The sequence below is a fragment of the Ornithorhynchus anatinus genome, chromosome X2 (assembly GCF_004115215.2).
Source record: "Ornithorhynchus anatinus isolate Pmale09 chromosome X2, mOrnAna1.pri.v4, whole genome shotgun sequence".
Lineage (NCBI taxonomy): Eukaryota > Metazoa > Chordata > Mammalia > Monotremata > Ornithorhynchidae > Ornithorhynchus > Ornithorhynchus anatinus.
The window spans coordinates 4,155,425-4,257,690 of NC_041750.1; the positions used below are offsets into that span (position 1 = coordinate 4,155,425).

General features: G+C 55.2%; 4 protein-coding genes across 4 annotated transcripts; 2 read left to right on the plus strand and 2 right to left on the minus strand.

Moving 5' to 3' along the window:
- Window positions 1-25,404: 25,404 nt before the first annotated feature.
- NSD1 (nuclear receptor binding SET domain protein 1) lies at window positions 25,405-78,080 on the plus strand (the record flags this gene model as incomplete). The annotated part of the gene is made up of 23 exons (XM_039910572.1): window positions 25,405-25,434; window positions 31,904-32,039; window positions 35,591-35,763; window positions 36,327-38,427; window positions 41,915-42,039; window positions 42,561-42,840; window positions 44,146-44,255; window positions 45,247-45,322; window positions 47,991-48,109; window positions 49,593-49,736; window positions 50,086-50,209; window positions 51,586-51,786; window positions 52,860-53,039; window positions 68,179-68,335; window positions 68,419-68,624; window positions 70,231-70,343; window positions 71,694-71,963; window positions 73,323-73,439; window positions 73,939-74,080; window positions 74,976-75,082; window positions 76,180-76,384; window positions 77,017-77,393; window positions 77,640-78,080. Coding segments are annotated over 23 exons (5,934 nt in total), but the record flags the coding sequence as incomplete, so codon positions are not given.
- A 5,056-nt stretch (window positions 78,081-83,136) lies between these two features.
- On the minus strand, window positions 83,137-86,804 carry RAB24 (RAB24, member RAS oncogene family). The gene is made up of 8 exons (XM_029052459.2): window positions 86,301-86,804; window positions 86,008-86,076; window positions 85,462-85,540; window positions 85,176-85,243; window positions 83,958-84,057; window positions 83,767-83,817; window positions 83,512-83,574; window positions 83,137-83,388 (listed from the first exon to the last, which is right to left on the minus strand). Exons 1-8 carry the CDS (start codon window positions 86,415-86,417, stop codon window positions 83,324-83,326), a joined length of 612 nt encoding a protein of 203 aa, XP_028908292.1. The 5' UTR covers window positions 86,418-86,804; the 3' UTR covers window positions 83,137-83,323.
- A 185-nt stretch (window positions 86,805-86,989) lies between these two features.
- On the plus strand, window positions 86,990-91,051 carry PRELID1 (PRELI domain containing 1). Its single transcript, XM_029053363.2, has 5 exons — window positions 86,990-87,224; window positions 89,674-89,899; window positions 90,017-90,130; window positions 90,296-90,374; window positions 90,674-91,051. Exons 1-5 carry the CDS (start codon window positions 87,133-87,135, stop codon window positions 90,826-90,828), a joined length of 666 nt encoding a protein of 221 aa, XP_028909196.1. The 5' UTR covers window positions 86,990-87,132; the 3' UTR covers window positions 90,829-91,051.
- Window positions 91,052-91,170: 119 nt separating this feature from the next.
- MXD3 (MAX dimerization protein 3) lies at window positions 91,171-96,592 on the minus strand. Its single transcript, XM_029053364.2, has 6 exons — window positions 96,425-96,592; window positions 95,928-96,027; window positions 94,607-94,636; window positions 94,216-94,330; window positions 91,962-92,130; window positions 91,171-91,855 (listed from the first exon to the last, which is right to left on the minus strand). Exons 1-6 carry the CDS (start codon window positions 96,498-96,500, stop codon window positions 91,737-91,739), a joined length of 609 nt encoding a protein of 202 aa, XP_028909197.1. The 5' UTR covers window positions 96,501-96,592; the 3' UTR covers window positions 91,171-91,736.
- Window positions 96,593-102,266: the final 5,674 nt, after the last annotated feature.

Below are 102,266 nucleotides of genomic sequence, written 5' to 3' on the forward strand. Positions count from 1 at the left end.
GGGGAGGAGGAGGAGGAGGAGGCTGTGGTCGTCCCCCTCCCCCTCTGGGGCTCCTCGTCCCTCTCCATCACCAGCAGCAGGAGCAGCAGCAGGAGCAGCAGTAGCAGTAGCGGGCGCCGGGCTGGGGCCTAGCCGGCCTTGGCCGCCGCCGCCCCCGCCGCGGGGCTCCGGGGCTCCCCGCGGGGCCGGGCCCGGGCCGGTCTGGAGGGGCCCGGGTGCCCCGGGGTCCCCGGCCCCGGGACCCGCAGGTACCGGCCCGCCGGGACCCTCCCGGGGCCGCGGGGGGAGGACGAGGACGAGAGGGGAGGAGGAGGGCGGCGGAGGCGGCGGCCGGTCCCGCGGCCGGTCCCGGCCGGCGTGCGGGTCGCCCAGGGGGTCGGGGGTCGGGGGTCGGGGGGGGGGGGGGAGGGAAGGCGCCGCCGGTGGCGGGAGGGGAGCGGGGGCGGGAGGCGGCGGCGGCGGCTGCAGCAGCAGGAGCGGCAGCAGGAGCAGCCATGTTTGTCAGGCGGCTGCGGCGGGGGCCGCTGCAGCTGCAACTGCAGCTGCTGCAGCCGTCGCCGACCTGAGCCGGACGTTTGCCTTGTGCCCCCGGGCCCTCCGACACCCCCGGGCGAGGGGGAAGAGGAGGAGGAGGGGGCGGCGGCCGGCGCGTCTGGCCCGCGGCCTTGTGCCGGGCCCGGCGGCGGAGCGCTATTGTGAGGGGCTCTCCCAGGCCCGGGGGTCGGGGAAAAGCGGGGGGCGCCTTTTTGTGCAGCGGTTGCAACCTCGCAGCCCCCCCGACTCGGGCTCCAGGGGACCTCGTCCACCCCCGGGGGGGAAGGGGGGGAGGCCCGGGCCCCGGTCGGTGGCCACTTGGGCCCCCTCCTCCCCCATCTTCCTCGCCCCGGACAGCTGGGAGTAGCCCCTTCCCCAGCTCCCCCCCGACCGGGCCGGCCAACCCTCCCCACCCTGGGGGCCGCTGCCTCCTGCCAGGCCCCGAGGCGACCCGGGCCCGGGGAAGGGGGGGGTGGCTGCCATTTTGGAGAGGCGAGAGGGCCGTGGGCCCCGGTGGCTGGCTAAGCGAGCGTCGTGTCCTCCCCCGCCCCGCAGGTTCATGCCGGCCCAGGATGGATCAGGCCTGCGAGCTGCCCAGGAGGAGCTGCCTGCCCCCGTTCCCCGGCCCGGCGGACCTGGACGGCCCCGAAGAGAAGGACCCCCCGTTCGCTAACGGCCCGCCCGGCCTCCCCGAGCTGCCCAATGGCTACGCCGTGCAGCTGCCCGCCGGCCTCCACGGCGGCCCGCCCAAGAGCGCCTTCGGACAAGACCCCTCGTCCTGTTACATCCCGCTGCGCCGGCTGCAGGACCTGGCCTCCATGATCAACGCGGAGTACCTCAACGGCTCCGCCGACGGACCCCCGGCCCCGCCGGACCCCGACGGCGGCGGCGAGCCGGACCTCCCGGCCGCCCCGGGCGCCGGGGGGCCCGCCGGGCTCCCCACGGACCGCCCCCCCGAGCCCGAGGGAAGACGGGCCGACGGCGGCGGGAGGAACGGGACCCTGCCCCCGGAGGGCCCGGGGGACCCCGCCGCGGACCGGCCGGCGGGGGGCTCCGACGAGGCCGCGCCCCGCGGGCCGGGGCCCGACGCCGGGCGCGGGGCCGGAGAAGCGGGGACCCCGGCCGCCCCGGCCCCGCCGACCAACCGGCCCCCCGGCGGCGGTCCCGCGGCCGCGGCGGACGCCGGGCCGGACGGGGCCGACCGGCGCCCGGCGCCCCGCTCCCTGCGGGAGACGGATTCTCCAGCCGAAGAGCCGTTCAACACCCTCGGTTTATCATTTCAGGACGATCCCGAATCCAGCTCCAGCACGTTAGGAAACATGTTAGAACTGCCAGGCACCTCCTCCTCCTCCTCCACACCGGAATTACAATTTGTAAGCAGTTTTCTTGGTCAAACTTGAATGTGTTGATATACTGAGAAAAAATCGAGAGCAGGCCCAGGACCCTTCCCCCCCCCCACCCCGCCCCCTTCCCCCCGACCCACCCCGTTCGATCGTTTTTGCCTCTTTTCATTTCTCCGGGTCATCTCCCCTGCCCGGCCGGAAATCCTACGGTGGCGGTTCGTGGGGGGGGGGGGGCGGAATCTTGCCGGGTTTTAAACTCTGGCGCGTTGGGCGATTTCTTTGAAACGGTCAAAGAGCGTTGTGCGCCAGGCCAGGCGATGGGCCGCGTTTAAGCTTTCGGAGGTGTGAGGGGTTTTTTGTTGTCGTCGTCGCGGTTGGTGGTGGTTCTTTTTAGCGTCTGAAGTCATCTCAGAGCTAGAGTAGGCCTCTGGGTGATGTTCTGCGAGTCCCGGAAGCAGGTGGTGATTGGATAACCTGGCTTCGAGCTCCTTGGCATCCTTGGGGGTGGATCAGCCCGCCCCTCGCGTGGCACGTCCCCGTTCCCTCAGTCAGTCGGTGTTTTTTTTTTTTTGAGCGCTCACTGTGTGGAGAGCACTGCACCGAGCTCTTGGGAGAGGACAATGGAACAATAAACAGGCACGTTCCCCGTCCAAAACGAGCTTACGGTCTAGAGGAGGGGACCTCTAAGGCCGAGGCATTAAACTGAAAGAACGATTCGATTGGCTTTCGGGCCCCAACGTCGTCGAGAGCTGCCAAGGCCGAGTCCATCTTTGGCGTGTTGGTTTCCGGAGCCCCCGACGGGGATCCGGTCCCTCTATGCCTCGGTGATTGGACAGAGGCGGAAGGTTGCCGTTCTTGCGTTAGAAATAGTTGGCTCGTCTCTCCCTTGGTGATACGTACCGGTGGAGATTTCCCCCCGAAAAAAAGACCAGGACGGTTCACGCAAGTGTCATGTTCTAAAATCCTTTTGACGCGTGAAGCTTGTTGGGAGAGAAGCGCTAGCCCGCTGTTTCCTGCCTTTGGAATTTCTTCTGGGTCCTTCTTCCTCCCTGTTCCCGGGGGTGTCACTCTTGATTTCGAGGGCGGATCCGACGGAAAGGACATCCGACAGTAATAACGATGGTATTTGTTAAACGCTAACTATGCGCCACGCACTGTTCTAAGCGCTGTTGCCGACCGTGGTTAAAATCGATGGTGTCAGGGTGTGGGGTGTGTGGTTTTTTGTTTTTGTTTTGTAGGGTATTTGGTAATCGCGTTTATTGAGCTCTCACTCTGTGTGGAGCCCAGTACTAGGGGCTTGGGAGAATACAGTTCAATCGATCATATTTATTGAGCGCTTTACTAAGCGCTTGAGCGTACAGTACAATCAATGAGTGCTACGTGCAGAGCCCTGTACTAAGCTCTGAGAGTACAATGCATTTGGTCGTATTTATTGAGCGCTTACTATGTGTGGAGCCCTGTACTAGGTGCTTGGGAGCGTACAGTTTAATCGATCGTATTTATTGAGCGCTTACCTTGTACAGAGCCCTATACTGAACGCTTAGGAGAGCAAATACAGTCATATGTATTGAGCGCTTACTATGCGCGGAGCCCTGTACTAAGCACTTGGGAGAATACAGTGTCATATTTATTGAGTGCTTACAAAGTGCGGAACCCTGTACTAAGCGCTTGGGAGAGTATGGTGCAATCAATCGTATTTATTGAGCGCTTACTATGTGCGGAACCCTGTACTAAGCACCTGGGAGAAATCGGTCGTATTTATTGAGCGCCTACACTGTGCGGAGCTCTGTACTAAACGCTTGGGAGAAGAGTCATATTTATTGGGCGCTTACTCTGTGTGGTGCCCCGTACTAAACGCTTGGGAGAATACAGTACAATCAGTCCTATTGATTGAGCGCTTACCATGTGTGGAGCTCTGTACTAAGCACTTGGGAGACTACAGTCATATTTATTGAGCGCTTACTATGTGCAGATCCCTGTACTAAGCGCTTGGGAGAGTACAATGCAATCGATCACATTGAGCGCTTGCTATGTGCGGAGTATCGTACTAAGCGCTTGGAGGAGTACAATGCATTCGGTCATTCCATGGTATTTACTGAGCGCTTACTCTGTGCAGGGCACTGTACTGAGCACTTGGGAGAGGACAATCCAACAGAATTAGCAGACACGTTACGAGCGGCAGAATTAGCCGTCCCGTTCCCTGCCCTTAAAGGGGAGACGGTCGTTACTACGAGGAAACGAGTCATCCAGAATATAGGGTTTAAAGATCCGCCAAGGGCTTACCCTGCGGCAGGCAGTGTATTGAGCGCCGGGGTTCTCAGGGGCAGGCGGTTGGCCCAGTGGTTCAGCTGTCCTTTCAAATTACAGAAGTCGGCGGTGGGTGTGTCTTTGCGTTGACTCATCTCTTAAATATGTCCCGGCCCTGCCAACACCCACTCTGGGAGTCACAGCCGACTGTGGGAGGATTTTCCTCCTCCCCGGCGCTCCAACACTCGAACCGTCCCAGAGCGGGAATCCCAACCGGACGCGGCGGGCGTTTTGAGCGTCCAGACCGTCCGAGCCCGGCCCCGGCAGTCGGAAGGACCCGGGTTCTAATCCCGGCTCCGTCACCCGTCTGCTGCCGGAGCTTGAGCGAATCGCTTCTCCGGGCCTCGGTTCCCTCCTTTGGAAAATGGGGATTAAGACCGTGAGTCCCGACGTTGGACGGGGACCGGGTCCAACCCCGATGTGCTCGTCCACCGCGGCGCTTAGTACGGGGCCTGGCACGTAGTAAGCGTTTTAAACAGATACGCAATGGTTATCCACAGATACCACTTTGTTTCTCTGGGCCTCGGTTCCCTCATGATAACGACGGGGTCTGTGAAGCGCTTACTGTGTGCCGGGGGCCGTACTAAGCGCTGATAAATTACAGCTAGGGGGACTGGGAAAGCATAAGGAAATGGCCATGAGGCCTGGGACTACCTCCGGCTGATGAAGGGGGGAGAAGGTGGGGCCTGTCTGGGATTCGAACCCGGGACCTCTCGCGCCCTAAGCGAGAATCATATCCCTAGACCAACGAGCCGACCGGTTCATCTGGAAAATGGGGATGAAGACCGTGAGCCCCGTGTGGGACCCGGGCCTGTATATCTTATATCTACCCCAGCGCTTAGAACGGTGCCCGGTGCATAGTAAGCGCTTAAAAAATATCACAATTATTACAGTTGTTGTATTGTGTCTGTCAAGGGCTGGAGAGCCCCCCGCTCGCTCACGGGCCGACGTGGATGGTGGTCTTCCCTTAGGGCAGCACCCAGGAGGGGCCAGAGCCCGCCGAAGCGTGCGGAGGTTGCGAGAGATGGAGATCTGTTTCGAACTTCCTTGCGAGAGCGAGATGGTTTTTGGGTAGGCCTTTTGGAGATCTTTTTTTTCCATTAAAACCACAGCGTTAGGGATCCAGCCGTCCCCATTTACGTGCACCGTAGCCTAAACTGGGGAGAAACACGGTTCTTCAAAGTGCCGACTTGATGATGGTATTTGTTAAGCGCTTACTATATGTGAGGCGCTGTTCTAAGCTCTGGGTTAGGTACAAGGTAGTCGGGTTGGACGCAGTCCCTGACCCAGATGGGGCCCGCTGTCTTAATCCGCATTTGACGGATGAGGGAACTGAGACCCTGAGAAACGAAGTGACTGGCCCAAGGTCACGCAGCAGGCAAGTGACGGAGCGGGGATTAGCACCCAGGGCCTCGTGATTTGAAAAGTTAAAAGGGTCTGGAGAGCGTGCAGGGGTGTGTGGGTTTGATCTTTCTGGATCGTGGCTCGAACGCCGGTAGTATCTATTGAGCGGACTAAGCGCTCGGAAGCTTTTGAGGAGGAATCCAGTTGCTCTTATTCTGCTTTCTGGTTATCCTTGGGCAGTATTTTAGGGTTTTTGTTTTTAAACAAATCAAAGCAGTGAGAACCCTTGATAAAACAGCGTGGCAAAAGAAGTTAAGGAAGTCAATCAATCTGTGGTATTTATTGAGCGCTTATTACGTGCAGAGCACTGTACTAAGCGTGTGGGAGAGTACAATACAACAGGAGAGGCCTGTCTTAATGGAATATAAATCTCGATTTGTGCCTAGCCTGCTTGACTACTCGCCGCTGTTAAGAGTCCGGGCGATGGACAATTTAAGGAGCTAAATAACCGAAAGCAAGTCCGTTCTCCTGAAAAATTAGGCCCAAACTTGCTGTAATTGGGTGGAAGTGGTGTTCGGGGTTTTGTTTGGTAATTATGAAGATGGTGCTTGTAGCGTCTGCTCACGGGGGGTATTTACTGAGCACCAAATGCGTGCAGAGCGCTGCCCTAAGCGCTCGGGAAGTAGAGAACATTTGAGTTGGGAGATAGGACCCCTGCCCGCAAGGAGCTTTCGGTCTAGAGCTGGAGACAGACTCCGACCCTCTTAAATTATAGAGAGAGCGTTGGAGGGCGTAACATGATGGGTAAAAGAGTTGCAGATCAACCAGTCGATCGGTGGTATTTATTGGCTGCTTATTATGTGTAGACCACTGTACTAAGCGCTTGGGAGAGTACACCACAATTGAATCAGCAGACGTGTTTGTTGCCCATAACCAGTTTACAGTCTAGAGGGTCCTTTGATAAGGCGACCCTAAGGATGCTGTCACTGTGGAATCCAGGTGGTTCCCAGGGCAACAGGGATTACAATAATAATAGTAATAATAATAGTGGTGTTAAGTACTTACTATGTGCCAGGCACTCTACTGAGCCCTGGTGTGGATACATGCAAATCGGGTTGGACACAGTCCCCGTCGTGCATGGGGCTCACAGTTTGAATCCTCATTTTACAGATGAGGTCCCCAAGGCACGGAAAATTGATGTGACGTGCCCAAGGTCACACAGCCGACGAGTGTCGGCTGACTCCCGGGCCTTGGCTCTATCCACTGAGCTCCCCTGCAGCCCGAAACTCAGCCTACGGATGGGGAGCATCTGGTGCTATCGGAATAGGGACTTGTTAAGGATAATCTGGGTGTTCGTGAAGTGCTAACCCCGAGCCAGACACTGTACCGAGCGCTGGGGTAGATACCAAGATTGCCAGGTCGGACACGGTCCCCGTCCCTCACGGGACTCACGGTCTAAGGGGGAGGGAGAACGGGTATCGAATCCCCGCTTGGCAGATGAGGAAACGGAGGGCCGGAGAAGTGAAGTGACTCACCCAAGGTCTCATAGGCAAGCGGCAGAGTCGGGGTGAGAACCCAGGTCCTTTGATTCCCAGGTCCGTGTTCTAAGCAATGGGCAACGCTGCTTTTCACGGGCTTGAGTGGGTCCACTGCCCAAGCGCGTAGTGAAATTACTGCCCAGGCCGGTAGTAATAATAATCACTGTGATATTTAAATGTTTACTGTGTGCCAAGCGCTGTACTAAGCACTCTGGGGAATACAAGCAAATGGGGATGGACCCAGTCCCTGTCCCACACATGAGGCTCATGGTCGTAATTCCCGTTTTACAGATGAGGTAGCAGAGAAGCGAAGCGACTTGTTCTGTTCTGCCAAAGGAGAAGACTCGGTATGTGGGTACCTCAGAGTCTCGGGAGAAAGTCGCCCCCATTTCCGGGACGTCGGGCGAAAATTTGAGGGAAACAGGGGAAGGCTGCCCTCTCCCAGATCTCACTGACTCTATCCGTGCTCCCCCGGCTTTCCCTTAAACCCTCCCCGTCTCTTCCCCCGGAAATCCGGGCCGTTGACCGGTGTCGTGGCTCAACAGTTGACCAAGACTGTCAAGGGACTCTCTCTAAGTTCTGGGTGTTCTGGTGCCACAAGGAAGGCAGGCCTAACTTGAGGCCGCAGGGAATTCTGGATATGCTGGAATGGCTCCAGCTTATTGTACGGCCACCCACACTGCCTTGAAAAAAAATAATAAAAAAAAAAAAATAAGAAAGGGCCCGGGATTGCTAAACCGGTCAGCTTACCTCGCTGTGACCTTCAGCTCCGCTTCCTTTGTCCTGGTATCGGCTCAGTTTAAGGACTCGGGAGAATATGGAGAATAACAGTGATTATCACGGTATTGGTTGTGTACTACGCGCTGGGGAAGGTCTAGGATCATCCGCGTGGTCACAGTCCCTGTCAGTCAGTCGTAGTTCAGTGCTTACTCTGTGCAGAGGACTGTACTAAGCGCTTGGGAGGGGACATTACAACGATATAACACACATTCCCTGCCCTTTGGAACTCGCAGGGTGGGATTTGAGCTTCTGGATGTGTTTTTCGTCTTCTTATTGCCAATAATAATAACTGTGGTATTTGCTAAGCTCTTACTACGTGCCAAGCACTGTACTAAGCACTGGGGAGGAGGATGATAATTATGGTTTTTCTTAAGCATTTACTATGTGCCAGCCGCTGTACTTAGCACTGGGGTAGTTACAAGCAAATCGGGTTGGACACAGTCCCTCTCCCACAAGGGGCTCTCAGTCTCCCCATTTAACAGGTGAGAAAGCTGGGGCCCAAAAAGATAAAGTGACTTGCCCAAGGTCACACAGGAGACAAGTGGCGGAGCCGGGATTAGAACCTGTGACCTTCTGACTCCCAGGCCCAGGCTGTATCCACCACGTCATGGGGCAAGAGGCCAACTTGGAATCTGAAGGGTAGGAGGATGGGCAGATCCAAGATCCACATGGCATACAAGTCAGGGGACAATTTCTGCTTTTTTGGGTTTCATCATTTTTTTTCTGGTATTTAGTTAATCATTCAATTGTATTGAGTGCTTATCGCTTGCAATAAATGTAATTGATGGATTAACCAAAAATGAGGGGAAAAAAAAGATGAAACCAAAAAAGGGCAGAAATTGTCCCGCGTCTGTTCTCTCAAGGCCCAGTGCCGTGAGGACCTACCCACCATTCTTTCCTCCAGGCAGCCAAGTTGGCATCTTGTCCCAAGGAAGAGGGAGAACAGGCATCGAATGTCCGTTATCCAGATGGGGAAACCGAGGCCCAGAGAAACAAAGTGGCTTTGCCCAGGGTCCCCACTTAGGCAGGCGACAGACCACCAACGACCGCCCAAAGACAGGCCCAGGGACGGGGACAAAACAAACAAACAAAATGGTTAAAGCAGCTGGGCTTCATAGGTAGACGGGAGCAGGGAGTTGAAGCATCTTGTGGACCCGAAAGCCACAGAAAGAGCCTCGGCGGCTGCAACCTACACGTAGTCGGTTTTGTGGCGATGTAACGACACCGAGTTGGCCCCCCAGGGCTCGGATCCCCGCCTGTGTCTTCACCGAGATCTAGGTTTTTATTTTGTTTTTTTCCTCCAGGAAAACGATTCTGCACCCATAGGGCTAGTTGGTTGGATTTATTGAGCGCTTATTGTGTGCAGAGGACTGTACTAAGCATTTGGGAGAATGCAGTGCAGCAGTATTGCAGACACATTCCCTGCACTCAACGAGTTTACAGTCTAGAGGGGGAGACAGTAATACAGATAAATAAAATGACAGGTATGGACATAAGTGGTATGGGGCTAGGAGGGGGTGATGAATAAAGGGAGCAGGTCAGGGCGACGCAGGAGTGGGAGAAGAGGAAAGGAGGGCGTAGTCAGGGAAGGCCTCTTGGAGGAGATGGCCTTCGATAAGGCTTTGATTCGGGGGAGAGTCGTTATCTATCAGATTTGAAGAGAGAGCGCGCACCAGGCCAAAGGCAGGATGTGGGCGAGAGACTGGCGGCGAGATAGATGAGATCGAGGTCCAGTGGAGGAGGTTGGCATTAGAGGAGCAAAGTGTGTGGGCTGGGTTGGCGTAGGAGAGCATCGAGGTGAAGTAGGAGGGGGCGAGGGGATCGAGGCCTCTAAAGGCGACGGTGAGGAGGTGTTCGTCCTTTCTAATAATGCTTTCCGGTTTTTCATGAAGAGGAGGACCTTCTATAGATCACAAAGCTCTGGCACGATTCCCCCCCCCCATTCTGGAATCTGTCCAAGGGTTCGGCTCCTCCGAAACTTCCTCCTGGAAGTTTTCAGTGACTTGTGACCGTTTGCCTGGGCCGGGCCTCCGTACTTCTCGGCTTCGAAACCGTGGATTGCCCTTTTTCGAAAAGACCGCGAGATGGGTCAGATCCACTCTGGGAGGATGAAACAGTTACCATCGCCCGTTGAGTTAAATTAAAAATAATTACCAGTTATACGATATCCCCTCCTTTGCGGGGAAGAATCGGAAGGTCGTTTTTACGTATTTTATGAGCGTAGGCTCCCTGGGTCGGCTCTTGTTCTCTCTGGGGGTCTGTAATCGGAGGTTCATTCATTCAATGTTATTTATTGAGCGCTTACTACGTGCAGAGCACTGTACAAAGCTCTTGGGAGAGGACAATACAACAATAAACAGACACATTCCCTGCCCATCGGGAACTTGAGTCTCCCCTGCGGTTGGTAGGGTTAGGCTCGGTTTGGGCAATGGCAGTGCCCGAGGGATGTCCCGGGGAGTATCACTCTGCCACCGTGCTCACTGGGTTCTTCCGTCAAAAATCAGTTGTATTTATTGACTGTGTGCAGAGAGCTCGGGAGAGTCCAGCGGAACAGAGCCGGTATACACGTCCCCTGCCCACAGTGAGCGTACGGTCTAGAGGTTTATCCAACTTGGGAAAATCCCTTTCCGACCCTGCTTCAGCGTGGCCCGGAGGAGAGGGCCCGGGAGTTGGAGGACCGGGGTTCTAATCCCACTTACACTGCTTGCCCGCTAGATGACCTTGGGCAAATCCCTTTTTTTCCCCCACTTACTAAAGACCAGGCTTCTGTACTAAGCGCTGGAGTTGCAATGAGCAAAACAGTCTGTGTCCCACGTAATAATTTGTTAAGCGCTTACTATGTGCCAAGCACTGGTCTAAATGCTGGTCTCCCAGCCTTAATCCCCCTTTTACAGAGGAGGGAACTGAGGCCCAGTGAAGTAAAGTGACTTGCCGAGGTTCACACAGCAGACAGGTGGCTGAGCTGGGATCAGAACCCGTGACTTTCTGACTCGCAGGCCTGAGCGCTAACCGTGATGCCACGCTGCTTCTCCAGAGTGCTCAGTCCAGTGCTTTGCACAGAGTGTGTTCAATAAGTACGACTGGACGAAAGAATGAGCGAATGAGCGACACAGTCCCTCCCCCTCTCGGGCCTCCTGGTCACTTTTCTCCAGAAGGTTCCAGTGGTGGGATCGGATCGCCATTTTACCAGGGGAGAGAGAGAGGCCACGTGGCCACTTTCCCAAGGTTTAGCATCAGCGGCCGAGCCGGGGACTAGAACGGAAGCCTTCCGGCTCCTTCGGGAAGGAGCAGCCGGAAGGCTCGGCGGAAAGATTTTCGGAAAAGCTAAATAAACGTTGCGAAACACCCGGCCCCTTTCGCCGTCTGGGAGGTTGAGGGTTGGCGGAGAGTTCTGTCCAAAGAGCACCGGGACAGGTGGGAAGGTCTGGCCCAGGTGGATTTATTGGGGCAACACAGGCTCATTCATTCATTTTCATTCATTTTGTCATATTTATTGAGCGCTTCCTGTGTACAGAGCACTGTACGAAGCACTTGGGAGAGTTCAGTGCAATAAAACAGACATATTCCCTGCCCATAGTGAGCTTAGAGTCTAGAGGGGGAGACAGACACCCTTAGTCGTTTTGGTTGTTTTTTTTTAAATGGTATTTAAGTGCTTAGGCACTGTAATCATTATGGTGTTTAAGGCTTACTATGAGCTAAGCACTAGAGCACTGTACTAAGCGCTGAAGTGGAGACAGGGTTTTTAAAAATTATTATCAGCAATCATAATAATTATGGTACTTGATAAGCGCTTACTGTGTACCGTGTACTAAGCGCCGGGGTAGATCAAGATAATTAATGTGCACACAGTCACGGTCCCACACAAGGCTCATAGTCTAAGTAAGAGGGAGTTGGATTTAATTTCTGTTTTATAGAGGAGGAAATAAGCACGGAGAATGATAATTATAATTATGGTTCTTGTTAAACTCTTATTATGTTGTTTCCCCTTGTAGACTATAAGTTCACTGTGGGTAGGGATTGTGTTTTATATTGTTATAGCATTCTCTCCCAAGTGCTCTGCACACCATAAGCACTCAATAAATGTGATTAAGTACCGAGTGCTGGGGTAGATTCAAGCTAAACAGGTTGGATACAGTCCTTGTCCCACATGGGGCTCACGGTCTTAATCCCCATTTTACAGAAGAGGAATCCAGGGCCCAGAGAAGTGAATCGACTTGCCCCAGGTCCCCCACCAGGCAAGTGACGGAGCGGGGATTAGAACCCAGATCCTCTGACTCCCGGGTTCTTTCCACTAGGCTACACTGCTTCAGCTCTGCCTTATTTGTATTCTCCCAAGCACTTCTGGGGCTCTGCGCAGGCGATCAGTAAATAACTGGCTAATTGATTGAGAGCAGGTGTGCTGATAACACCTCCGGCCAGAGTGGCAGGAGGAGGGTGAGGTGTTTTTTCGGAGGGCTTTGAAGGTGGGGAGGGCTGGGGTCTGGCGGATTTGAGGAGCAATGGGGCGGACACCCCCCAGGAAGCCGTGGAGTCGGTTGACCCCCGTGTGCTTTCACTAGCCGACTCGCTCCCCTTCTTCGGGCTAACACTTCACCAAACAGATGTTTTTGCAGGGCGTGGACATTAAGGGCAGACAGTCAGTAGTGATCACGGACCCCGGAATGTATTACTCTTTCTGTCCTTTGCTGTTTGCCTCTAACTGTTTTCAACTGCCATACGCATGCCTAATAAGAATTGTGGTGTCTTAAAGCACTTATCATGTGCCAGGCACTGTACTAAGCTCTGGAATGGATACAAGCAGATCGGGTGGGACACCGTCCCTGCCCCACCCCGGGCTCACGGTTTTCATCCACATTTTACAGATGAGGGAACCTGAGGCCCAGAGAAGTGAAGAGACTGACTCAAGGTCACCCAGAAGCTAAGTGGCGGAGCCGGAATTAGAACCCAGGTCCTTTTGACTCCCAGGCCCTGGGCTCTATCCACAGGGCCACGCTAGAGCTTATCGCTCCCCCCTTAGAGGTGATCCAGACCCCAGCCACTGAGGGTTTTAGAGGGCAATTTCGCTTCTGAAACATATCGCACACAGCACGGGGCCTGCTGCTCCAAGCAGAGGGCTTCGGATTTCATTCAGTCACATTTATTGAGCGCTTACTGTGTGCAGAGCACTGTACTAGGTGCCTGGAAGAGTACCAAACAGCACTAAACAATCACATTCCCTGCCCACGGTGGGCTTAGAGGCTAGAGTGATTTTGTGTAACAGGATCGTAATTCAAGAAAAGCGGCGTAGCCTGGTGGGAAGAGCCCAGTCTTGGGAGTCGGAGGCCCTGGGTTCTCATCCCATCTCTGCCATTTGCCTGCTCTGTGAACTTGGGTAAGTCACTTTACTTCTGTGGACCTCAGTTTCCTCAGCAGGAAAATGAGGGTTCAATCCCTGTTCTCCCTCCTGCTTAGACTGTGAGCCTCATGTGGGACAGGGATTGTCTGACTCGATTATCTTGTATCTCCGCCAGCGCTTAGTGCAGTGGTTAAGAAATACTATTTTTATTAGTATTTGTTATTTTATTCATTTAATACTACTGTTATTAGCATTAATAATAGTCCACGGGCCCTGCTTAGACTGCAGTCCCCCAGATTTCAGCCTAATGCAGATCTGAGTATGGGTTCCGAGTCCTGCACAACAGTGATCCCGATGATTGTGGTGTAAGGATCTGGGTTCTGATTCTGGCTCTGCCCCTTGCCTGCTTTCTCTGACCCTGGGCAAGTCACTTGACTTCTCTGTGCCTCAGTTGCCTCATCAGGAGAATGGGGATTGAGACTGTGAACCCCATGTGAGACGACTGTATCCACCCCAGCGCTTAGTCCAGTGCCGGTCTGTCTGAAGGAAGTTGGTTGTGGCCCAGTGCATCCCGCTTCATTGCTCACGGGCCGTTGCATCCCCATCCGCAGTGCGGGCGTAAAATTGAGATTCTTTTAAGAAGCAGCATAGCTTTGTAGCTAGAGCACGGGCCTGGAAGTCAGGGAACCTGGATTCTAGTCCCAGCTCCACCACTTATCTGCTGTGCGACCATGGGGAAGTCACTTCTGGGCCTCAGTTCCCTCCTCTGCAAAATTGGGGATACAATCCCTGTTCTCCCTTCTACTCAGACGACGAGCCTCATGCGGATATCCTTGTATCTATCCCGGTGCTTACTACAGTGCTTGGCACATAAAGCACTTAAATACCACAATTATGATGGTGATTCTTTTTAAGCCCTTTAAGGTGAGGCAGCATGGCTGTCGGTGTAGAGGCTAGCAGAGCTTATGTCATTCTCAGTGGGCAACCGAGTGGTATCGGGTGAGAGGACGGTCCAAATAGTGTGGATCTGCATCATTCGATCCATCGGTGGTATTTACTAAGTGCCTTCTATGTGCAGAGCACTTCATTCTTGGATGTAAGGGCCCCTGGGGACTGTAGACCATCAAACGGAGGGGAAAAGGGTCACTTGCTTCCAAGAGTCTCTCTGGAGCAGTTAGAGAGTGATCCAGCTTCTCTGGGTCTTGGTGTCCTCATCTGTAAAATGGGGATTCAGTACCTGTTCCCCCTCCTACTTATCAAACAGTCGTATTTATTGAGCGCTGCCTGTGTGCCGAGTACTAAACGCTTGGGAGAGGACAATAGAGTTAATAGACTCCGTCCCTGCCCACAAGGAGCTTTCAGTCTAGACGGGGAGACAGACTTGAATAGAAATAAATAAATGACAGCTCTGCACATAAAAGCTGGGGAGCAGAGGGTGGGATGAATAAAGGGGGCAAATCCACGTAGAAGGGTGATTCAGAAGGGAGTGGGAGAAGAAGAAATGGGAGCTCCAGGTTGGACTGTGTCCTGCCCGATCACTTCTTGTTTAGACTGGAAGCTTGTTATTGGCAGAGAACGTATATGCTAATTCTCTAGTAGTCAGTCAGCTGTATTTGAGCGCTTACTGTGCATAAAGCACTGTACTGAGCACTTGGGAAGCTACAGTAGAACAATAGAGCGACACATTCCCTGTCCACGACGAGCTTACCGTCTAGAAGGGGAGACAGATGTTAATATAAATAAAATGACAGATGTGGACATAAGCGCTGTGGGGCTGGGAGGGGGGTGTTGAATAAAGGGAGCAAGTCAGGGAGATGCAGAAGGGAGTGGAAAAGAGGAAATGTGAGCTCCACGGTTGACTGTGTCCAGCCTGATTACCTCGTCTCTAGACTAGAAGCTCATTATGGGCAGGGAAAATATCTGCTAGCTCCGTCGTTCTCTCCCAAGCACTTAGTGCTCTGCACATAGTAAGCGCTAAATAAATTTGATTGATTGCCCTCCCCCAGCCCTCAGTACAGTGCTTGTCCCAAAGTAAGCGCTTAACAAGTACCACAGTCAATCAGTCATCATTATATGGCCTTTTCTCCGCCTCAGGTATCAGCACATTGCTCATAGAAAACAGGTTTCGTTGTGATCCTCAAGAAGTGCCTTCGGAAGTACCCAGTGGATGTGGGATGTTATCAATCGACAAATCAGTAGTACTTATCGAGCGCTGGCTGTGTGTGGAGCGCTGTACTAAGCGCTTGAGGGGCCAGCGTAGCAGAGTTGGTAGAAACGTTCCCTGTCCTGTATTTCCAAAGAGGTCGCTTGGCACCCGGAGTGTCTTGAGCGGCAGATATTTGTTGTATGGGCAACTTACATAAGATCAGGAAGCCGAGAGGCACTTTTAGATGGTGAGAACCTAGTGGAAATTGGCCAGTTGGGTTTGTTTTTGTCTTCCAAGGCTTGGACCGTGGCTTATCCAAAATCATTTTTCTTTTCCTCAACATCCCAGCAGGAATTCTCCTATATGAAAAACTTCTTCAGGGTGGGGATCATGTCTGCCTGCTCTATCGTAAGCTCTCTGTGGGCAGGGAATGTGTCGGTTTATTGTTCTGTTGTCCTCTCCCAAGTGCTGAGTACGGTGCTCTGCATACAGTAAACGCCCAGTAAATACAATCGATTGACTGGTTCCCAAGCGCTTAGTACAGTGCCCTGTATACAGTAGAGTGGAAGCTCCCTCCAAGTCCATACTTCACTCTGCTGCCTGGGTCATTTTTCTACAAATTTCAATTTCCTGTTCTCCTGTTCTCCCTCCTATTTAGACTGTGAGCCCCATATGGGACAAGGACCGTGTCCACACTAATTAACTTGTATCTAACCCAGTGCTTAGAACAATGTTTTGACACATAGTATGTGCTTGACAGATGCCGTAAAAAAACAACGTATTTTTGACTTTTGTCGACTTGGCCTAGGAGTGACTTAATAATAATAATGTTGGTATTTGTTAAGCGCTTACTATGTGCCGAGCACTGTTCTAAGCGCTGGGGTAGACATAGGGGAATCAGGTTGTCCCACGTGGGGCTCACAGTCTTAATCCCCATTTTACAGATGAGGGAACTGAGGCACGGAGAAGTTAAGTGACTTGCCCACAGTCACACAGCCGACAAGTGGCAGAGCTGGGATTCGAACTCATGAGCCCTGACTCCAAAGCCCGTGCTCTTTCCACTGAGCCACGCTGCTTCTCTCACTGGTGTTACTTACTCTTACTGGTGTTGGTGCTTAAATTTCAACAAATTCTCTGTTTGTACCTTTTCTTATGCAACCCTCTTCCCTCCCGCATTTACGTTTTACTCGTCCAGTTACTCACAAGAGTATAAGCTTCTTTTGGGCCTGTCTACCAACTCTTTGTAGTATCATCCTCTCCCAAGCGCTTAATAATCATAATAATAATAATTGTGGTATTTAAGCGCTTACTGTGTGCCAGTCACTGTCCTCTAAGTGCTGAGGTGGATACCAGCAAATTGAGTTGAACACAGTCCCTGTCTCACATGGGGCGCACAGTCTGTCCCCATTTTACAGTTGAGGTGACAGGTACAGAGAAGGGAAGTGACTTGCCCAAGATCACACCGCAGACAAGTGGCAGAGCCGGGATTAGAACCCATGACCTTCTGACTCCCAGACCCAGGCTCTTATCCACGATGCCAGGCTGCTGGTCCAGTGCTTCGCGTACAGTGAGCTCTCAGTAAATACCACTGACTGCCTTTCTCCAAACTGAAACTCGAATTTCTCTGACTCTCTATAGATGCCCAAAATACCTAACATTTTGGAAAATGAAAATCTTGAATAACTGAGAGCAGAAGGAGGTAACTTTTAGCCCAGTCTCAGGGTGGCAAGAGTGGATATATATATTTATTTGCATGCAAATTGCTTCCATTTTGCAAGTGGTTCATTTGAAACAGCCCCCTGTCAGTGCCTTGTGGTTTCCAGAAGGGAGTGTTTCAAAACAAACTCTCCCCCACTTTCCCCTTCCCCCCACACACTTTCTTTAGGTTGGAACGGCTGGTGGGTTCACCCCAAATTTCCCGTTGATTCATTTCTAGGGCTTCTTTGATGACTTCAGTTTTGTTTATTTTGTGCCCTTTGTCCTGCAAAGAAAAAAAAATTGGTGAACTTCCAAGGACCCTACTGTTTTAATCAGGTTTTGTATACATCGTCATTTTCAAATCTTCACCCAGTGCCTAAATATTCAACATTTTTCTCCTTGTGACTGCCGTTCTCCAGAGAAAGCTACCTTAAGTCGACATGTCTCAAGGCCTTTGGGTTTCCTTCCCCGTTTTGTCACCCCTCCTCTTCAATCAGTTTATTGAACTGTTTATTGAGCGCTTACTGTGTGTAGTGCACTGAACTAGGTGCTTAGTCATCAAACACGAGGATGACTCTAAACATATCCCATCTTAGCAATTTCATTTTTTACCCCCTTTTTTAATAGACCAAAATTTGCTTTTTCATGGCTCAGGCCTTGTTTTCTTGTCATTAAGAAAAAAAGAAATTGAAGAATACCATCATATTTTGCCCTCAGTAAATCTGTTCTTGTATAGCAAGACTACTGACTGCGTTAATGAACATTTCAATCACAGGAACAAAAGGTAGCTAAATTAATTCATTCATTGTCATATTTATTGAGCTTACTGTGTGCAGAGCACTGTACTAAGCTCTAGGGAGAGAACAATACAACAGTAACAAGACTCATTCCATGCCCACTGCGAGCTTACAGTCTAGAGCCTAAATTTTGACGGTACTTAAGAGAGCTATATCCTTTAACTTGGCAGGGACTTAGTTGAATGTGCAGTAATAATTATGATGGTATTTATTGAGCGCTTACTCTGTGTCGAGCACTGTTGTAGATATGAGTTAATCAAGTGGGACACGGTCCCTGTCCCACTTGGAGATCACCAAGCGCCTTGCAAGTTAATTACTATGCTTATGAAAGTAAAGGAGAATTTCAGAGGCCTAAACTTGTCTTCAGGTTTAGAAATACTAAACTGTCTAAATACTAAATATCTAGATACTTGGTCCTTCTTTTCTCTACCAGAGTGCGTTCTTTACTGCCAAAATATGCCATGTATTATGGTTGGGTACATATAGTCTAACAGTAGGGTGACATGAATTTTTTCTTCTTTTTTTTTTTTGGTCTTCCAAAATGTGGTGAAATTCAAACTCGGGTCTCAGCCCCCATTTGATTTGGGAATTTGGGTGTTCACCCCCTCCTCATCGGTTTAGTAACAAAGGATAAACATCTTTATAGGCTTTATTTGAAATCAGCCCCCTTCTACGTTTTGCATGGACTTCATTATCTTTGAGCTCTTCTCCCCACTGGTAGGGATATTGTTGAAGGCGACGTGTAGGCAAAATATGGGGGCTTACCTTGCTCCCTGGTTCTTAGGAGGTAAAGTTTTTAGTGAGCAGTGCTCAGTCAGTGGTATTTATGGAGCGCTCACTTTGTGCAGAGCACTGGTCTAAGCGCTTGGGGAAGGACAGTCCAACAGAGTTGGTCGAGACAATCTCTGCCCACAAGGAGTTCTCGGTTTACAGTGGGAGACGGCATTAAAGTCGATTAGGGATAAGGGAAATAGTAGAATGTAATTAGTCGTTTGGCCTAACAGAAAAAGCACGGGCCTGGGACTCAGAGGATCTGGGTTCTAATCCCGACTCCGCTGCTTGCCTGCTGGTATTTGAGATTTGCCCCTACCCCATGGCATTTATGTACATAACTTTAAGATATATATTATAATTTACTTGTTCATATTCATGTCTCTCTCCTCTACACTGTAAGCTCATTATGAGCAGGGAACGGATCTGCTAATTCTGTTCCTCCCAAGCGCTTAGGACATTGTTCAGTCCTAAGCGCTGAGTAAATACAATTGATTGGTTGATGGATTGCAGTGTGACCTTGGGCAAGTCACGGCTCCGTGCCTCGGTTTCCTCTACCATAAAATGGGGATTCAGTGCCTGTGCTCCCTCCTGCTTTGACTGTGAGCCCCATGTGAGACAGGGACCGTATCCCACCTGATTAGCTTCTGTCCACCCCAGTGCTTAGAACAGTTAAGCACATTTAACGGATACCATTAACAAAAATATTGTGAGGCGGAGGTGTCTGAAGACAATTTAAAAAACAGCCTGGACAGGAAGAGAAAGTAAATATATATATATTTGAAAGACTGGGGATTTAGAGAAGTAGATTAGCCCACATTGACGATAGTAGACGGGGGTAAAACACTCTGATTTGCTTGGGGAATTCACAGTCTATGCATTCATTCTCTCCTGAGAGATACGGGACAAACGTGTGTAGAATTAATTAATTTATTTAGTGGCATTGAATTGAAAGTTGGAGTTGTGGAGGAAAGGAAGCGTTCTTTTGGCTAACATTTCAAACTTTTTCCTCACAAATGTGTACTCTAAACAAATCGGAGTTCAAGGCGCCCTTCCAACCAACACGTTTGGAAAAAAGGGGAAACCCACCCACGTGGCTCGCGTTGATTTCCCTAGCGTTCGCTCAGAAACGTCTAGTCATAATCAGAACCCCCAAGCCCCGGCGTTCAGGTCGACTTCTCTTTTCCGGGGAAATGACTGCTGATTCGAAGGAGACATACGCAGCCTCTTTTTGATAAGCAGTCAGTTCATTAAGGACGGAAAGTGGAAACGTTTTGAGGAAACTCGGCGGAACTTGGAAGAAACGGGTTTAGGGTTTTCTTCCACGGAAACGAGCCGGCCTGCTTTGGCGACTTCTGCCGCCACCGTGCCTGAATTTGAAATGGGGGAAAATGTGGCTCGTGGTTTTCCCTCCCTTGAAAGGTTAAAGATTGTGACGTGGTTTCAGAATGGGAAGGTGACGCTCCTTGGACTGTTAACCGTGGGAGCTGACGGAGCCCAATCTGAGCTAAACGCCCAGGATATCAACCAACCAATCAGTCGATGGTATTTATTGAGCGCTTACTGTGTGCGGAGCACTTTACTGAGTGCTTGGGCGAGGACAGTAGAACAGTGAGTTCCTGGGCCCGCTCAGTTCCGCCATAAGATTTAATCAGTCAAATCTTTCCCTGGGGGTTTGGGACGTTTTGACACAGCCAGGTCAAGGCTGCTTGATGGAAGGAGTTATCTAGATCAATCCATCAGTGGGGAGGATCGAAGGTTTATCTTGTGCACGGCACTGTACTGAGGCACTGTACTGAGCGCTTGGGAAAGTTCAGTCTGGTGGAGACGATCCGTGCCTACAAGAAGCCTGCAGTCTACAGGGAGATTAAGCCCTCTTTTTCCCCAGCTCCCTCTCCCTTCTGCATCAATAAATCAATCCATTGTATTTATTGAGCACTTACTGTATGCAGAGCACTGTGTTAAGCATTTGCTACTGTCCACCACAGCGAGTAATTCAGTGCCTGCCATATAGTCAGTGCTTAACAAATAATATTATTTGTTGTTGGGAAGCAGCGTGGCTCTTTGGAAAGAGCACGGGCCTGGAAGTCAGAGGTAATGGGTTCTAATTCCAGCTCCGCCATTTGTCAGCTGTGTGACTTTGGGCAAGTCACTTAACTTTTCTGTGCCTCAGTTACCTCATGTGTAAAGTGGGGATTGTGACTGTGAGCCCCACGTGGGACCAGCTGATTACCTCGTATCTACCCCAGCCCTTAGAACAGTGCTTGGCACGTAGTAAGCACTTAATAAATACCATTATTATTATTATTGTTATTTGGAGAGTCCAATATATCAGAGTTGGACACAGTCCCAGCCCATGGGGAGCTCACAATCTAGAGGGGAAGACTGACAGTAATATGAATAAATAATTTACGGATATGGATGTAAGGCTGAGGAGCTGAAAGGGCGATGAGGAGTGATTGCTTCATCTCTGCAATTGGATCTGTGGCCTTTGGGCGTTTGATGTTTGCCCCACCCTCAGCCCCACAGCACTTCCATACATATCTATCAATTCTATAACTATAAAATGGTTTATATTCTTGTCTGTCCCCCCCTAGACTGTAAACTCGTTGTGGCCAGGGAACCTGTCTACCAGCTCTGTTGTATTATACCCTCCCAAGCACTTAGTACCGTGCTCTGCACACAGAAAGTGCTCACAAAATAATAATAGTTGTGGTATTTGTTAAATGCTTTCTATGGGCCAGGCAAATCAGATAAGTGTAGTCCCTGTCCCATATTGGGCTCACAGTCTAAATCCCCATTTTACAGATGAGGTAAAGAGGCCCAGAGGAACGACGTGCCGTAGATCACCCAGAAGACAAGGAGTGGAGCCGGGATTAGAACTCGGACCCTTGTGACTCCCAGGCCTGTGCTTTATCCACTAGGCCTCACTGTTCTCTCGCCGATGATGGGACACAGACAATAAAATAGGCGGGTTAGGGAAAATACAATCTGAGGAAGTGGTTGTTGCAATGTCTGGTGCATTAAGCATAACCACAAATCTCCCTGAACGCAGGCTTTGGCCAGTCAGCCAATCGTATTTATTGAGCACTTATTGTGTGCAGAGTACTGTACTAAGCACTTGGGAGAGTACAAGAGAACAATAAACCCATTCCCTGCTCTTAACGAGCTTCCAGTCTAGAGGGGGAGACATGCAGTAATAGAAATACATAAAATTACAGATCTGGACATTGGCGTGGGGCTGGGAGGGGGATATGAATAAGGAGAACAAGTCAGGGCGACGCAGAAGGGGGTGGGAGAAGAGGAGAGGAGGGCTTAGGCAGGGAAGGTCTTTTGGAAGAGTTAGGCCTTTAATATGACTGAAGTCGGGGGAGAGTTATGGTCTGTCATATGAGGGCATTCCAGGCCATTCATTCATTCAATAGTATTTATTGAGTGCTTACTATGTGCAGAGCACTGTACTAAGCACTTGGAATGTACAAATCGGTAACAGATACAGTCCCTACCCATTGACGGGCTTACAGTCTAATCGGGGGAGACAGACAGACAAAAACAATAGCAATAAGTAGAATCAAGGGGATGTACATCTCATTAAAACAATAGCAATAAATAGAATCAAGGTGATGTACATCTCATTGGGCCAGTAGCAGGATGTGGGCGAGAGAGTTCGGAGGGGAGATAGGTAGGATGAGAAGGTTGGCATTAGAGGAGCAAGCGTGCCAGGCCTTCCTTTCTGACTGTTTATTGAGGATTTACTCTATGCTGAAGCAAGGTGGGAAAGACTGGGGTAATTAAGAGGTAAACAGATTAGGCTGCATTCCCCTTCCCATCACAGTCTAAATGGGGGTAAACACCCAAAAATCAACAAGTTGAGATAATTATGTAAAACCAACCAGGGGAACCCAGTTCTTGGTTTAGTTTTCTCCTCCCTTCCCCCAGGGCCTCAGACTCTTGGCTTTGTTTTTTTTTTTTAAATGGCATTTGTTAAACCACCACTCTGTGCCAGACACTGTTTTCAGCGCTGGGTGAGGTACAAGTTCATCAGGTTGGACACAGTCCATGCCCCTCATGGGACTCACAGTCGTAGTCCCCATTTTCCAGATGAGGGAACTGAGGCCAAGTGAAATGACGTGGCAAAAGTCACCCAGCAGACAAGGGGTGGAGCTAGAATTAGAACACAGGTCCTCCTTACTCCCGGGTCTGTGCTCTGTCTACTAGGCACATTAACTTCCCAGTGCCCCGTCCCCTCAAGTTCTCCAGTGTTCACTATCAGATTTTTTTTTAATGCTATTTAAGCTTTGTGTCAACACCATTCTAAACTCTAGGGTAGGTACAGGCCAATTGAATCAGAGAGTTTGCCCCGCATGGGGCTCACAGTCTAAGTAGGAGGGAGAACAGGGATTGAATTCGCATTTTGCAGTTGAGGAAACTGAGGCCCAAAGAAGCAAAGCAACTGGCCCAAGGTCACACAGCAAGCAGTTGACAGAGCTGGGATTAGAACCCAGGCCCTCTGACTCCAAGGGCCAGACTCTTCCCACTAGGCCCTGCTGCTTCTCCTATTGTCAACCCCATTTGAATATAGTTCCCTGCGGACAGCTGTCGCTCACTGTATTATTGATCCCTTAATGTGGGGAGGAAGGAAGAGGCTCCTTCTGTGCCTGTTTCAGACCATAAAGTTTGGTATGGACAGAGCAGTTTCCTCCTCTGGAAAATGGGGATGAAGACTGTGAGCCCCATTTGGGAGAGGGACTGTGTCCAGCCTGATTAGCTTGTCTATCCCAGTGCTTAGTACAGTGCCTGTCATGTAGTAAGAGCTTAGGAAATACCGCACCAAAATAACCAAACCAAAAAAGGAAGGAAATCAGCAGGGGGAAGCAGCGTGCCTTCAGAGCTGAATTCCAAGCCTTAAAGACACCCCTTTGGTGTACTCCTGAAATTCATTCGTATTTATTGAGCACTTACTGTGTGCAAAGCATTGTACTAAGCGCTTGGGAGCATACAGTTTATCAAAAAACACACATTCCCTGCCCACACGAGCTTACTCCCTTAAGCAGGCCCAGTGTATCGATCACGCTTTTCAAGCATTGAACCCTAACTGGTCGAATCAGTCAGTGGCATTCATTGAGCGTATACTGTGTGCAGAGCAGTGGACTAAGGTTTGGGGAAAGTACAGTGTATTAGAGTTCGTTAGCCAACGCGATCCCGGCCCACAAGGATTGGACAGTCTACAGGGGGAGACAGAGGTGGAAATAGAATATAATGACATACTCAACTATTTTCTCTTTAAAGATAGAAAAGCATTGTGACCTAGTGGCTGGAGCCTGGGCCTGGGAGTCAGGAGACCCGAGTTCTAATGCCGCTCTGCCACTTGTCTACTGCCTGACCTTGGACAAGTCAATAATAATAATTGTGGTGTTTAAGTGCTCGCTATGTGCCAGACACTGTACTAAGCCGAGGGGTTGATACAAGCTGATTAAGTTGGACAAAGTCCCTGTCTCACGGGGCTCACAGTCTCAATCCACATTTTACAGATGAGGTAACTGAGGTCCAGAGAAGTGAAGTGACTAGTCCAAGGTCCCACAGCAGACAGGTGGCAGAGCCAGGATTAGAACCCAGGTCCTTCTGACTCCAAGGCCCGGGCTCCATTCACTAAGCCATGTTGCTTCCCGTATGCCTTTATTTCTCTGTGCCTCACTTCCCTTCTCTGTAAAATGGGGATGAGGACTGTGAGCCTCAAGTGGGACGGACTGTGTCTAAATTAGTTAGGGCAGCGCTTAATGTAGCAAGTGCTTAATAAATTCCATTGTTATTATTACTATTATTATCTGCCCCAATGTTTAGTATAGTGCCTAGCACATAGTATGTACTTAACAAATCCCATTAAAAAAAAAAGATATGGACATAAGTGCTGTGGTGAGAACCAAAATGCTTAACAGGGTCGAGTAACATCCTCTGTCTCTCCGTTGTCTCATCTTATGAGAGTCTGGCTTTGCGAGAGTTCTCAGGGTGAACTTGGCTGGAGACTCGGTCCCTGGGGTCCAGAGGAAGACCCCGGGATGTTGGTGGTGGAAGTCGAACCCCGGCCAAACCCACAGACCTCTCTGGCTAGTTCCACACCACCGGGCTTTCTCGAAAACCTACTCAAAAAGAGCCACTGTTGGCGGTTTCCAGACACTTTTGAACACAGCCAAATTCCTCAGACACGTCCAGGGTGTTCATCCAAACTTCAGTCGGGTGGCGATTGAAAGTTGAAAAGGAAATCTAACTGTGTGGGGGGGTGTGTCTGTGTGGGTTTGTTCGTCTGTGTGTTTTGCTTAGAATGCCAGAGGGGCTGGATAATATGAAAGGGAGTTAAAAATGTGGAGAGAAATCAATTAGGTCAGGAGTCCAGAACTCTCATGCCTTGGCCACACTTCCTGTGACCCACGAAGCCGGGACAGTGGAAATTTGGTATTTTTAAGGGCATTCTTTTACTGACCCTTTTCCCCTCAGGCGCAAAGGGCTCCTCTCAAAGACCAGCTCACAGAATTCAAAGTGACCAGAAGCAGCGCAGATGGAAGCGTGACACTTGATTAGCTCCCAGGCACATGGAACGCCCCCATCGCCAGGCTAAACCCTCATTTCCTCTTCTCCCACTCCCTTCTGCAGCGCACTGATTTGCTCCCTTTTATTCCCCCTCCCTCAGCCCCACAGCATGTATTAAGTCCGTATCTGTAATTTACTGATTCATATTCCTGTTTTTCTCGTCCTCTAGACTGTAAATCGTTGTGGGCAGGGAATGGCTCCACCAACTGTGTTGTACTGTCCTCTCTCCAGCGCTCCGTCCAAGGCTCTGCACACAGTAAGCACTCAATAAATACAATTGACTGTTAGATTTGGGGTTCATCCGCTTCCAGGACTCGAGCTGCCACCTCTCTGCAGAAAGCTGATTCCGAAGAAGAAGAAGAATTGTGATATTTGTGAAGCGCTTACTATGTTCCGGGCACTGTATTAGGTGCTTCTGTTTAAACCCCAAATTCAGTCTGGTGCCAAATCCTGACGGTTCTTTTTCATTTTATTTTTTTAATGGTCCTTGTGAAGCATTTATTTTGTGCCAAGCTTTGTTCTCAGCACCGGGCTAGATTAAAAGATAGTGAAGTTGGACACGGTCCCTGTCCCAGTGTAAGTAGGAAGGAGGGTGGGTATTTCATCCCCATTTTACAGGCGATGAAACCAAGGCCCGGAGAAGTGAAGTGACCTGTCCAGGGTCAAACAACAGGCAGGTGACCGAGCCGGCACTAGAATCCAGGTCCTCTGAGTCCCAGGCCCAGGCCCTTTCCCCACAATCCGTCTAGAATCCACCCCTTTCCTCTCCGTCTCAGTGGCAGCTTGACTGCCGCCCTGGCCTCTTTGCTGGCCTCCCTGCCTCCACCCTCTCCCCACTCCAGACTTTGCTGCCCAGATCATCTGTTTTAAACAAGATTGTACTCACATCACTCCACACCTTGCAAACCTCCAATGGCTCTCAGCTTCGTTCCTCTCAGCTGCAGCTTCTGCCCACTGGCTTTAATCAATCAGTGGTATTTATTGAATGCTGTCTGTTCCCAGAGCTCTGTACTAAGTACTTGGGAGTGTATTTTAATGATTGTGGTATTTGTTAAGCACTTACTATGTTCCAGGATCTGTACTAAGCACTGTGTTGGATGCAAGCTATGTGCCTGGCGCATAGTAAATGCTTAACAAGTACCCTCATTATTATTATTGTTATTATTATATGTAGTTAACAAAGTTATAGAGTTAAAAGTTCAGAGGAGACTTTTTCTCTTCACTAGGATCCCGCTTCTGGTTTCTGTTAGCAGCTTCCCTTTTTTCTCATGAACAGGAGGATCTCTTTTGCTACTTACAGTGGTTTAGAGGGCTTCAGATGTCAGTTGAAAATGGAGGGCCAGTTGGTGTTTAGGGGGAAATAACTATTCGGTGAGAACCCAGACGTAAATTTAGGTACTGAGCGCATTTTAGTCTTCATCTCTGGGTCCTACATGAGTAACTGGTGTTCTGAACAACAACAACAATAATAATACTAGGAATATCTAGAGTGGCAGTTTGTATCCAGTCAATAGTGTTTAAGCGCTTATCTGGGGCTGTTGTTATATTATACTCCCCCAAGCGCTTAGTATAGTGCTCTGCACACAGTAAGTGCTCAAAAAATATGATTGACTGACTGGTTTGAGTAAGTTTAATAGAGTAAGTAGACTCCCTGTACTCAAGAATTAGTATTCAAGGCTTAGAATTTAGTAGGGGAGACAATCAGGAGTACTTATTGAGTGCCTACTATAAGCAGAGCACTCAACTGAGTGCTTCAGGGAGTCTAATAGAAGTAGTAGAAACGATCCCTGCCCTCAGAGAGCTTCCAGCCTCCTGTGTGCAGAGCACTGTACTAAGCACTTGGGAAAGTAAAAAAGTGACACGTCCCTTCCCTTAAAGAGCTTCCGATCTGCTTGTTGCTGAATTGTACTATTTGTTGCTGAATTGTACTTCCCAAGCACTTAGAACAGTGCTCTGCACACAGCGCTCAATAAAAACTACTGAATGAATGAACTGTACTAAATGCTTGGGAGAGTCCAGTAGAGGGTACAGACACGAACCCTGTCTTCCAGTCTAGGTTCTGGATCTTCAGAGGAACAAGAAAGACTTTTGTGCCAACTCCTAGGAAAACCCCAAGAGAGAGCCAGTAATCTGGAATGGCTTCTCACAAATCTCTCCCATCAGGAGAGGGTCCGTGCCACTGCAGAGGCTAATATTAGCCTTCTCTCCTCTCCCCTCCCCTGTTGGCCTGAAGAATGGCCCAGTCACACTTTGAAACGTAGCCGTGATGGTAAAACCCACCTTGCAGCATGGGCCCGGTGGAAAGAACCCGGGCCTGGGAATCAGAGGACCTGGGTTCTAATCCCAGCTCCGCCACTTGTCTGTTGGGGGAACTTGGGAAAGGTGCTTTGCTTCTCTGGGCCTCAGTTACCTCGGCTGTAAAATGGGGATTAAATGCTACTCCCTTCTACTTAGACTGTGAGCCCCATGTGAGACTGGGACTGTGTCCAACTTGATTGTTTTGTCTCTTCCCTAGCCTGTGAGAACAGTGCTTGACACATAGTTAGCACTTAACACATACAGCTATTATTATTACAGGCTCAACTCCTTAGGCCTCCTCTCAAGTTGCAAAGATAAAGAGAGTTTTTCTAAAGAGGTGCCAGGCGGTTGATACCTGGACTGGGACTATATCCAGCCTGATTATCCTGCCTCTTCCCTAGTTCTTAGAACAGTGCTTGGCACATAGGAAGCACTTAACAAATACCACAACTATTATTAATCTCTAGTTCCGAGTTCCCTAAGCCTCCTCCCAAGTTGCAAAGATAGGGTTTTTCTAAAGGGGTGCTGGGCGATTGATACGTGGGACAGGGACCATGTCCATCCTGATTATCTTGTCTCTTCCCTAGTGCTTCAAACTACGGCTTGACACCAAGGGCTTAACAAATCCCACAGTTGTTATTACATGCTCAACTCCCAAGGTCTCTTCTCAGGTTGCAAAGATAAGGAGAATTTTTCTAAAGGGGTGTCGAGCGATTCATTTATGCATCATTAAGGCCCCTGTCACCAGAGTGGACCGTTGCCCATCCCAAAATCCGGTTCTGGAGAGCCATCCCCCTAGTCTTTGATCGATAGGCCGCCCTGCTCTCCAGGAAAAGTGGGGTGCACTGAGGACCTTAGAAAATCGAGTTCTGTCCTTTTCGAGGCGAGAGAACAGCTAAGGCCTTTTAAGTAAATAAGAACTCTGGAACGGCAAGCTGCTTTTTTTTTTTTTTTTTTTATCCCGCCCCCATCCCCTCTAGCTTTCTCTCTGCCCAGGAAAGGCAAGCCTTAGTTGTAAAAACTTTTCAAGATACAGAATAATTGACAGAACCAGGTGAGTTGCAGGTTTTAAAGTCCAAAGACCCAGTTTGGGGTGAGTCCTGGGTGAAATGGGGCAGCGGTGAAGGCCTGGTAGCCCCCTCTTCAGGGAGCCCCTACTTGGGCTCCTTGGGGCCTCGAGCCAGGGCAGCGAGAGGGACGCCGGAGGTAACGGCTGTCGCTCGGAAGAGGGCACGAGATGGCAGGCGGACCCGATTTTTCCCATTTAAGAGACTCGGGTACGGAGAAGCAGCATGGCCTAGTGGAAAGAAAGAAGGAGGGAGCAGAAAGAGCCGGGGCCCGAGAGTCAGGGGAACGGGGTTCGAATCCCGCTCTGCCACTTTTCCACACTGTGGCCGTGGGCAGGTCATTTCACCTCTCAGCCTCAGTGCTCTCATCTGTAGAATGGAGATTCAAATCCTGTTCTCCCACCTATTAGATTGTGAACCCCGTGTTGGGTAGAGGCCGTGCTTGACCCGCTTATCTTATCTACCCCAGTGTCTAGTATGGTATTTTGCATGTAGTAAGTGCCTACCACAGTTACTATATTGTACTCTTCCAAGCAGTTAGTACAGTGCTTTGCACACAGCAAGTGTTCAATAAATACAGATGAGGGAATTAATGGATATGGTTTGAGCAGCACTATAGGTGAAGGATGAAAATAGCTCCAAGACAATAGGTTTATTAATAATAATAATGGTATTTGTTGAGCATTTACTATGTGCCAAGTAGTATTCTAAGCGCTGGGGTTGATACAAGGTCATCAGGTTGTCCCACGTGGGGCCCACAGTCTTAATCTTGGAGAAGCAGCGTGGCTCAGTGGAAAGAGCATGGGCTTTGGAGTCAGGGCTCATGAGTTCGAATCCCAGCTCTGCCACTTGTCGGCTGTGTGACTGTGGGCAAGTCACTTAACTTCTCTGTGCCTCAGTTCCCTCATCTGTAAAATGGGGATTAAGACTGTGAGCCCCACGTGGGACAACCTGATTCCCCTATGTCTACCCCAGCGCTTAGAACAGTGCTCGGCACATAGTAAGCGCTTAACAAATACCAACATTATTATTAATCCCCATTTTACCGATGAGGTAACTGAGGCCCAAAGAAGTTAAGTGACTTGCCCGAAGTCACACAGTTGACAAGTGGCAGAGCCAGGAATAGAACCCATGACCTCTGACTCCCAAGCCTGGCCTCTTTCCACTAAGCCACGCTGCTTCTCACACGGCTTATTAAGGGATTGGTTACCCTGTGAAGAGCACCGTTCTAAGCTCTGCGGGGAAAGATGCTCAGGAGAGAGTTGGACTAGTATGTAGGAGAGAATTGGACTCAGTATGTATGTATTGGGAGTCAGTGTTATCACATTCATTGCCAGGGCAGTGGATTTACAGTTCCTCACCACCAAAATACCCATTGAAAATTCATTCTCTCCATACGGCTCTGCCACCTGCCCACTGGGTGACCTTGAGCAAGTTACTTGACTTCTCTGGGCCTCAGTTTCCCCATCTGTTCCCCATTGCCCTATAGCCTGTGGCCCCTGTGTGGGACAGAGACTGTCCACCTCAGTACTTAGAACAGTGCTTGGCACTCAGCACTTAATAAACACTATTAAAAAAAGTGTTGGATGTTATAACCAAGTTTGACAATTTTTCAGAGTTGTTACTAGGCCAAATGTGACTTCATTTCTCTTTTGGGGAATTTTCAGCCAGGGAATAATGAGAACAATTATTATGGCATTTACCAAGTGCTCACTATGTGCTGAGCTCCGGGTTAGAGGCAAGAAAAGCAGAGCAGGTACAGTCTCTGGGCCACGCAGGGCTCACGGCCTACGAGGTTTGTAGGATGGTTTCTTACCCACGTTTTCCAGATGAGGAAACTGAGTTCCAGAAGTTGTGCAACTCGAATCCGGGTCTCCCGGCTCCCAAGATCCCATACTTTTCCGCTAGGCCACCCTGCCTCCAGCCGGCAAGCATATGACCTGGGAGAGGCGATGCCGAAGCAGAAGTGACAGCGGGTCTCAGCCGTGTGTCCCCCAAACGGCGTGGGTCGAAGCATCCCATCGCCCATTTCCGATTTCTTCCTGCGATTGGGCAGATCACGTCATTTCTCTGGGCCTCAGTTGTCTCATCTGTAAAATGGGGATTAAGTATCTACCCCAGCAGCGTAAGCTCATTGTGGGCAGGGGATGTGTCTGTTTACTGTTGTATTATCCTCTTCCAAGTGCTCAGTACAGTGCTTTGGACACAGTAAGCGCTCAATAAATATAACCAAATGAATGAACAGTGCCTGGCACAGAGTAAGCGCTTTAACAAATACCACAGAAAAAAAAAGAAAGAAGCTGACTCAGACTCGCTTTGCACCTGCCAAGAAATCTCTCTTCAAGCCCGACGACAGGCTTCATCGTTCCCGCAACTACTGTGCTGATAAAATGGCCAAGACGCCCCACCCCTTCCTGCTGCTGGGATTGAGCCCTGGTCGTTCAGTCACATTTATTGATTGATTGATTCTTCATTCATTTAGTCGTATTTATTGAGCGCTTACTGTGTGCAGAGCACTGTACTAAGCGCTTGGGAGAGTATGAGAACAATAAACAGACACATTCCCTGCCCACAGCGAGCTGACAGTCTAGAGGGGGAGACAGACACCAGTATAAATAAATGACAGATATGGATGTAAGTGGTATGGGAGTGGGAGGGGTGTGTGACTAAAGGGAGCAAGTCAGGGCGACGTAGAAAGAAGTGGGAGAAGTGGAAAGGGGGGCTCAGTCAGGGAAGGCCTCTTGGAGGAGATGGGCCTTCAATAAGGCTTTGAAGCGGGGGAGGGTCACTGTCGGATTTGAGGAAGGAGGGCGTTCCAGGCCAGAGGCGGGAAGTGGGCAAGGGGTCGGCAGCGAGATAGACGAGATGGAGGTACAGCGAGAAGGTTGGCGTTAGAGGAGTGAAGCACGCGGGCTGGGTTGTAGTAGGAGAGTAGCGAGGTGAGATAGGAAGGGGCAAGGTGATTGAGCGCTTACTGTGTGCAAAATTCAGTACTGAGCTCTTGGGAGAGTCCAGTACAACAGTAACCTGAACGTTCCCTGCCCACAAAGAGCTTACAGTCTAGAGAGGGTCGTTGAAGATGGTGAGGGGGAAGAGCCCATCGTTTAGCTAACATTGTTCATGGAACCGCCACCGTGATGAGGGAGCTGTGGGGATATCCTTTGCGGTGTTTTGGAGTCTCCGGCGGAGCAGATTAGCAGCTGGGCCTCTTTGGTTTTTGTTTTTGCACATGAGTTTGATTTGCCGAGCGTGGTTTTATAAGAAACTGGATGTGTTTCTTCAGAGGGCTCTGTGCTTTACTGATGGTTTTTTGTTTGTTTGTTTTTCTCCCCCCCACCCGGTTTTTTCGTCTGGCCAAAGTGTCGGTCGAAGAAAAAGCCCATTCCACCGAAATATGAAGTCGGAGATATCGTCTGGGCAAAATTCAACCGACGGACGTGGTGGCCCAGCAGAATCTGTTGCGACCCAATCCTCAGCACTCACTCCAAAATGAAAGGTAACACCCCAAGGTGGATCGCGTTGAGATGGGAGCCTGAGACGGGCAACACTCACCCTTCCACGGGCTGGCCGACATTTTCAGGTGTTCAGGATGAAACTGTCCCCCAGGTCTCTTCCCCTGCAGCATTTCCTCAAGCAAGTTCTGGTTTTCCGTATTTCTATCCGTTTCCCCCTTCTCTTTCTCTGCAGCTTGTCTTGGCTCTTTTAAGTGACCAAATGGGCATCTGGAATCTCGATTCCTTTGGCGCCAGCACCCCAGCGAAACCACCCGCCTCAGGGGGTTGATTTGGGTGTCGTTGAGTCACATTTATTGAGCACTTACTGTGTGCAGGGCGCTGTACTGAGCGCTTGGGGGAGGACAATACAACAATAAACAGACACATTCCTTGCCCACAATAGGTGTCCATCCCCCGCTGCCCTTCAGCATGTCGATCGTAACGGACCCTTTCGAGTCTCAGGGTCTTTTGGATCAGGTTGACAACTCGGCGTGCGTGGCACGCCAATTCTGTTGGATCGTACTCTCCCCAGCGCTTAGCTCAGCGCTGTTAGCGGCCAATAAATGCCATTGATCGAATGATTATGGGTCCTTGGGTCGCTGTGGTTTTTTGGCCAACGACTGCTTTTTGGTGGTGTTTCTGATGCTAAAGTTTCACGGCTTAGTGTGTAGAGCCTGGGCATCAGGTGGACCCAGGTTCTAATCCTGGCTCTGCCACTCGTTTGCTGTGTGGTCTTGGACAAATCACTTCACTTCTCTGGACCTCAGTTCCCTCAGCTGGAAAATGGGGATTAAGACTGGGAACCTGAAGTGGAACTTGGACAGCATCCAGCCTGAAGAGGTGGTATCTACCCCCAGTGCTTAGTTCAGGGCCTGGCACATAGTAAACATTTAACATCTGCCACAATTATCGTTATTACAAGAGTAATAATAGATTCAGCCCCTGTCTTCTGGGAGCTTAGAGTCAATCTAACAGGCAGTAAAGGAAATGACAGGTAGGGGAAAATTACAGGTAGGAAAATAGCAGTGGAGCACCAGGCCATGATTATGGCTCAGATGATCGGACAGTGGAAAAATCACCTTGCTCTGAATCTCTGTCTTTGAATTTCACTTACACATCAGAGGAAGTCAGAATACCAAATAACTTTTCATAATTTAATCATCTCCCACTTCATGTCTGGGAAATTTTTGATTATGAAGAAGTTAAAAGGGTTCTTTTTTCCTCTCCAACACAGAACTGGTAATATTAGCTCTGTACATTGCCAGAACTCCTGGGATAATTTTGAATACGCCATGATAATTGTAGCACACGAACTCCCAGATTATTATTTTTTTTCTGAATTTTTCCCCTTCGCAAAAGGAAAAAAAAAGTCTTTTGCTGTAAAGCATCTGGATGGTCCTCAGAATTTCCTGTAAGCTGTTTGGATCGTGAACTTGTAATCCATCAATCAATCAGTGGTGTTTATAGAGTGCTTAATGAGGTTGGTGGAAAATGGCCAGAAAGGAGACAGAAAGATCAGTGCACATGTTTTCAGGATGCCTGGGTTTATGACAGTAAATTTAAACTCTTCTTGTCATCCATCCCAGTTCCGCCACATACCTGCCGTGTGACCTTGGTCATGTCGCTTCAATGCTGAATAATAATGATGGTATTTGTTAAGTGCTTACTGTGTGCCAAGCACTGTTCTAAACGCTAGGGTAGATACAAGGGCATCAGGTTGTCCCACGTGAGGGTCACAGTCTTAATCTCCATTTTCCAAATGAGGTAACTGAGGTACAGAGAAGTTAAGGGACTTGCCCAAAGTCACACAGCTGACAAGTGGCAGAGCCGGGATTAGAACCCACGGCCTCTGATTCCCAAGCTCGGACTCTTTCCACTAAGCTGCGCTGCTTCTCTGTATCTACCCCAGCTCTTAGAACCTTGCTTGGCACGTAGCAAGCACATTTTAACAGTGTCGTATTGTAATAATCTTTACGGGGTGTGATAAGCCCTTACTGCGCTTCGAGTGCCACTTTAATCACTAGGGTAGACACAAGCTAATTTCCCAGACGCTTATTACAGTGCCCTGCACACAGGAAGCGTTTAGTACATGCCATTGATTAACAGATACCCTTAAAAAAGCAAAACAGAGTGGTCGAATTGGTGGTGGTATTTTCTGGGCTCATTCTAAGGCTCCATTCCTCAGATTTTCCGACGTCCAAGAATAGGCCCGTTTGATCTTGAATTAAAAGGAAGAAAGGGCCCCATGAGTTTCCTGTATAGTGATCAGCATTTCAGCTAGTTTGACCAGTTTCCCCTTGCCCTTTTGGTCCCAGCCCACCAGATCCCGGCCAGAGGGGGCTAATGTAAGCCGTAGGTTTCCTTCGGCCCATGTGTACTCCTGCCTATCCCTCTGTGGGTAACATTATTAAAGTCACATTGGAGAAGCAACCTGGCTTAGTGGATAGAGCACGGGCCCCAGGAGTCGGAAGGACTTGGGTTCTAAACCCGGCTCCTCTGCGTATCCGCTCTGTGACTTGGGGCAAGGCGTTTAACTTCCCTGGGTCTCAGTTGCTTCGTCTGTAAAATGGGGATTAAGAGTGTGAGCCCCATATGGGACAGGGACTGTGTCCAACCTGATTAACGCTTAGAAGAGTGCTTGGAATATAGTAAGTGCTTAACAAGTACCATAATTATTATTCTTATCTCCTCCAAGAGGCCCTCCCCGATTAAGCCCCTTTTCCCCAGCTCACTCCCCGTTCTGTGTCGACTTCGCATTTGGATCTGTGACCTTTGGACATTTGTTATTCGCCCTAACCCCAGAGTGCTTATGTACATATCTTTAAAGTATCTGTTATAAATTACGTATTTATTCATCTTAATGTCTATCTCCCCCTGTCGACTGTAAGCTTCCCTGTGGGCAGGGAACTTATCTACCAACTCTGTTGGAATGTGGTGGTGGTGTTGTTTATGGTGTTTGTTAAGCACTTACTGTGTGCCAGGCACTGTTCTAAGCACTGGGGTATTTAGAAGGCAATCAGGTTGGACACAGTCCATTTCCCACCTGGGGCTGCCAGTCTTAATCCCCATTTTACGGATGAGGGAACTGAGGCCTAGAGAAGTGAAGCAAATTGTGCAAGCTCAGCCGTCAGACAAGTGGAGCCGGGATTAGAACCCAGGTCCTTCTGACTCCCAAGCCTGTGCTCTATCCACTACGCCTTGCTGCTTGTGGTGGTGTTTATGGTACTCGTTAAGCGCTTACTATGTGCCAGGCACTGTTCTAAGCGCCGGGACAGGTCTGTGTTAATCAGGTTGGGCACAGTCCCTATCCCACATGGGGCTCACAGTCTGATCAAGTTCTCCCAAGCGTTTAGTACAGAGCTTCGCCCACAGTAAGTGCCCAGTCAATTCCGTCGATCCATTGATCGGGTAGTTCCAGCCCTCCCGAGGCCTCCTGGTTTTTCAGCCTTTCTCAGTGGTCCCCCACCCCGGAGCGAAGCGAAGGAGATAACGGCTCCGTGGGGGTCCTAAGTGCCGTGATCCCGTGACCCGTTTCCGTGTCCCTCCTTCCTAGCTTCCACCCGGAGACCTTATCGGCAGTACTACGTGGAGGCCTTGGGCGAAACGTCCGAGCGGGCGTGGGTGGCCGGAAAAGCCATCGTGCTCTTCGAAGGCCGGCATCAGTTCGAAGAGCTGCCCGTCCTCCGGAGAAGAGGCAAGCAGAAGGAGAAAGGCTACAGGCACAAGGTAAACCTCCTCGGCTTCCTCCAACTGGAGCCGGTCCCTTCTCCCTTGGGGAATCGGAAATGGGCTGGGGAATGGATCTGTTTATCGTTTAGCTCTCCCCCAAGCCGTTAGTTCAGTGCTCTCCTCCTCGCAGGCTCCGCAGGAACTGAGAAAGCCGGGAGGGGAAGGAAGACACCCCAAACTCCCCTTCGCGTCCAAGAAGCAGCATGGTCGAGTGGCTAGAGCACAGGCTTCCCTGGGACTCGGTTTCCTCATCTGTTCAATGGGGATTAAGACTGTGAGCCCCAGGTGGGACAGAGACCGTAACCAAACCGATTAGCTTGTGTCTACTCCAGTGCTTGGTACAGTGCCTGGCATGTAGTAAGCGCTTAACAAAAACCATAGTAAAAAAAAGAGAGAAAAAGAAGGGTCTGGGGCACTCTTGCGCTCAAATGTGCCTTTGAAGGAGTTGGGGTCCGGTGTCCCCCAGTATGCCATCTCCTTCCATTCTGCCCAGCATTTAATGGACCCCTCTCTCTGTCTCTGTCTCCCTCCTCCTCCTCCTACCCGCTCCATCCTCAAAGGTCCCCCAGAAGACCTTGATGAAATGGGAAGCCAGCGTCCAGCTGGCCGAACAAGGCCTGCCCAAGGCCACGCACGACGGACAGGGCGGGCCCGACCTCGGGGCCAAGGCGGACGGTGAGGACCTGCCCCCCGAGGCCCGGCCCGAAGGGTCCCGGCCCGAGTTGGAGCCGGAGTGCGTGCTGAACGGCTGCCTGCAGACCCTGACCCTCGGCCCCCCGTCCGCCGTGGGTGACCGGGTCAAGCCCCCCGGGAGGCCCCGCCCCGGGAAGGGCCCCGAGGGCCGCAAGAGGGCCGGCCCGAAGAAGAGCCGTCAGCAGGGCGGGGCCCGCCGAGAGGAGCGCCGGGAGGAGCGGCGTGATGGAGGCGGCCTGAGCTTCGGGGCCGGGCCTGGGGCCGAGGCGGAGAAGCAGGCCTCGCGGGAGCTGTGCCGCATCGCCAGCAGCCTGACCGTGGCCGGTGGCCCCGCCGTCCAGACCTACCTGTTCTCTTCCTTCGGGAAAACCGCCCCGAAGGGGGAGCCCAGGGGTCCGAGCGGCGGGACCCTGGCGGGGACGGGCACGGGCGGACCCCCACCGGAGAGCGCCTCGGGGGCGCCGCGGGGCCGCCGCGCCGGGGACGACTCGGCCAGCTCCCGGACGGCCTCCGAGGACGAGAGCAGCGGCCCGGACCCCAGCGGGTCGGACGAGGACGGCGACGGCGGCCCGCCCCCGCGAAGGCCCGCAAAGAGAGGGGACGCCCCGAGGTGGCCCGGGCCCCCTTCCAAGAACGCCCGCGTCCGGGCACGCAAGAAGCCCCCCGACGCCTCGGACGAGGACTCCCCGGCCCGCCCGCGGGCCAAGCCCTCCAAGCAGCTCAAGGCCCGGACCCCGAAATGCAAACCGGGGATGCGGCCCCCGGACGAGGACCGTGGCGGGAGGGGCTCGCTGAACATCCCCTCGGGCCCGGGCGACGGCCCCGAGCTGCCCAGCCCGGGGCGCGAGAAGGCGCGCGACTCTTCGGAGATCGAGACGGCCGTGGTGAAGCACGTTCTCTCGGAACTGAAGGAGCTGTCCTACCGGTCCGGGGGCCAGGACCCTGCCACCCCGGGGACCCCCCCAAAAAACCCCAAGCCCCTGCTCTTCGCCTCGGCCCCCGGCCAGGTCCGCCCGCCCCTGGAGCCGGATTACAAGTTCAGCACCTTGCTGATGATGCTCAAGGACATGCACGACAGCAAGACCAAGGAGCAGCAGTTGCTCGCCGCTCAGAACGCCCGCCCCTTCCGCGGGCCCGGCCTCGCCGAGTCAGCCGCCTTCAAGCCGGACCGCAACGGAGAGGGTCGCGGGGGCCCCGGGCGACCGGCCCCAGCGGGCGAGGCCCCGGCTGGCAGGAGGGAGCCCGGCGGGGCGGGCCGAGCCGGGGCCAACTGCGTGGCCAGGCGCCCCTGTGCCCGGTCGAAGCTGCACGGGAAGGCGTCGGTGGGTGCCCCCCCGGGGGCGGGCAAGGAGGGGAAGCCGGACAGGCGAGCCAAGGCGGGGCGGGGGCCCGGCTTCGACCACGGGGCGGGACCGGACGGCCGAGGCGCGGGCAGGGGGCCGGCGGGCCCCGATAGGAGGGCGCCCCCAGGGGCCCCGGCCGACCGCGGGGCCCTCCCCGGTCACAGGCCCGAGGCCGGGGGGAAGCGGCTGGGGACCGAGCGGGAGGCAGAGTATCGCCGCACCTCCCTGGAGAACGGGGAGGGCCCGGAGCCGGACTCGGAGATGACCAGCGAGAGCTCCCTGAGCGACGGCTCGGCCGACGCCAACCCCGTGGCCCCCAAGAAGCGCTGGCAGCGATTCAACCAGGGCGGGGCCGAGGCGGGCAAGCGGCTCGACCTGCCCGGGCCCGGAGAATCCCTCGGCGGCCTCTTCGGGGGTCTGCTCCCCTGTGACTTCCTCCGGGGGCCGCTCACCCCTTCGGGGGCGCCGGAGGAGGAGGAGGAGGAGGAGGCCCGGGCGGCGGTTGGCGAGCCCGGGCCCCGGGCGGACGGAGCCAAGAAGCCAAACGGCGGCAGCGGCAGCGAAGGAAAGCGCGGAAGCTCGCCGCTCTCCGCCCCGATCCCCCCGGCCGAGCCGTCGGGGCAAGGTGAGGTAGTCTGGCGACCTGCGGTTCGGGCGGCGGAGCCGAGGCCGGGACACCCTCATCCCGGCCTCCGTCTCCGCCGGCTCCTCCCCGGGGGGACCTCGGGCAAGTCACTTCACCTCTCTGGTCCTCATTTTCCTCACCTGTCTAATAGGGATAAGACCGGGAGCCCCATGCGGAACGGGCCTCTGCCTGACCCGGTATTCTTGTATCTACCCCAGCGCCTAGCCCAGGGCTTGGCACATAATTAACTCTTAAACGAGCTTACAGCGTAAAGGGGGAGACAGGCATTAATAGAAAGAAATAAATGACAGGTATGCACCTAAGTGGTGTGGGGCTGGGAACGGGCACCAATAAAGGGAGCGAGTCAGGGTGACGCAGAAGGGAGCGGGAGTAGAGGAAAAGAGAGCTTAGGGAAGGCCTCTTGGAGGAGATGGGTCTTCGAAAAGGCTTTGAAGGCTCATTGTCAGATTTGAAGAGGGAGGGCGTTCCAGGCCAGAGGCGGGACGTGGGCGAGGGCTCGGCGGCAAGATAGAGGAGATTGAGGTACAGTGAGGTGGTTAGCGGTAGAGGAGCGAAGTGTGCGTGCAGGGTTGTAGTCGGTAATCTGTAATAGTCTCCATGGGCAACCGCCGTATGGATTAAGGAGACGGCCAGTGTAGCCCAAGAGCCTTCTGACCCGGCTCCTTCCATGAGAAGATTGGCACAGGTCAGGGGAGAGAGGCACCGGGTTAGCGCCAGGGTACAGCGGCTATTCTAGACCCGGAAGGACGAGAGATGGACACGTTCCATTAAGTCTCCAGGCCCTACCGGCTGCCAGTTTCTTAAATTATTCCAGTAGGCATCTGATATTTTTTTTCCGCATCTATTAGAACCTGCTTCCTGGAGATGAAACTGCCATTGACTCGGGGAAGGCTTAGACCTCTCAGTCCAGACCATTTTCCCCTCCTGTCTTGGCTCGAGGTCACCTTTTCTTAGTTTCCTCTCTAGACTGTGAGCTACTCCTCTGGACCGGAAGCTTGTTGTGGCAGGGAAGGTGTCCAACAACTCTGTTATACAGTTAAAGTGGACTCTCCCAAGTGCTTAGTACTGTGCCCTGCACGCAGTAAGCACTCAATAAATTCGACTGACCGATCGGTCGATCCAGTTGTTATTCCCTTGTCCCGTGCGTGAGGCAGAAATCAAAACAGGGTCCACCCATGGGCAGGAAACACATCTCCCAACTCTGTTCTCTTGTCCTCTCCCAAGTACGTATTCCAGTGCTCTGCACACGGTAAATGCTCAGTAAATACCACTGATTAGTGGTACGGGTTCTGTACTGGATAAGAGAAAAAGCGTGGCCTAGCGGGTGGACCCCGGGTCCGGGAGTCAGAGGGACTCGGGTTCGCATTCTGGCTCTGCTGCTTGTCTGCTGTGTGACCGCGGGCAAGTCGCTTCACTTCTCTGTGCCTCAGTTCCCTCATCTGGAAAATGGGGATTAAGACCGGGAGCCCCACCTGGGCGTGGATTGGGTCCAAACCCGATTAGCTTGTTTCTACCCCAGTACTTAGAAGAGTGTCTGGCACATAGTAAGCGCTTAACTAATACCATAAAGGGTTCTCTCGAGAAGCAGCATGGCTCAGTGGAAAGAGCACGGGCTTAGGAGTCAGAGGTCATGGGTTCTAATCCCAGCTCCGCCACCTGTCAGCTGTGTGACTTTGAGCAAGTCACTTGACTTTCAGGTGCCTCAGTTCCCTCATCTGTAAAATGGGGATTAAGACTGTGAGCCTCACGTGGGGCAACCTGATTACCCTGTATCTACCCCAGCGCTTAGAACAGTGCTCGGCACATAGCGCTTAACAAATACCAACATCATTATTATTATTATTATTGGATTTAAAGTTCCGTGGTTGGAAGAGCTCCCTCTAGTGGTGCTTGTGCCCATCCAACCCATCACCCACATTCCTATCCCGGGAGTCAGTTCTTCCCAACGGACAGTTGGAAAAGAGGAACAGATGTGGGAGAGCTTATCTCTGTGCCGTATTTTCTTAGTCCAGACCCTGCGGTTCTGCTACTGGATTGTTTGCTATGTTTATTTTTGTTTTATGGTATTTATTAAGCACTTACTACGGGCACTGTACGGAACTCTGGGGCAGATCGATCAGTCGGTGGGATTTATTGAGTGCTTACTGTGCGCAGAGCACTGTACTGAGCATTTAGGAGAGGATATTGCAAAAGAATAAGCTTCCCAGATCCAAGCTAATCAGGTTAGAGATGGTCCATGGGATCGATTGATAGCTATTTGCTGAGTGCTAATAACCCCTACGGAATTTGGTATGCTTTGGTCAGTGGACTTTTTTTGAGCACTTACTGGGTAAGGAGCAGTGGACTAAATGTGTGGGAAAGTACAATTGAGTATGTAGATGTTATGCTGATGGGTTTTTCCTCGGGTAATGAGTTTTTTAGTACTTTTTTTTTTTTTAATGGTATTGGTTAAGTGCTTACTATGTGCTAGGCTCTGATCTAAGCACTGAGGTAGATGCAAGCTAACCAGGCTGGACATCATAGGTGTCCCTCATGGGGCTCACATTCTTAATCCCCACTGTACAGGTGAGGGAACTGAAACGCAGAGAAGTGAAGTGACTTGGCCAAGGTCACACAGCAGACAAGTGGCAGATCAGGATTAGAACCGGGCTCCTTCTGACTCCCAAGCCCGTGTTGTATCCTCTAGGCCACACATAAAGACTGTATCAGCAGTTCAACATTTCTGGTAGATTGTGAGTTAGAAAGCCTCTCAAATTTTTTTCTTCTTGTAAATGGAAGAATAACATTTTTTTCCAAGGTCCTGCTAGCCAAATTCAGGCTTTCTGCAGAGGTGATGGGAACTGTTCTAAAAATTTGGCTCTTTTGCATTTTTACCTCAAGGGTCTCTTTGAGGTGAGCGGAGGAGATCTCAGAATTCTATTTTGATTTAGTTTTTAGTGTTTTATACTCATCTGGTCTACCAGAATTTTTACAGTGTGGGTGATAAGAAAGGGGGAGAATGCTCTTACCCGGGTGACTCCGAGAAGCAGTGTGGCCTAGTGGATAGAGCCCGGGTCTGGAAGTCGGAAGGAAGCCGGGTTCTAATCCCGACTCCACCACTTGGCCGCTGGCTGTCTTTGGGCAAGTCACTTCACTTCCCTGGGCCTCCATTCCCTCATCTGGAAAATGGGGGTTATGAGTGTGAGCCCCATGTGGGACATGGACTGTGTCTAGCCTGATGAGCTTGGATCTACCCTAGGGCATAGCACATAGTAAGCACGTAAATATCAACACCCTCACCACACACACATACATACTCACTCTCTCCCCCCCTCTTTGGGGAGCGAGAGTTCCAGAGTCAAGAAGCTTAACACCGATCCCTTGCCTTCAGGAAAAATCAGCATTTGTTAAGCACTTACTATGTTCCAGGCACTGTACTAAGTGCTGAAGTTCGTCACCTAAATTCCCAAGTTCCTCTTCTTTTTAGTTGCACTCTCGGAGAAGAAACGTCTCAGGAAACCCAGCAAGTGGCTCTTGGAATATACAGAAGAATACGATCAGATATTTGCCCCCAAGAAGAAACAGAAGAAGAGTCAGGACCACTTGCACAAAGTAAGTCGACAGACCACGGGCCTGTTTTGAGCGTGCTTGGCTGGCGTTACCCACCTCCCCCACCAGTCAGCGGGTCAGTTGTATTCATTGAGCGCTTACTGTGTGCAGAGAACTGTACTAAGCGCTTGGGAGAAAGTCAGAACAATAAACGGACACATTCACGGCCCACAACGAGGTTACAGTCTAGAGGGAGAGACAGACATTAATAAAAAGAAAGAAAAATGATAGATGTGAACCTAAGTGCTATGGGGCTGGGAAGGGAGCTGAATAAAGGGGAGCAAGAAAGGGTGACGCGGAAGGGAGTGGAAGAAGAGGAAAGGAGGGCTTAGCCAGGGACGGCCTCTTGGAGGAGATGGGCCTTCGATAAGGCTTTGAAGCGGGGGCCGGGGGTGGGGAGTCAGTTGTCTGTTGGATCTGAGGAGGAGGCCATTCCAGGCTAGAGGCAGGATGTGGGCGAGAGGTGACCAGCCGGGCTGCCCCTCTGGGATCTGTCTCCTTCATTGTATGTCCTTGCTCCTCAGCTGAAATCCCTCGAAAAGCCGGAAGTTAAGGCGGAGGAGGGCACTTCGGCAACCCATTGCCGACCCAGCTCGGATGTCCGGCGGCAGCAGCAGCAGGCAGCGGAGCACCCCCCGATCCTGGAACGCGAGGCGCCGTTTCTGGAAGGCCCCTTGGCCCAGACTGAGGTCGGGGGCGGGCACGCTGAGCTGCCCGAGCTGACCCTGTCGGTGCCCATGGCCCCCGTGGCCGTCGTCCCCCCCTGGCCCCCGCTGGAACCCGAGGACCCCTTATTGAAAACAGGTGGGCATGGCGCGGAGAAGAACTGGCATGGCGGGGCTCGGGACGAGGGCCTGCGGTCCACCCCACTGGCCTCCTGCCCGGGCACGGCCGGCAGACGGGCCCGGGACTCGTCCGGACGGTGGTCCTCAGGGTTGGAAGCGGTCTTCTCTGAGGCCATGCTTGGGTGGCTCGAAAGAGTCCATGTGGGATACCCCTCTTCCCCCCACCACCAGTCCTGGCCATTGCGGGTTGTCCCTTGGGTTGGCAGTGTTGACTTGTGTCTCACTGGGTGGCTTTTTCGGCGTGCGTACTTTTTTTAGTGGTTGTTAGGGTGTTTGTAAAGCACTTATTATGTAATAATAACCAACATCATTGTGGTATTTGTTAAGCATTTACTATGTGCCAGGCACTGTTCTGAGAGCTGCGAAGATCCAAGCTAATCAGGTTGGACACAGTCCCTCTCCCACACGGGGCTCACAGTCTTAGTAGTATTTTACAGATGAGGGAGCTGAGGCACAGAGAAATGAAGTGACTTGCCCAAGGTCTCACAGCAGACAAGTGGCAGAGCTGGGATTAGAACCCAGGTCCTTCTGATTCTCAGGCCTGTGCTCTATCCACTGAGCCACGCTGCTTCTCAGACAGGCACTGTACTAAGAGCTGGGGTAGATACAAGGTAATTAAGGATTGGGATATAGTCCATGGGATAGATCAGGGGCTTGAAAGTCAGAGGACCTGGGTTCTAATTCATTCAGTAATATTCATTGAACGCTCACTTAATAATAAGAATAACTTGTCGTTTGCATTAAATGCTTACCATGTGTCAAGCACTGTTCTAAGCTCTCGAGTAGAGACAAGCTAATCAGGTTAGACACTGTTCCTGGCCCACGTGGAGTTCTCAGTCTTAATCCCCATTTTTCAGGTGAGATCACGGGGGCTCAGAGAAGTCAAGTGGATTGCCCAAGGTCCCACAGCAGACAAGTGGTGGAGATGGGATTAGAACCCAGATCCTTCTGGGTTCTGGAGGCTCTTACCACCCGGCTGCTCTGCTTCTCCTAGCGGGCCTCTTGTCTGCTGTGTGATCCGGGGCAAGTCACCATGCCTGCTGCGCCCGGTCCTGTTTTCTCTTTCGCTTCCTCGTGTCTCTGGCCACTCAGAGCTTCGGCTCAAGCAGCGGCCCTCCTGAAAACAGAGGTTTTTTTTCGCCCGGGCTCTTTCTGCTACGGTTATCTGTTCGGTGAAGGGTAGAGAGAGCGGTTGAGAATTAGCGTCTAGATAGGGACTGGGGGTGAAATCCCATGCTGTGTAATGATCAAGGTGTTATTGCAGGGAACTATGGGAGCAAACGTCAGAGGAAGCCAACGAAAAAGCTCCTTGAATCCAACGATTTGGACCCTGGATTTATGCCAAAGAAAGGAAACCTGATTCCTTCCAGAAAGGTATGTTGTTCCCCATCCGAAAACCTCCAGCGCCCTAAAGCATCCGGTAGTGAATGGAGAAAATCCGAGGCCTTGGACACCATTTCTCTAGAAAATGTACACCGCTGCCGACGGAAGTCTCTGGAATCCGCTGACCATTGCTTGACTGGACCTGCATCTTGTGGTTTAGGAAATACCCACCCGAAAAGTAATTTCACACAGATTAACCCGGTTTTCCCATGTGTCCATCATTTCCCACTCTCCTTCCCTCCCAGCTTTGGAATGTCAGAAGGGACCTGGGTTCTAGTCCCAGCTCTGCCACTTGTCTGCTCTGTGACCTTGGGCCAGTCATTTCACTTCTCTGTGCCTCAGGTTCCTCATCTGGAAAACAGGGATAAAGACTGTGAGTCCCATGTGCGACAGGAATCTTGTCTGACCTTATTCTATCTATCCCAGTGCTTAGTATAGTGCCTGCGTGTAGTATTTAGCAAATACCACAATTATCATCATTATTATTATTCCGGAGGCCAACCGCTTTGCTGCCATCTTCCCGTAATTATCAGGATTATGATCATTGCCGAGCCCCGATTGTGCGTGTGCGTGCGCATGCCCAGAACGTTCCCAGAGAATTCAAACCCATCAATTGGGGTAGCAGATATAAAACGTGTTAACCTTTGTTCAAGGTTAACACCCCCATAAAATCTGAACACAAACAGATGTGGTAAGCAGCAGGGGAGAAGGGGCCAGAGAGCCCTGCCTTGAAGGGCGAGATTACAGTAGGTGAAGGAGGGGTCAGACATCCACTTAAAACACTGCAACACCGACCACCCCTTCCCCGGATATATTGGGACACTCCCTTATCAGTGCCACAATCAGTAGTATTTTCTGAGCGCTTTCTGGGTGCCGAGCAGCCAGTCAGTCAATCATATCTATTAAAGTTGTTCATGGCCACCAGGCCCCTAGAAGCCACCGCGGGCATTCGATAAACCCTGTTATTGTTGCTTATATACAGTGCTATGACGCTGGCCCCTTGGAAAAGGAGCGTTCTGAATCTTGTCCCACATCCCACTCTTTGGAGCTTGGCGAAGGTAAGTTTCATTGTGAAATTCGTCAAATGGAATTTTTGTCTGTGTGTTTCTTTTTTGTTTTAAGAGAAAAATAAAAAAGCAGACGTGAGAGGCTGACAAGTGTCCGATGGTTCAACACTGCTTGGTCAAGAGCCAAGTTATCAAGACCCTTGACTGGTTTCATCCGAGTTTTAAAGGGGAAGGAATAAAATGGGAAATTTGGAGATGGTCTAAGCTTGTGAGCTTCTTCCCTCTCCGTGCCTGCCGCGTCTCCCCTCCCCCCGGTACACGCCCATTCTTTTTATTCCACAAGACACCATTTGCCCTCCTGACCCCGTCCATTGCGCAAGAACAGTCGTTTCACCTGCCCCATGAGCATTTCCGTACAGGTGTTAAGGGTTGGCTGCAGAGAAGAGAGGGCAAATGTTCGTTCCCCTTCTCACCCAGCCATCGCAACGGGCCTTCTCTCCAGTATCAGTATTTTGTTTCTTTAAATGCATCCCTTCGTGGTTGGCGCTGTTGGGAGCTGAATGGAAACTCTTCCCTCAACAACATACACCCACCCACCCCACCGCCCTCCCCCCACCTCAGCTCCTGACAGTGCTTTCAGCAACAGCCCTGCAGGCCTCCCTGCCCTTCCCCAAATCCTCTCCTCCAGTCACCCTCTAGCTTCCCCCAAGCGGCGACTCTAGCCACCTCCTTTCCCTGCCCAGCCCAAAAAACTTGAGGCCGAGAGGCCCAAGGAGGAGACCTTTATAGAATCGGGGCGCTCTGGGCCAAAAATGACCTCCTGGACGGTGAGGCGCAGGGTGGGGAGGGGTCCAGCCCCGGCTCGAGGTGCTCCCTGGAAGCAGTCGTGGGTAGGACAGAAGAGAGGCCAGAGGAGAAGGGATCCGGGCCATAGCAGTTGGCGAGATAGACAGACCTCTCGGCCTCAGCCCCATTCGGCCTTTCCGAATGGTTCGGGCCCGTAGCTGAGGCCTCTCGCTTCCTGGCACCCCCCACCGCAGAGCCGGAGGGACAAGGTACGTGCACAAAACCCTTTGAGGTACGCGTACGAGAGAGTGGGTGATGGCGGGGGGCAGCCTCGATCAGTCTGGCTACTGGTGGTTCCTTTTCCAAGGAGTCCAAAGTCCTGGACCTGGCAGAAAGAGCCACCCGTGGTATTGTCTGCAGCAAATGAGACTGTAGTTGTGTGTTCAAAATCGCTGCCCCACCCCCCAACACACACACACACACACACAAACACTCTTTCTCTCTCTGTCTCACTTTCTCGCTCTTTCTCCTGGCCCTGTGGTTTATCTGGAGCGTCTTGATTCATTTGAGACCTCAAAACCACGGTTCTTCCTTGAGTGGTGAAATACTGTACAAGTGTCTTAAGTTATCCTCTTCTCTCCCTTTTTTTTTTTTTTTACATTTTTTAATGAATTCGAGGGAAGCTGTAATTTTAACCCTCATTTGCACTCGAATGTTTTCTCGAAGAGATATACGAGAGAGGCCAGAAGCGATATGGAAGAGCCGTTTATCCCCGGGGGAGATAAATGGTGTTTCCAAAAGGGGTTCTCTCTCCTCTCCCTGTGCCCCGTCCGTGCTACTGATGTGGAATTAGAAACACACCTAAACCAGTCTGAGAGGCTCCCAGGGCAAATGCTCCAAGTTTTTGGGTTCAGCGAAGGGTTCTGTGGCCTGTGAAGGTCCCTGGCTTTTTCTCTTCTATCCCCCGGCTAGTTGGATGTCCTAATTTGCCCCGATAATGATTAATTGTGGTACTTGTTGAGCGCTTACTGTGTGTCAAGCAAACACTGCCGTAAACGCTGGTGAGAATATCAGGCAAGAGGGGAAAATGGCTATTCCTGGCATTGCCAAAGGACTTCAGCTGGTTCAGCAACTGGCCAATAAGCCACCCATGGTGGCGATTCCTGGGAGGACTAGAGAGGAAGGTGGCGGAAACTGGGAAAACTGATTTCCGTAAAGTTCAGCCCGGGAACCTGCTGAGACCGTCACTTCTCCAGTTTACCATCCCCAAAAATAAATTTGTCGGGCTGAGGAACGAGATCGGGGGCAGGTCGGGGGGGATTCTGCAGGTAACAGTTCGAGCCCGAGTCCTACTGGATACTTGGAGAGTTCGAGTGTGAGCCCTGTTGGCTCTCATCGGGCATGGAAGGGAAATAAGAATTGTACACCATTCATTCATTCATTCATTCATTCATTCAATAGTATTTATTGAGCGCTTACTATGTGCAGAGCACTGTACTAAGCGCTTGGGATGAACAAGTCGGCAACAGATAGAGACGGTCCCTGCCGTTTGACGGGCTTACAGTCTAATCGGGGGAGACGGACAGACAAGAACAATGGCACTAAACAGCGTCAAGGGGAAGAACATCTCGTAAAAACAATGGCGACTAAATAGAATCAAGGCGATGTACAATTCATTAACAAAATAAATAGGGTAACGAAAATATATACAGTTAAGCGGACGAGTACGGTGCTGTGGGGATGGGAAGGGAGAGGTGGAGGAGCAGAGGGAAAAGGGGAAAATGAGGCTTTAGCTGCGGAGAGGAACCATTTTTATGTGATGGTGTTGGGAAAGTGAGGATTGCCTTTGTCAACTTGAAGTACTCCCAGGCTGATGGGTCGTTGCATCCGTTTTCTCCTGCTGACGTGAAACGTTTCTCCGCTCCCGTTCCAGGGCCGGTCAAGCTCTTTGAGAAACAGAGGAAGCGGAAGCGGCAGGGGCACCCTCTAGCCACAGTGCAATGTAAGAAAGAGAAAAACGAGGATACGTCAAGGGAGACTCAAAACTCCGAGGTACTGCGGGCCGTTTGGGCCTCGAAAAGGCAAAGCTCGGGCTACTGCTTCCCGCCCCCTTCCTCGGTTTTGGGTTTGGACTGGGCCTAAATGAAGCCAAACCAATCAAGGCCCAGAGTGGAAAGATTAAGAAGAAGAACAACAAAAAAAAGTCAACTGCTATTGTAGAATGGCTGAGGGGAGATCGGGGGTTGGGAATAGCTGGCAAATTAGCCTTAAGATTGAGGGGGAATTGCTTTGTTCAGTGAGTTTGGCTCCACGCGATCAAGATCGTTGGAAGAAACTTTCGGCTGCTGACGAAACTCACACCTTGACCATTGTGGTTCTCGTTTATCAACCAGTCAATGGTATTTATCGAGCGCTTACTATGTGCGGAGCACTGTACTAAGAGCATGGGAGAGTACAACACAGGCTCAGTCCCCTGCCCCTAGCAAGCTTACATAGAGACGAATGTACATTCTGGGGAGACACTTTAGACTCAAAACTCCGACCTCCCCCTGCCTTTGTTCCTCACTTCTCTGCTCCCAGCCCCAAAACAAAAGCACCCCCAGGCTTTTTGTTTCCCTCAGTTTCATTGAAGCTGTGTGCAGGTTTTTTTTCCTGCAAACGTTCAAAAAATCGTGGGCCCTCTGCATGTGAGGGTGGGTTTTTTCTTTTATGGTATTTAAGTGCTTACTCTGGGCCAGGCACTGTCCTAATCACTGGGGTAGTTACAAGCTATTCAGGTTGAACACAGTCTCTATCCTTCGTGGGGATCACAGTATCAGTCTCCATCTTACAGATGAGGGATGTGAGGCCCCAAAAAGCGGAGCGAATCACTCAAGGTCACCCAGCAGACGAGTGGCGGAGGCGGAATTAGAACCCAGTTCCTCCTGACTCCCGAGCCTGGGCTCTGTCCACCAGGTCATGCTGCTTCTCAGGCATTGCGGTCTGATTTGGGAGAAATGCCAAGAATGATGAGTTTTGGCTTTGCCTGGAATCAGAGTCCACAGGATTCCAGGAAGGGTGCCTTCCTCCCAGGCCCCCACAGCCATTTTAACCTCTAGAAAACCTTTAGAAAATCATTTCTTTCCCCGACAATCCACCTGGCTTCCCCGAGAGAGGGGTCCTCTGAAGACCCAGAGTGTATTAGTCAGTGCTGAATTTGGAAGGGAAAACTAAGTGATCGCTGGAACTTAAGAATGTTTTCTCTCCCTTAGTGAACCCTTATAACGGAACAGGCTCAGAGGGGTTAGTGCCAAGGACACGTGGCGGCCCCCTGATCCCACCCCCGTCACAGCAGGGTTAGACCTAATGTTGCTTGCGGTGCCCCCCACCGCCTCCCCCACCCCCCATCCTGCATGATTGGCTGATCATCTGAAAGTGCTCACCCGCTGCACAAATAGCGGCCCATCAGGGCAGGGGCAGAAAAGGGAGGTGCCAGGGAACCAATGGTGGGATTTTTGCCGTTTTTTTCTTCTTCTTCTTCTTTCCTCCTTTCCAGGGTGAGCTACCTGCACACGGGATGGCGACCAGCCCCAAGGAGCCCCTAGAGGAGGGGGTGGAGCCCGACCACGGGCTGCCAGCCTCCAAAAAGATGCAGGCGGAGCGAGGAGGAGGAGCGGCTCTCAAGGAGAACGTCTGTCAGGTAGGAATTCCCCTCACCCCAGATACACACACCTCCACTCGGGATCGCTCCCTCAAGCGGATCGCCGAGATGAAATGGCCCGCAGTTTCCAGTCAGCGGCCTTCCCGGGATCGGGGACACCCAAAAGGGATACCCATGAGGTTGACCGGGCCTGGCGATGCGGCTGTTTTTTCGATTCGTTTTGGCAGGCTGGAATGGCGTGGGCTCAACGGGCCTGTCTTGTAGTGGCTGCCCGGGCCCCAAAGAAAGCAGCGGGCCCCAAGCCTGCCTGGGGATGCCGGGGTCAATTTGGGAGCCCCGAGAGCATTTTCCCAGGCCCTGAGACGCGTTTTCTTCCTCCTCCAACCAGATCTGCGAGAAACTGGGCGAGCTGCTTCTGTGTGAAGCCCAGTGCTGTGGGGCTTTCCACCTGCAGTGTATCGGACTGACGGAGATGCCCCAAGGCAAATTCATCTGCAACGAATGTAGCACAGGTACCAGGCGCACGGGGCGGGCCCGTTCTGTCCCCACCCCTGGGTTCCGAAGCGTCGAAGGCAGCGGGATGAGAGTCAGCAGACGCTGGGAGAGTCCCGTCGCAGTGTGCCGAGTCCTGAACTTCAAGCGGCCCTCGCCCGCCCCCGACCAGATGGGTTCTCGAGGGGTCCCCACCCACCCCGACTCCCCTTGCCTTCAAGCATCATCCCCCAAGCCATTCGAGGCAGCGGGGCGTCCATCCGTTCCTGGAGGCCTTCGAGAATATTCCACTTACCTCTTTCCCCAGCCTTCCGGGTGGGAGGGATTCATTTTCAAGCTATTCATTCAGTTGTGTTGATTGAGCGCTTCCTGCGTGCGAAGCACTGTACTCAGCTATAGCGATAAAGCCCGGCCCAGCGGAAAGAACACGGACCTGGGAGTCAGAGGACGTGGGTTCTAATGTTGTCCCTGCCTATTGCTTGCCAAATGACTATGGGCAAGTCACTTCGCTTCTCTGGGGATTCAATATCTGTTCTTCCTCCTTGGAGTCCCATGTGGAACCTGATGGTCCTGTGTCTACCCCAGGGCTTGGCACATAGTAAGCACTTAACAAATACCACCACCATTATTAAATATTCTTATTCCAGTCACTCTCCCTCTCCGGTTTGTTTCTATAATACCAACCCCATGTTCCCGAATCACATGTTGCTGGTGATGCATCCATCCCTGTCCCTTGCGTACTGATCTCTTCCTGCCTTTACCATGTGACTCAGATTCATTTGTTTTTTTCTCTAATAATAATTATGGTAGTTATGGTATTTGTTAAATACTTGCTCTGTGTCAAGCACTGTTGTAAGCACTGAGGTAGATACAAATCAGTTCATTACAGTCCCTGTCCCACATAGGGCTCACGGTCTAAGTAGGAGGGAGTAGGATTTAATTTCCCTTTTACAGAGGAAGGAATTGGGGCCCAGAGAGTGACATGACTTACCCAAGGTCACACAGCAGGTAAGTGGCAGACCCAGAATTAGAACCCAGGTCCTCTGATTCGCAGGCTTGGGCTCTTTCCACTAGGCCACGCTGCTTCTTCAGACCGGAAGCTCCTCGTGGGCAGGGACCCTGCCTCCCAGCTCTGTTGAACTGTCACTCCCAAGCACTTAGAACAGTGCTCTGCCGTAAGTAGATGAGCTCTTTGAGGGCAGAGATCGTGTCTACTAACCCCATTGTCCAAAGTGCTTGTATCTTTTCCAGGGCTCAGTGAAGTGCTCAGGGCACTTCTCTGCACCCAGTTGACTGAAAGCTCCTTGTGGGCACCTACTAAGTGTACTGAGCTGAGTACAAGTGCTTAATACACATTAAGCACCCAGTAGATACCATTGATTGATTTTTTTTCCAGGAGTCCACACGTGTTTTGTTTGCAAAGGGAGCGGGGAGAACGTGAAACGGTGCCTATTGCCGTTGTGTGGCAAATACTACCACGAAGCGTGCGCCCAGAAGTACCCGCCCACGGTCCAGCAGAACAAGGGCTTCCGCTGCTCCCTTCACATCTGCATGACCTGCCATGCCGCTAACCCAACCAACCTCTCGGCTTCCAAAGGTACGGCCCCCGCTCCCACCCCGGTCCTCCAGATTCCCGGGCTCCAGCCCAGGCCCAGGCTGCTCTGCGATCTGACGGAAATCTCACTGCCTTTCTGCGATGTTGGTTTTGGTCGTCGAGGCGGGCTCCGTAAGCCCCGGCCCCGGGAGGGCGGGTTGAAGAGAAATACCGCCGAGTCACGGCCGTCTCTTATGGGTTCTGGTTCCACCGCAGGAAGGAAAATACTGGCGTGCATCTCGGCGTGTCCGGGGCTCAGTTCTCTGTCTCCCGCTACCCGGACAGCCCAGTTCGAATGTGGAAAAACTCAAACCGGCAGACTTGGAGGACGGGTTGGTGGGAGGAATCGACCTTTCAGAGGCTTAAACCCCCCAGGCGGGAACTTGCCAAGCCCCTGGAAAAGGGCTGAGGGGAAGGGAGTGGGGTGTCAGGCTCAAGGTTGATGATTCGAACACCGCAGATCAAGGGAAGAGAGATGAAATGGAAGAGGTGACCATCAAAGCCGCACACGGGTTTTTCCCCAAAGGGTCCCCGGACAACGAAGGCGGGAAACGTCTCCCATCTACCCCCGCCATGGCATGCTTCCCCACTGCGGTCTGGGAAGACTGACTTCCCAGACCACATGCTGGCGGGAGGGAGGTAGGTGGGCCGCCCGGCCTGCTCTCGAATCCTAAAATCCTCTCCAATTCCGGTGATGCCTCAGTGCATTCCGAAGGCCCGGTTTTAAAGGCTGCTAGAGAAGGCCACTCCACTGAGGGTTCTGGAAAGGGTCAGAAGCGGTCAGCCCCTGACTTGGAACCCGAGACCCACTGGTGCCCAACCCCTTCCCAGACCACAGAACCACCACCGGAGATTCGAAGCTGCAGCCTCAGCCCCCGGAAATCATTTCCAACAGCGCGGCAGTTCAAGACCCTGGAAATCAGAGGGCCCGACCGTGGGGGCTACGAGAAGTGGGCATCGGGGACGGGCCGTTCTGCTGCCAAAGGAGAACCCCTCCCTCTGGTGCTCAATGGTGGGGCTGCAGTGGGGCGGGGTGTTTCTGTCTCCACGTGCGACCTGGTCTCCTTTCCCGCCAGGGCGCCTCATGCGCTGTGTCCGCTGCCCAGTGGCCTATCACGCCAACGACTTCTGTCTGGCCGCGGGGACCGTGGTCCTGGCCTCCAACAGCATCATCTGCCCCAACCACTTCACCCCGCGCCGAGGCTGCCGGAACCACGAGCACGTCAATGTCAGCTGGTGCTTCGTCTGCTCGGAAGGTAAGGTCCCCCCAGATCCCGTTCCCCCTTCGGGCGTCTTGGACCAGTTTTCGGGTGTTTTTTTCTGTCGAGTGGCCCTGCCTCTCTAGTTCCCCCACCATTCGCCGCTCCCAGCTGTGGGCCTGGTGCCATTTCCGGTTTTCTCTGTCGCCCCAGCCCTCCTCAGTGTCTTCTCCAGTTGTATGATGAGAGTCGCTGTCCTGCCCTTGGCGGGACCCTCCCAGACCTTGAAGCTCTAGGGAGCAGGAAATGCTGTTTCAGTAGCAAGGTGGCTCCTCCCGGAGGAAGAGAAAGCGGCCTTGGCCTCACTTCTTGGGGACGAGCTCTCCCAAACGCTCAGTACAGTACTGTGCACATAGGCGTTCAGTATATACCGTTGATGATGATGAAGAGTGACCCCATCATCCCAACTTCCTTGGTGAGGAGGAGCTGGGCTCTCCTTGCCTGTAGAAGTCACCAAGGAGCGATCCAGATCCAGGCCGTGTTGTCAGTCAGTCAGTGATATTTATTGAGCGCTTACTGTGTGGAGAGCACAGTACTAAGCTCTTGGGAGAGTACAATATAGCAATATACAATATAGCAATATAAAACGCACTTTCCCTGTCCACAATAATAAGCTTACAGCCTAGAAAGGGAACCAACTCAAAAAAAACCAAACCCATCTGCAAACGGGTCTGCGGTTAATCCTCGCCTGGTTATAGATGTCGTCGGATCGCGCCGGTAGTTCCGGGCCAGGGCAGCAAAGGGGTAGTGGGGTGCAATGAGTCCGCCCCTCATGGCTCTGAGTCCGGGGTCCTCCCGGCAGCTACAGCGTCCGTTCCAGCAGCTTCTCCGCCGGGGGATCACAGTTAGGCCTCTGGCTGAGCGGCTTTCCTCTTTCCCGCCGAGGTGGGTGGGGGATGAAAGGATGGGATGTGGGGTCCTCTCGATGGTGAGGAGTGGGGCTGGGGCCGGGGGACCCTGAGAGCACGGGGCTGCCGCTCTCGTCACCGGGAAAGGGATGGGGGGAAGTGGTAGACACCCCAGACGTTCTCTGCTCTGTCTCTCCCGAGCTGCCTCTCCCCCACTACCCCAACCCCAAAAAAGTGTCTCTCGTCTTGACCGCTACCTCAACATCTCAGGCCGCTTGGACCCCGGGTGGGTTCGCTCTCATAAAGATTCCAGCAGCCACCTCACCTTGCAATCCCCTCACCCCCTCCTACCTCGCCTCGCTGCTCTCCTATTCCAACCCAGCCCACACACTTGGCTCCTCTTATGCCAGCCTACTTGCTGTCTATCTCGCCACCGACCTCTCGCCCACATCCTGTCTCTGGCCTGGCCTGCCCTCCTTCCTCATATCAGACAGTGACTCACCCCCACCTCCAAAGCTTTATTCATTCAGTCAGTCAGTCAGTCGTATTTATTGAGCACTTACTGTGTGCAGAGTACTGTAGTAAGTGCTTGGAAAGTACAATTCAGCAACAAATAGAAACAATCCCTGCCCACAACGGGCTCAGTCTAGAAGGCCCATCTCCTCCAAGAGGCCTTCCGTGACTAACCCTCCTTTCCTCTTCTCCCACTCCCTTTTGTGTCACCCTGACTTAGTGCCTGTATTCATCCCCTCTCCCAGCCCCACAGCACTCATATACATATCTGTAGCTTATTTATATTAATGCCTGTCTCCCCCTCTAGACTGTAAGCTCATTGTGATCAGGGAATGTGACTTATATTGTACTCTCGTAAGTGCTTCCTTCAGTGCTCTGCATACAGTAAGCACTCAATATAATAACGATGGACTGAATGACTGACCTAAATCCCTCCTGCTGCAATTCGAACAGGTCTCACCCTCCTCTCCCCAGAGAGGAGAGGTGCAAGGGGTCCCCAGCCTTTGTATCAGGTGGTTAACTGAAGTGTTGTTGTTTTTTCAGTGTTATGTGCAAGAGAGTTTATATACGTTGTGAGGAGGAGGAGAGCTGCTTTTAAATGGTCGTAGATATTTACACAGACCTCAGCCAATTCTGAGGTAAAGTCATGGTAATGAAGGGGGCCTCCAAAGAGAGAAATTTGCAACTTCACAGGCTCCCAAGGACACTGTGTGCTGACAAGAGGCCTGCTCCCCTGCAGAGGCTGTGTGTGTGCTCCTTGGTTGGTATTGGTTAAGCGCTTACTGGCCGGGCAGCGTACTAAGCGCCGGGTAGATACAAGATCACCAGGTCTCACATGGGGCTCACAGTCTAAGTAGGAAGGGCCATGAATCCCCATTTTGCAGGCGAGGTAACTGAGGCATGGAGAAGTGAGTTGCCCATACGGCAGGTAAATAGTGGAGCCAGCTTGAAAACCCAGGTCCTCTGACTCCCAGGTCCTGGCTCTTTCCACAAGACCACGCTGCTTCTCCTTGTGGGCAAGGAACTCATCAACCGACTCTGCGGTATTGGGGTCTCTCCCAAGCGACTAGTACAGTGCTTGGCAGACAGCACTCAATAAATACTGTGGATTGAACGATTGGAAAGGGCTCTTTGCCGGAGCAATAGGGATCTGGGCCCTGAGATGAGATCCATCAGCTCGTCCTCTAGACTGTAAGCTCCTTGTCGGCAGGGAATGTGTCTGTTTGTCGTTATATTGTACTCTCCCAAACGCTTAGTTGAGTGCTCTGCGTACAGTAGGCGCTCAATAAATATGATTGAATCGATGGTATTTATTGAGCACCTACCGTGCGCAGAACACTGTACTAGCCAACCAATCAACGGTATTTATCAGGCGCTTTCCATGTGCAGAGCACCATACTAAGCGCTTGGGAGAGAACAGCTCAACACAGTTGGTAGACGTGTTCCATGCCTACAGGGAGCTTATAGCCTAGAGGGGCGGACAGACATTAATATATATCAATAAGTAAATTCCAATGGGTGCATAAGTGCTGTGGAGCTGAAGGTCTGGAGAATCAAGGGAGCAAATAAATGCAAGGGAAGGACACTGAAGGGAGAGGGAATAGGGACCAGTTACTTGGGAAGAGACAATAGTGAGGAGACAGGTTCCCTGCCCTCCAGAAGTTTCCCTTCTAGCTGAGAGGGTGGGGGGCATGACAGAGGAGTTCTTAAATATCAGGGTCAGTAGGTGTGAATAGACATATTCACCTGGAGAATGTGAGTATATTCCAGGGCTTATGACAAAGAAACACTGATTGGCAGGTGTGCGTGTGTGATCTGGGGAGATGAAAAGTCAATCCGGGAAGACCCCCTGAAGGAGGTGTGATTTCAGGTGGGCTCTGAGGACAGATAGTGTGTGCTTGGTGGATTGGAAGGAGGATGGAGTCCCGGGGCGGGGTGAAGAAGTTGGCAGAGGCGAGGAGGAGGCAGAACGAGCAGTTTAGCTGTCGAGGAGAGCTCAAGCTGGGGTGCAGTGGGAGAAGAGTGGATGAGTAGGAGAGAAGGAGCCAAGTGCCTTAAAGTCAACAATAAGGAGGCTCTGCTGAGAAGAATGGAGGTTTGTGAGGAGTGGGGAGAAGCAGCGTGGCTCAGTGGAAAGAGCACAGGCCTCAGGGGACCTGGGTTCTAATCCTGGCTCCGTCTCCGTGGATTGATTAGGACAGCGGTTTGTGTGACGACTTTATTGACTTTTTTTATGGTGCGTGTTAAGCGCTTACTGTGTGTCAAGCTGGGGCAGATACAAGGTTATCAGGTCGGACACAGTCCCTGCTCAAGGTCTAGATAGGAGGGAGGAGGATTTCCCGGTGGGAAAACTGAGACAGAGAGCAGTGAAGTGACTTGTTCGAGGTCACACGGCAGAGGAGGGGTGGAGCCCGAGTGAGAACCCAGGTGTTCCCAGGCCCTGGACTCCTTCTCACTTTAAATGTCACCCAAAAGGAGGAATCATAAGCAAAGGTGACTCTCGCCCCTGCTTCTGGCCTAGTACTTGGGGGTGGACCCTCCAATGCCCCTAAGTTTTGTTTTGTTTTTTACTAAGCGCCCCTAAATCTTTCCCCTCCCTTCCCCTGTCATCTGCCCGGTTTGGGCCTCCCGCTAAAACTCCAGGCCCAGGGGATTTCCTGAGGGGAGAGATTCTAGATATTTCTGCCCTCTAGGGTGACCAAGTGTTTCTTTTTGTCTTGAGCCTTCCAGCTTCCCCCCCCACTGTTGTTGGTAGACAATGCTACAATTGTTAGATTGGTAGAAGCTGGAGGGCAGGGAATCTTTCCTCCTATTGTACCCCTCCTTCTATTGTAGGAGGCCCCCTGTCAAACTATCAAATGTTCTGTCCAGACTGGATTTTTTTTTTTTTGTTATCTGTTAAGCCCTTACTATGGCGAGGCACTGAACCACTAAATGCTGGGTTAGATCAACCAATCAATTGTATTTATTGAGCGCTTAAACTCACCCCGGGCAGCAGTGGCCCGGGAGAGAGTCGAGGGCGGAGACTCGAGTTTACTGCACGGAAGGCGGCAATGGTAAACCACTTCTGGATTTTTACCAAGAAAACTCTCTGGACCAGAACAGTTGCGGATGGAGAGCGGGGCGAGATGTGGGAGAGATGTCTGTGGTGTCGCTATGGGTCAGAAACGACTCGGCAGCGTAAGATAAGACGAGAACGTGTGCAGAGCGCTGGTCTAACAGGGTCAATAGACCTGTTCCCTGCCCACAGTGAGCTTACAGTCTAGAGGGACGAGCTGATGCTAAATCAAGTTGGACACAGTCCGTGTCACACCGGAGGGACAGGCGGTGCTCACAGTCTTCGTTCCCAGTTTGCAGACGAGGAAACTGAGGCCCAGAGGAACGAAGTGGCCAAGGCAGGATCAGAACCCAGGTCCTTCTGACGCCCAGGCCCTATCCACTAGATCCTGTTGCTTTTCGAGTCAGTGGTGTTTGAATGCTTACTGTGTTTAGAGCATGGTACTAAGCGCTTGGGAGAGAACACATTCCCTGCCCACAGTGGCCTCACTTTCAGCCCAAGAGCCCTGACCTCTTCCAGCCTGCCCTGCTTTGAGAGACAATTCCATCGGTGTCCCAGCCGGGTGAGCTTCTCTAGTTCGTTTCTCTCCCCTCCCAAGACACAGACCCTCTTCCAGGCATGGACATCATTTCACTTCACCGAGCCTCAGTTTCCTCATCTGCAAACTGGGGCTTCAATGCCCCTACTTTCTGCCTCCACGGACTGTAAGCCCCATGTTGGGGAGGGACAGTCTCCAACCTGATTAATTGATTTTTCATTCATTGTCATATTTATTGAGCATTTACCGTGACGAAGCACTTAGTACAGTGCTCTGCACACAGTAAGCGCTCAAGAAATACAAGTGAATGAACGTTCAGAGCACACACTAAGCGCTTGGGAGAGTACGCAACAACAATAAACAGACACATTCCCTACCCACAGCGAGCTTACAGTCAACCCCAGCATGACACAGAGTCAACAGTAGAAGCAGTGAAGCCTAGCAGTTAGAGCACGGGCCTGGGAGTCAAAAGCACCTGGGTTCTAATTCCGGCTCTGCCACCGGCCTGCTGGGTGACCTTGGACAAGTCACTTCACTTCTCTGGGCCTCAGTTCCCTCATCTGGAAAATGGGGATTATGACTGTGAGCCCCAAGTGGGACAGGGACTGCGTCCATCCCGATGAGCTTTGTATCCACCCCAGTGCTTAGTTCAGTGCTCTGCACACAGTAAGCCCCCAATAAATACGATTGAATTGAATGAGTGGCACATTGTAAGCACTTATTAAATGCTAAAGTAATTATTATTATTATTATGGATCCTCTGCTATGATCCCACGAGCTACAGGTCTGAGACGTACGAGACCTGGGTCCTAGTCCTGCCACTTTCCGTCTCTGTTCAGAGGCCGTCCTGGGCAGGTTGGCATTCCTGCATTTACAAAAGAAAGGCAGGATTCAGAAGGGACCCGAGGGCTACTTGACTTCCACAATGGACCCGCCCCCCCGGAACCAACCCAGTGGTCCCAACTGGTCCCAGCCAGTAGGAAGCTGGAAGTCCCCCCAGGCCAAACCGGGATTGGCCTTTTGTGGCAACCCAAACCCCGCCCCCAAACCCCCGCTCAGTGCTTGTGGTCAGGTAACCTGGAGTCTTGACCCTGAGGAGAGGACCATGAAGAAGTCAGGTGAGAGTAGAAGGGAGGCAGCTGAGAGGGTTTTTTTTTTTTGTTTCTGTTTTTGTGTTTTTAATGGCATTTGTTAAGCACTGTAGCACGTGCCAGGCACTGGACTAAGCCTTCCTTTCCTCTTCTCCCACTCCCTTCTCTTTCTCCTTGACTTGCTCCCTTTTTTCACCCCCCATTCCAGCCCCACAGCACTTACGAACACATCCGTAGTTTATTTATTCACTTATGCCTGTCTCCCCTTCTAAGCTGAAAGCTCACTGTGGGCAAGGAATGTGTCTGTTATTGTGTTGTTCTCTCCCAAGCACTTAGTACAGTGTTCTCTGCTCACAGTAAGCACTTAACAAATATAACTGATTGACTGGCTAAATAAGTTGGACACAGTCCATGTCCCACATGGGGCTCCCAGTCTTAATCCCCATTTTACAGATGAGGGAACTGAGGTCCAACGGAGCTAAGTGACCTGCCCAAGGTCGAGCTGGGTTTAGAACCCAGGTCCTTCCGACTCCTAGGTTCAGGTGTTTTTGTGTATAGATTTCTTTTTCGGGTGCTTTATTAAAGCCTTACTAAAATCACCTGTCCCCCAAAAGACTTTACCCGACTATGCCTTCGCCTCCCTCTCCCTTCCACCTGGCCCCTAAACTTGGATTTGCTCCCTTTCTTCACCGCGCCTTTAGCCCCACAGCACTTATGTCCACATCTGTAATCTGTTCATATCACTGTCTGTCTCTAGACTACAAGCTCCTTGTGGGCAGGGAACATATCTACCAACTCTGTTTGCATCACACTCTCCCAAGCGCTTAGTCCAGGCTGCTGTGCTCGGTAAACACAGTCGATCGATTGATGCGGAGAACGGGTGGAGTTTGTGTTTAGGCGGCAGGAGGCTGATAAGCTCCTTTCCGAGGCTCCGTCTTTCTGGAGGCCTGGGCCGGGTAAGATGCCAACTCTCGGCGGTATTTATGGCGTCGCTTATCAAACTGTACGCGGGCTTTGCTGACACCACATCCTTGGCTCCCTCCCCTCGGCTCTTGTCAGCTGCTGTCTGGCCACCCTTGGGGATTGACTTCCTCTGCTGCCCGTTTCTTGTAGATAAAGATAATTGTAGTTTTGGTGAATCGCTCACTGTGCTGAGCACCGGGGTGGATACATGATAGATCAGGCCCAGTCCCTGCCCCACATGGGCTCCTAATGTCAGTCAGTTGTATTTATTGAGCGCTTACCGTGTGCAGAGCTCCCATACTCAGCTCTTGGGAAAGTACAATAGATCAGTAAAATAGATACATTCCCTGCCCACAACGGGCTTCCAAGTCTAGAGGGGGAGATAGGCCTTAATAGAAAGAAATGAATGACAGATATGGACATAAGTATGGTGGGGGTGGGAACCAGGGGGGAAGAATAATAATTGCGGCATTCGTTAAGCGCTTACCTTGGTCCGGCACTGTACTAAGCGCCGGGGATCATACCCTGTAAGCCCACTGTCTCCGCCCCTCAAGGGGTTCTCAGCGTTAATGGAGAGGGAAAACACGCTGAATCACATCCCCCGTTTTGCAGTGGAGGAAACCGAGGCCCAGAGAAGTCAGGTGACTTGCCCAAAGTCACCCAGGAGGCAAGCGGCAGAGCCTGGACTCCCTGTCCCAGGTTCTGTTATTGAAGAAGCAGCGTGGCTCAGTGGAAAGAGCATGGGCTTTGGAGTCAGGGCTCATGAGTTCGAATCCCAGCTCTGCCACTTGTCGGCTGTGTGACTGTGGGCAAGTCACTTAACTTCTCTGTGCCTCAGTTCCCTCATCTGTAAAATGGGGATTAAGACTGTGAGCCCCACGTGGGACAACCTGATTCCCCTATGTCTACCCCAGCGCTTAGAACAGTGCTCGGCACATAGTAAGCGCTTAACAAATATCAACATTATTATTATTATTGAGCACTTAATGTGTGCAGAGCACTGTGCTAAGTGCTTGGGAGAGTACAGTATAATAGTAAACTGAAACATTCCTTGCCCCAAACCAGCTTACATTCTAGAGCAGGGGAAAAGGACGTTAATGTAAGATCTGTCTACTACGGTCCCGCTACTTCTTGATGGTTGGTGTATTCCTGCTTGGTGGATCCCGGGGGTCTCTTCTCCCCTTTCTCATATATGGCACTAAGCGCTTAGTACAGTGCTAAGCACACAGTAAGCACTCAATAAATCTGATTGAACGAAAGAGCGAGGATCATTTCTGTAAGGCCAGTCACCATCCGACCCATCCAACCCTTAGGGGAAGGAGGCCGCCTTTATCTGAGCAGGGACAGGGGTTTCATTAATAATTCTCTACTGGCTGTGCTTTGTTGGCCACCCCCCCCCCCCCCCCCCCCCCCGACAGTGGGGCAGTTTTAAGACTGCCTTTTTCCACTGGTGCCAATTCAATCCCTTTCTCGAAATCATTTCCGGTTTCACGTACCTTAATCGCAGCCTGGATCCCGATTTAACAACCTGCCCTTTGCCGCCGTTTTTGCGAAGGGTGTGTGTCCGTTTAAGACTGAGGGGCCTTGGGGGTTCCCCCTTAGGCTTTGGCTGGGGCGTGGCACCCCAGGCTGGGGAAGGTGGGAGACGCTCCCTTGTCTCTCGGATGGAACGAAGGAAGCCGGTTTCCAGAGGCGGAAGGAAGTAAAGGCTTAAAGACCGCCTCCCCCTCCTACTCCCGGTCTCCCGACAGGTGGCTGCCTCTGAGGGCATAAAACGAGGCCGCTTGGAGCCCGGAGCTGACCACATCCCCAAGCGGCATCGAGTTCCAGGGCGGGAGCCTCCTTTGGCGTTGGTGGCTCAGACCCGGGCCTGGCCCAGTGGTCCGGAGTCCCTGGTCCGCCTGCCCCATATCCCTTGGCCATGGGCGTTCCGGAAGCAGCCCGACGGAAATGTCTGGCGCAAGGCAGCGCCTGCCGAGAGTCCGCCCCCTCCCGTCGAGGGCAAGCGTGCCCATCTGGGGAAGTGTCCACCTGCCCTCTCAGCGCAGGGTGGCGGTGCCAGTCTGAGGGCCGGGTGTTGCCGGGTAACCGCACAGGGGTAACCGCACACTTGTGAAGGAGTCCGATCCAAAGGCTCCACGGAACAGAAGGTGCAACGGGGACCCAAAAACACCAGGCCAGCGAGACCGGTGAGTCCTGGGTTCTAGGTCCTCTGCGCTTGGGGTGATTTAGGGGGGTGGGGGCAGTGCTCAGAAGGCAACCCGGGGCTTCATTTGAATCTGGAGGCAGGGTTATTTTGCCCACTCCCCTCACCCCCCATGTGTTTTCTACAGATTAACACTCACCTATCTGGAAGCTCCTTTTTAACTTTGGATTGCCTTTTGATTTTTGAGTGGTTATCAGTCAGTCATATTTACTGAATGCCTACCGTGTGCAGCTCATTGTACTAAGCCCTTAGGAGAGTCCTACAGAGCAGTCGGTAGACACGTTCCCTGCCTGCAAGGAGCTTACAGTCTAGAGGGGGAGACAGCCATTATTATAAATAAATATTGAATCCCTTGACTGTCCTAGTCTCCCCTCAGTCACCTGACCAAAGCGTAACAGTTAATTTCCTTCAGGATCCTCCCCCAGCCCCCCAAAATATCCCCATGGTGCAACTTACAGCCTCTGATTTTGATGAAATCAATGAGACCACAGGTAATTCAAAGATAGAACAATTCTCAAGATCCAGGGCCATCTTAATTCACTGGCCTACTAGTTCCATGTGTTCTGGTGAATTAGGTTAAACCCCCCCCCCCCCAAACAACCCAATTATTCCAAAACAGTAACAACTGTGGTGTGTGTTTCACCCATGCTATATGCTAAGCGCTGGGAACGGCATGATGCCAACAAATTGGTCACAGTCCCGACCCCAGCCCAGGCTCACAGTCTAAAGGAGAGGGAGAAAGGGTGCTTAATTCCTTTGTTACAGGAAAGAGGAAAGAGAGGCCCAGAGAAATCAAGGGATTGGCCCCAGGTCACCCAGCGGGCAGGGGGCGGAGCCGGGCTTTGACCCTGGGTGCTTGTTGCTGGGCTGCCATTTTTTTGCAGGGAGAAAGAGAGCAGGCTCACCAAAGTCGTCAAATGGTCCAAAAACGGCTTCCTCTGGTTGGTTCACTCCAGATGTGTTGGGAACACAGCCCGGCCCTCAACCTGCTGTTTCCAACTCCACAGAACTGGCGAACCGGGCCTCGGCTGCTCATGGGACCTTGACCTCAGGAGACATAGTAATAAAAATCATAATAATTGGGGTATTTGTTAATCGCTTATTATGTGTTGGGCACTTTACTAAGCACCGGGGTAGATTCAAGGTAATTGGGTTGGATATGTCCCCTGCCTCACATGAAGCTCACAGTCTCAGTCGGCATTTTTCAGATAAGGGAATTGAGGCCCAGAGAAGTGAAGTGACTTGTCCAAGGTCACCCGGTGGACAAGTGTCAGAGCCAGAATTAGAAACCAGATTCTTCTGACTCCCGGGCCCGGGCTCCATCCACTCAGCCATGCCGCTTTGCTGGGGGGCTACTGACTCTGTTGGATCATTCTCTCCCAAAGCGCTCGGTCCAGTGCTCTGCACACGGTCGGTGCTCAATAAAGGCCATTGATGGAGTGACTGAAACTGTGAGCCCCGCATGGGACAGGGATTGCGTACAACCCAAATTGCTCGTATCCTCCCCAGCGCTTAATACAGTGCCTGGCACACACTAAATGCTTAACAAAGACCACAATCATTATTATTATTATTAGAGGATAAAAAGCCACACCGTAGTTTAGTAACATCATAACAGAACCATAAGCCTCTCCCTTCCACTAACCACCGCCTCACGCCTCAGGCAGTACATTCTCTAGGCCTTGGTATCTCTTGGGAATCCCTTGAATTCCCTCAAGGGAATCTCTTGGTAGACCGGTTTTCCTTCCCGAGATCATGTTCCTAATTACATGATTGCAAGTTTTTGGGATTTGGGGGTTACAGAAGGGGACATTGTGCTGCATAGGCCAAGTTGGATTAATAGCAGTATTTCTTTTCCTTTAGAGTGTCAACTTCTCGGCTTCCGAATGGCTTCCCTCCCCCTCGGGCGGGCGGCCGCTCTCTTCCCGGAACCGGAAGAGAACTGAAAAACCCTTCCTACTCTGTCGTAAACTCCCCTGCTAGATTGGAAGCTCCTCAACGGCAGGGATCCTGTCTCCCAACCTTATCATACATTCCCCCTGCATCGCGTACGGAGAGCACTCAGTAATCGTTTGATTTCTCCCCTCTGAGGATTTTGACCTCCCAAGAGCCTCTCCAAATGGTCTGCGGCCCATAACCCCCGCCCCTTCCGGAGCGATCTGGGGTCTTCCCTGCTGCGCTCCTGATGCTCAGATGGGAATTGGCCAGGGAGAAACCTGGATATCGCCCAGCTCTGGGAGGAGGTGGGAACCAGCGTCAGGGAGGAGGCCCGGCTGACCGACCCAGAAGGCTAAGCATGTCCAGGGCCCCAGGCACCTTGAGGACTTGTTACCTGGAGGAGCCCAGGGGGACAGGCAAACACAGTAGCTTCCAAACCTCCAACTGGCCACTATTCTCCCTTTTCGACAGCCTAAATCAGACATGTGTTCCCGTGACAACCGCCTGACGGAGCCTCCCAATCCCCCCCTTTCCCCTCTGCTTTTGTCCCCTAAATCCCCGGAGGCTGCGTGGGAGGATCTCACTGAAAGAATTAAAGGTGGTCTGGTGTCCGGTCCTGCCGTGTCTGGGTTTTCCTTGCTGCGTGGCCCCCGCCCCTTGGTCCAGTACCTAATATGCCAGAAGGGGCCGTATCCGGAATTGATTTATTCGTATTTACTTCTTTCCCTCACCTCTAGACTGTCAGCTCCTCGTGGGCAGGGAATGTGTCTGTTATATTCTGTTGGACTCCCCAGAGCGCTTAGTACAGGAATGTGTCTGTTATATCATTCTATTGGACTCTCCCAAAATGGTTAGTACAGTGCCCTGCACAGTAAGCGCTCAATAAATACGATTGACAGCTGTTTCAATCACCCGTTGCTCTCAATTGCATTCTCCCAAGCGCTTAAAACAGTAGTCTGTCAGTCGTAGTTACTCAGTAGACCTAAAGCTTCCTGAGAGTGGGGAACTGTGTCTGCTAACTCTTGTCATCTCCCAAGCGCTTAGTACAGTGCTCTGCACACAGTAGACTGAAACCTCCTGGCGGGCAGGGACTTTGTCTACTGACTCTAGTGTACTTTTCAGTTGTTTAGCACAGTACTCTGCACGCATTAGACTAAGTTCCTTGAGGGCCCGGGTCGCATCTACAAACTCTTGTTGAATGGTAGTTTCCCAAGCGCTTGGGTCAGGGCTCTGCGCACAGTGAGCACTCGATAAATCCCATTGATTGATCAAAAATGACGATGTGCACTTGTCACGTGCACCTGCTACTGGTTGGTTGGTTGGTTTTTTTGTGTGATTTTTGCTAAGGACTTACTTTGTGCCAGCCACCGTAGTCGGCACCAGGATAGATATAAGTTAATCAGGTTGGTCACAGCCCCTGTCCCACTCGGGGCTCCTGTTCTTAATCCCCATTTTACAGATGAGGGAACTGAGGCCCAAAGAAGGGAAGTGACTTGCCCAAGGTCACACTTCTCAGATGCACAGAGCCAGCGGCCCAGGGTTGGGGGTCTCACGGTAAGTGCTCAATACACTGGCTTTACGCTTAGGGAAGCAGCACGGCCTAGGGGAAAAAGCATGGGCCCGGGAGTCAGAGGACCTAGGTCCTTATCCCGGCTCTGCCGAGTGTTTGCTGGGTGAACTTGGGTAAGTCACTTAACTACTTGGCGCCTCAGTTTCCTCGACAGTAAAATGGGGGATGAAAATCCTGTTCTCTCTTCTACTTGGTCTGTGAGCCCCTCGTGGGACAGGGACTGTGTCTGACCTGATGAACGTGTATCTACCCCAGTGCTTAGAACAGTGTTTGGTACATACATAATAAGTGCTTAACAAATACCATAATAATGACAATAATAATAGTAATCCATACCATTGATTGATTGGTTTCAGTCTTCCCGGGGCTTCGATGGTTGAGTGAGTTGGACAGACTCTTGACTTTTTTGTATTATCCAGGAGGGCAGCAGAGAACGTGCCTGCTAATTCTGCTGTATCGGACTCACCCAAACACACAGTACAGTGCTCTGAACATAGCTGGTTGTGGACAGGGAATGTGTCTATTTTTCGATTGTACTCTCCCAAGCGCTTAGTTCGATGCTTTGCACACAGTAAGCGCTCAATAAATACACTTGAATGAGTAAATAAGATGGATGGATTGAGGGCACCTTTCAGCTGCCGGACAATCCCAGACTTCACGGGGAGGCTTTTGGGTGGGGCTATTACAAAATAATACTCGGAATAATTGTAGCATTAAGCACTAACCGTGTGGCCAGTCAGATTAGAAGCAGTCCCGGCCACCCCCCCCCCCGGCTCCCTTCGTAATGGGGAGGAAGAACAGATACCGAACCTCCATTTTACAGATGAGGAAACGGAAGCTTCCACAGCAGGCAAGGGGCGGAGCCCAGGTCTCCTGACTCCCAGCCCTGTGCTCTTCCCACTAGGCTGCGCCCCTTTCTTACATATAAGAGAACAGAGGGGCTCCTTCCCATACATCTGTGCGAAGAGAATTCCATATAGACTTGGGGAAATTCTGGATACTCCTGGCAGGCCATCCTGGGCCTGTTCTTCCTTGTTAGAGGTGACCTTGAATTTCTTACTAAAGCAGTGTGGCCTAGTGGAAAGAGAGCAGGCTGGGAGTCTGAGGATCCGGGTTTTAATGTTGGGATTTGCCACCCACCTGCTGTGAGACCTTGGATGAGTCACTTCACTTCTCTGGTTCCCTCAACTGCAAAATGGGGATTGAGTCCCTGGTTTTCCCTGTCCTCAGACTGGGAGCCCCGTGTGAGAGAGGGACTGTGTCTGACCCGATGATCTGGTAGCTACCCCAGTGCTTAGAAGAGTGCTTGGCAAATAGTAGACTGTAGGCTCGCTGTGGGCAGGAAATGTAATAATTATGGTAATTAAGTGCTTCTAATGTGTCAAGGACTGTTCTGAGCACTGGGGTAGATACAAGTTAATCAGGTTGAACACAATCCCTGTCCCACATGGGGCTCACAGTCTTAATCCCCATGTTACAGTTGAGGTCATTGAGGCTCGGAGAAGTGAAGTGTCTTGCCCAAAATCGCACAGCAGAAATGTGGTGGAGCTGGGATTAGAACCCAAGTCTTTCTGACTCCCAGGCACGTGCTCTGCACACAATAAGCGCTCAGTACATATGATTGACTGACCGATGTACAAAGTGCTTAATGTCCAAAATGTCCGTTTTGATGGGATAGGTGCAGTTGGTTAAATCCTCCCCAGCACTAGACTGTAAGCTGCATGAGGGTAGGGAACATGTCTCCCAACAACTCTTGTCTTTTTTCAAGTGTTCAGCACAGTGCTCTGAACCCAGTAGATTGTAAACTCCTCCAGAGCGGGGATTGTGTCTGTCAGTTTCATTCTACTCCTCCCAAGCACTGAGACCAGTGCTCTGCACAGAGCAAAACTCTCAGTCAGTACCCTTGGTGGATTGATTTTGGCTCTGTCCTGCTAGTTTTGTATCACTATTGGCTCACACATTGAATATTTATTGACAGGAGTAGATGGGTAAATGTTTTAACCCATTTTAGCACTGTTCCTCTCTTTTCCTTCCCATTTTCTCTCACCCCCAAGATTTACTGGAAACATTGGGCCTCTTACTGGTTGAGGTTGGCACTGCTTCCTCATTGCCTTTGCCCACTTCTGTGGTTAAAGAAATCGCACCCTTCCAGGAAGGCGGAGGGCAGAGAAGCCAGACTGAGGCATAAAGAAAATGGCTTCTCTGGCTGCAGAAACTCTCTGTTAAAGTTGGAGGGCAGCTCCAGGGAAGAGGGCCCCGGGGGTCAACCGGAAAAAGGTGCCCCGGCCGACGGGAGCGGAGATGCAGCCCCCCTGCGCTGCCCGCCACGGCCCCGGGGGGAGGCCGGTCACCCCAGCCGGGCCCACGGAGACGGCGGTGGTTTTGACCCTCCGACCCCACTGTGCCCACAGGGGGCAGCCTCCTCTGCTGTGAGTCCTGCCCCGCCGCCTTCCACCGCGAGTGCCTGAGCATCGACATGCCCGAGGGAAGCTGGTACTGCAACGACTGCAAGGCGGGCAAGAAGCCGCACTACAAGGAGGTCGTCTGGGTGAAAGTGGGGCGCTACCGGTAAGTGGCATGCCCCGCGTCGGCCAGCATCGCCAGCGCCCCACGGGGGCGCGACCGGGGACCGACGGCCTCTCCCTCCCCAGGTGGTGGCCGGCCGAGGTCTGTCACCCACGGACCATCCCTGTCAACATCCAGAAGATGAAGCACGACATCGGTGAGTTCCCGGTCCTCTTCTTCGGCTCCAACGACTACCTGTGGACCCACCAGGCCCGCGTCTTCCCCTACATGGAAGGGGACGTCAGCAGCAAGGACAAGATGGGCAAGGGAGTGGACGGGACCTACAAGAAAGGTAACCGCCTCCCCTCCCCACCGGAGACCTTCCTTCTAACCGCCCACGGCCCCTCCGCCACTAGCAGGGAGGGAGTAGGTCTTCCAACTCTGTCGAATTAATAATAATAATGCTGGTGTTTGTTAAGCGCTTACTATGTGCCGAGCACTGTTCTAAGCGCTGGGGGAGATACAGGGTCATCAGGTTGTCCCACGTGAGGCTCACAGTTAATCCCCATTTTACAGATGAGGTAACTGAGGCACAGAGAAGTGAAGTGACTTGCCCACAGTCACACAGCTGACAAGTGGCAGAGCTGGGATTCGAACTCATGACCTCTGACTCCCAAGCCCGTGCTCTTTCCACTGAGCCACGCTGAATTATACTCTCCCGAGGGCTTAGTCCCGGGCTCTGCGCCCGGTAGACTAGAAGCTCCTTGCGGGCGCAGATCCGATCTATCGATTGTACTTTCCCGAGCGCTTAATCTGGCACCCCGCCCTCGGTAGACTGGAAGCTCCTTGCGAGCGGGGATTGAATCTACCCATTCTGTCAGATTGAACTTTCCCAAGTGCTCAGTCTGCTCTGCGCAAGGGAAGCACTCACTAAATTCCATTGCTTGATTTGACTGTGAACTTGTTGTGGGCAAAGAATATGTCTGTCATATTACACTCTCCCAAGCACTTAGTACAGTGCTTTGCATACAGTAAGCACCCAATAAATTCGATTGAATGAATAATGAATGAACGAGCCAGGGAGCGGCTCTATAGATTCTGTTGGCTTGTCCGCTCGCAAGCGCTTAAAGGAGTGTTCTGCACACGGTCAGTGCCCCAACGGATCGACGGATAGGTGTCGGTGCCGGTCGAGGACTGCTTCAAGTCAGCAGCAGGGGAGGGGGACAGGGAGGACGAGGTTTAGTCCAGGGAGACCCTCAGGTTTTGGAGCTTTATCCAGGTAAGCGTCTCGTCTCTGCCCCCGCCCCAAGAAATCCTCTCCCCAGGTTTGGTTCCCTGTTGAGCCCCTGCGTCCAGCCGACGTCTCCCTAGAGAGGAGGGCGTCCAATATCGAGTCCGCCGACGCCTGCCTTTTTCCCGCAGGGCCGGGGTGGCCTGTTTGTAGCCCTTTCTTCCTAATCTCACTTCCAGGAAGCCCATGACCCTCTGGCACCCGAGGCCCAACATGTCCACCCCCTGGAAAAGCGAGAGCCCAGAAGAGTGAGGTCCCTCTCCCGGCTCCAGGGGGAAAGGATGGGGGCAGGGAGCGAGGCGTTGCTGTGGGGTTAGTAGCTTCTGCCGGCCCCCGGACTGCCCTCTGGCTCCACTGGAGTGGCTTGAGCAGGGCTGATTTGGGGCATGGGGAGCCACGAGGGGCCTTGTGGATCCCAGTCACCCCGCCGGTCACTTGGGTATTCCCGGCCTGGTGGCGTTCCCAGGAGCACACTGGTTGGCCCTGCGGTGCAAGTTATTGCCCCGAGGAAACAGACCGGAGACTGAAGCCCCTCGAATGCCCCCCCCCCCCCCCCGCTACTACCACCGTCATCGCGGTCTTGGTCCAAACAGCTGTGGTCCAGGTCAGTGAGCCCAGGAGAAGTTTGCTCGTAAATGAAGGGCGCGTGCTGTGCGTTCTCCACTAGCTCTCCAAGAAGCGGCCCTGAGGTTCGAGGAGCTGAAGGCCCAGAAGGAGCTGAGGCAGCTCCAGGAGGACCGCAAGAATGACAAGAAGCCCCCGCCGTACAAGCACATCAAGGTGAGGGGGTGCTCCCGGTTGGGAGGTGGGGCCGGGGGGGACCATCCCCCGCCTGCCACTCAGGTCCCCAAGCATTTCCAGGTGATAGCCTGGGGTTTGAGAACGGCGGGAGGGTTTGGGGGAAGAGGGGCTAGCTGTTCACTCCCCTCCCGCCACCACCGCCCCGCTGGCAAACGTGGCTGACTCTTGAAAATTAGCCAAGGGTGAGACTGGCATCTCCAGAGGCAGAGATGTCGGGATCTCGTGGGCAGAAAGAGTACCCTGACCCCCAGGGGGTAAGGCAGGAGCCCAAATAACTGGCAGCTGTGGGCTTTGGAGTTTGGCTCAGTCTGAGAAAACCCAGCTGGGGAGAGACAGAGAGAGGGGGAGCCCTCCGTAACCACAGCCGGGGGTCTTGATTTCAGGGATCTTGAGGGCTTGGTCAGGGTTAAGCCTCCCCCGAGGGGCTTAACTTGAGATGGAGAGGATTAGCCGGGTCATTAAGGCGAGCGTGAGCCAGTGAGAAGGGGTGACCGGCCACCCAATTGGACAATGTCAGGAGTTGGCGTGTAAGAGCACCCTGGAACGTGGGGGTCTTCGCTCCTCTCTGAGGTCCCGCTCCTCACCCTGGGCTACGTTGAAAACAGGTTAGAAAGCCCTGGACGACCGCTGACCGCTGGCAACCGGGAAACTCCAAGGGGACCAAAGGGTGTCAGGGGTCGGCCCTCGGGAGTCCAGCTTAAAGACCACCTTTCATTCATTCAGTCACATTTATTGAGTGCTTACTGTGTGCGGAGCACTGTACTAAGCGCTTGGGAGAGGACAGTAGAACAATAAACAGACACATTCCCTGCCCACAACGAGCTCACAATCTGCTGCTCGTGCCGGGATCAGGCAGCTCCTGGTGGAGGCCACTGGGGGAAGGGGGAGAGGGGTGAGTTATCCCCTCTCGGTGGGCTGAATAGCTGCGGGGAGTTAAGCAATTTGGGGAAGGTGGCGCCCCCCCTACCCGGAAGGAGCCATGAGAGGCGTACAGCTGGCCCCCGGAATGGCAAACCCATGGGCTGCCCGGTAGTGTACTAAGCGCCGAGGTAGATCCAAGCTCATCAGGTTGGGCACAGGCCCCGTCTCCCATGGGCCTCACCGTCTCAATCCCCAATTTACAGCTGTTGGACTGAGGCTCAGAGAAGTGAAGCGACTTGCCCAGCAGGCAAGTGGTGGAGCCGGGATTAGAACCCGGGTCCTCTTGACTCCCAGGCCTGAGCTTTAGCCACCAGGCCCCCACGGTTGCCCATTAGGAAGTGTGGGGAGGCGGGTTAGGAAGATGCAGTCCGACGCCATCCGCTCCGCCTCCCTCTCCCGCGCACCCAGGTGAACCGGCCCGTGGGCCGGGTGCAGATCTTCACCGCCGACCTGGCCGAGATCCCCCGCTGCAACTGCAAGGCCTCGGACGAGAACCCGTGCGGCGTGGACTCCGAGTGCATCAACCGCATGCTGCTCTACGAGTGCCACCCCGCCGTCTGCCCCGCCGGAGAGCGCTGCCAGAACCAGTGCTTCTCCAAGCGCCAGTACCCACACGTGGAGATCTTCCGTACCTTGCAGCGTGGCTGGGGCCTGCAGACCAAGACTGACATCAAGAAGGTGAGCGGGCTGGGGGAGACATTCTGGAAGGGGCGGCGGGAGGGGTCTCCCTCTCTAGTGCCCCAGGAGGGACTACCCGGTCTATGCCGATTGATTGGTCATATTTGCTGAGCACTTTCTGGGTCCAGAGCGCCCTACTAAATGCTTGGGAGAGAACTGTTATTATTATTGTGGGATGTATAAAACGCTTACTTTGTATCAAGCACTGTTCTAAATCGCTGGTATAGGTTCAAGAGGTTGGACACAGTGTCTGTCCCACGTAGGGCTCACACTCGTAATCCCTGTTTTGTGGATGAGGTAACTGAGGCCCAGAGAAGTGAATTTACTTGCTCAAGGTCATACAGCAGATGTGGCAGAGCCGGGATTAGAATACATGACCTAGGCCTATACTCTACCATTAGGACATAGTTGGCAGACACGTTCCCCGCTCTTGTGAGAGTACAGATACGTTCCCTGCCCGCAGCAAGCTGACAGTCTAGACAGGGAGACAGACATGAAATAAATGAGAGATATGGACATGAGTGCCAGGGGACTGGTAGGGGGGATGAATATAGGGAGCAAGTCAGGGTAACGCAGAAGGGAGTGGGGAGTGGGTCAGGGAAGGCCACTCGGAAGAGTTGTGCTTTCAGTAAGGCTTTGATGATTGTGAGCGTGATTGTCATATATGAAGAGAGAGGGTGTTCTGGGCCAGAGACAGGAGGTGGGGGAGAGGTCAGCAGCGATACAGACGAGATAGGGGGACAGTGAGAAGGTTGGCATTAGAGGAGCCAAGTTTGCAGGCTGGGTTGTAGTAGACGAGCAGCAAGGCGAGGTAGGAAGGACCCCTCACCAATTCGCTTTCCAGCATCCCTCGATGCAGAATCTCGTTGGCCAACCTCCCGCCGGCCTCCCCGGCCCTTGAGGCGGTTTTGAGTCTCCCTGGTTAATGGCTAGTCTCTGTAATGGGTAGACTAGAGCTGGTGGCACGTGTGAAGGACTTAACTGTGGGCTAAGCACTGGGGTCGATACAGGCTCCGTAGGCTGGACCCAGTCCCCGTCCCACACTGTCTCACGGTCTGAGAGCGAGGGAGGACAGATAGTCTATTCCCTTTTCACAAAGGAAGTGAGACACAGAGAAGGGAAGTGATTTGCCCAAGGTCACACAACAGACACGTGGCAGATTAGAACCCAGGTCCTTCTGATTCCCAGGCCTGGGCTTTATCCACTAAGCCAGGCTGCTCCTCCAGACACACACACACTCCCAGGCACATGCAAACACACATACACACCCAGACACACATGACCATGGGGAAGAGCAGGAGCAGGAGGAAACCCGAATCTCGACATTCCGTGTCGAACCCCAGCCGTGTTTGATTCCAGGGGGAGTTCGTGAACGAGTACGTCGGCGAGCTGATCGACGAGGAGGAGTGCCGGGCCCGCATCCGCTACGCCCAGGAGCACGACATCACCAACTTCTACATGCTCACCCTGGACAAGGTGAGCCTCCGGACCCGGATGGGGAAACCCGACCAGGGCGGCCCCCGCCCGGCTGTTGGCAGGGAACGGGGCGGCGAGGGGGACTCCCTCTGGTCCTCCCCTCGGCCGTGTCTGACGGTCAAGTCCAGCTGCCTTGTCGGCAGGGATGGCCGAGGAAACCCGCTTCGGGAAATGGCTCTGTCCCTTCCCGGAAGAAGAAGTGCCCAACGGAAACTCCTCCCCACCTTCGGCTCTCCCCCCCAGGCCTACCTATCCTCACTGCTCTCCCACTCTAACCCAGCCCACGCACTCCGCTCCTCTAACGCCAGCCCATCCTCCAGACCTCATTCTCGTCTGTCCCGCCACCACCCCCCTTGCCCGTGTCCTCCCTCGGGCCTGCAGCTCCCTCCCCCCTCATCGGTCAGTCGGTCAATCCAATTTATTGGTGGGGGCGGGGGCTCTGCCTGAGGCGGCCAGCAGGTTCCTCTCCTGAAAGGGAGCTTTTCTCACGTAATTCCAGGACAGGATCATCGACGCCGGCCCAAAAGGCAATTATGCCCGGTTCATGAATCACTGCTGCCAGCCCAACTGCGAGACCCAGAAGTGGTCCGTCAACGGGGACACGCGCGTCGGCCTCTTTGCCCTGAGTGACATCAAAGCGGGTAAGGGGTGAGCGCTGGGGCTGGGGCCTTCTCTCCTGGTCATCCTGGCCCTTGGAGCCTCGGCTCTAGCAAAGGATTGAGGGGCGGTGGTGGTTTGAGTTGAAACTTCTCAGACCGGGGTGAGGGTGGTCAGCTTAGGACACAGCTAGGAGATTTGGGGGACGGGCGGGCACGGCAAATGAGCGGATGAAAAGTCCTGAAGAAAGATGGCGAGATACCGGTTATTTGCAACGCTTACTATGTACCGAGCAATCCATCGGTGGTATTTATTGGGAGTTTAATATGGGCAGAGCACTGTACTAAGTAAGCGGTTGGGAGAGAGCACTGGAGTAGATGAATTACAATCACATGGGACCCAGTGCCCCCTCCCAGGGGACTCTCAGTTTGCAGGGGGCAGAGAACAGGTGTCTTGTCCCCATTTTACAGATGAAGAAACTGAGGCCCAGAGAAGCTAAGTGCCTGGCACGCCCAGGGGTCCTTTAGCAGGCCATGGCGGAAGTCTCCCGTGCTCATTCCCTTAGGCCACACTGCTTCCGGTGTTTGCCGTCCCCGATTTGTAAGCTCATGATTTGTCATCTTCGCAGTAGTAGCGTTAGCAAGAATGGTGCTTGTTCAGTGCTGAAAACGTGCCAGACACTATTCTAAGCACTAGGGTGGCCAGACAGAGTGCCCCTGCCCCACAGGGGGCTGAAGTAAGTGGGAGATCAGGGATTAGATTCCCGTTCTTCGGATGAGGAGACGGGGGCCCAGAGTGACTCCCCCAAGGTCACCCAGCAGGCCAGAGGCGGAGCCGGGGATAGAACCCAGGTTGTCCGACTCCCAGGCCCGGGCTTTTTCCGGAAGGGGGCCGTGGGGCGGGGCCTGCCCTGATGGGACCCCCGCTCTCTCCGGCCAGGGACCGAGCTGACGTTCAACTACAACCTGGAGTGTCTGGGCAATGGGAAGACAGTGTGCAAGTGCGGCGCCCCCAACTGCAGCGGCTTCCTCGGTGTCCGGCCCAAGGTACCCCCTCCCCGCTCCCCCCGGCCCCCGTGGGGCAATACTCTCGTCTCGGGGATGTTCGCACGCTCCATTCCTTCGTTCGGTCGGAGTCATCGAGCGCTGGCTCTGTGCAGAGCGCTGTGCTGACCCCTCGGGGGAGTATGGTACAACAACAAAGAAGTTAAGATGGGAACTTGGCAGCCAAGAGCTGCAGAGTCCATCAACCAGGGGTACTTACTGAGCGCTTACTGGGCCCAATTCTGAGCACTTGGGAGAGAACGGTATGCCAGAAGTGGTATGCGTTCATTTATTGTCTTATTTATTGAGCACTTACTGTGTGCCAGGCACTGTATTAAGCGCTTGGGAGAGCACAGTAAAACAGTAAACAAACAGGTTTATTGAGCTCTGCCCACAGTAAACTAGACAGGTTCCCTGCAGAACTCCCAGAAATCCCATTAGCTGTGGACCCACGCTCTCAGCATTGACAGGCATGGGCACCCACACCGCCGCCCCACCACCTATGGGCACTGAGGTTGATGGCCACAGATCTAAGAGCGGGATACGGTCACCTTTTCGTCTCCAATGGCTCCAAACCGGGCGAGGGTCTCGGTCTGGTTTTTCCGGGCTCCCACATGTTTGAAAATTCATTCAATTCTCGATGCAGAGACCTCTTACTTGGGACCCCCCCGAGCCTTCCCGTTCGTACGTTTGTTCCTTTCCTGTCCATGAAACAGACTCTCGTAGAACCCTAGGGGGTCGAGTGCTTTAAGAGGTGAGAGGGAAAATTTTCCTCAAGACCACCATTCTCCCCCACCCTTCCGCTTCCCAGTAGGCCCCCGAGCTTGCAGGGCCCGTCCGGCAACGGGGGCCAGTGTGACCGAACGGTCTGCCTGACAAAAGAGAGTTGCGACTCGGTGTCTCTCCCAACCGCCCCTACCTGACGTGGGCCGAAGGGGTCCATTGGTCAGAAGGCATCGGCGGCGAGGTTTGAGGGGCCGGCATTCGGCCCACCCTCTTGGGATCCGGAAAGAGTCCCCTTCGGGGAGAAGGCGGAGAGCCCGGCGCCAGGGCGTGCGTTGGGCCGCTGACCGGCCGCTCCGCGGCCGTCCTCCCCGCAGAACCAACCCATTGTGACCGAGGAGAAGTCCAAGAAGCTGAAGCGGCGACACCAGGCGAAGCGGCGGCCCCAGGGGGAAGTGACCAAGGAGCGGGAGGACGAGTGCTTCAGCTGCGGGGACGCGGGCCAGCTCGTGTCCTGCAAGAAGCCGGGCTGCCCCAAGGTCTACCACGCCGACTGCCTCAACCTGACCAAAAGGCCCGCAGGTCAGGGAGGGTCCCCACAACCCGATCCTGGAGGGAGGGCCCCCCCTCGGCTCCCGATCCTAGAGGGAAGACCCCCCGCACCCCACCCCCGCCCTGGCCTCCACAGGTGGAGCTCTGGGCGGCGTGAGCAAAGGGCCTGCAGAGGCGCGGCTTGCAGCAAGGCAGAAGGTTGAGAGGGCTGGGGTCGGGGGAGATAGTCCAAACCCTCCCTCTAGAGGGGCCCCCTCTCTCCCCCTCCAGTCGGGTCCCTTCAGACCCCACTGGTATGTCTTCCTTTCCGTGAAACCAAAAGCCGTATAACCCCGGAGGTCAAGTGCGTTAAGATCGGTCAGTCGATCGTATTTATTGAGCACTTATTGTGTGCAGAGCACTGGACTAAGCCCTGAGGAGAGGACAGGAGACACATTCCTTGTCCAAACGAGCTCACGGTCTAGAGGGGGAGATGGATATTAGAAGAAAAAAAAATTACAGTTGTGAAGATGTGAGCGGGGAAACTTTCCTCAAGACCCTGCCCTACTCCCTCCCTCCCCCCCGCCTCCTCCCAGTTGCATCCCAGCCCACAGGGCCGGGTGGGGAGGGGGACCCCCGCCCTCGTGCTGACCAGGCATCCCACTCCAACCTCCGGCTTTCAGGGAAATGGGAGTGCCCCTGGCACCAGTGCGACGTGTGCGGCAAGGAGGCGGCGTCGTTCTGCGAGATGTGCCCCAGCTCCTTCTGCAAGCAGCATCGCGAAGGCACGCTCTTCATCTCCAAGCTGGACGGGCGTCTGTCCTGCACCGAGCACGACCCCTGCGGGCCCAACCCCCTGGAACCTGGCGAGATCCGCGAGTACGTGCCTCCCCCCGGGCCGCTCCCGCCCGGGGCCGCCGCCCAGAGACCGCAGCCGCCCGACCGGCCGGAAGGGGCCGGGCCTCCCGGCGGAGCGGGCCAGGGGCCCCCGCCCCCGCCGGACAGTGCGCCCGCCGCCACGGACCCCGACCCGCGGCCGCCCGGCCGGACCCCGGGCCCGGCCGGACCCCGGCCCCCGCCGCCGGACAGGCCCCCCGCCTCCTCTCTGGCCCAGAGGCTGCCCGGCGAGAAGGTGCTGTCGGCCGCGGTCCAGACCCTCGTTTCGAAAGAGAAAGCACTAAGGCCCCTGGACCAGAACAGCCGGCCCAGAGAGAGGGCGGCCCCGCCCCCGACGGAACCCGTCCCGCGCCACAAGGAGCCCCCGGCCACCCAGCCCCCCGAGCCCCCCCGGCCCCCGACCCCCCAGGAGGAGGAGGAAGAGGAGGGGCCGCCGCCGGCCCTCGCCGACCACCCGTGGCCGCCCGCCAGGCCCCCGGGGAAGGAACCCCTCGCGGAGCAGGAGGCCGACCCCGCCGATGGTCTGGCCGAGCCCGGCCGCCGCCTGGCGGTCCCACTGACTGCACCGGCGGGCCAGACCCCCGGGAAGACCTCGGCGCCGGGGCGGGGGTCGCCGGGGCCGGCGCTCTGGGCCCCGGGCAAGCTGAGCCCCGGGCCCGCCGGGCCCATCCAGACGTTGGCGCAGACTTGGCGGCCGGACGGGAGTCCGCAGACGTTGGCACAGACTTGCCGGCCCCCCGCAAGAGGGCCGGCCCCCGCGGGGCAGAACGCTTTGTGTGAACAGAAGGCAGGGCTGGCGCTCGGCCAGGATCCCTCCGGCCCGGAGCCCCCAGAGCCCGCGCAGAAGTGAAGGCGGCCCCGGGCCCCGGGACCCACGCCGGGGGAGGAGAAGCAGGAGCAGGAGAGCCTTTTCTTTGCCCTTATATTTTCTTCTTTTTTATTTTGGAAAACGCACACACACACACACACACACACACACGCACACACACACAAACCCCCTATGCGTCTCCCCCACCCCACCCTCCATCCCCAATCCTCCCCTCCCCCCGGGGCCCCCAGCGCTCTCCCTCAGACTCTCTTGGCCTCGTGGGGGCGGCAGGCGGGGAGGGGCCCGAGACCCGTCCCCCGCTCCCGCTGCCCCCCTCCCCCCCCACCCCGAGGAGGCAGACTGGCCCCTCTCTCTCCCCCTTCCCCACCTCGTTTTTACATGTGGTAAACTTGAAATAAAATGTCCACTCTGAATTCAAACGCGGAATTCGATTCCAGTGGTCAGATCAGGTCGGTGGCGGGGCCGGCCCCGAGGCCAGGTGCACCTCCCCGCCCCACCCCCCGCCCCACCCCCGGCCCCTCTGAGGGAGGGGGCCCAGCTCTCAATTTGGGGTGGGGGGCCCAGCTCCCTCCCGCTCCTCAGCCCCCAAACCTCCTCCCCCTCCCACCCCTCCGGCCAGGGCATCTCTGTTGGGGGTGCACGGGTGTGTGTTTGTGTGTGTGTGTGTTGGCCCAGGCGTGTGCACTGTGTGTGCGGGTGTATTCTCTGCGTGCTGTCAGGTAAAAGGCTTACTGAACGGCCAGGTGCGTGACGGGGCGCGGGAGGGCCACGGAAGGCCGGGGGAACCCCCGCCCCACCGGCGCTCTGGCGTCGCCGGGTGGCCGGCCCCGATGGAAAGGGCCGGTGGTCCGGGCCACCGTCCCGTCCGGCTCCCGTCCCCTCGTCCGCCGGCCGCCCTTTCCCTCTCCTCCGGGCCGCCGAGACCGGGTGCCGGGAGGCAGGGCCGGCCGGGTGTCGGCCGAGCGTCGCCGCCGCCGGTCCACGCCGCGACCGCCGCCCCCAGTTTCTCCGGGTCCGGCTGGGGGATCCATTGGTGCTGCCTTCCCCTGCCCTCCGCCAACAGGAGGCGCTGTTGGGTCGGTTCTCTCCTCTCTCCCCCCACCCCCGGACCCCCGTCCCCATCTCCCCCACACACGTGACCTCTGCACCGGACCGGGGCCTGCCGCTTAGGGAACCACCCGCGCTCCTCTGGGCTCCGTCTCCAGCCGCCCCCTGCTCTCCCCGCAGAGCCGGGGCCGGCCCTCCCCACCCCGGGGAGACAGGGCCGGCCGGTGCGTTTTCTCTGTCTTGAGTGGCGGGGGTCCGTCGCCCCGGCCGAAGGAGTTAGGACGGCGGGGGCAGGCGGACTGGGGTCTGGTTTCGGGGGCCTCCCCCCCGCGCCCACAACCCCAGAGCGTTTCACACCCGAAGCCGGATCCTCCGCGCTTCTCTGCCCCGTCCGCCTGACCCCCCGGCGCCGGCCGGGGGGACGAGGTGGAAGGGCGGCCGCACAGCCAGCGAGGGGGAGACTCGTAAGTGGCGGGGGGCGGGGGCGAAAGGAGGCACGGGTTCTCCGGCTAGAGAAATTGACGGGCATTTTTATTCACTTGGAAAAGCGAACGGTGAGAATATCAAGTCGACCCACCAACACTGAGGTTCAGAGAACATTAAGTATTTATCACGTGAGGAGAATGGCTATATGATTTCCCGTTGTAGGCCTCCCCTGTGCTGAACTTCTCTTAGATGGTGTGAGTAGGGTCTTTCCCCTGTGCGAAACCCCCTCCGCCCCTCTCCCCGTCTTGCCCGCCCTCCCGCCCCACATTGTAGCTGTAAACCGGAAAGGTGTCCACACTGCACTGTCAAACTGTTTTCACGATGTCGTGTGTTAAAACTACCGTAGCTCTTTGTTTCAATGAATAAACTGTGAATATTTTTGGTGCGGGCTATCTTAACTTTTTAAAAAGGAGCCGGGGGTCCGAGTCCCATTACCGTCCGGAGGGTCGACAAACCCGCCGGGCTGGCCGAGGATCAGAAAAGGACCCGGACGAAGGGACTTCTCTACCTCTCTCCTCCCTGACCGGCAGGTTCGGGGAGGAGGAAGGGGAAAAAGGGGGCAGGGATATGCAGCCGTGACTCGTTCCCGGGACCCGTGCTAGCCCAGAGAGGGTCAGAGCTACTGCCCGGTGGGCGGGGAGGGCCGCAGGGCCTCCGTTGCCAGTCCCCCCTCCCCGCCGGCCACTCTGAGGCAAGCAGCCTCCCGGAAGACTGGCGGACGGTTGTTACTTTCAGGTGCTCTCCTCCCTTGAGGCTTCCCCTTCCCCCATCCGGAATTGATTTTAACAGTAATGATTACGGCATCGGTTAAGCACTTACTCTGGGCTGGGCACTGTACTAAGCGCTCACCGTCTCCCTCGGGTAGACCGTAAGCTCCGTTTGGGCGGGGATGGCCACTAGCAGCTCTGTTGGATTGTCCCCCCCCCCCAAGCGCTCAATTTAGTGCTCCGCGCACAGTAAACGTTCAGTAAATCCCACGGGTTGACCGACGGCCGACGGGCCGTTGGGAAGACGTAACCGGGGCGGGCATGGGGGCCCCCGGGGTGTGTCTCCAACTTGAGGTTGGGGTGTGAGGTAGATGATTGCCGAAAGGGCAAAATGGGGTGCGCTGGGGTCGGAGGGCTCGTACTCGAGTTGGTGAGTAGAGCGGGAGGGTAAATGGTGCCGATGCAGGGGGGCGGCGCCGAAAGCCAGCCCCCTTCTGCTCCCAGCTCGGGCCCTGTGGCCCGGAGGCTGGGCTTTGGGGGTGTAGTGGGGCGGGGTGTCATCTCACCCCCGAGCCTCTCGCTATTGGTCAGAGAGGGTCGGTGTGGGTGAGTCCCCGGGATGTGGGCGGGAAGGCTCAGCTCGGTGGAAGGAGTCTGCTCTGAGAAGGCGGAGGGATGGGGCGGCGGTCTCACGTCAGGGGCCCCGAGATTCGCCCACTGTCCCGTAGCGCTCACCGGGCTCAAATGGGTCCCGCTGGTTAGGCTGAAGCCCCGGGTGGGGGGGGCACCTTGGGCTCTGGACAAGGCCCGGGCCCGTGGGCACACTCCCACGCCCCCTCCTTAATAGAGTTCGGACTTGGTGACATTCCGGGATCGGGGGACCGGGCGGCTCGCCTCGGTGGCTTGCTTCGGGGCGGGCTCGACTTTGTAGTCGCCTGAGGCCGCCGGGACGGACCTCGTGTGACAGTGAGGGGCCAAACTGGCGTTGGTTCCGCTTCTGTAATAATGTGGTTACAGCTGGGGTTTCAAGCTCTTCTGTACAGTGCTCCGCGCACAGCGATGCTCGATAAATACGATCGGGGGATTATCCCAGCAGCAGGAGCACCAGCCGGATGGGGCGATTAGTTAGGGAGGCCTCTGGGACACGAAACTCGCCAGGCGTTTGTCTCAGCCCCCGATTTCACCGCCCCATTCCCGGGGTCTCCGTGGGCCGGTGGGGGGTGCTTGCTCGGACGGAGCACGTGCCCGGTCACCGCCCTCTGGCCCGGAGCCGGACAGGCCCGGGTCCCGGGAAGCCCCCCACGGCCTGGACGCAGCGGAGAGTTGGAATGGAAACTCGCGGGCCTTTACTGCGGGTCGAACAGCCCATCTCCTCACGGTGCCATCGGGCCAACGTTCGACTCCCAAATCCCTCCCGCTGCCGCCCTCGCCGGCCGGGTTCCCTCCCGGACGGGCCGCCGGGGATGGGGACTTGGCTCGGGCGGGGGGCGGGGGCCCGCTCTGTCTGTTGCCGTTTTGGTGCTCCCCTTTTGAGTGTGCGTGCGTGTGCGTGGGCGTGTGTGGGGTCCGGAGGGCCCGGGCCCTCCCTCCCCGTCCTCTCTCCGCCGGGGTCCTCCTGAGGGGCGGAAAGCGAGTCGGTGCTAGCCGGATCTTTCTGTATATTTTTAGAATCTCGGGCCACTGCTTAGTTTCTTTTTGCTCTCCTTAGACCGTCGGCTGCCTGTCCGTGAAACTTATGATGAGAAGGGGCGGGGGGGGGACGGCTCCCGCGAACCCCCTCCCCATGTACTGTAATTCTTTGTATATAGAAGAGAAACGATTACTGTAAAGTAAAGTTTACCTTTCCTCCTGCTGCCCTGGCCCTGTCGTTTGTTGCCGGGGGAGGGGTCGGGAGGAGTTCCCTCCGCCGGGGTCGGGGCCGCCGTCGCCTCAGACCGCAGCAGGGAAGCGGACCGGGAGGAAGGGGGCTCGGAGGGAGGCTAGAAATGGGAGCCCGCTTCCCGCGGCCCTGCACGAATGGCTCGGGCCTGGCCCGCCTCGGTTTCCCCTCTCCGAGAAGCGGGGGGAGGGGGCGGGGCCGTGTCGGGGCAAGGAGGAAGCTCCCTCCCGGCTGTGCTCCGGAGCCCTTGGCCAAAGCTCAGGGCGCTGACCCTCACTCCTCCGTCACGAGAAGATGGCGTAAGGGACGATCGCCCGGATGATGTTGCAAGGCCACTCCCTCTGGGCCCGTGGCCCTCGGGGGCCCTGTGGACCCCGGCCCCTCCTTTCCTTCCCCGGGTCCCCCGACCCCTGACCGACCCTTCCCCGTCAGCCTGCCCCGAGTTCCTGGGGGGCCCGGCTTACCGGCCTCCCTTACGCCGGCCCGTGTCCCTCCCTCGCCGCCCCTCACCGAGCCGAGGGGAGATGGGGCCGCCCCGGGGGGTGGCAGGGGGCCGGGAAGCCGGGGGGTAGCGGGGAGTGGCCCCCTCCCTGCCCACCATCTCCCGGCAGCGAACCCCAGCCCGCCCCGGGAGCCCGCGGCCCGAGCCGTGGGGAGACCGGCTGAGTCACCGCCCCGACTCACCACGGCCGGCCGGGCCACGGCCCCCGGAAGCTCCCCGACCGCATTCCGACGTCCGCGCCCGCCGCGGCCCGGGACGCCCCGGCACCGCCTCCTCTAAATCACAGCCCGCTTCTCGGGCCGGGAGGCCGGGGGCCGCCCTCCGCCCCTGAGTCACCGGCCCCGACGCGCGTCCGCCCGCGGCCCAGCCGTCCGCGGCCCGCACCCGTCCCCCGGCCGGGAAGACCGAGGCCCCGTGGCCGCGGGACCGGCGGGGGCTCGGAGCAGGACGCCGACCCCCGGTCCCGATGGGTGATTTTATTTACAAGTCAGAAGACACTTAGATACCGTGCGGACCCCCGAGCTCCGGCGGGTACCCCCGGCCCCTGCCCTCGGCTCTGGGCCAGCAGGCCCCGGCCCGGCCCCTCCTGCCCCGGGAGAGGAGGTGGGGGGGAGGAGGAGGAGGAGGAAGAGATGGCGACAGCTCAGTGGTGGCAGCAGCTGTAGAAGTGGGGGTTCCCCTTCTGGCTCAGGTCGACGCCCTTGTCCTCTGCGGAGAGACGGCAGGGGCTCGGTCCACGGGGGGCTCGGTCTGCCGCGGGCCCGGGGGCCCCCGGGACCGAGCGCGAGGCTCGGCGGCGCGGGCGGGGGGAGGGGGGAGGGGGCAACTCACCGGTCATCACCTGGAAGGCCGCGACGCTGACGAAATCCTCGGCCACCTTCTGAAAGAGCTCGTCTGGAAGGGAGGAGAGGAGGGGAGACCCCAGATCGAGCAGGTGGGACGGGGAGGGCGGCCGGCCGGGGGCTTCCTAGCCCTCGCGCCCCCACCCTGGCCCGGCGGCGGCCGCTCCTCTCACCCTCCACGCCCTCCATCGTGGCCCCGGAGACCCGCTCCCCCGGGAGGGCGGGCCGGCCGGGAGACGCTCACCTACGCTCTGCCCCGTCTTGCTGGACGTCTCGAAGAGCTGAGCTTTGATGTCTGCGGACACACTCTGGCCCGTGAGCCGGGCCGCCCGGTTCCGGGGGGTCCCCTCCCTTCCCCCCCGCCCCCGGCCCCCGCCGGGACCCCCCCGGCCGCTTTGGCCGGGAGGTCCCCCCGCCGCCGCCCCCGCCGGCTACCGTCGGCGAAGTCCTGGACGTCGTGGAAGTCGACGCGTCTCCGCCTGCGGTCGTCCTCCAGCAGGTCACTCTTGGTGCCGCACAGGTAGATCTGGCAACCCTGGGCCGGGCCGGGGGAGAGCAGCGGGACGGGTCGGCGCTCGGGGGGGAGCACTGGGCTGAGTCAGCCGGCGGGGAGGGCGCCCGCCCCGGAGCCGGAGCGGGTCGGCCGCCGGGGGAGAGCACCCGGGGCCGGGTCAGTGCCGGGGGAAAGTGAAGGGCACCACGGGGCCGGGCCAGCCACGGCTGCCCTGTCTTAGCTGGAAGGGGCAAGGCCGGGCGCCCTCTCGCTCCCCCAGCCCCCGATCTCTCCTCCGATCGAGCTTCCCAATAATTCAAAATCATCGTGATATTCGTCAAGCGCCGACTCCGGGCCGAAGCACTGAACTGAGCGCTGGGACGGGCCTCTCTCGCCTCCTTCCACTAGGCCGAGCTGCTTCTCAGAAGGACGTCCTTGAATGGTTTTCAACTTGCCACCCCATGAGAAGCGGCCTGGCCTAGAGGATGGAGCCCGGGCCTCGGAGGCAGAAGGGACCTGGGTTCTAACGCCGGCTCCACACCTAGGCGCATAGCACGGTCCTCGCACCCTGTAGCCTGTCAGCTCCTTGAGGGCCGGGATGGCGTCTGCTTACTCTCCTGTACTCTCCCGAGCGCTCAGTACAGCGCCATGCACACGGGCACTCGGTCGATACTCTAGATTACTACAATTTAGACACGTGAGTGAACTTCACGCCCGAAGGACAGCCGCGTCCGCAGAACGGAGCTCTCATCTCCCAGCCCGACGTGGCTCCGTCCAAACCGGACTCGGCCCTCCCAGAAAGGGCATCTTGGCCTCCGCGGCCGGGGCCGCGACGGTTCGGGAAGTAGGGCCGGTCCATCGGATCTGGGGGGGGCCGCGTGACGCGGCGGGAGGGAGAAAGGGTCGGGAGCGTGCCGGACGTCCACAGCCCAACTCCTCGCGGGCGCCCCAGGCCACGACAGGGAGACGGGTGTCTCTCCCTCAGCGGGGGGCGGGAAGACGTTTATATTTGTCAGGCTCCCCCTCTAGACCCTAAGCTCCTCGGGCGCGGGAAATGTGTCCACCCATTCTGTGGCGCTGTCCTCTCCCAAGCGCTCAGTACAGCGGTTCTGCAGACGGAAAAGCGTTCGATCCATCGCCCCGATGAGGGGATCGCTCACCTCCTCTAGATTGTGCAGTTCCTTCACCCAGAACTTGGCTCGCTCGAAGCTGCTGCTGTCTGTCAGATCTGGGGACGGCGGGAGGGTGGGCAGGAGGAGAAGGGAGAGGAAAATCAGACGGTGCTCTTCCAACACAGCGGGGTCGAGGCTGCCCCCCGCGCCTTCCCCAACCCAGGGCGGCGCAACTCGGGCCGGGTGGGAGACTGGGCGGGGATAGGGGCAGGGAGAGAAGAGAGAAGGAAGTCTCTCGCTCCTCGCCCATCCTCCCCCCGGCCTCTCCCCTCACCGTAGCACACGATGGCGGCCTTGGCGCCCCGGTAGTAGATGCGGCTCATGGCTTCGTAGCGCTCCGAGCCGGCCGTGTCCTGGAACGAAAACGACCGGGTTACCTGGGAAGCGCTTCTTACGGGCCGAGCACCGTAGTGAGCGCCGGGGTCGACGCGATCGGGTCAACCGGTCCCCGACCCGCGGTTTCGGGGGGGAGGGGGGGACGGGTCTCTCATCTCCATTTTACAGAGCCGGCCCAGACTGGTCAAGTGGCTTGGCCGAGGTCACCCGGCAGGCCGGTGGCGGAGCCGAGATTAGAACCCGCGTCTCCCGACCGCCAGAGTCCTGTGCGTTTCCCAGCACAGGGAGGCTCGGCCCCGGGCCTGGGGCAGTGCCCACGGGTGGTTCCTTGGACCACCCGCGCCCGGGCCTCAGAGGGCACCACGAGGGCACCTCCTCTGGCCTGGGGCCGTCTGCCGCTTCCCCTCCCCGGAGCGCGTGGAGCAGTGCCCCGCACCGAGCGCGGGCTCGGTCGGTCCGCCCGTCGGATCGCTCGACCGCTTACCCAGATGCCCAGGGTCACCGTCCGGTCTCCCACGGACATCACTTTGGCCACGAACGCTGCCCCGATGGTCTGGATGCCCGGGGGAGGGGGTGAAAAGAAAAGGGAGATGTTAGGGGGGAGGTCACCCCTCTCTGCCCACCCCCAACGCTCCCGCCCAGGGCAAAGGTCAGAGGGGCGTGGGGGGGGGGGAGAAGGGGGCGATGGAAGGGGGCAGGGAGAGGGCCCCCCCCCCGCCTCTCCACACCTCCCCCCACTTCCCCCGGGTCCGGTCCGGTCCGGTCCGGTCCACTCACGTTCTGGTAGGGCCCCACGAGGAAACGGTTGTGCACGTATCTCTCCACCAGGCTGGTCTTTCCGACGTACTCCTTGCCGAGCATCACCACCTTCACGTCCACGCGCTGCCCGCTCATGGTCCCGGGGGCAGCGGGGGCAGCGGGGGCAGCGGGGGCAGCGGGGGCAGCGGGGGCAGCGGGGGCAGCGGGGGCAGCGGGGGCAGCCGGGCACGGCCTGGCGCTGGGGAACCGGTCCTCCCCTTTCCCCCGCGCCCGGGCACCGACGGAGAGAGCGAGAGGGGGGAGCGGGCTGGGCTCGGATCCGCCACGGCCGGGGCGCTCTCCCGAGCGCTCGGTGCCCACCGACGGGGGACGGGAAGGGAGGGACGGAGGCAGGGAGGGAGGGAGGCAGGGAGGCAGGGAGGCAGGGAGGCAGGGAGGGGGCTCCCCGCGTCCGTCCTCACCGGAGCTTCATCGCCCGCGGGCCCCGGTCCGGCGCCGGCTCCGGCTCCGGCTCCGGCCCCGGCGCCGCAGCGGCTCCCGGCTGGGGGAGGGGGCGGGGCCGAGGGCCGGGCGGGCGGGCGGACCCCCGTCACGTGCCGGGGGAGCCGGAAGGGCCGCCGCGGCGAGGGGGGGGGCCCCCGCGTGACCGGCAGCGGCGCGCGCAGGGCCGGAAGTGGCCTCCTCTCCTCCCTCCTCCCCCTCCCCCTCCTTCCCCGATCTCCTCATGGCGGCCCGGGCGAGGGCGGCGGCGGCGGCCCCGCGGTGAGCGGCGGGGAGCGAGGCTGGCGCTGGTCGGGCTGCGGCGGCGGCGGCGACGGCGGCGGCCCGCGGCCCCCCGGCGTCCGGGACGATGGTGAAGTACTTCGTGGGGCAGAGCCTGCTCCGCAGCTCCTGGGACCAAGTCTTCGCCGCCTTCTGGCAGCGCTACCCCAACCCCTACAGGTCAGAGCCCCCACCCCCGCCCCCATCCCGGGACGGGACGGGACGGGAGACGGGACGGGCCTCGGCGGGCGGGGCCGCGCCGGGAGGCTCCTCCGCCGTGGGGGTCGCCGGCAGGTGACGGCGCCCGGACAGCCCTCACCCCCCCCCCTCCCCGGACACCCCCAATACATACAGACGGGTGCAGACAGACAGAGATGATGGGGCGGGGGAGGATGGGCGTGCGTCTGTATCTATATGTGTCTATGTATATAGGTGTATATATGTATGTATATGTGTATAGATATGTATATATATGTGTGTGTGTGCGTGTATATATGTATATATGTATGTGTGCGTGTATATATGTATATGTGTGCGTGTATAAATGTATGTGTGTGTGTGTGTGTCTGTGTGTATATGATGGTGGTGTTGGTTAAGCGCTCACTATGTGCCAAGCACTGTTCCAAGCACCAGGGGGGATACAAGGTGATCAGGCGGCCCCACGTGGGGCTCGCAGTTTTCATCCCCATCTGACAGATGAGGGAACCGAGGCCCAGAGAAGCGAAGTGACCGGCCCACAGTCACCCGGCTGACTGGCGGCGGAGCCGGGATTCTCACCCTTGACCTCGGACTCCCAAGCCCGGGCTCTTTCCACTGAGCCATGCTCTGTGTGTTGTATGTGTATGTGTGTGTGTGTGTGTGTGTATGTGTGTATTCAAGAGTATTAACTGAGCGCTTGCCCTGTGCAGAGCACTGTACTAAGCGCTGGGAAGGGACGATTCGGCAACAGAGAGAGGCCCTCCCTGCCCGTTGAAGGGCTCACGGTCTAATGGGGGGGAGACGGACGGACAAAAACAAGACAACTTAAGCGCCATAAGTAGACTGGAGGGGATGGACACCTCCTTAACAAAATAAAGAGGGGAATCGAAATAATGACAAATGAGCACAGCGCAGAGAGGAGGAGAAGGGAAAAACGGTGGAGATGACGGTATGTATGTGTGTGTATCTATATGTATGTATATACGTGTGTAGATCGACGGATCCATCGATGGATCGGGGGCGGGGGCGGCCCCGTGCTTTGGTCGGCGCTTCCCGCGGGCCGGGCAGTGTGCTAAGCGCCGGGGTGTCTAGTTGGGGCTGCGGGTGTCGATCATCAGAGGAGGGGACCGAGGCCCGGGGAAACGAAGCCCCTCGTCCAAGGTCACAGCGGGGCGGAGGCGGCATTCGAACCCACGACCTTCGGAGGCGCGGGTCCGGCCCTGCCCTCCCTGCTGCGCCGCAGGGTGACCTTGGGCGAGTCCCTTCGCTTCCCCGGGCCTCGCTCTCCTCGGCTGTCAAATGGGGTGGGGGGTCGGGGAGCCGCTCTCTCTCTCCCGTAGGTGCGGAGCCTCACCGGGGGCAGGGCTTGCGTCCCATCCTTTTTATGCCCACCCTCACCACTTCATCACTCTGAGGTGCGGGGCGCTTACTGTGCGCAAAACACTCTACCGATCAGGCGTTTTTATCCGGCGCTTGCTCTGTGTGGAGCAGTGTAGACGATCGTATTCACTGAGCGCTTATTATGTGCTCTGCCATGTTTACTGAGCGCTTGCTGGGTGCAGAGCGCTGTGCTAGTCGTATTTACTGAGCGCTTACTGGGTGCAGGGCACTGTACTAATTGCTCATTTACTGAGCGCTTAATGGGTGCAGAGCGCTGTACTAGTCATTTACTGAGCGCTTAATGGGTGCAGAGCGCTGTACTAGTCATTTACTGAGCACTCACTGGCTGCAGAACAGTAAAGTTAATCATGTTTGAGTGCTTACTGGGTGCAGAGCACTGTACGAGTCATATTTACTGAGCGCTTATTCGGTGCAGAGCGCTGTACTGGTCGTATTTACTGAGCGCTTACTGGGTGCAGAGGACTGTACTGATCGGTTGTACTTATTGAGCGCTTACTGCGTGCAGAGCAATGGCAGTAGTTGATCGTGTTTATTGAGTGCTTCCTGGGTGCAGCTGTACTAGTCGGTCGGTCCGTCGTATTTAATGAGCGCTTACAGTGTGCAGAGGAATGTAGTTGATCGTGTATGATGAGTGCTCACTGCGGCCAGAGCACTGTACTACGTAGTGATATTTATTGGCCGCTTATTGTTTGCAGAGCAGTGTAGTTGATTCATCATATTTATTGAGCGCTGACTGTGGGCCGAGCACAGTATTAGTTGTATTTATTGAGCGCTTACTGTTCGCAGAGCGCTGTTCTAAACAGTCGTATTTATTGAGTGCTTACCGTGCGCAGGGTACGGTACTAATCAGTCGTATTTGAGTGCTTGCTGTGTGCAGAGCACTGTACTAAGCGCTTGGGAGAGTACCACGTAACAAGCCCTTGGGACTGCACCGGTCAGGTAGTAAGCCCCCGAAGGCCCCCCACGCTTGTCACCGTTGGGGGGGGACCCAGCTGACCGCCCCCCCGGGGCCGCCTCGGTGTCGCCGCAGCAAGCATGTCCTCACGGAAGACATCGTGCACCGGGAGGTGACCCCGGACCGGAAGCTGCTGTCCCGGCGGCTGCTGACCAAGACGAGCAGGGCCCCCCGCTGGGCCGAGCGCTTCCTCCCGGCCAACGTGGCCCACTCCGTCTACATCCTGGAGGACTCCATCGTGGACCCAACCAACCAGACCATGACCACCTTCACCTGGAACATCAACCACGCCCGGTTGATGGCGAGTGTCCACCGCCTCTGGGGGAGGGGGGAGGGGCAGTGTCCCCCGGGGGGGGGGGGAGGGGGCGGCGGGGCCGGGGGGAGCCGCCTCCCTGAGGGGTCCGGGCCGTCGTTCCAGGTGGTGGAGGAGCGATGCGTTTACCGGGTGAACCCCGAGAACAGCGGTTGGACCGAAATCCGCCGGGAAGCCTGGGTCTCCTCCAGCTTATTTGGAGTGTCCAGGGCCGTCCAGGTCAGCGGGCCGGGAGCGGGGAGGGCTCAGGGTCCGGCCCCGGTTGGACCCCGGGAAGCGGATCCCCTCCGGGCTCCTTGCCCGGACCCCCCGGGGGGGTGCGGGTCCGGAGCCGGACCCCGGTTGGGGGGCGGGGGCCAGCACCGCCGCTCCTTCCGTTTCCAGGAGTTCGGCCTGGCCCGCTTCAAAAGCAACGTGACCAAGACCACCAAGGGCTTTGAGTACATCCTGGCTAAACTGCAAGGTAAATCTGTGCCCCCTCCCCCCCCACACCAAAAGTTCATCGGGGGCAGGGAACGCGTCCTGTTTATTGTTCTACTGTCCTCTCCCAAGCGCTCGATACAGTGCTGTGCACACGGTAAGTGCTCAATAAATACGACCCAGCGAAAGGGAAGGCGCAGGGGACGGCAGAGGCGAGCCGTCAGCATCAGCCCACCCTCCGTTCGTTCACGCGGTCGTATTTATTGAATGCACACTGCGGGCTAAGCCCTGTACTGAGCGCCGGAGAGAGGACGACAGAGCAATAAAGCCTCTCTGCCGCAGGCGAGGCTCCTTCCAAGACGCTGGTGGAAACGGCCAAGGAAGCCACCGAGAAGGCCAAGGAGACGGCTCTGGCCGCCACCGAGAAGGCCAAGGACCTGGCCAGCAAGGCGGCCACCAAGCAGCAGCAGCAGCAGCAACAGCAACAATACGTGTAGCCCCGGGGGACCTCCACCCCCAGCCAAGCCACAAGCAGACCTGGCCCGCCCCCCACCAGAATCTATTTTTTTTAATTCAATACTGTCTCCCGTAAAGACTTAACGCTTCGATACTGTCTTCCCTAAAGACTTAATGCCGTGTCCGTGCCCTCCGTGTCCTCCCTCTCCCCAGCCAAATACCGTCCGAGTTGTAATTTATCATTAAAAGAATCACCTCCCACTACCTTAGGCCGGTGGCAGCAGCAGCGGGCGCGTGCGGTTTGCGGGCCGGACCCCCGCCCGAGACGAGGGCGCCGTTGGTGGATCGGACCTAGGCTTGAAGGGCAGGAAGGCAGCCGTACGCACGGTTAAGAAAAAGACTTTACTGAAAAATACTGCTGGAGAGGGGCAGGGGCAGGAGCCAGGGTTTCCTTCCCCCGGCGGGGCGGGGGCTTGGGCTGGCCCAGTCGCCGCCCCCGCTCCCTTCTCAAGTGCTTGTGGGATGAGGAGGAGGGAGGGGGTGGGGAGACCAGCCCAGGACCGGCCTGGCCTCCCAAGTGCTTCCCTGCCCCAGAGGGGCACAGTCCGGCGGGTGGGCCACGGGCAGACGAGCTGCGCTCGATGCTCCGGGCCCGGAAGCGCCCTTGCTTGCCCGAGGCTCGGCTCGAGGAGGCTGGTCGCCCCAGGCAGGGGAAGGGGGGAGGCGAGGCTCCCGGGAGAAGGGCCATCAGTCCTCGCCCCACCATTTCCCACTCAGTCTGGCCCTCGGCTGGGCGGAGAGGATGGCGGGCTGTCCCGGGTGAGGGAGCGGGGGCCGTCTTGCTCTACAGCCCAAAGCCCGGGGGGGCGGGGGAGGGGACAGAACTGAGGTGACCCGCCCCTCCTCTCCCCAACACACACACGCACACGCGTTTGTGTCTCCCCGCCGGTCATAACCAGGAGGCGCCCCGGTTGGAATAGCTGTGCTCCCTCCCGGTGCTGAAGCCGCTACTCAGCAGGTCCTCGTCTGCGCCGAACACCACGCCCTCCACGTCCACCTCCAGGTCCTCTGTCACACGGAGGAAGAGGGGGACCCCCTAGCCGGTCAGGTGGTGGGCCCGGGGCCCACAGGGCCAGGGGGAGGGGCGGGGGCGCGGCCCGGGGCTCTCACTGACCTTGGTCGGAGTCGGAGCGCTCGGAGGAGAGGCCGGAGGAGTCGAGGCTGTCCACCCGCAGCCGCTCGGCCGGGCCGCGGAGCTGCTGGAGTCGCTGCTGCAGGCTCCGCCGCTCCGAGCGGAGCTGGGCCTTCAGCCGGCAGGCTCCCTGCTCCTGCTCCTCCAGCTTCTGCCCGCGCACGTGGGGGGGAAATGGGGGCCTGGGCGAGGGGCCACGCGTGGGACACCCCAGGGGACGCCACCCCGACCGCGGAGAGCTCAGGGCACGCCAACCAGACGAGAGGTGGTCCCTAGCCCGGGGACGCCCGCTTGTATTTAATGAGCACCTGCTGGACTAAACCCTTGGAACAAAAGAATAGGTACATTCCCTACCCCCGATGAGCTTACAGTCTAGAGGTCAGCCATTTGGTCTGGGATTACCTGTCTTAATTTATAATGTTATAATTTATACATAGGATTGTCCCTGTTGCTGAACTGCACTTTCCAAGCCCTCAGTGCAGTGCTCTGCACACAGTAAGGGCTCAGTAAATATGACTGAATGAATAACACCAATTATATATATAATTTATATTTATAATGTCTCCCCTTCTAGCCTGTAAGCTTCCTGAGGCAGGGACAAGTCTACCAACTCTGCTGGATTAATCTCCACGTGCTTATTCCTTCATTCTTTCATTCCGGCATTACGGCACAGCACCGTACTGAGCCCATGGGAGAGTACAATACGTCTCTGTTGCCAAATTGTACATTCCAAGCGCTTAGTACAGTGCTCTGCACACAGTAAGCACTCAATAAATACAACTGAATGAATGAACAATAAACTGACACATTCCCTACCCGTAACAAGCTTCCAGTCCAGTGCTCGCATACACTAAGGTGCTCAAACGCCCCCCAGCCCCGATGATTCATTTTGTCGCTCTATGCTCGCTGGTGGCTGTGTCTAATTCCCACCTGTGTATTCTCTCAGCGCTTAGCTCGGTGTTGTGCACAGAGTAAGGGTTCAATAAAGACCATTAGGACCATTAAGACGTGAGGTTCTGGCCCAATTCGGGGGCGGGGGGGGGGGGGGCGGGTGGCGGCCTGCAATACCTCCCAAAGCCCACCAGGGGGCTCCCGGGAACACGGGAGCTAGTAAAGTGACTTTTTAAATTAAAATAATAATGTTGGTACTTGTAAAGCGCTCACTCTGTGCCAAGCACTGTTCTAAGCGCTGAGGTAGACACAAGGTCATGAGGTTGTCCCCCATGAGGCTCACGGGCTTCACCCCCTTTTCCAGACGAGGTGAGTGAGGCCCAGAGACGCGGAGGGACTTGCCCAAAGTCACCCAGCTGTTAAGTGGCGGAGCCGGGGTTAGAACCCACGACCTCTGACGCACAAGCCCGGGCGGGCTTTTGCCACCGAGCCACGTTGCTTTTTTCTTCCTGCCTAAACAGACCGAATGTGTCTTGTATATACAGAAGCAGCGTGTAGCAGCTCAGAACAGCGCTTGGCATATAGTAAGTGCTGAACAAATACCATGATTATTATTGTTGTTCCATCTTCCTCTCCCAAGGGAGTTACTACAGTGTTCGGCCCACAGTAAGCGCTCAATTAATACGACTGTCTTCAAAGCCTTCCCCCCGCCCCCCTCTCCCAGCCTAAATGTGTTCTCTCCCCCCTTTCCTTGGTTGGTGGGTGTTGACATTTATTAAGCACCCTCACCACTCCTCTCATGAAGAGACAGTCCTGAGTTCTACCTATGGGGAGTGGGTGGGGGCCCTATACAGAGCTAAACCACAACAGGGACTTTCTTTTTCGTGGAGGAACATTTGTGGGGGAGGGGGAAAGCAATTCAATTCAGTCATTTATGGAGCGCTTACCGTGTGCGGAGCACTATGCTAAGCGCTTGGGAGAGGACACTGCACAAGCCAGTGGTCAATATATGTCAACAGGTGGGCAAACCCTAGAGAAAAACAGCCACTCCCCTGGAGGGATGGGAGGTCTCTGGCGACCAGGCTTCCAGGTGGCTGAATTACCTCAAAATCCAGATTAATAAGGGACCGGAAAATGGAGGAAAACCAACACCACAACAAGTCGTTCCGTGAGTCAGCTGGGAGCCGGGACCGGCCTCGCCCTCCCACGGGGGCAGAGGCGGCATCGCAGCCCACCCACCCGTGATGGACCCCTCCCTCCCCACCACGGCCGGGCTGGGGGGCGGGGAGGTCTTTCCCTTTCACCAGAGGTGCCAGCCCGGCCCCTGGCCTTGCCCCCGCCTCACCTTGATGTGGAGCCGGGCACGGTGCAGGAGGCTGAGCGTGGTGGAGCGGGCGCAGTCCGAGCTCACGGGGACCTGCTGCTTCAGCTGCTCCAGGCACTGCCGCAGCTGGGCTCTCCTGCCCGCCGGGGAGGAAACAGTTCTCTCACTGCCACTGGCAGGGGGCAAGAGGAGGGGCCGGGGCTCCTCGGTGCGTGGCGGGGGAAGCCTGACCCTCCAGGGACCCCTCCCCAGCCAACCTCACTCCTCCACCAAAGGGGAAGAAAGGATAAGCGGGCTTTCCAGGTCTCCCCTGGTCCGAGGGGAGCTGGGATCTGGGGGTCCGGTGCGGGCCCGCCTCCGCGGGACCACCCCGGCCCCTCAGCCCCACGTGGAGGGCTCCCGGCGGGATTACCTGTGCTTCTCCAGCTCGTTGTGCACAGACCTGGGAGGCGGAAAGACACGGAGGGAGAAGCTGGTGGGCTCTCATATGTGGACGAGAGGTCCATCTGCATCCCCCGCCCCCTACACGCATGCACACAAACACACCACCGGCTCACTGCCCAGGAGATTAAAAAATGGCTCAAGAGGGCCCAGCCCTCTTCAAAACCCTCCTCCGGCCCCTCTCCCCCAGCCTCAATGTGTTCTCTCCCACCTTCCCTTAGTTGGTCGCTGTTGGTATTTACTGAGCGCCCTCGTCACCTTCCTCACAAAGAGACCTGAGTTCTACCCATGAGATGATGGGGAAGCTGGGCAGGGCTGAGCTCTTCCTCACCGAGGTAATCACCATAATTATGATATCCACTCAGTGCTCACTATGTGCCAAGCACTACGGAAGTTGGGGGCAGATACGGGATAATCAGATTGGACACAGTTCCTGTCCCATGTGGAGCCCACAGTCTAACGGAGGGACCGCAGATAGCGTATCCCCAAATTAGACTAATAATTGTGGTATTTGTTCAGCGCTTACTCTGTGCCAGGCACTGAACTAAGCGCTGGGGTGGATACAAGCAAATTGGGCTGGACACAGTTCCTGTCCCACGTAAGGCTCACGGTCTCACAGACTGGGAGGCAGGTCTGGAGAAGAGAGGTCCAGGCAGGGTGGCACAGCCCGGATGGGGACCCAAGCTTCCTCACTCCCAGGCCCGGGCTCTTTCTGCTGGGCAACAGATTCTTGCTGCGACGTGGGGATGCAAAGACCCCGACACCCCCCTACACCCGGGTGCTCTGAGGGTCAAGGATGGAGGAAGATCATTCAATCATATTTATTGAGCACTTCCTGTGTGCAGAGCACTATACTCAGCACTTGGGAGGTACAATTCGGCAACAAAGAGACAATCCCTGCCCACAATGGGCTCAAGGTCTGGAAGAAGTCTAGAAGATGGCGGGGAACATCTGGTTTGAGGGTCCCCTCACCAGGGTCCCGGGCGGGGCCCCGTCCTGCCGGGGGTGGGGAGGCAGGGAGGCCTGACCCCCACGGAGACCCCAGGGCCTCCCCCACTGGGCACAGAGGAGCAGAGCTCAGCCCCCCTTTACCTGCCCCGCGGCCCCAACGTCGGAGCCAAATCGGGGGGTCCCCGGCCCCCAGCCGGTCCTAGAAGGACCCACCGGGGCATTGGGGCGGGCGGGGGCTCCTCCCCCCAACTACGGGAAGTGCATCCTGGCCGGAGCATCCCTCCCCAGCCCCGCACACCCGTCCCCTCGCCCCCTCCCCAGGCCCGGGCCTGGGGGCTCACCTGAGGCTGTCCAGGGCCCTGTGCGCCTTGGGTCTGCGGGTGTGCGGGGCCGGGGCTTGGCCGGGGTGCGGGCACGGGGAGGCGTAGCCGTGTTCGGCCTCTGACAGACAAAACTCCTCAGGGCCGCCCCCTCCCCTGCCCTCCCCGGACCCCCGGGAGACCCCCGGGAGACCCCCAGACCGTCACCCTCTCGGCGTCGGGCCCGGGACGAGGGACGCGCGGCAGATTTGGGGTGGGGGCGCGTTTGGGGGAGGGGGCTCCGGGACGGGGGCGCGTTTGGGGGGCCGTGGGGGTGGGGGTCCGGCCTTACCCCCCGCCCCCTCCCCAGGGGCGCGCATCTCCAGGGCGCGGGCTTCGCGCGTTTTGGCGGTCGGTCGGGGGCGGGACAACTTCGAAGGCCCCCGCCGACCCCGACCCCCAAGGCCCGGGGCACCGCAGGCCCGGGGAGGCCCGGGGGAGGGGGGGACCCCGCACCCCGAAAGGCCCCGGCTCCTCACCTCGCTCCCGCCGGTCCAGGTACTCGGCGGCCTGCAGGAGGACCTGGATGTTGCTGGAGCCCCGCTCCATCTCCATCCCTGCCGCCCCCAACGCTTCGGCCCGCTGGAGGCTGGAGGCCGGACGAGGCCGGAGGAGGCTGGAGGCCGGTGGAGGCCGGGGCCAGCTCGCCGGCCGCCCCACTTTTGTTACAATGTAACTGACACTGGGCAACAAACGCGGGCCGGCTCCGCCCCCCGACCAGGCCCCGCCCCTCCCAGGGCCCGACCGCCTCCGCAAGGGTCGGACCAGCTCCTTGTGGGGTGACCTTTGACCCCCCACCCCACCCCCAATTCCGTTGGCAACCGTGGCCCCCGCAGCTTGGCGTCGGGGATAGGGCACAGGCCTGGGTGTCGGGAGGTTATGGGTTCAAATGCCGCCTCCGCCCCTTGTCTGCTCAGTGTCCTTCGGCCAGTCACTCCGCTTCTCCGGGCCTTGGTTTCCTCATCTGTAAAATGGGAATTGAGACTGTGAGCCCCATGCGGGACAGGGACTGTGTCCGACCCGATTTGTTTGTATCCACTCCAGCGCTTAGAACAGCACATAGTGCTTAACAAAAACACACAGTATAAGCTCTTAGTACAGCGCTCTGAAAACAGTAAGCGCTCAATAAAAACGATTGATGAATGGAGGGTGGTCCTAGCCCCCAGCCCATCTGCAAACAATTTATTGATTTCTATTAATGTAATAATAGTATCTGTTAAGCACCTGGTACGTGCCCAGCCCTATATCGGGCGCTGGGGTAGACACAAGCAAATCAAGCTGGACACACTCCCTGGCCCACATGGAGCTCACAATTCCCATTTTACAGATGAGGTAACTGAGCCCCGGAGAGGTGATTTGCCCAAGGACACAGAGTAGACGGGTGGCACAGGCAGGATTAGAACCCATAACCCCCAGACTCCCAGACCCGTGCTCTATTCATCTACACCATGATGCTTCTCTGTCTCCCCCTCTTGACTGTAAACTTCTTGTCGGCAGGGAATGTCTACCAACTGTTAAACCCTACTTTCCTAAGCGCTTAGTACAGTGCTCTGCACACAGCCAACACTCAATAAATGTGACTGGTAGATAGCCAGCATGACCTGGTGGGAAGTGCTCAAGACTGGGAGGCAGGAACCCTGGGTTCAAATCCCACTACAGCACTCCCCTCTAGACTGTATGCTCCTCATGGGCAGGGAACACGTCTACCAACCCTATTATATTAATCAAACCCCCGACCTCCCCAAGCGCTTAGGATAGTGCTGGGTGTACTGAAGGCACTCAGGAAATAGGACTGACTGACTTACCTGCTGGGTGACCTTGGCAACTCACTTAACTTTTCTGTGCCTCCATTTCCTCCTCTGTAAAATGGGGATCGAATACCTGTTCTCCTTCCTCTCCAGGCTGGGAGCCCCGCATGGAACAGGGACTGTGTCTGATCCACCTGAACTGCCTCCACTCCAGCAACTGGATCTTAACAACAACAAATATCATTTGTTAAGCATTTGGCGGCATGGGGGGGTGTCTTCTTCTGGAGTCCCTAACTCTGAGCTCACTCTCCCACCCCGGCTCTCCCCAGCCTAATCCACATGGGACCAGAGGAGGCTGCGGCCTCCATTTCCAAAAACGCCTACCTGGCAGTCTCCAAATCGTAAAAAAGAGCGAAAAATCTGAAGGACCAGAGGGGTGGGAGGTGATGTTTACTCGGATAAGCAAACCTCCTTCGTCCCCAGCCTCACCCAGGCCGCAGGAGAGGGGCAGCGGGAGGTAATTAGGGCCTGAGAGATCGACATCAAAGCAGGCGAGCTGCAGGTGTGCCCAAGGGAGTCTCCCTCCCTCCCTCTCAACCAACCCAGTAGTTCTTTCGAGGGTGGGAGTCGTCTCCCCCACCGTCACGGTACCCTTTTATTCCGTTGTGTCCCCAAAGGCTTTTACCCTTCTCCCTCCTCCTCCTCCCCAACATTTTCCCCGTGGGGAGGGGCGGGACCTGGGTTATTCACGTGGGTGACGGTAAGGCTGAGACAAATCGTATTTATTGAGAGCTGACTGTGCAGTGGTCTGTACTAAGTGCTTATTGAGCACTTACTGGGTGCAGAGCACTATGCTAAGCGTTTGAGAGAGTACAATAGGGTTGGCAGACCACACTGAGCCTACAGTCAAGATCTGGAAACCCTGGACACTGGCCTCATACATCCCTAAAAAAATAACAACATGGCCAGTGGAAAGAGCCAGGACTGAGTCAGAAAAGACTGATTTTAATCCTGGCGCTGCCACCTCCTTAATATTAGCAATTATTATGGTACTTACGTGCTTACTATGTGCCAAGCACTGTTCTAAACACTGGTGTAGTTGCAAAGTAGTTAGATTGGACACAGTACCTGTCCCACATGCAGCTCACAAGTCTTAGTCCCCATTTCACAGATGAGGGAACTGAGACACCATAAAGTGAACTGATTTGCCCAAGGTCACACAGCAGCCAAGTGGCAGAATCAGGATTAGAACCCATGACCTTCTGACTCCCAAGCCCATGCTCTACCCACTACACCATGTTGCTTCCTTGTGGTGTAACCTTGGGCAAGTCACTTCACTTTACTGGGCCTCAGTTCCCTCATCTGTAAAATGGGGATTGAGACGGTGAGCCCTATATTGGACAGGGACTGTGTCCACCTCAAATTGCTTATATCCACCCCAGCGCTTAGTACAGTGCCTGACCCATGATAAGTGCTTAACAAATACCACAATCATCATCAGGGGTCAAAAAACAGGACCAGACCAGGTCCAGGACCCTCCCCCACACCACTCATGGAGTAACGGGTAGATAATAATAATGTTGGTATTTGTTAGGTACTTACTATGTGCCGAGTACTGTTCCAAGTGCTGGGGTAGATACAAAGTAATTAGGTTGTTCCACTTGAGGCTCACAGTCTTAATCCCCATTTTACAGAGGAGGTAACTGAGGCACCGAGAAGTCAAGTGACTTGCCCAGAGACACAGCTGACAGGTGGCAGAGCGGGGATTAGAACCCATGACCTCTGACTCCTAAACCTGGGCTCTTTCCACTGAGCCACACAGGCCTGGGAGTCAGAAAGTCATGGGTTCTAATCCCCATTCCGCCACTTGTCTGCGGTGTGACCTTGGGCACGTCCCTTCAGTTCTCTGTGCCTCAGTTCCCTCATCTGTAAAATGGGGGTGGAGACCGTGAGCCCCACGGACCGCGTCCAAACTGATTAACCTGTAGAGGAGCAGCGTGGTTCAGTGGAAAGCGCCCGGGCTTGGGAGTCAGAGGTCATGGGTTCGAATCCCAGCTCTGCCACTTGGCAGCTGGGTGACTGTGGGCAAGTCACTTCACTTTTCTGTGCCTCAGTTACCTCATCTGTAAAATGGGGATGAAGACTGTGAGCCTCACGTGGGACAACCTGATGACCCTGTATCTACCCCAGCGCTTAGAACAGTGTGCTCTGCACATAGTAATGGCTTAATACCAACATTATTATTCTATCTCCTCCAGTGCTTAGAACAGTGCTTGGCACAGCGTGGCGCAGTGGAAAGAGCACGGGCTTTGGAGTCAGGGCTCATGAGTTCAAATCCCAGCTCTGCCACTTGTCAGCTGTGTGACTGTGGGCAAGTCACTTAACTTCTCTGTGCCTCAGTTCCCTCATCTGTAAAATGGGGATTAAGACTGTGAGCCCCACGTGGGACAACCTGATTCCCCTGTGTTTACCCCAGCGCTTAGAACAGTGCTCTGCACATAGTAAGCGCTTAACAAATACCAACATTATTATTATCACATAGGAAGGACTTAATAATGTTGGTATTTGTTAAGCGCTTACTATGTGCAGAGCACTGTTCTAAGCGCTGAGGTAGACGCAGGGGAACTTAACAAGTACCCTTGGGAGTCAGAGGTTAGGGGTTCTAATCCCCACTCCGCCCCTTGTCAGCTGTGTGTCTTTGGGCAAGTCACTTCACTCCTCCGGGCCTCTGTGACCTCCTCTGCAAAATGGGGATGGAGACTCTGAGCCTCACGTGGGACAACTTGGTTACCTGATATCCCCCCCCAGCCCTTAGAACAGTGCTCAGCATATAGTAAGCGCTCAACAAAGGCCATCATTAGGACGATTATTTCTTAACGCAGCCCGCTCGGGAGGGCGGAGAGCAGGGGTCCGGACCACGTGGGCGGCCCCGAGGGCCGGGCGGGGCCGGGCGGGGCCGGGCGAAGGCTCCGCTCCCATTGGCCGCGCTCGGCCGGCGCCGCGCTGACGTCACCGCGCGCCCATTGGCGGGAGCGGGGCCGCGGAGCCCCGCCCCTCCGGCGCAAAATCGAGCGGGAAAAGCTGCAGGTTTCAAATTTGAAAAACAGGGGGGAGGGGGCGGGGCCGGGGGGGGGGGCGCGCGCGGCGCTCAGGGGGCGGGGCCACAGCGGGGAGGGAGGGCGCGCGCCGCGCCGGGGGGCGCATGCGCGCGCGCGGAAGGGCGCCTCCTCCTCCAGGCCGCCCTCCCCCGCCCGGATTGCCTCACCCACCCCCAGCTGCACCCACCGGCGACTTTATTTTCTTCCATTCACTGTCCGCCTCCCCCTCGAGGCTGTAAGCTCCTTGAGGCCAGGGACCGTCTCCGTTCTAATAATAATAATAAAAATGTTGGTAATGTGTTAAGCGCTTCCTCTGTGCCAAGCACTCTTCTGAGCGCTGGCGGGGGATACGAGGTCATCGGGCGGTGCCACGTAGGGCTCACAGTCTTCCTCCCCATTTTAGAGATGAGGGAACTGAGGCCCCGAGAAGTGAAGGGACTTGCCCAAGGCCACGCAGCTGGCAAAAGGCAGAGCTGGAATCATAGTCTGCGTCCCCATTTTACAGATGAGGGAACTGAGGCACAGAGAGGTGAAGTGACTTGCCCAAGGTCACACAGCTGGCAAAAGACAGAGTGGGAAATCATAGTCTGCATCCCCATTTTACAGATGAGGGAACTGAGGCACAGAGAGGTGAAGTGACTTGCCCAAGGTCACGCAGCTGGCAAAAGACAGAGCGGGAATCATAGGCTTCGTCCCCATTTTACAGATGAGGGAACTGAGGCACAGAGAAGTGAAGTGACTCACCCAAGGGCACAGAGCTGACAAGCGCAGAGCCGGGATTAGAACCCACGACCTCTGACTTCCAAGCCCAGGCTCTTTCCACTAAACCACGCTGCTTCTCTGTTTCATTGTTTCATGCTACCGTTTCATTCATCCAATCGTATTTGTTAAGCGCTTACTGCGGGCAGAGCACTGTACTGAGCCCTTGGGAAAGAACCATACAGCAAAAAGCAGCGACAATCCCTGCCCGCAACGAGCTCACAGTTTAGTTATTGCCTTCATTCAATCGATCATATTTATTGAGCGCTTCCTGTGTGCAAAGCACTGGACTAAGCGGTTGGGAAAGAACAATACAACAAAAACAGCGACAGCCCCTGCCTGCAACGAGCTCACGGTCTAGTTACTGCATTCATTTAACCTTATTTATTGAGCACTGTACTAAACACTTGTTACATAACCTGATAACCAACAGACACATTCCTGCCCACAATGAGCTCTCCCAAGCACTTAGTACAGAGTAAGCGCTCAGTAAATACAATTGACCTGGCCTGGCATGTTCCCTTGGGGTGCCCAGGCTGCCATGGGCAGAGAGATGCCAGGAGTGGATGCCAGGGCCAATTCCTCCTGCTCTCCCACTCAAAAAAACCCCCCCAAAAAACAAAACCGTGGTTTAGAGGGAAGCCTCAGCTGAAAGTGTGGGAGGGTGAGGGTTAGACGGAAAGTACTGTGGCCTACTGGATAGAGCTTGAGCCTGG

Bases quoted from the DNA above. Each gene is read 5' to 3' on its own strand.
- RAB24 (XM_029052459.2), bottom strand. From the start codon at position 86,417: ATGAGCGGGCAGCGCGTGGACGTGAAGGTGGTGATGCTCGGCAAGGAG. The intron at 85,244-85,461 runs GTGAGGGGAGAG...CGCCGTCCCCAG, and splicing joins GGCCGCCATCGTGTGCTACG to ATCTGACAGACAGCAGCAGC. The intron at 83,818-83,957 runs GTAGCCGGCGGG...GTGTGTCCGCAG, and splicing joins CGTCCAGGACTTCGCCGACG to ACATCAAAGCTCAGCTCTTC.
- PRELID1 (XM_029053363.2), top strand. From the start codon at position 87,133: ATGGTGAAGTACTTCGTGGGGCAGAGCCTGCTCCGCAGCTCCTGGGAC. The intron at 87,225-89,673 runs GTCAGAGCCCCC...GTGTCGCCGCAG, and splicing joins CGCTACCCCAACCCCTACAG to CAAGCATGTCCTCACGGAAG. The intron at 89,900-90,016 runs GCGAGTGTCCAC...CCGTCGTTCCAG, and splicing joins TCAACCACGCCCGGTTGATG to GTGGTGGAGGAGCGATGCGT.
- MXD3 (XM_029053364.2), bottom strand. From the start codon at position 96,500: ATGGAGATGGAGCGGGGCTCCAGCAACATCCAGGTCCTCCTGCAGGCC. The intron at 96,028-96,424 runs GTGAGGAGCCGG...TTTGTCTGTCAG, and splicing joins CCTGGACCGGCGGGAGCGAG to AGGCCGAACACGGCTACGCC. The intron at 92,131-94,215 runs GTGAGGCGGGGG...GTGCGCGGGCAG, and splicing joins GTGCCCGGCTCCACATCAAG to AAGCTGGAGGAGCAGGAGCA.